The 140,029-nt window shown below is 45.1% G+C and overlaps 10 protein-coding genes and 1 long non-coding RNA gene across 17 annotated transcripts in view; 5 read left to right on the top strand and 6 right to left on the bottom strand.

Moving 5' to 3' along the window:
* Positions 1-47,089, top strand: part of LOC146252069 (cadherin-4-like) — a 51,580-nt gene extending 4,491 nt beyond the window's left edge. Inside the window, exons 3-15 of the mRNA XM_084681445.1 lie at positions 3,821-4,018; positions 21,256-21,411; positions 24,660-24,804; positions 26,431-26,603; positions 29,823-29,960; positions 33,110-33,295; positions 35,887-36,140; positions 40,525-40,667; positions 43,949-44,188; positions 44,391-44,627; positions 45,291-45,430; positions 45,659-45,823; positions 46,864-47,089. Coding sequence (XP_084537571.1) covers positions 3,821-4,018; positions 21,256-21,411; positions 24,660-24,804; positions 26,431-26,603; positions 29,823-29,960; positions 33,110-33,295; positions 35,887-36,140; positions 40,525-40,667; positions 43,949-44,188; positions 44,391-44,627; positions 45,291-45,430; positions 45,659-45,823; positions 46,864-47,070 — 2,382 coding nt within the window. The 3' untranslated portion in view covers positions 47,071-47,089. The remainder of the gene's footprint in view (positions 1-3,820; positions 4,019-21,255; positions 21,412-24,659; positions 24,805-26,430; positions 26,604-29,822; positions 29,961-33,109; positions 33,296-35,886; positions 36,141-40,524; positions 40,668-43,948; positions 44,189-44,390; positions 44,628-45,290; positions 45,431-45,658; positions 45,824-46,863) is intronic.
* A 12,163-nt stretch (positions 47,090-59,252) lies between these two features.
* Positions 59,253-68,504, bottom strand: LOC146252068 (transcription initiation factor TFIID subunit 4-like). The gene is made up of 16 exons (XM_084679599.1): positions 68,240-68,504; positions 67,294-68,082; positions 66,140-66,294; positions 65,904-66,017; positions 65,682-65,801; positions 65,376-65,498; positions 65,173-65,262; positions 64,713-64,955; positions 64,392-64,527; positions 62,556-62,676; positions 62,218-62,387; positions 62,012-62,142; positions 61,546-61,671; positions 61,355-61,411; positions 61,092-61,211; positions 59,253-60,990 (listed from the first exon to the last, which is right to left on the bottom strand). The coding sequence occupies exons 1-16, from the start codon at positions 68,502-68,504 to the stop codon at positions 60,823-60,825; spliced, it is 2,928 nt and encodes a 975-aa protein (XP_084535725.1). The 3' UTR covers positions 59,253-60,822.
* Positions 67,084-72,150, top strand: lsm14b (LSM family member 14B). 3 transcript variants are annotated; one of them, XM_084679602.1, is made up of 8 exons: positions 67,084-67,163; positions 69,758-69,921; positions 69,995-70,124; positions 70,257-70,448; positions 70,595-70,675; positions 70,815-70,973; positions 71,304-71,445; positions 71,520-72,150. In XM_084679602.1, the coding sequence occupies exons 1-8, from the start codon at positions 67,124-67,126 to the stop codon at positions 71,680-71,682; spliced, it is 1,071 nt and encodes a 356-aa protein (XP_084535728.1). In that variant the 5' UTR covers positions 67,084-67,123; the 3' UTR covers positions 71,683-72,150. The 3 variants fall into 3 exon arrangements, with proteins under 3 accessions (XP_084535728.1, XP_084535727.1, XP_084535726.1); XM_084679601.1 differs by lacking the exon at positions 67,084-67,163 and adding an exon at positions 69,301-69,666 and having other exon boundaries at positions 71,523-72,150; XM_084679600.1 differs by lacking the exon at positions 67,084-67,163 and adding an exon at positions 69,312-69,666.
* A 41-nt stretch (positions 72,151-72,191) lies between these two features.
* On the bottom strand, positions 72,192-73,695 carry LOC146252066 (proteasome subunit alpha type-7-B-like). 2 transcript variants are annotated; one of them, XM_084679604.1, is made up of 7 exons: positions 73,501-73,695; positions 73,267-73,393; positions 72,990-73,114; positions 72,758-72,880; positions 72,588-72,674; positions 72,409-72,471; positions 72,192-72,338 (listed from the first exon to the last, which is right to left on the bottom strand). In XM_084679604.1, exons 1-7 carry the CDS (start codon positions 73,594-73,596, stop codon positions 72,252-72,254), a joined length of 708 nt encoding a protein of 235 aa, XP_084535730.1. In that variant the 5' UTR covers positions 73,597-73,695; the 3' UTR covers positions 72,192-72,251. The 2 variants fall into 2 exon arrangements, with proteins under 2 accessions (XP_084535730.1, XP_084535729.1); XM_084679603.1 differs by having other exon boundaries at positions 72,555-72,674; positions 73,501-73,693.
* A 478-nt stretch (positions 73,696-74,173) lies between these two features.
* On the top strand, positions 74,174-79,933 carry LOC146252065 (calcium-responsive transactivator-like). Its single transcript, XM_084680598.1, has 11 exons — positions 74,174-74,242; positions 74,990-75,066; positions 75,193-75,277; positions 75,377-75,518; positions 75,909-76,193; positions 77,036-77,200; positions 78,530-78,631; positions 79,218-79,310; positions 79,435-79,557; positions 79,664-79,791; positions 79,907-79,933. The coding sequence occupies exons 1-11, from the start codon at positions 74,174-74,176 to the stop codon at positions 79,931-79,933; spliced, it is 1,296 nt and encodes a 431-aa protein (XP_084536724.1).
* A 2,314-nt stretch (positions 79,934-82,247) lies between these two features.
* Positions 82,248-89,661, top strand: mtg2 (mitochondrial ribosome-associated GTPase 2). Of its 3 annotated transcripts, none has more exons than XM_084680589.1 (8): positions 82,248-82,842; positions 84,039-84,186; positions 87,508-87,596; positions 87,927-88,050; positions 88,143-88,295; positions 88,516-88,698; positions 88,877-89,001; positions 89,521-89,661. In XM_084680589.1, exons 1-7 carry the CDS (start codon positions 82,606-82,608, stop codon positions 88,993-88,995), a joined length of 1,053 nt encoding a protein of 350 aa, XP_084536715.1. In that variant the 5' UTR covers positions 82,248-82,605; the 3' UTR covers positions 88,996-89,001; positions 89,521-89,661. The 3 variants fall into 3 exon arrangements, with proteins under 3 accessions (XP_084536715.1, XP_084536714.1, XP_084536713.1); XM_084680588.1 differs by having other exon boundaries at positions 88,143-88,307; XM_084680587.1 differs by lacking the exons at positions 87,508-87,596; positions 87,927-88,050; positions 88,143-88,295; ... (1 more) ...; positions 88,877-89,001; positions 89,521-89,661 and adding exons at positions 84,592-84,707; positions 84,795-85,013; positions 85,316-85,454; positions 85,893-86,397.
* Positions 89,043-95,832, bottom strand: LOC146252063 (cadherin-like protein 26). Its single transcript, XM_084680586.1, has 15 exons — positions 95,724-95,832; positions 94,573-94,695; positions 94,257-94,406; positions 93,976-94,120; positions 93,693-93,877; positions 93,192-93,323; positions 92,911-93,093; positions 92,483-92,778; positions 92,234-92,376; positions 91,903-92,127; positions 91,477-91,689; positions 91,153-91,274; positions 90,854-91,042; positions 90,629-90,703; positions 89,043-90,500 (listed from the first exon to the last, which is right to left on the bottom strand). The coding sequence occupies exons 1-15, from the start codon at positions 95,757-95,759 to the stop codon at positions 90,261-90,263; spliced, it is 2,457 nt and encodes an 818-aa protein (XP_084536712.1). The 5' UTR covers positions 95,760-95,832; the 3' UTR covers positions 89,043-90,260.
* A 5,663-nt stretch (positions 95,833-101,495) lies between these two features.
* LOC146252062 (cadherin-like protein 26) lies at positions 101,496-107,420 on the bottom strand. Its single transcript, XM_084681444.1, has 15 exons — positions 107,415-107,420; positions 106,387-106,509; positions 106,056-106,220; positions 105,778-105,925; positions 105,495-105,679; positions 104,994-105,125; positions 104,713-104,895; positions 104,285-104,580; positions 104,036-104,178; positions 103,705-103,929; positions 103,279-103,491; positions 102,955-103,076; positions 102,656-102,844; positions 102,431-102,505; positions 101,496-102,302 (listed from the first exon to the last, which is right to left on the bottom strand). Exons 1-15 carry the CDS (start codon positions 107,418-107,420, stop codon positions 102,063-102,065), a joined length of 2,445 nt encoding a protein of 814 aa, XP_084537570.1. The 3' UTR covers positions 101,496-102,062.
* Positions 107,421-108,528: 1,108 nt separating this feature from the next.
* LOC146252060 (uncharacterized) lies at positions 108,529-121,062 on the top strand. The gene is made up of 4 exons (XR_014732116.1): positions 108,529-108,557; positions 117,644-117,766; positions 120,620-120,760; positions 121,007-121,062. It is a non-coding gene; the product is annotated as an uncharacterized LOC146252060 (long non-coding RNA).
* On the bottom strand, positions 108,676-118,014 carry cdh26.1 (cadherin 26, tandem duplicate 1). 2 transcript variants are annotated; one of them, XM_084680787.1, is made up of 19 exons: positions 117,603-118,014; positions 116,023-116,091; positions 115,823-115,915; positions 115,414-115,575; positions 115,171-115,315; positions 114,750-114,922; positions 114,505-114,633; positions 114,223-114,408; positions 113,864-114,141; positions 113,591-113,736; positions 113,240-113,470; positions 112,885-113,106; positions 112,484-112,614; positions 111,728-111,802; positions 111,010-111,078; positions 110,563-110,754; positions 110,371-110,403; positions 109,958-110,029; positions 108,676-109,756 (listed from the first exon to the last, which is right to left on the bottom strand). In XM_084680787.1, exons 1-19 carry the CDS (start codon positions 117,636-117,638, stop codon positions 109,538-109,540), a joined length of 2,661 nt encoding a protein of 886 aa, XP_084536913.1. In that variant the 5' UTR covers positions 117,639-118,014; the 3' UTR covers positions 108,676-109,537. The 2 variants fall into 2 exon arrangements, with proteins under 2 accessions (XP_084536913.1, XP_084536914.1); XM_084680788.1 differs by having other exon boundaries at positions 110,371-110,400; positions 117,603-118,013.
* Positions 121,063-122,671: 1,609 nt separating the features above from the next.
* LOC146252059 (dysbindin-like) lies at positions 122,672-130,176 on the bottom strand. The gene is made up of 4 exons (XM_084680789.1): positions 129,823-130,176; positions 123,447-123,596; positions 123,107-123,250; positions 122,672-123,018 (listed from the first exon to the last, which is right to left on the bottom strand). The coding sequence occupies exons 1-4, from the start codon at positions 129,863-129,865 to the stop codon at positions 122,747-122,749; spliced, it is 609 nt and encodes a 202-aa protein (XP_084536915.1). The 5' UTR covers positions 129,866-130,176; the 3' UTR covers positions 122,672-122,746.
* Positions 130,177-140,029: the final 9,853 nt, after the last annotated feature.

The following is a 140,029-nucleotide window of genomic DNA, read 5'->3' as shown; positions in this document are numbered from 1 at the left end:
GGAGAAGGGAAAGGGGAGGCATGGAGAGACAAGGGGAGACTGGGGAGACTGGGGAGGCAGGGGGAGGTTAGGGGGAGGGTGATGAGAGGAAAGCTGGGATGAGAGCCAGCTGGCCTGGCCTAGTGGCACCAGAGCTTGAGGCTGCATCTATTTCACACTCACTGACTCCTGTTCACACAGCATGGGTGTGTGTGGTTGTTTGTGTGAGTGTATGTGCGTCTGTGTAAGATCAATTGTGAATACGTTTTAAGTGTTTTATTTATTCTGTGAGTGTGTGTGTGTGTGTGTGTGTGTGTGCATGTTTGGGTGTTAATGGGTGTTTGTTTGTAAGCACCTGAATTTAAGTTTGAAGGTTGTCTTTGTTTTTTGGATCTTGTACGTACTCTAATAGCCAGTTCCAACCATGTATTTCCATCATGGTGGAGGAACAACTTGCAACAATGATGATGGACTCTCTTTCTCTGTCTTTCTTTCTTTCTTGTTTTCTTTCTTTCTTGTTTTCTTTCTTTCTTGTTTTCTTTCTTTCTTGTTTTCTTTCTTTCCTTCTGTCTGTCTGTCTGTCTGTCTGTCTGTCTGTCTCTCTCTCTCTCTCTCTCTCTCTCTCTCTCTCTCTCTCTCTCTCTCTCTCTCTCTCTCTCTCTCTCTCTCTCTCTCTCTCTCTCTCTCTCTCTCTATCACTCTCTCAGCCAACCCCCTAGGGGCCCAAACAGGTACCTGTTGGTATCTGCAGATAAAGGATCTGGAGCATGACTTATTTAGACATGGGAGGGAGGGGTCACAACTGCTAACCAACATATAATCAGACCTCCATCTCCCTTACCCTCTGCCAGCCCCACCTCACCCCTCCACACCCAGCATGCCAGGGTGAAGTGGGGCAGCTTGGTCCTCCAGTCAGACCTACTCAGCTCTCCATGAGATGAAGAAGGAGAATACATGTTTCCAGAGCCCGCGCACATCTGTCTTCTTCCTCCGACTGACAAACACAGTTTGCATCCATGTGCCATGCTGGCACACACACGCATGTTTCACTTGGCACAGACCGGCGAGAGGTTCTTTCCCCGAACACACACCATATGGATCAAATTTAGGACTCACCTGCCACACTGCACACGGAACAAAAACCAGATCACATGCATGTTTGGATGTGGTGTGTGTGGTTGTGTGAGGGGTGGATGGTGTGTTGGTTTGATGGTCTGTGGAGCGTGAGGAGAGGACTTGGAGCTGGATCTAAAGCAGAGATAAACAGAGCAGGCTGTACCAGGGGCAGCAGCTCCCCTAGTGGTGGAGATGAGAATTACACAACTCGCTTTGACTTTATAAGAGACTAGTAATAATGACATGATTACGAGTTTCTACATACATGCGTGCAACCTATGGATAAGTCCCCCTCCCCACATACACTCATACACACAGACTTATTACCTTGCTACCCTCCCCTTCCTCCTTCCTTCCTTCCTTCCCCCTGCCCCGCCCCGGGCGATAATCCACTCCCTGCCTGACGTTTAAAATGTGGGGCCTGTTTGACGTAACTGAGCACGACACCTTCCCCCCACGGATTCACACCGCCCCCTCTCCTCCCTCCCTTCCTCCCACTCACACACAAACCCACTCCCACGCACACACACACAGCATATGCCAACCCTTCAGACAGGTTTCCTTTAATGCAGCCTTAAAAGCCTTTCTCCTGGATGTCCATCTAATGAAGTGAGCTTGAAAGCATTGTTTTCTCTGGCAGGTACAACCCACCTTTGGAGGGAACTAGGCAACCGGGCATGAACTAGAGGGGGGTAGAGAGTAGAGGCCCAGGTTTATAGGCTGTGGAAAGTTCCACAGAGGTGGCTATTAGTAGAATCCGCTTGCCGTACAACACGACCCCTCAGCATTCAAAGTTTGCCAGAAGGCCTGCTTTCTTTCTCTGTTGTTGTTCTTGTTCCTGTGTTTCCCCCACATTTTAACTACCAATGACAAACCACAAGGCCACAAGCCACGGAGGGAGAGGGGGAGAGGAAGTAGGGTTACAGTGAAATCAAATGTTGGAATAGGTATTAAAACAGCAGCCTCTTTATATGTAAATGTGTGGTGATTGAACCCCCTTCCCTGGACTCCCTCAATACATGAAGCTTTTTCTTACAGAGTTTGTTCTCATGGCTCTTGACACTCACACACACTTATACACACACACACACACAGACACAGACACACAGAGAGAAAGACACACACACACACACACACACACACAGAGACACACACACAGAAACACACACACAGACATAGACAGACAGAGACACACACACATTGAAACACACTCACTCACTCACACACACATGGTAATATAACTCCCTTGATTGTACCACAGAACCCTACATCGTTCTCTCATGCTCCTTGCCCTGGAACAATGGGACACGTGGGTGCAGCTTATGTGCTGAGACCTGGGGGAGAGTGTTAGCCAAGCATTATCCTAGCCCCATACACTTACCCTGCTAGCACTCCCTGCTCTTGGTAAATAGCTATTATTGAGACAAGCTGTCAGGGTCTGCCAACAGGGAGGAGAGAGGAAGAAAAACAATAAAACTGAAAGAGCGATGGAGAGAGGGCAAGGGGGAGAAAGGGATAGCTAGACAGAGAGAGAGTGAGAGGAGGAGAGCAGCATAGTTGAGAGATTGAGTGTGATGACAGATCTAGTGAACTGCAGACACGTTTTCTCCTGTAACCCTGAGATATTGTAGGTTAGTAGACTGTTCTGGAACACTTAGATACCGTAGGTTAACATACTCTCATGTATCACTGAGATACTGTAGGTTAGTAGACTGTTCTGAAACCCTGGGATACTATAGGTTAGTAGACTGTTCTGTAACACTGGGATACTGTAGGTTAACAGACTCCCATGTATCACTGGGATACTGTAGGTTAACAGACTGTCCCATATCACCGAGATAAAGTGACAACCAGAACCACTGCATGTCAATTCCTGTATTTATGAATATATACCCTGCAGGCACAGTGTAGGTTGAAACCAACAGCACTGCAGTTTAGAAAGTGGGCTGTAACTTTGATATTTGCTTTTAGACCTTGAAAGGTAGCTATAAAAAGTGGAATTCATCTCCAGTATTGCAGCCTTAGGACACATATTGTATTTGCACAACATGTGTAATATATACATATATAAATATATATATGAGACAGAAATACATAAATACATGGAACAACAAGTTTCCAAAGCAATACTGTGCTCTCTGTCGCTCTATTGATGTACAAGTAATGACCTTCTCAGGAGCTTTATGCATAGATACCTTTACACTGCACTTGCTTAGGATATGCCTTACAGTAAATGCTGCAAAGGAAAGTTATTTTATCCAGCGCAATATATGTTAAACTAATGTAATTTCAAGCTCTACACCCTTTATGGAAGAGTCTTTGTTGAAAGTCTTTAGAGATAGAACTAATAAAACCCAGTTCTGATGAATACTCCAAATTCCCTCATAAAGGTTCCAGGCTTAATCCTAGCCAGGTGGAGGGTTAATTGAAGGCTAGCTAAAAGATAATGATCTTGACTCAGCATTACAAACTGAGAAGTCTGTGTAATAGGAGGGTGCGTTGTGTGGCGTTGGCTCTTTAAAAGGTGGCTCAGCAGCGTCCTTGGCTGTCTGAATAGGGCCTTAAATCCGAGACAAAGACATGTCCGTTCTGTACAGGACTTTACAGCCAGGTAGAAATGACAAGGTCTTCTCCCCTTTGTCCCTCTCGCTCACACACATACTGTACACACACATTCACACAAATTCACACATGTGCATAAAGCCCATATTATCTGTCTCCCCAGATCGTCGGAGAAAACGAGAGGCTCGCTGAGAGGAAAGAGTACAAGCAAGAGTTCCAAGCCCCACCTTCCATCATCATGTTTCCAGGGCAACGCCAGGCAAGCTCCAATGGGCTGCGTCGACAGAAGAGGGACTGGGTGATCCCGCCAATCAATGTTCCTGAAAATTCTAGAGGACCGTTTCCCCAGATGCTCGTCAGTGTAAGTAGAAGCTTCAGGTCACATCCCTAATCCTGAGCATCCGAGCGGTCATGGTGATGAAGCGCTCGCGTGCAGAGGAGAGGCTGTCAGGACAGCCCGGGGGTGATGATGAGCATACTGGTCATTATGGGGGGATTATGCTGTGTGTTTGGGATGTGATTACAGTTGGGAATGCACTCAGGTGTTCTCCTGACTGGACTAAGAGCTTTCCTCCTCCAGAACAGCTAAGAAGCTCTCTCTCGCTCTCTCTCTCTCTCTCTCTCTCTCTCTCTCTCTCTCTCTCTCTCTCTCTCTCTCTCTCTCTCTCTCTCTCTCTCTCTCTCTCTCTCTCTCTCTCTCGTTCTCTCTCTCTCTCTCTCTCTCTCTCGTTCTCTCGTTCTCTCGTTCTCTCTCTCTCTCTCTCTCTCTCTCTCTCTCTTTCTCTCTCTCTCACGCTCTCTGTTTGCTTCTCTAATAAAACATTTGCCTCTTTATTCAGGCAATCCAGTGAAGTTCAGCAAAGTTCAGCGCTATTTGTTTTGCTACCTTTAAGATGCAATTTGTCACAGACTTGCGACTACAGGGTGTACTGAAGGTTTGTGAGAAGGCACCACAGTAAGGAAAGGAAAGCCTCTTGTACAACTTGAGGAGCTCCAATACCCTAGCAGCTAAGCAGTGCAGGAGTTCAACCTCTCAGGTCTAATAAGACTATGGCCCCAGGGCCCTCTTAAACAGATAAGCATCTTGTTTTGAACTGCGAGGGGTTTAGAGCCTGATTAGATGGAAACCTTCTCCATCCCACCCCTACAATCATGTGGACGCACAGTCTAAACCCTCCTTATTGCTTTCATAAGGCTGTGTGTCAACTCCCTGTGAGCAGTGAGAGTGCTGGCTGGAGTCTCTCCCACACTGCTCCCCTCTGCTCCTCCCCTTGATCATTATTCTACACAGCTCCGCTTATTCAGTATTCCAGAGACGGCATCGTGGAACAACGCAAGTGACTAGCATCGCTACAAATTACATTTCAGCTAGTTTTGAAAAGTATGGGAAATAAACAGAACAGGGAGGAGGGTTGGAGGTTGAGATTGAGAGAGCTGTGTGGAAAAGGAACGAACATGAATAAATAAACGTTTGTGTAAATGTGTTGTTGTGCGAAGGGTTGCGCTGCTGAGTGTTTAAAATTCAGAGATTCTGTCACAACACAACGCTCAGCTTGTCTCAGCCAGAGAGGCTGTGGAACCCAGGGCTTGTGGTGTGTGCTCCCGTTCATCAAAAAACATCACTCTCAGTAAAATATAGCACTGCTTTTGCTCTCTCCTTCTTTCCTTCCTTCTTTCCTTCCTTCTTCGTTTCTTTCTTTTTTCTTTCCTTCCCTTTATCTGGGATATCTTGCCATCAGCTTTCTCTGGCTGTTTACATAGCACTCTCAGTTTTAGCTTTTGGTATCAAATTGTGCAGAAGAAGCATTTTCTTTAGTCTTCCTGTCTTTGTTTTGCAACCTGTTTTCATCTAATCCCAAGGGGGAGCCCGCGGAGCAACTTAAAGGGAACTTTTCTTGTAAAGAAAAAAAAAGCATTTGAAATAGGAGAAAGTTTATGAGCCTTTGTTGAAAAGCAAGGGTGTTTGGGGGGTATTGGGAGATCTGGTGCACGTCACCCTGGCAGTGCTGGGAGTCCTGAGCCCCAGCACTGAGCCCATCAGCACCCAGACAGACAGCTCTGATGTGTGTTTGTTTCGTAAGTGTGTGTTGTGTGTGTGAGTGTGTGTGTGTGTGTGTGGGGGGGGGGGGGGGGGGGGGGGGGGGTTGGGGAGGGTGGTAGACGGAATCAAAGAAGCATTTGGAAGAGTAGAAAGCAGCCACACAATCCACTTCTGGGCTGTAAATAGGGCCGTTAGGGGCTGGTGGAGAGCAGGGAGAGAGGAGCTGGGAGCGAGGGAGAAGTGATGCGTGTTGATGCCTCTTTGGGGTCTCCGGCACCAGTTTTCTTCTAATAATGTCTAGAGGCACTGAGGGCCTTCCCGAGATACAGCACCCAGCCGATATTTAACAAGGAGCCGAGGGGGGAGGTGATGTCATCCATTTTGTTGTTTTGTATCAACTGCTCAAATGGTGCTCATGTGAAGCGTTGCTTTTTACTTTACAATGCTTTTTGATTGGATACCGTTGACAGGGACAGGGGAAAGGACTGCAAATCTTCTACAGTAACAAGTGGTGGTGTTAGAGCATGTTTTTTGTTACAGCTGTCCAAGCTTTTTACTAATAAATTATAGCTAGTTGGAGTGACCAGTATCTACCTCTCTCCGTCTATCTCCCTCTCTCCCTCTGCCTCCTTGTGTCTCCTCCTCTCCACCTCTCCTACCTCAGTATAGTGTCTCTGTGTGGTGTGGCAGTGACTGTGTCATGCCTACCTTGCCTAATGGCCTGTGAAGCCAATCCCGGTCCTAATGGGCTGTTCTGTCATCCCGCTGAAAGCTGAGTGACACCCAGGAGAAGCAGGGCCCCACCAGTGCACTGCTCCTTTCCCAGTCCAGACCCAGGGGCCATCAGCGGGACAGGCAGGGTGACAGCACCCCTCACTAGCTTCTCCACATGGCTCTGCTCTGTCACTGGGCGTAGGCCAGCACTGGCTAGGACATGCGAGGGGGGGGGGCGAGAGTAAGCCTGAGAGCGGAGTCACTGATGCTGTTCATCACTAGAACTGGAGCAGATCATTGCTCTTTAACATGCAGCAACATCAAAGTCCATGGCTTGGAACACGTCAGCTAACACTAACACCAGGACTTCAGCCTGTTTGCAGCCCTGGATTGTTTTATTTTCTCCCAAGGTGGATGTTCTGGTTGTGGAGAAACCAAAATAGAGTGCTTCAGAGTGCTTCTCCTCGGCAGACAGGAATGACTGACACCGCAGAACTTTAACAAGCACCAAGAAGAAAGACAAACAAAAGAGAGATTGCACCAAGGAGCAAATGAAAACATGAAAGCTTTTCAGGAGAAAATAAGAAAAAAGTTCAAAATAATGATAGGGGGAAAAAAGAGAAAGAGAGGAGTGAGTACTTGTTCACAATAAACAGGTGTTCTTAGTCGTTTTCTTTCTTCTCAAGCCAAACAACCATCAATGGCATGTAAGAGCCATTGATTTTTTCAGAAAGGCTTTTTGGAACCTTCCATTGATTCACACACTTCTCCTGCGGCACACAGCCATTGATTTTTTTGCTAGGGTAAATAAAGACTCAACTGCCCCCCCCCCCCCCCCCGCCCCTGCCCCCCTCCCGCATCAGCAGAAAGCCAACAAACCCCCAGACCCCAGCGCCAGGGTCTCCAGAATGTTCTGCTGTGAGGAGCCGGGGTGCCAGAGGTGCAACAGCTCCGAGGCAGGGAGATAATGACCAGATTGGAGACCTGGAGGCTGCAGGTTTGGGTTTAGGTCAGAGAGCTGCTGTGAAAATAGACTGTGGGGACCACAACTGTGAGCTGTCATCACCGTGAGAGCTGGGTGTCCAGGGCAGGAACCTTGTTGCTGTAGACTGGAGCTGTTGCTCTCGGTTACCTCCTGTCCAGGCTCTGGTGTGAATCTCCCTCTTTCCATCTCCTCGCTCCTGTTCTTCTGTGTTTCCTCCTCACCTGCTGTCTCCTTAATATTGATGCTCTTATTTACAGTATATATTTACTAGGGCTGTGGAATGATTACACACTTTAATCAACTTAATCACAGGTTTCTGTGGATTAATCATGATTAATTACATATTACCGATTTTCCGAATTTTTGTCATTAGTGTGCGTCTTTGATTTTGCGGTACCTTGATGCTCAAGTCACCCATTGCCACTCACAAAACTTTGGTGAACCCCTCGTCCTCAACAATATCAATTGGTCTACAGCTTTTGCACTACATTTGGCAACTGTGCTCGTCACCTTGTCACAGGCAGACTTGTGAGGGCCCTACGCTGTTCAGTGAGGGTGGATTGGCGCATTCTACTTGAACTCCCCTCGCCGACCAACACATGTTTCGTGTTGAAGTGGTATAGGTTACTTTAGGCTGGTATTGCTTCGGTAAAACGATAACATACAGTCATTTAGCATTCAGTCATTAAGCAGACGCTCCTATCCAGAGCGATAACGTCTTCCCGCAGAGTGTGCATATCACTTTGGTTTTATTGGATGTTCCATCTTAGTTTTTTGGGAACACAAACTTCTCATCCAGAAGTTGCAGATTGGGTGGAATTGTGGTTATAATACGTTAAATGTGTTAACAAAAATAACAAATTAATCCTGTAATTTAATCATAACGTTATTTTTCACAGCCCTAATATTTACATTACATAGCTCTACCCTTGTTGTACCTTTCAGGAAAAAAAAAAATAGGGAACATTTTTTCCCCCCAATGTCCAACCGTCATTCTGTCCATATATTCTCTCTCCATTGGGTTGAGAGCCCAGTGATTGTCTTGACAGAGCGCCCATTTCATCCTTTAATAAAGGAGAGACAGACTTATGGACGTCACCTGGACATCAGTCCCTGTTCAGGTTGAGTCATCTCAGCGTCAAAGAGCTGTCCCTCCATCTATGTGACAAGACTCATATCGTTTAAGACTGCCCTTGGGAGAGAGTTGGCAGAAATGTACTTGTAAGATATGTAGCTGCCTCCCACAGTAAGCATCAAAGAATATTCTATTGACAAGGTATGGATTGACATCCCACAGAGACAGTTTAGCTGCAGCACTCATCCCACCAAATAAATGTCCTTTTTCTAGTGAGTGGGTAATTTTCTAAAGCCTTTATTGATTTTCAGCAAGAGAAACATTTTGGTACAGAGATTTTATTTGCCGTCTGATGTCCCAGTATTGACAAATAATTGAGACGAGACCATACAATACAATGTAGCTGTTGATGACGGTTCAGAACAAATTGGCATCCTATCTCGATATGGTGTTTTTTGGGCCTGCTACCTCCAGCAGCGGCCTCGTACTGTACCTATCTGCCTCTCTGCCTCTCTGCCTCTCTGCCTCTCTTCATGAAGGGCTAGCCTCTTGAATAAACAACTGCTTCATCCAGTGTGTATGTGTGTGTGTGCGCGCCCCTGTGTGTGTGCTTGAGACCGTGTGTGTATGACATCTGTGTGCATGTTTACTCGGCCTAGCTGCCATAGCACTTGTACTGCAGTTCCCTGCAGTTCCCTGCAGTTCCCTGTCCCCTGTGGAGCTTGGGAGGACCGGAGGGAGTCCCCGAGGTGCCCTCTCCATCTTCAGTGTATGTTTACCCCTGATTAATGACTACACCACTCCACTGACAGACACGGCAGTAACACACATGGCCGGGAAAGGAGAGAACAGGAGAGAGAATAGGGTGCAACAGAAAAAGTAAGCTGAGCCGCAGCTTATTGAGTCAGAGGATTTAATGGGATATGAGGAAGAGTGTGTATGTGTGTGTTTGTTTGTGTCAGCGTGTGTGAGTATGACTGTGTTTTGTGTATTTTTAAGAGGGAGATAGAGAGCTTTTGTGTGTGTGTGTGTGTATACATGCATGTTTTTCTGTTTTTGTGTGTTTGTGGGGACAGGGCAGGATTCGAGTGGAGGCTGGGGCTGTGTTTGGGTCTGATAGACTTTCCAGAACCCGGCATGTCCGTGGCCTCCTCAGGGTCTAATGAACCCTTCTGGCGTCTGCTTCCTCGTACTGTGCCAGCACACACCACACCTCAGCGCAGTGCTCCAATCTGACGCTTCATCCCTCTCCAGTCTTCCTGCTGAGGCATGCTCTCAGACACACACACACAGACACACACACACAGAAAAAAGCTTGTCCTACTCAGGCAGTTAACAAAGGAACTGTGTGGTGCATGTGTCGCGCCAATGCTTTTGTATGCGCACATTGTTTAGGGTTTTGTTTGGTTGCAGTTTTGTTTCATCCCTGAACAATGAGGCGAAACAGCCAAGCCAAGTACAGGACTTCATCTTGTTTTCTGAAGCCAGTCCACCAGAGAAACCACAGAAGGGGAGAACCCCAGGGTCAGGGAGTATTTAAGGATCGCAGTCTTGTCCAAGTCCCAGTAACTAGGAAACCACACTGTTCCCCATATGGAATGTTTTATGCATGTTAAATTGCACGGAACTCTTTTTCCGTGCCCAAAAATTTCAGGCTGTGAAAATAGTCAATGGTTTGGACACACCAAGTGGGCAATATGAACACATTCAATGTTGCACTGTGGCTTATTTTGATTGGAGTTCTGTTTAGTCTTGAAGCCTTTCTCTCTCTCTCTCTCTCTCTCTCTCTCCCATTTCACCTCTCTCTGTGTGGGGGAATGTTTGACCCTGCATCACCTCTACTTGGCAGTCACACAGACCATTTCATTCACACGTGCACACACACCCAACTACAACCACACACAAAGGAAGAAATGAAGTCCATCATGTCGATAGAACAGACAGAGCAAAGAGAGAAGGATGGGATGGGAGAACACCTCATCTACAAAGAGGAAGGGAGGAGGAAGACATGCTGGAGGAAGGGAGGAGGAAGACATGGAGGAGGAAGACATGCTGGAGGAAGGGAGGAGGAAGACATGCTGGAGGAAGGAGGAGGAAGACATGGAGGAGGAAGACATGCTGGAGGAAGGGAGGAGGAAGACATGATGGAGGAAGGAGGAGGAAGACATGGAGGAGGAAGACATGCTGGAGGAAGGGAGGAGGAAGACATGCTGGAGGAAGGAGGAGGAAGACATGGAGGAGGAAGACATGCTGGAGGAAGGGAGGAGGAAGACATGCTGGAGGAAGGGAGGAGGAAGACATGGAGGAGGAAGACATGCTGGAGGAAGGGAGGAGGAAGACATGATGGAGGAAGGAGGAGGAAGACATGCTGGAGGAAGGGAGAAGGAAGACATGGAGGAGGAAGGAAGCAGGGGGACGTGCTGGAGGAAGACATGCTGGAGGAAGGGAGGAGGAAGACATGGAGGAGGAAGGAGGAGGAAGACATGCTGGAGGAAGGAGGAGGAAGACATGGAGTAGGAAGGAAGCAGGAAGACATGGAGGAGGAAGGAAGCAAGGGGACATGCTGGAGGAAGACATGCTGGAGGAAGGGAGGAGGAAGACATGCTGGAGGAAGGGAGGAGGAGGACATGCTGGAGGAAGGGAGGAGGAAGACATGCTGGAGGAAGGGAGGAGGAGGACATGCTGGAGGAAGGGAGGAGGAAGACATGCTGGAGGAAGGGAGGAGGAAGACATGCTGGAGGAAGGACGAGGAAGACAAGCTGGAGGAAGACATGCTGGAGGAAGGACGAGGAAGACATGCTGGAGGAAGGGAAGAGGAAGACATGCTGGAGGAAGAGGATGGGGACCTTTGTCTACAATTCTGTCTTCTACTAAGAGCAAGGGCCAACAGCGGTGTCAGCGATTCATGGGCTTCTTGTTTTATTCAATAACACATCTTGGCTCATTTTAACCACTCTTTGTTTGGTTTAATCTCCTGAAGAATTCTCTCTGGATGTTTTACTTCCAGAGCCCCCTGGTCTGTTCTCTTCCAGCATAAGCATTCACAGTCTTCTATGGTTTAAATCATCATGTCTAAACACACAGCTTGATATTTATTGTTCCTCTCTTCTTGGCAGTTGATAGATGACTTTTCTCAGAAATGTACATTCTGAAACTTGAACGCTGGTGTGCGTGCGCTGATGATTCAGACTGTGGCAGATGTCCTTGTGATGTACAGACTAGTACTCAGCCTGTCTGAAAATGCATTATGTGAGTAATGAGGCCTAACTCTGGTCTCTCTGCAATCAGAATGAAGCTGGGTTTCTTCTTTAAACTCTTAAAGGAAGCAATTTGCCAGTGACTCGGTCCATCAGTGTTTCTCTATCAGAGTTAAGCTGGCAGTAGTAGAGAGAGAATGAGAGTGTAAGGTGAAAGTAGTGTTCATTGTGATGCTAGCTAATGGAGTCTTAGGATCAGGGCTGGGTTATATCCAGCCTGTTTGACAGGTCAGACCATTAGTGTAAACTGGATGGAAATATGGTTTCCCTGCCGTCAGCATGGCGCACTGGTCCAGTATCCAACAGAGGGTCTGAGTGTGTGAAGGAGCATGTTTTTTTTGGTTTTTTTGCAAGGTAAGGAGGAGAAAGAGAGGGGGGAGAAAAGGTGGAAACGGCATAGTAAAAATAGGAGTTCAGTGAAAAGCTTTAATAATAAATCACATCTGAGAGATTTACTAAAGGAAGAAAACAGTAGCATGTGGCCATGCCTTATACACAGGTCTCTGGGATGATAAATGACTGACCAACTTCATTTCCTTTCCTCTAATGAAATTAGTCAGATCAATGTCATTGCTTTTTGCATCCCCAGGAAATTGAGTCTCAATTTCCAATGGGAAACAAATGGTTGCTACAATTATGTAATTATCCACAAATAATTTAGCTTCTTTACTCATCAGTGTGAGACTCAAATTAAATGCTTCACTGTTGTATCAACTCAGAGTTTGCACTCGTGGAAAAAATCCCTGCAGAAAAGCACAATGGTAACAAGGGTTTCCAGAAAGGGTACATTGATAGTAGTTAATGCATTAGTTGAACATTAACTACTGTCACATCTAGTACATGGACCTAACCTTTCTTTAAAACATTTAATTATGTTCACGTGTGCTTAATTAACCATGTGTAGACATTGTACATCCATTCATAATTTGATATAAAATGCTATTGCTTTTATTAGGTTCACATCTTCCTCTCGAAACAGTGGAGAACATACAATGTAATCATCGTTAAACCCTATAAACACAAGTGTCCACTTCATTAACACACCTTAACTGTTGTAAATAATTAATGTAAGGTGTGTGTGAACCTTGTAAAGGGGGCACTAACTGATCTCTCACATCTGGCTATAACAAGGACGTCGGCTTTGCTGGCTCCATCTCTGGTTAAATGAAACAGTAAATCATGTTTTCTTGAAGACCTCAGACTTATCTAAGGGTCAAGGACAGCAGTTCTGGCTGCTCTCCTAGTGAATGAGTGGCCTTTATGAGACAGATAAATAACAGCTTTACAAACAGCCCTCCTCTGGGCCCTGGAGACCTTACAAAGTAAAGTAACACAACTGAGTATGTGTATTAGTGAAACAATACCTTAGGACCAATCTAAGAGACGAACAACAAGAGGTCTATGCAGGCAAGGCATAGGGAAAGGATACATCTTAGCATTTAAGATGCAGACAGGAAGACAAATACACAGACACAAAGTTCACGACAAGGCTTCACAATGCTACCATTCCTTTTAGTTCTGAATGAAATCATAGTCACAAAAACAGGCATTTAGGGGAAATGGAAGAAAAGAGCACTTGCCAGAGAAAAAGTCCTTGGGCATGAGGTTGAATTGAATTGTAGCGCTTTGGATGCAAGTCATTTGATGTAAAATTCTAATCTCACTTAATGTGCTTGTATTTTTTCCATTTCTTCCTCGTTCAGCCTTTCTTACCTCGAGGACATGTGTGAAGGAAATCAAAATTGGGGCCTTTACCAGAAAAATCTGATCCTATTTACTTCGTCATTTAGAAAGAAAGCCCTCCTTCACATTCCGTTCATGTTAATATAATGAATACGGTCATGGGCCTGTGGTGCCTTGTATCCATCTAGTAATAAATCTGTGGGTTTGTATGTGTGTGTCTGTGTGTGTGTGCGCATGTGCTGTGCATTCCTTTATTTGTGTGTACAACTCTCCATCTAAAATGGTTCACATCTCGTCAATGGAACTGCTGTTCAGATAAACAGTTTAAGACCAGATAAAGGTTTTATACACTGTCCCTAAACATAGCTGCATCCTTATTGCCTTTCACTTATAAATATCTTTACCAGTAGACCCAGACGCCTGGGATTTCATTTGGTCTTCATTTTCAGGAGAAAAGAACATTTCCTCGAACACTCATAAAGCTTTAATATCCCACAATGTTCATAAAGAGTTTTTTAAGTCCCTCCAAGGCTCCAGGCATCCCTGCATCCAGGGACTCGCATACGGCATCCTCCCAGGCTGTTGTGTTGGGCTGGAAACATCATTCCATATACGCTGAACTGTTTTAGACTCTTTAGTTCTCACTAGGCTTTATGGGCTTAATAATACTTGAGGTGATACTGGCCAAGATGTTGGGTTTTGGTCTGTTGCCACTGCGAGGCTTCCAGCTAGCGGAAAGAGGCTGTTGCAGGCCACACACACCTGCGGTGGACCAGTGCCAGTTTCCACTGAGTTCTGATTCATTTCAGTCATGAAAGGGAGGGTCAGGATGTGGCTGTGAAAGCGTGTGAAGACAAATCATCCCAACCCTCCTCCTGAGCTCACAAATAAATGGACACTGGCATAAACAAACACACACATACACACACACACACACACACCATGTTCTCACACCTCACTCTTTACCCAGGTTCATTTGTCAAAATGACAGCTGGACAGACACAGGCTGAATGAGAGTTGGCCAAGCAGATTCCCTCCCTGAGTTGAACTGAGCCAAAACATCATGGGAAACATACTGACACAGACTGGAGAAGGCTGTGGTTGGAATGAATGTGTGTGTGTGTGTTCTAGACACAGCAGTCTGATGAGGTCCAGCTCTATCTCCAGCATGCTTATGCTTGGCATGATGCAGGTTTGGCAGGGAGAAGTCCGTTTTGTCAGACATCCAGTCAACATCAAACATGAACACCCCCCCACCACCACCTCTACACCTCTCCATCCCCCAGGCAGCTGTCTACCTGGTGCCACTTCCAAGGTGTTTCCTCCCCTGGGCAAGAGAAGACACACACACACACAGACACACACACACACACACAGTGCACTATTCATAAGACCAACTGGCGTGATGGGGACTCTGAACAGCATGATGCTTCCTTAGTATGTGTGTGTGTGTGGTTGGACTGATTGTGGCATACAGTAAACAGCAGTTCACACACTCAAACTATCTTTGTTTAAACCTAAATGTGTCTATATGAGTGTTACGAAGCCATAGTCAAGGTCATGAGTACACGACGATCGCTATGCTAAACTCTACCCCTCAATAAAGATTTCTATAGCAGCCTATTGTCCCTGCCCAGGCCAATCCAATTGCAGTAGGAACCTTGGCTGCAGTCCCATTGGTCACTAGTCCTCCACAGCCCATTAGAGTTCTGCTGATGTAGTCTATTCACACACTCTTTTTTCCTCACACTCCTTCCTCTGTTTTCTCACTACTCTGCATTTCTCCTCTTCACTGCAGCCTGATAGATTTTGAATGTGAGAGGGATGGAGGGAAGAATGAAGGGGGTCAGGCACTGTGTGTGTGTGTGTGTGTGTGTGTGTGTGTGTGTGTGTGTGTGTGTGTGTGTGTGTGTGTGTGTGTGTGTGTGTGTGTGTGTGTGTGTGTGGGTGGGTGGGTCGGTGGGTGGGAGAGGGTACTGTATATTGTGTGTGTGTGTGTGGGGGGGGGGGGGGGGGTAAATGGGGGAGAAAAGTGCAGTAGCAGCACATTCTCCCCTCGGCCCCCTCCTCTGAAAGTCCCCCATAGTGTTTTGTCTAATTATCCAGATTGGAAGGGGGTTATGGAGCAGAGGTGGGGTCTTCATATTGTCCTTGTGAATATCTCAGGGACCCACTAAATAAGTAATTCATGCATCCAGAAGTGATTTCATGATTCAATTAATCTCTTAATGAGAGAAAATTAGAGAGATTAACAAAGAAAGAAAGAGAGAGAAAAGAGCAAGATGGTCGCCCCTTCATTCCTAACCCTGGCATGAGGGGTTGCAGCCTCACGTCTGCCTCTATAATGCCTACCTTCTCCCCATTCTTTCATAGAGGAGAGAGAGTCAAGCCTTTGTTACCTCCCGGGAGAATAGCTTCCCTAATAGGGCGGAAGCCGACCCTATTCATGACGAGACTCCTTTCACATGTTTTCTAATTGGAAAAAGTAATTCACAGCTCAACTTTCATTAGTTCACATTCTTTTCACTAATATTGTGAAATGGATTATTATTCTTACTCACTGTTGCTCTGCTTGGGTCACCATGCAGTACACACTCATAAGCACACACGGTTTGGTTGTTTTCCATGAGGGTGTACATGGCAGCAGTGTGGCACTGCCACATCCTCACCTCTCTTCTGTTGACGGTTGTTCCCGTCTGAGCCCCAGTCAGTGTGTGACTCGATGGCCTCTATCTGTATGCCTCAGAGTCAGCTAGGCTTTATTCTGCTGCCCCAGGTAAATATCTACCTGTTTGCTCCTGTCTGTTTGAATGTTTGGAGTATCCCTGTTTGTCTAGCTTCAATGCTGTTCTGGGGGGATGTTCCAGGCTGTAAAGGGCTGTAAAGCTGAGGATTCTCATCCTGACTCCCTCTCAACCAGTGTCAGTCCTTGAGACGAGCAGGAAGAAGCAGACCACAGACTCTGATTGTCTCAGTTAGTTTGTGACAGGCCTGCATGTGTTTGTGTCCCTTACTCTGCTTCAGTCCCTCTGTCAGTAAAAACCCACAGGTCCCTCTCAATCTCATTTGATTGCTATTTTCTCTATTATTTGGAGAATTACAGACCTGCCTGTTTGTTCTCCAAAGATAAATGCAGCTTTTTAGATGTTTCTTCTGTTTTGTAGACATATAGTCTACAGTCTACACCTAAGTGGCTAGTAACTTCTCTTATGTCAGACACAATATCAAAGTATTTGGGGGAAGTACTGCACAAAGAACAAAGAATAAAGATCTTCTTTTTATGTAAAAAAAAAAAAGGTTGTTTATGATAACATTTTTTATTAATTATTTATTTTTATTTTTTATTGTAGCATTTTGTGTAGAAACATGTTGAACCAAGTCCCAGCCAGTATGTGACCTGTGACAGCAAGCCTCTGATGCAGACCAGCCAAGACATGATATCAAACTTTCTGGAAGGAAGCCCTGTCAAGGTGTTCTCCATTACCACATTAAAACCTTATTCAATGTCCAAGTAAACATCCATACTCCATCCTCAGACATCCCTCCTCTGGCTAGGTCTGTCTGTGCTCAAACAAAGATGATGTTCTAGATTAGGCTGCAACGCTCTAGATATCTCTAGAGCAGACACACACAATTGCCTGCAAAACATGTGTACGGCCGTTTCTGCACATGTTCTGATGTTTATAAAAAAAAGACAGAGAAACTGCATACCTCTCCACAGCTTCACGGCCGACTCCTGGTATAAGTAGGAGGGCTAGAGACAAAGGGTGTATATTACCCAAGCCCCACTCTGAAACATCCCACATAGCAGTGGGATGGAGGGCCAGACTGGAAAAGCTCCTGTCATTCATCTCCTGGCCTGAATGTATGTTCCTACAGTGTATGTAGGTTTAGATGTCTTTCTCTGTTGCCATAGTTACACTCACCTCCCCATGTCAGGGTGAGTCTTGTGGTGAGTCTTTGCCTTGCTGAGAGTATGTGTACGGTTGGCTTTTATATGTGCATTACCTTCCATTGTTTAGTATGCTCCTCAGTCTGAGTCAGTGTGCCCTGGTGAGAAGGCTACAGCGTGGGCGGGGCTCAGAAGGGCTCTTGTACCGGAGATGAAAACACACACAACAGCAGAATTCACTAAGCATTCCAATATCACACAGACAGGGACATCCTGACCTGCCCAGGCTTCATCTTCAAACAGCAAGCCTGAGCTGAACTGGTTTCATCTTCAAACAGCCTGAGCTGAACCTGCTCAAGCCAACCCTTGCAAGAAGAGCAACTCCAAAGTAAATCTCCAGCTAATACTGCTGAGGACTGTACTACTGCCATAGCCACTGACAGTTGCTTAGTCCTTCAACAGGCATGCCTGTGTTGTGTAGATGGAAGTGCACCTCAGCATTTACAGGTGACTGTAAAAACCCACATCACCAGAAGAAGACAGGGCACAAGCACTCCAGCAGCTGATGTTTGGGGTCCGTAGGAGAGATGTTGACAGGGTTCTCCCCTGCTCTCCTGAGACTCCAGAAACTAGCCTGCTGGCAGGAACCAGTGTTTATATGAGTCCTCCTCTTTCTCCTTGTCTTCTCCTCTGCCACCTTGTCCCAGGAGACACGCTAGCATAATCATTTCTCATTTGGTTGAGTTTTATTTATTTATTTTCTGGCAGAAGGGAGCTAAGCTCACTGATAAGATCTCCTTAAGACCCAGACAAGTTGTCAGTAATGATGGGAATTGCTTTGATCCGTCGACAAATAGGTCATTTAGCCAGTGCCTGCTTTCTGGGGAGGGATGATACAGAATCTCTCTCTCTTTTGCTCTCTCTCTCTTTAATTCTTTCTCTGTTTCTCTTTCTCATTTTCTTTCACTCACGCTTTCTTCTCTGTCACTCTCTTCAGATACACACATGCACTTCTTTCATAAAGATGATTGAGAACGTTTTATTATTATTACAGTCTTTTATTATTAGAGCATTTTAAAATAATTCCCTTTACCATTCATTACCCAACATAGAACTACTGAGTATCCAATACTTTAGTGTGTGTGCATGTGTGAGAGAGAAAGAGAGAGACAAGGAGACAAATGTGTTTCCTGAGCCATTGTTCATGGAAGCCAGAATGATAGACAGGGATGTTTCCGTTTTCACCACATTTCATCCTTCTGTGTGGGTCTGTATGTGTCTGACTGTACGTGTATCTGGGAGGCCAGGGTGACAATGAGATGACATAGGTGACATTCCATCTGTCATGCTGCTTGAGAAAGGGAAGAGCAATTACAAAGACTACCACAATAAGAAAATAAAGAAAATCCAAACTAATAGTTTTGTATTAGTGAGATAAATATAAAAAAGAATGATGAATTGCTAAATGTTCTTCAGAATGATAGAACGCTAACAGAATGTGGAACACAAACAGCCACAAACAAACACATGCCGGAAGCCAGTGACTGTGATGATTCTGGCAGTGTCTTAGTATTCCACTGATGTTGTGTGAACATGATGGGAGGGAGAGTTAATTGGCTGGATTGGAAACATGCAGCTGATTTCCCCCCCGAAGCAAGAGCATTTGGAAGCGACTGGGAAATAAGGGGGTGGGACAAATCCTTAGGAAATGAAGGAGCGCTATCACTTCCTAACTGGGAAAGGATTTATATGGCTCTGAGTGATGCAGTCGTATCATTTTTCATGCACGATTTCTGTCCTCATGGAAACCCTCTAAAATAGAGGAAATGACAGAGTGAGTGAAAATCAGCAAGAGAGAAAGAGAGAAAAACAGAGACAAAGAAAGACAGTGCGAGGGTATACTCTATTTGCCCGTAGGGAGGCTCTGTGGATTACATCACATAGGAGCAGTAGTTAGAGTCAATGTCTTTGTCCTGACACGCAACATGGAGGAGAAGCTGAGAGACGAGGCAAGGTCATCCTAGCTTGCTGTTTCTATTCTGTTTCTTGAATAAGATGATATTCCTTTCAAGCACTTTTAGCCAATGCCAGCAGTATGTGTACATATTATCAAACCTGTGTGCAAGTACCTCACTGAACTCATAAGAGGTTATCATGAAATTCCCCTAAGGAGCATTTTAAGTTCACACACACACACACACATTTCTAAACTGTGTTAGGGTGGTTTCTAAAAGCCCTCCTTGAGTTTGCCCTGATAGCTCATGTTTCCCACAATGTATCAGATTCTCTGCCTGATTGAGTGCTCACAAAGACCTTGTGATGAGACGCGGGCTGTTGGAGGCTGTATCCCACCAGAGTTTCCACAACCAAGCCAACAAGACTGGAGTGTCGGGTGATGATGGTGATGATGATGACTGGGTGTTTTTGTGCTGCCAGATCTAGTGTAGATGACACCTGATGCTATGGGTCTTTTCCCTCTCCTTGTTAGGCTCCAGCAAGGCGCTTGGTGGGCAGGAGCCTGGCATGTCAAAAGCACTGGCAAATTGGTGCCATGAGTGCTGAAAGATGGAGACAACTTTCATGGAGTCTTTCTCTTTAGGGGCACTCATGCCTCTCCTGAAATAACTGCTGATTGGAGAAGAGAGCTTGGTCTCTAGGGTAGGAAGGGTGTGTGTGTGCATGTGTGTGTGTATGCGTGTGTGAGTGTGTGTGTATGTATATATATATATATATATATATATATATATGTATATATATTTGGGGGGGTGTGTGTGTTACTTGGGCTTGCTGAAATAGCTGGACTATGCTGGTTCTCTTTTCTCTAATGGAGGGAGATGGGGAGATTGGAGGGTTGGACCTTATTTGGGCGCTAAATTGAAAGACTCCCCGAAATGAGTCCCAATTACTGAGCACTTCAGGCCAAATCACAGGCCTGGCTGTGCACTTAACGCACCTCATAGCTCTTTATCTGCTCTGGAAGGCAGGAGGAGGCTGGAGGCCATCATGTACCTCTCTCAAACACGCTTCATCCTAGCAACACTGTTCTCCAACTCAGTGTTGTGTGTGTGTGCTGGTTGAAAGTGTACAGTAAGTGTGGTATGTTTTTGAAGTGAATCTTGTCATAGGCTTTTCTGTATGGGAGTTTATCTTTGTTTCCACAGAAACAGTTTGTTCTCCCTTAGCTTGCTGTCACTTCCTTAATTATAGTGCAGAAGAAAATAACTCTCCATGTTCATTCACATATTTATCTTTTCTTCTGCTTTCAATGTGCCAGTTTTCTCAACAACAATCCAGTGAGTCTTTAAAACTCAACTGTCTAAGTCACCGAGGAGATGAAAAACGTTCTTTGCAAATGTATGTTGATTTCATTTCTCCTCCCCTGAAATGTATTGAATTTCTTTCCTGAAGCACTCCAGTTCTGCCAAACGGAATGCGTTCTGCGTGTGCCGTACTTTAGCAATAATGAAATCCTTGGGTAGGGTTGGGAGTGCCATGCCATGATGGATGTGTGTGTGTGCATGTGTGTGTGTATGGTCGTGTGTGTCCCTGTGTGCATTTGTCAGATGAATAATGTACAGTCTCTGATTGCTGCAATGATTGTGCTTGGAAAGGAGCATTGCACTGCCAGCTGCTATATCATAAACTGGACTTGGAATAATAAATATCTTACACATTAAACCAATGGATTAAATTGCACAAAGGAGGTGCGTGTGTAGGTGTGTGTTTGTGTGTGTGTTTGTTTCCACGCTAGCGTTTGTGTGTATGTGTGTGTGTGTGTGTGTGTGTACGGAAGGAATTGTTTCACTGGATTTCTATTTGAAACATCGCTACATGCTAATGTGAACAGCACCAAGCTTTGAATGTGGGTAGTGGGGAAGCACAAAGAGCCATGCGCAAAGAAAGGTGGTGTGTTGTGACACCTTCGGTGTGTGTGTGTTTGTTGTGTTGCAGATCCGGTCGGACCAGGACCGGGACATCTCGATCCGGTACAGCATCACAGGGGTGGGGGCAGACCAGCCCCCCAACGAGGTGTTCAGTATTGACCCTGTGGCTGGGAAGATGTTTGTCACCAAACCTCTGGACCGCGAACAGCGCTCATCCTACCATGTGAGACACAAATACGCACTCACACTCACACACATGTACACACACAAATACAAATTAATATATATAATTCATTCATTACTATACTATTACTATAAAGTCATCACTTTCATCTGGCAAGGATTTGGCTCATTGGTCTCCTAGGTCACTTTCTCTTTTTCTTATTTGTATGTAAGTTGCAGTTCTGCAGGGCCTGGAAGCCCCACTGTTTCAGCTGGGGTTGACTAGATTTATGCCCAGGCGAATGTAGGATCGATGGGATGATTTCTAGGAAAGGCCCTGGCTTGGTGACGGCTGCCTGAGTTAGAGCCTGGTGCTGGCTGCAGGGGAAAAGCGTCCAGGGCAGAACAGATGAGTCTCTGGAGAACAGAGGCAGGAGATGGAGTCGTCTGTGTGGACAGGACACTCCTACCCGTTCCACTGAGACAGAAACTCAACTGAGATGAGTTGATCAAAACTCGAGTTGAAATAGAAAGGCCTCTGAGGTGTGGATTGGACACTGAGGTCATGGGGATGAATTTCTCAATGATACTTGGCAGCAAGGTTGATATTTGACATTGGGCATTTATTTAATGAACTGGCTTTGGTCAAAGACAAAAGAAAGCTAAACTTTCTTATCTCCCAAAAATAAACAGTCTTCTGTTCAAAGCTGCCCGTCCAATCAGATACATTCTGAGGACAAAAGGGCTGTAAAAGCAGCAGCAGTCAGCATTGTTTTACTTCCTGTGTTATCTGTATTTGGTTGCTGGCCATGTGCCAAGTGTTACTCCATGCATGTTGACTTCTGTTCCCGTGCCTCCACTCTCAAGATAATAACTTTAATTCAGATCCTGAATTACATTTTGCCTTCTTTAAACACGGCGGCAATCTCTGACTCCTGCTGTTATTGAATTAGGGGGGGCAGGTTGGGGGGTGGAGATAAGGGCCAGGCTGCCAGGGGGTTTGGCGTGGTACGTTGGCAGTGTGCGGATATTGGGTGCAGGACCAGATCAGACAATACACAAGAAAAAGTGAAGTCAAATTAACCTCACTGAGACCCGGAGATGCAATTTTTGTGAGGTTCAGAGCAAAGACGAGAGGGGAGGGAAACTGATGAGGGGGGTGGGGGGGGTGGAGAGATCGAGGATATTCACCTGCCACTGCACAGGAAGCGCTGGGGGAAATGTTGCTCATTTCCTGTCACCACCCGACAGCCTCCCTGGCTACAAACAATTTATGCCAGCTGACTGTCAGCCTAGCCAGTGTCCAGAGAGACAGAGAGGCAGGAATAGGTAGGGATGAGTTTGGAGGGGGTTGTCACTGTTAACTGCCCATAGTGCCAAGTTGACCAGTGCACAGCTAAATAAAGCAGACAGTCACAGTGAGGGAGACAGAAAGAGAGAGAGAGAGAGAGAGAGAGAGAGAGAGAGAGAGAGAGAGAGAGAGAGAGAGAGAGAGAGAGAGAGAGAGAGAGCAAGAAAGACAGACAGACAGACAGACAGACAGAAAGAAAGAAAAAAAGAAGGAAAGAAAGAAAACAAGAAAGAAAAAAGAAAGAAAGAAAGAAAGAAAGAAAGAAAGAAAGAGAGACGTTCTTTCCCACTGTAGCAATGGACAAAGAAAAGCTATTTATATTACAGTTTCCTTTCCCCTCCTGCGTGGGTGAAAATTCCTGTCGATAGTAATCTACATACATTCTAACATGTTAAACACTAGCCGGCCTTTCTTTTAGCAACATGGTGATAGAATCAGGGTTCTGAGTGTCCTCCTCTCAAATAACATCCGTTTTAAAATGCCCCAAAGGCACGAGCACCCTGAAGAAACCCTGCATGAACTGTCAACCAGAATCCTTTTTTTGTTGTTGCAGAAAATATGTATTTCATCTGGTAGTCTGTTAGTTTGACCCTTTCACAAGCTTTTTGAAAACAAACCACACTGTTTAGAAAGTTCAACATTTTCTTCACAACCCAGTTATATTATTTGGATTTTACTACTGCGGCTCTCATCCAAACATTTTGCTTGCACATTTATTGAAAGGGAAAAATCCCTGCACATGCTTGTCAGCCCATATTGATTTTAGTATTAATTCCATGTCCAAACTTTGTGAGAAATCCTAGAGTTGGCGTCATTATTGATCTTGATGGAACCAGCCAGCATCTCAGATCGACTAACTGCGTTTGTGATATTGTTGAGAGGTTAAGAGATTTTAGGATTCCTGCTCAAACAAACTGGACAAAATGTTGGCCCGAGATCTAAGACTATTGGTATTTTACTGTAAAGTGAGTCAGTTCTTGTGATGTTTTTTTTTTTTGCCTTATTTGTATGAACAAGTTGTGAGGATTAGGTGTAGCAGAGATAAGAGTGCTGTGTTGGTAAAGTTGGAGGCAGGAAACTGTATAAACCTTCCTTTCTTTTTTCTCCCCTCCACTATGTGCTATGTTATTGAAGCTCGAGGGCGTGCTTACAACTGGGTTGTTTTCTTCTTATTTGGCCAGAATATTTCAGAATTTGGCCTTTACTGTTGTAGCAATATTAAGAACTACCCTAAGGTGTAGTCAAGGTTTCAATACTGGATCCCAACTGTTTGAGTTGTGTTATGTGTGTGTTAAAAAGCACAGCTAGCTTCCCAACTAATAAGTCAGAGAGGCCTTCTAAGCTGAATCCCATTAACTGTGCAGATCTGCTAAGCATTGCGGGGCAGGTAGTTCTGGGAGCAGGATGGCCTTGTGACCTTTATCTTAGCTCTGTGTGCTTTGCAAATGGCAGTCACCTCGCTACACGGAAAGCTGCCTGCTTCTTATTCATTGTTTGTTCATGTCATTCCCTCGCTCTCCTCCTCTCCCATGAGTGGAAACAGATGGGGGAGAGAGGAATGGAGGTTTGGTTGAATGCCAGTATACATGTAAAACTATGTTTGAGAGTTCAGACTTTCACTGCTATGATAAAACAACAATAGATACATAATGAATGGCTTATCGGACACATAGGGCTGCTATCTTACTTTGTAAACAAGGTCAGATTGCATAAGTAGCTTTTTCTGTATTGAATAAAAGTGGTGTTTTCTCTATACTACACACCCAAAGGCTGGTTGCCAATGTCAATGTTACCTATAACAATAAATAAAGAAGAGTCATATACTCCAAAAATAAACATACAGTCTGAACTGAAAATATATTGCTCATACAGTGGTTCTAGGCAAGCAATCAAAGAAATGTCTGACTGTTGAATCTCACAAACTTCTGTCCTTCATGACCTCTTTGTGTCCTCCCCAGCTGAGGGCCCATGCTGTGGACATGAACGGGAACCAGGTGGAGAACCCCATAGACCTGTACATCTATGTTATCGACATGAACGACAACCGACCCGAGTTCAAGAACCAGGTCTACAATGGCTCTGTGGATGAAGGCTCCAAGCCAGGTACAGCCGGAGGGAGGGAGGGAGGGAGGGAGGGAGGGAGGGAGGGAGGGAGGGAGGGAGGGAGGGAGGGAGGGAGGGAGGGAGGGAGGGAGGGAGGGAGGGAGGGAGGGAGGGAGGGAGGGAGGGAGGGAGGGAGGGAGGGAGGGAGGGAGGGAGGGAGGGAGGGAGGGAGGGAGGGAGGGAGGGAGTAATAATAAGAAGGAAACTGTGCCTGAAAGACATAAACAGGGAAATAAAAGAAATGAAATGAGGGATGAAGGTGAAAGAGGGACCAATGAATGACCAGTGTAGAAATGAGGCGGAGTCATTAAAAAGTAGGAGTACACCAGTGAATCTGTCTGGCATCAGAAAGTTTCTCCATTTTGCTGTAGTGATCTTCAAGCAGAAGGATGGCATCAGTGAGCCTGTTGTAGTGCTGCCCATAAAGATGGGATACTGTGGCCAGAAGGAATAGGCAGGATTAAATGTAGCTCGCAGTCATACCACCGGCTCATTTTAGGTGTTGCTTCACAGCGGAAGAATCAGGAGATGAGGTTTGTGTGTGTGTGTGTATGTGTGTGTGTGTGTGTGTGTGTGTGTGTGTGTGTGTGTGTGTGTGAGTGAATGTGTGAATGTGTGTGTGTGTGTGTGGTTGATGAGCCAAGGCTTATTGCACCACAGCAGAGATGCTGTGAAGAGGTTTCCAGGTGCTTTCTGTTCGTCTCTCTCGTTCTGCTTATCCAGAGGCTATTGTGCTGCACCACTCCCTAACCGCCATCTCCTTGCACACACACACACACACACACTGTACATTCCAGGGAACCTCTGTGGCAGCATGTGTGACATTCAGCCAACAATAATCATAAAAAAGGGTTTAAGAATTTAGAGCTCCAGTGATTTCAATGGAAAGCCAATTACAGACTTGAATTAGTTTCCAAATTAAAGAGTCATTAAAGGGACCTAATCCTGTCAGGCATAGAGCAGGACGACCATACAAAGGGTCCACACTAAGCCCCCTAAGAGTGCTCTGTAATGAAATTACCCAGGCGATTGGTGACACAGTGTGATTCTCCATCTCTCTCTTTCGATCTCTAGAGAGAGAGATCGCTGACAGATTGATGGTCTCCTCACTTGGAACCAAACCAAACATGGAGTGTTTTATCCTCCGCTCTCTCCTCCTCTCTCTCCTCCATCCTTCCTCCATGTCTTTCTTCTCCTTCCTCTCGGAGCCCTTTGTAATCCTCCTTTGCTCTCTCTGAGCCATTGACAAATGTTGCTTTGAAATGTAATGAAGTTTGAAATGGGAGCTGTGGTTACAATTATCCTCAGACAGAGGCTGTCACAAGGATGATATCAGTATCTCTGCCAATTAGGATGGTCTGGAAACCCCGGCTGCAGAGGGAGACGGGGAGGAGACAGGGGCCGGTGAGAGAGCGGGAGAGAGAGATAGAGAGATAGAGAAACTTATGAAGACAGTCAGCAGATGGAGATAAAGAGGGATGGAGATGCAGAGACCTGAGAGAGACGGTGAATTTAATGAGGAGAGAAGGTACTTGGCGGGTAGCGTGCATTTGTGTGTGTGTATGTGTGTGTCCATACCCGACTGTGTATAATAATAATCGACTATATTTGCCTTGTGTTTGTCAGGGTCGTATGTGATGCATGTGTCAGCGTTTGATGCGGATGACAACACCACGGCTAATGGGATGGTGCGCTACCGGATCCTGTCCCAGACCCCCCACACCCCCATCCCCAACATGTTCACCATCAACAGTGAGACCGGCGATATCGTTACCGTGGCAGCAGGCCTGGACCGAGAGGTCAGTAAACCTGTACCCATAATGCACTGTCCTGTACTTCCTGCATCATAAGGCTCTTTGCGGATCCTTGCACCAGAATAGGCTGCTGACTGAAGGTTCTTTGTTAGTCTTTTTTTGAATGTGTTTAATGTGTCTATTTGTAAGTCCAACACACACACACACACTCGCACATACAGTATACACACACACACACACACACACGTGTACATGCACGCACAAGCACAAAGACACAGTTAAAATGGTCCCTTTTGCGGTCACCTTGTTTATAGAGCTGTCATGTTATGACAGGATCCAAACATGTTTATTCTCACAGCGACATGGACGCACCAGTGACAAGTTAGTAAAGATCTCCCTGCCCAATAATCCTTCATCCACAACTGTCAACACTGACAGAGCCATTACCACACATCTGAGACTACTGGGCATCAGGTGTGTGTGCACGTGAGCCGAAAGAGAGTGTGTGTGTTTGTGTGTGTGTGTATGTAAGACAGACAGACAGACAGATAGAGGGAGGGAGGGAGAGAGAGAGAGAGAGAGAGAGAGAGAGAGAGAGAGAGAGAGAGAGAGAATGCCCTTGACACCAGTCAGAGACTTGCATTATATATATTCACTCTCAAAGACAGATACATGGGTAGTAGAAAAGGAGAGAACACAAAGACAAAGATAGGGGGGAGGAAGAGGTTTTGAGAGGAAAAGCTATGGATGAGTGACATCTTGAAACATGAATTAAAATGTAGAATAAATGAAAAATAAGATTGATAAAGACATCAAACCAAATGTGATGCCAAGTGAGAATGATAGAGGAAGAGAAGGACAAAGAAAATGAGAGCTATAATGATACAGAAGATGCATCACAGATCTCTGTCTCTCCCTTACTGGTCTCTCTCTCTCTCTCTCTCTCTCTCTCTCTCTCTCTCTCGCTTACTGGTCTATATCCCTCTCTCTTACTGGTCTTTCTCTCTCTTACTGGTCTCTTTCTCTTACTGGGCTCTCTCTCTCTTACTGGTCTCTTTCCTTCTCTCTTACTAGTCTCTCTTTCTCTCTCTCTCTCTCTCTCTCTCTCTCTCTCTCTCTCTCTCTCTCTCTCTCTCTCTTACTAGCCTGTCTCTCTTACTGGTCTCTATCTCTCTTACTGGTCTCTCTCTCTCTTACTGGTCTCTCTCCCTCTCTCTTACTGGTCTCTCTCTCTCTTACTGGTCTCTCTCCCTCTCTCTTACTGGTCTCTATCTCTCTTACTGCTCTCTCTCCCTCTCTCATACTGGTCTTTCTCCCTCTCTCTTCCTGGTCTCTCTTTCTTACTGGTCTCTCTCTCTCTCTTACTGGTCTGTCTCCCTCTCTCTTACTGGTCTCTCTCTTTCACTGGTCTCTCTCACTCTCTCTTACTGGTCTCTCTCCCTCTCTCATACTGGTATCTCTTTCATTATGGTCTCTCTCTCTCATACTGGTCTCTCTATCTCATAATGGTCTGTCTCCCTCTCTCATACCGGTCTGTCTATCTTTCTCATACTGGTCACTCTCTCTCTCATAATGGTCTCTCTCTCTCACACACTGGCATCTCCCTCTCTCATACTTGTCTCTTCCATTGGTCTGCATCCTGTCACTCCTGCTGTGTTTAAACCTAACCATGAAAAAAATTCACCCACAATCTTGCACAATTCTCTGATTCACAAAACAAACTTTTGCATCAGAAAGTTTTACTCTCTGCTTTCTTACAAAAGAGATAAGAAAGCCCTTTGCCTTGCAGAAACATGAGTGCATAAATACATACATATGAACAGTGTAGAGGACAGCATACTGGACTGTTTATTTAGCCTAGTAGGCAGAGTTTGATTCAGATCTCTGTTGGTTGAATTGTTAAGGAGAGAAAAGGTGTACCCCTTCCATTTCCTCTACTTTGTATTGACCTGTGTGTGTGTGTCTGTGTGTGTAAGTGTGTGCAGAATAGTGTGTGTGAGTGTGTGAATGTGTGGATATGGGTGCAGTACACTAATGAGATGGATGGACCTCCCTCCGGTATTCCACATAATTACTTACTTGTCTAGTTAGTGAGATTGGTGCACGTGTAGAATAACACTGATGAGACAGACTGTCTTAAACAAGATAACAAGTGTGTGAGCGGGTATGCATCCGTGTGTGTGTGTGTGTCTGTGTGTGTGTGTTAAGTGGATAGCAGTGTCTGCTGCTGGTCAGGTGTGAGCAGAGCACAGCTGAGTTAAGCCTAATAGGGATATTTACTCAGTCATTAGCAGGTGAGGGAGACACTGGGAGTGTAATTGGGACTCGTAGGGAAGAGACACATTACCCTGACAGTTCCTGCTCCCGGCCCTCCGGCCCTCCTGCAACCTATTATCTACACCCTGGGACAGACAGGAGGAGAGAGGGGAAGGCTCTCACAGCCTTACTCACACACACACACACACACACACACACACAGGCATGTGTGGCAGTTACAGTTGCAATTTCAGATTAAAAGTAATTGTAAAAGAGATCCTTATTGTGGGTCTCACATTTGTTTTTGGCATCCCTGTATAGACTTGATCCTTTATAAAAATGATTAGAGTAGTGAGCAAACATGCCTGAAGTCTTGTGCTGCCTAGTTGAGCACAATGTCACCTACTGCAGGTAGAACACTGTGGGGGTGTCCAAGGATGTTTCATATGAATGATCACGTTAGCATTCCCCCCAACAATCAACATGTCCAAGTATTGGAACAACATGTTTCCGCATTTGTCCTTAAGAAAGATATACACTGATGTACCAAAATGTGATGACCCCTCACATGTGAAGTATCTATCGTTGATCATCAATTTGACACATGCCACCTACCTAAATATCACTGGAGACCACATACGTGTCTTCATGTGAATGGTATTCAGGTGTGTAGAGTGTTTCCCCTGGTGATCCGGTGCTGTTTGTCTGCAAATAGAGGACTAACCGCACATTGTGGAAGTGGTCACAATGTTTTGGTTCATCTATGTTTGTAAAAAAGGGTCAATCTTGCCTGTTTCTTGTTTGGGCATGTGTGGGGGGTTCATCACCATGAACAGCTCCACCCACACGCTGTCCTGTGTTCCCCAGAGAGACTAGGCTTTTCACTTCAGCACCATGGAGAGCGCACATGTATAGTTTTCCATGAGGCCTTGCTACTGCGCAATGCTACTGTTTTTTTCCTTATCTTCAGTGTTTGTGTTCCTCTCTCTCCCTCTCCTCTCTCTACAGAAAGTGTCCCAGTACAGCATCATTGTGCAAGCTACTGACATGGAGGGCAACCTGAACTTTGGTCTGTCCAACACGGCCACCGCCATCATCACCGTCACAGACATCAACGACAACCCCCCTGAGCTCACCTCCAGAACCGTGAGTATAGGAGAGGCAGAGAGGCAGAGAGGGAGAGAGGGAGATAGGATTGGAGTAGAGAGGGAGGAGGGAGGCGGTGTGACAAGAATGGGTCTCTTTTACCTTGCCATCATCAATAACTGTCTACAAGCGTTCTCATTTGCAAGACAAACAAGCCCGCTCTCTCTCTCTCCATCTGTCTTTCTTTCTTTATCTCTCTCTCTCGCATTCAAAGAAACACCAGGACACACACAAACCGCAGAGTTAGATGTGTAAAGAACATCTAACCAATGTCATGAAATATTATCAGCAGAATAAGTCCCTAATGATGACATGCAGGATAAGTACAGAAGAGAAAATCTGCTTGGAAAGCTTTAGAACGCCTGTCTGAGGGTGTGGACTGTCACTTTATTATCAGCCCCCATGGAGAGAGTGTTGAAGGAAGAGGTGAAGGGGATGAGGTCCATGTATCCATTTAGTTTGGAGCAGATGTGGCCTTGCTTCATGTTTGCATGTGTCTTTGTGTGTATATGTGTTTGTTTGTGTGTCTCTGTGTGCAAGCGTGTGTTTGTGTCAACACATAGCCGTTTGTCTCATTAACCCAAGGTCAGTCATTAAGGTGCGCTGTGGCCTCCCAGCCCCAGGGGGCGATCTGGACTGATTTGTACAGCTGTTTAGAGCTGTTACAAGTAGCAGCTTATACAGGTGGAGCGCCTTGCGGCAAAATCATTAGATGCCCGGTGAGAGGTTGGATGGAGAAATGAAAAAGAAGGAGAGTAAGACAGAATACCAAGACGACGGGGATGCTAACACGTGTGTGAGGGAGTGCCGGAGCGTGCCAGAACGTGCCGGAGCAAGCCGGAGCACATGGGAAGAGAGTGCACATCTGAAGAGAGGAATGACAATGATGAACATACTTTTCTATACACTCACAAACTGGTCTCAAGCAGTGGCCTCATGGGTAGATTAGGTCCTTAGTCATGGTAACGGCTACAGTAACAGTACATAGCACAGTTAGCCTTAGCATTAACCGGGGGGCCATTAAGGCCTTTATGATGATGAGTTAGCATCACCGCTAAGTATGCTTTGAGACAGACCTCATCAGTGAGCTAGTACACAGCTCCCCATACAGCAGGGCCAGCAGAGAGAGAGAGAGGGGGAAGGAACAGGGGCTAAGGGAGCGATGGAGGCAGGACTGTGAGAGGCTGTAAGGATGCACTCCAGGGACTAGGAGCAGAAGTCAGTCATGGCTGCTTCTCTCAGCATCTTCCAGCATGATGTTGCATATTGATGGTAGTGATCAGTATGAGATTGAATCTCATCTGCTGGAGAGTTGGGTGTTTAAGTGCATTTCAATCATCTCCCCAGATGGGGCTCAATGTTATGTTGGATATTGATGACTACAGCCCCCTTATTTGTGGGGGTTAGTATAAAGTCAGGGTGCAGGGTAGAGCCCCCCAAGATAAACAAACCATTATAGGAGAAGGCTCTGTAAAAGCTGTTTTGTAAACAAATGCAAGCTATTATGTAAATATTTAGTATTTGTAAGAAAGCCCATAAATCGATCAAAGTGTCCCAGAAATAGAAAGTTTGGGGAATTTCTCTTCAATGTTAGATATTAATATTTAATCAAGCCTATCTGAGGCTGGCCTAGTTTTCACATGCAGAGGTGGTGTTTATGTGTCTGAGGGTGTGAGTGTCCTTGACTGTGTGAATGTGTCTGTCTGTCTGTCTGTTTGTCTGTCTGTCTCATGACATACACAATAACACAATATTTGAAGTTTGTGTCTGATTGTGTGTGAGTTCCTGCGTGCGTGCGTGCGTGTCACCAGGAGGGCGGGCCAACCCCATATAAGAGTGCTTGGTTACATATGTGAAAGAGAGGGTTTGAATGAGAGAGATCAAGAGAGAGTGAGCAAAAGAAACAGAGAAAGAATGAAAGTAGAGAGTGAGAGAAAGGTCAGATTTGTCAGGGACTGCTGGAAGTATGCAAGTCTGCTACTGTTGTACTGTTTCTGTGACTCTGAGTTTGGAAGTAGTGATTGTTGTCCCTCAAGGTGTTTTTCTTCACTACTATTTGATGAAGAGGCTTAAAGGATCCCCTGGTCATTACAGTAACAAAGAGTCGACTTAGAGAGCACACACACATAGATATATGCACACGCACACATGCACATACACGCACACGTACACACACACTGCTGTGTTATCTGGTCCAAGCAGTGAGTCTGGACCACCCGGACCTGTCTCTGTTGTCTTCCGAATGTCATCGAGTCTCAGAACCAGCTCTGTGACACAGACGTCTTATCTGCCAGGGCCTGGTTACCACAACGCTGGGTGTGTTGGCAGGGTATTATGGGCTGTGGGAGAGCTCCGGTCCTGGCTTTGCTCTCTGATATCCCCGCACTCTCATAAGAGGCTCAACCACTCCTTCACGCCTGTTACCCAAGGCGACACGGTGACTGTGTGGTGCTACACGCCTGTTGCCGTGTGATGGGATGAACAAACCCTAACGCCAGTCTGTCCCCTGTGCCCCTCCGTGGCAGTGTAGCCGTGGTAAGGGTGCTTGCTAACTAGGAGAAAGGAACAAGTGTGGATGGTGGGTGTGTGCGTGGGGGTCTCTCCCTGAGCCTATGCAGCCTTGATCAGCCCCTTCCTGACAGACACATGACGGACAGAGGCTCCCTCCTCCTCCGAGCTTATCAGGACACAGCACGTGTTAGTACAGCGAGGGGACATCATAAAGCCGCTCTCTCTGACACACACACTCTCTCACACACACACACACACTCACTCACACTGCTCTCTAAACCCCCATAGCTGGCCCTTTCTCTCTCTCTAACCCTTCTCCACTCTTGAGGGGGTTGCAAAGCAGTAGAGAAAACAATCCTGGATGTTCCTGGACTGTCAGGTCTGCTTCAAGGTGTTTACTGCTCTGGTGTTCACTGGACAGTTGTACATAATGTAGGAGGAGAAGGACAAGGAGGAACTAGGGTGCGTGGAGGGAAATGGGAGGGATATGAGGATGAAGGGGAGGGGTAGCAGGAGGGTGAGGAGGGTAGAAGGAGGATGGAGGGGAGGGGTCGAAGGAGGAGGAACAGGAGGGGTAGGGAGAAGTGGTGAGGAAGGTCAGGTTCCAGCTCTAATATCTTTGTGTCCCTCTCTGACAGTTTCCTGGAGAGGTTCCAGAGAACCGTGTGGGACTGGTGGTGGCCAACCTGACCGTCATCGACCGTGACCAGCCTCATACGCCCAACTGGAATGCTGTCTACAGGATCATCAGCGGCGACCCTACAGGTCACTTCACCGTCCACACTGACCCCGTCACTAACGACGGCATGGTCACCGTGGTGAAGGTACAGCTTCAGCCAACCTGCACACAGACCTAGTCACATAGGGGCAGACTGGATACTTTACTGCAGGCCACTATGCCCTTCAGACAAATGCACGACACACACACACACATTCACAATGGCGACCCATTGCAGCAAATTAGATATTGATTTCTCAATTACAAAGGGGCTATTTTTTATGCACTCACAATGTTCCAGCTACTTCTGTAAGTGGCTATACCAACAGAGCCTTGTCTTGTAAGTAGCTACAGGGTGTGTGTTGATCCCGTGGTCCGGGTACTGTTGTCCTACATGGACTCAAGGATAGGCCCTCTATAAGGGAAACTGGCTTCTACGTACAAACATTATGCAAGACTGCTCTATGTAGGTCTGTGAAAGTGTGTTTGAACGTATGTGTGTGCGTGCTTGCGTGCACAATTTGTGTGCATCTAAAATACAGAAATAATGTGTTATTGGAGATAACATGTTTTTCTGTGTGACTCTTTATATCTCTGTGAAAGCTTCTATCTACCAATAACAACAGTTTAATCCCCCCGGCACCTCCAGCTCTGAGCACTGGCATTTTTCTTCTCTTCATTACCTCTAGATGACTGCTTTTTATAATCCTCTCCTCTTCACCCTGTCCCTGATGTAAAATTCAGCAGGCAGGCGGGTGGGCAGCCGTAAGCTGCCATGGCAACCCATGGGAGGTTTATCAGGAAATCAAGAAATAAAAGACAAGACCCCCCCGGGACGAGGAAGAATACACTGTCTCTAGTAAACAGGAAGACTGGGAGTCTCTCTGGGGAGTGGAGCTAGAATGGCTACCTAGTCAAATCGCTTTCGTATCAGACAAGCTAGGCAGCGTCGCAGCACAGGTAGCAGGGGAAGTGCATTAGTATTGATGGCGTGTGTGTTTACCAGACCTGGCTTCCTGGCTGCTCCAGCACAAGCCCATCAGCATCACACCCTGACACACAGATCTCTCACCAGAGACCAGGGCTCTCCTCCTCTGTAAACAAGAGCCAAGGTCTGCAGCAGAGCATGTTACACATTTATACTGCTCTCTGGGGAGGCCATGAGACAGCCCTGGGAACCTGGATAAGATTAGAGACAACTCTCTCACACACGCTGGCCTGTAATGACTCATTAGGATATGTAAATCACACAGGAGCACACAGGATGATAGTGTGAGTGACTGGGGAGGGAGGGTGGGGAGGGAGGGGAGGGAGGGAGGGAGGAAGGAAGGAAGGAGGCTGTGAGGGATTTCAGAAGACTGAGGGAAGAGGCGGGTCAAATGAAATGAGGATAGTGGAAAGGGCGGAGGTGATGGAGAGATGTAAAGTGATGGGGAGGGAGTACAGGCCTTGTGTTAGACCCGTGAACCCTCTGGCTTTCTTTCGTCTGACAAGGATGTGTCTGTGTGTGCTCTGAATATCACTGGCTGGGGATCAAAGAGCACTCCACACACACACACACACACACACACACAGACACACACACAGACACTCCACACACACACACACACACACACAAACACTCTCCAACCTCGCTAGCTCCCAGTCCCCTCATCACCCAAGCTACTTGATTATGAATGCTTTGTTTACATCACCACTGTGTCCGTTAACTGTTATCCCCAACACTGCAACACACAGATGTGCTGTGAAACATCCCCGTCAAACACGCAGACATTAGCCTCGTAGCCCTGAACACCCGGGGAGGGTCTGCACACGTGTCACAAGGACAAGCAGCATATTAGCTGTTTGGTTGTTGTTCTCATTTGAAACTGCTTTAGTGTGTTCTTCATCAGGAGGCTGGAGCTGTCAGTCTGTTTTAGATTCAGCCAGCATCACCCCCCCACCACCACCACACACACACACACACACACACACACACACACATAGATGGACTGCAGCTTGTTAGAAAAACACACACACAGCAGGACCAGCATGGGCCATGGCAGCAGCCTATGAATAGTTTAAGGCCTGCCATCTCTACTTAGTGTTAGCTTGGTAATTCCAGGTATAGGGGACAGAGGTCCCTGAGAGTTGAGCGAAAGGCCCTGTTCACATGGAGCTGCGCAGTGAACTCAGCACGGCGCCATGCCATTATTTCCTTTATCATCGACAGGGCTCAAAGCAGCCTCCCTGTGGGGAGAGCTTACAGGTGGGAGACTGGGAGGAATGTTGGAGTGTTCAGGGGATGTGGGTTTTAAGATGCAGAGTGTAGCCTACTTCATCCCTCTCCTTCCCTTCACTCTGTCTGTTGGCTTCTCCTCCTGATTCCAGCCGCTGAAAGCATCCTTCTCTAGATATGTCTAACATTCTCCCCCTCTCTTTTTGTTGCCTCTCTCTCTCTCTTATCCTCTCAATGACGACCCCCCCCCCCCCCATCTGTCTTTCTTTTTATCTTCCTATGGTTTTTCTATTGAGCTGTGTAATTGTTGTAGACTCACATTGCCTCTCCCCCCCCCCCCCTTTCTGTCTTTCTTGCTCTCTCTCTCTCTCTCTCTCTCTCTCTCTTTCTCTCTCTCTCTCTCTCTCTCTCTCTCTCTCTCTCTCTCTCTCTCTCTATCTCTCTCTCTCTCTCTCTCTCTCTCTTCTCCCCCTATCCAGCCAGTGGACTTTGAGATGAACCGGGCCTTCATGTTGTCGGTGGTGGTGTCTAATCAGGCCCATCTGGCCAGTGGGATCCAGTCCTCAGTCCAGTCCTCAGCGGGCGTCACCATCTCCGTGGTGGACGTCAACGAGCCTCCATACTTCCCCATCAACCCCAAGCACATCCGCTTTGAGGAGGGGGTGCCCGCTGGAACCGCCATTACCACCTTCTCTGCCACTGACCCAGACCGGCTCATGCAACAGATAATCAGGTAGGCATTGTTCAGTGTTGCACCAGCTGGCTACAAACACCATTTAGTCTGAGTCAACTAGGGTCGGCCTGTGTCAAAGGAAGGCATCTCACACACGCATGTTATCCAACGGTCAATCAAACCATGTCCTAGTGTTCCCTCAAGGTCACGTGCAGAAGGTTTTTGTAAACACATTCAAGGTGAGGTGTCCTCATCTTCATGCTGCGGTGTAGGAAGTGTAGGGGGTCATGGCTAGGAGCCAGGGGGCGCTGGGGAAGTCTGCAGGATGACTTGGCACACCCGGATCTCTGAGGCTCTCGCTGCCAACAACGTGCCCCTATGCTGAGGAGTGAGGGCACCAGGTTAATGGGGAGCACTGCCCCCTGGGTAATCAGATGCATGTGTTTTCTGAAGGTATAGATAGCACACATACACACTCACACATGCATGCAGCTACTGGCCCCCGCCCCAGGCCTGACACAGCATTTTTGTCCAGCTGCAGTGGTCATTAGGAGATAGGAGAGTGTGGATATGTGAATGTAAAGCAGCCTTTACACTGTCCCCTGCTGCCTGTCTAAGACTCCACACAGCAGCTGCTCTGATGCCCATACAGACTGTGTCCCCATACAGACTATGTTCCCATACAGACTGTGTTCCGATACAGACTGTGTTCCCCTGTGTTTCCATCATCACTACCAACTCATCCCCTCTTGCCCCCCCCCCCCCTCCCCCCAGCACCAAATCAACCTGAACGAGCCCCTCCTCTTCCCTTGCTCTCTCTGGGGAAAATATCTAAACAAATTTCCCAGTTAATTTCACCCCAAATGAGAGTAAATTGGGTGTACATTATAATTTAGGAAGGCAAAGTCACCAGCTGCTATTATGCTCACTCTCTTTCACTCTCCCTCCCTCTCGCTCACTCTCTTTTCCTCCCTCTCTCTCTTTCACTCTCCCTCCCTCTCGCTCACTCTCTTTTCCTCCCTCTCTCTCTTTCACTCTCCCTCCCTCTCGCTCACTCTCTTTTCCTCCCTCTCTCTCTTTCACTCTCCCTCCCTCTCGCTCACTCTCTTTTCCTCCCTCTCTCTCTTTGACTCTCCCTCCCTCTCGCTCACTCTCTTTTCCTCCCTCTTTCTCTTTCGCTCTCTCGAGATCTTCCTGCCACACCCTCCACCTTAGACTCTTTCTCCTCTGCCCGGCGTAGTCGGCACTACATGTTGTAGATCCGGTTTGTTCACGGAGGCACACTACTGTAGGCCATGTCACGGTCTGCTACACATATTCACAGAAACATACTCACAAGCACATGCATAGACTCACTCTAACCACGTATACACACATTACACATACACGCACGCACGCAAATATCCTGTCTCCGATTTTCTCTAACACAATCAATTCTCTTATTGCCTCTCAGAGTCAGTGTAGCCCATCCCTGGCTACACAAAGGGGCTGCCACATAGCAGAGCTGCTCTGTCTGTGCCCAGCTGCCTCCTCTGCTCAGCCCTTTACTGTCCCTACAGTAGGCAGCTTGGCACTCAGCAGGCCCAGGTCATTATGCAGGGAGCCTCATCACTGGGATTTTCCTCATCTCTCCGACCCCCCCCGCTCCCCATGAGGGAACAGACCCATCCTTAATAAATGCTAACTCCAACCAATCAGCCTAACCTTGAATTATCATTTTCGACCTCCTCATTAGACTTGCAATCAGCAACACTATCAGAGACAAAGTACAATTTTACTGAGAAAACTGGGAAGGAAATTGTTTTTTGGGGATAAGTTCTGTAAATACTTCATGACCTGGGCTAATTTGTACAGTAGTTTTCTTTTATGGGGTTGATGAAACACCTGAACTGGGATATCAGGCATTTCCCTGCAGAGAAGCGAGGTGTAGTTTGGGAATGTAGATGCACGCATACATGACGACACACACTCCCTTGCCGAAGAAGGACATTTACATCCTCAGGGCTGATATTTGAAAAAAACATGGCTTTCATTGCTGTAGTTTGCTAATCTGCGAGCCCAGTCTTCTAAAGCTTCCCTCTCACACACTTCACCACTGAACTGGAGAAATGTAGTGTAGTGGTTTTGCTTATGTAATGTACAATATAACATATACAAATATGTGTATCTATTTAACTAGATGTAAGACTATAAGGCTCAGCTAGTAAGAACAAGAGTGCATGACAGTGTTTGACTGTGCATAAAAAAATGCCAGAACCAACAAGGAATGGCTGCCAATCAGACCACTAATAACTGTTGACAGTTTGCATACCGAGACTACTGTAAACAAATACACGGACATACTCCTTGCATAAGGTTCTAACCCTCAAATTGTAATTGTATCAGACAAGTACACACACACACACACGCAGACACGTGTACACACTGACACACACACACCACCCCCTTCAGAAAATCACTTACGACGTTTAAGACATTAAAAATGTAATTAATTAAGGGGAGAGTGATGTTTAAAACCCGCTGCCGAGATTGAGATCTGCACTCAGGACCCCACTGAGGTGCCCTTAATCTGCCCGATTGTTTAAGAAAATGACTAATTACACTTTGGATGGGCCATTCAATGCAGAGGAAATTGGCATGCGCTGGAGGACCATTATAAGCTTAATATACCTGCTAGAAGTTTTATTATATCTGTGTAGTGCTTCAATGCTGTTTGGGGGACTTAATTAAAGTGTCATGTTGGAGTGAGGGGCTTGCTGGCACTGAGGAAAAAGCCTTTGTGTCATGCCTTTTATCAGCAGAGGGCTCTAATCCTCTTTTAATGTCCTAGCAGATAGGAAAGGAGCTGCTCAATCACTGACCACAAAAGAGGAGAGACAAGAAAGGTGTGTCTCTCCCCTCCTCTCCCTTCTCTCCCTCCATCCCCCTCTCTCGAGCACAGGTTCACATTTCCCTTTTTCTTCTGTATCTGTGGTCACACAGCGACCCTGTCCTCTCTCTGCACTGAGAGGACTTCAGACGTGACTGCCCCCTGCTGGAGACCCAGGGTATGCTCCTCAATATGGCCATGGATGGTCTGGAGGCAAAGAGAATCAAATAAGAAACTCAAAGCAGCTGTCTTCTCATGTTCCTGTAGGAGGGAATGTATGTGGATCGATGTTTAATCACATGCCGCTAGTGGGCCTGGCACCCTCATCAAACCACATCACTCTACCCCTCTGTGGGGGGTTTTGCTAGCCTTAGTGACCACCGTGGAGGTAGGGGGGGTGTCATCCCTCAGATCTCCTGCTCCCCCTCCTCGCCACGGCTGGGATAGAGCAACCTGTCTGCCAGGAAAACCCCCTCCTTCTCTGCAGGGGAGAAGACATGATGCCCTCCATCCCTCCCTCCATCTGTCCACCCTCTATCAGGCCTGGACCATAAGAACTGCTGCATTTGGAATGCGGTCTGAAGGAGGGAGAGTGGTATGTTTGTATACTGGAATGAGTTGGATTGGGATTAAGCACATACACGTTGAGGAAATGTGTTTCCGAGTATATGGTCACACCTATCGGGTGTAGGTGAGACGTTGTAGAGTCGGGGGCTTTGGTTTGCTGGATGAGATGAGAAGCCAGGTCACAGGGCTGGAGGTGGGGGATACAGACATGCAAGAGGATGAAAGAAGATGAGAGAATATGTGAATACAGAAAGATGAGGTGAGAATGGAATGAAATGAGTTTAGAGGTAGAGAGATTGTTGTGAAGCAGAGAGAGAGAAACAGGAAGGGAGAAAGACACAGAGAGCGAGAGAGAGAAAGAGAGAAAGAGAGAGAGAGAGAGAATGAGAGAGAGCGAGAGAGAGAGCGAGAGAGAGAGATCAGAGAACCAGGGATGCTGGTGCAGGTAGTGTCGATCAGACAGGGATTGTGGGTAAATCCTGGAGATGATTTCTTGTTCTGCTTCTTCCCGGGTGATGTCTTCACCTGCTCCTCCATCATCTTCAGTACATTTATGTCTTTGTGTGTCTTTCACACAAACACATACGAAAATAGCTCGTTCTCAAGTGCACACACATACACAAACACAGACACAATCACACAGTCATACACTTATAGTGTTAAACAGAGGAAGTAATTGGCTCCAATGCCTTGTTCATGGGAGTGGAAAATGAGCTGAAATTGACTGTGGCTACAGGCTGTGTAGAAGCAGTCACTGAAGAAGAATCTACACGTGTAAATGTCAATGGTGTTTGTGCGTTTGTGTGTGTGTGTGTGGGTGGGGGGGGTCATAGGTATACTGATGAAGAAAGTGTTGCACACATGAAATCGCAATTTCTTCCACAATACACTTTCAACATTGCAGTGTTCATTGCCATATATATATAGCTGAACCCAATATTGAAACTGTATGTATGCACTATTTCTCTCTAACTATTAGTGTCATCTTTTCTGCATGTGTGTGTCTAGGTACTCTAAGCTTGCTGACCCCGCAGATTGGCTGTCCATCAACAGAACAAATGGTCAGATAGTGACCACCACGGTTCTGGACCGGGAATCCATCTACGTTAAAAACAACATCTATGAGGCCACCTTCCTCGCTTCAGACAACGGTGAGAGGTTATGGATTGGTACCCGCATGTATAGGCCTATGCATGAGGGAGTGTGAAGCTGAAAATCTTGGGCCCATAATGGTCAGGATCTCCTCTCTTCTCATCTCTCTCTCTTCATTCTTTACTCTGTCCATCACATTTATGGTGGCATATACTGTTTGTTCTGCCACACAGTTAAAACTCAGGCTTAACCGAGCTCAAACTCAATCACAGCAAACAAACAAGTTCCTTTTTTTCATGCGCAAGCAGAGAGCTTTTCCCCCCAAAGTGCCTTATCAGCGTCGTGCAGCGCACTGGTGTGTTTACCTAAAGTTGGACTGCTTTGAAGCATGAGTGACATTTTGTGTGTGTGTGTAATGAGTGTGTTAGTGTGTGTGTCAGCCGGGCATGCTGTGATTGACAATGTCACAGACCATGATGTGTAACTTACTGTGTTGTTTCTGCAGCAGGGTGGAAGGAGGTGGGATTAGACAGCAAACCCATTAGGGCTGACACACTCATCAGCCAGACTTCTCATGCATCAGCTTTCTCTTTCTCTCTTTTTTCTCTCCTTTTTTTCAGTCCACCTCTTTTCTGTCCTACCTACTCTCTTTCTTTAAAGAAGTTTTTGTACTTTGGGACAGAGCTTACATTCTGTGGGGTTTGTGTGTGTCTTAGGAGAGCTGTGTCTGGGATGTGTCTTAGGAGAGCTGTGTCTGGGATGTGTCTTTGGAGAGCTCTGTCTGGGATGTGTCTTAGGAGAGCTGTGTCTGGGATGTGTTTTAGGAGTGCTGTGTCTAGGATGTGTCTTGAGAGAGCTGTGTCTGGGATGTGTTTTAGGAGAGCTGTGTCTAGGATGTGTTTCACGACAAATCTTCCATAAACAATTGCTTTGTCCAATAAAAAAAAATATATAACAATCAAAAAAACATCCTCAAAATTGTTTGGAATCCCAGATTGATTGATTCATGATTTTAGACAAATATTAGATATTTTTCTACATCATGCAAAATGGGCTGGTTGCTGAAGCAAAATGAGGGGACACAAAAAAAATGATTGTTGGTTAGAGAGGGTGTCATGTGTCTATTTGTGCATAGTGCATGCATCTATGTTTACAATGTGAGCAGGGATACCGTATCATTTACTCCTCATATGTGTTTACATATAAAATATGTGTTTATTTGTGAGAGTAAGTGTGTACGTGGATGTGTGAGTGTTTATAGTGTGCAGACAGTGTGTGTGGGGGAAGTGTCTGCAGTCATAATGTGAGAGGGATTATAGTAAGAAGCAGTGGGGGTGTGAGGAGAGGCCAGAAAGGGAGAGGGAGGACAGTATTGAGACAAAAGAGACAACTACCATATCATTACAGCTGCCAAGCGGCTGACTTAGACCTACACACACGTCTGCAAACCCACCTTTTACGTGTTTGTTTTTCCTTTCAAGCACACATGGCAAGCTTGCAAGAAGACCTTCCTCCACGCTTGAAATGTTTTAGCCTACATCAAGAAAATACTCTTAATACAAATCCTTTTGAGGAATTTACACAAACATAATTATTTATTTAGCTGGTTAAAACCCTCATAATTCTTCTATCAGCTGCAGCAAGCTGCTTCTACATGTCCACCATACATGGCTGGGATTAGCTAAACCAGTAGGCAGGGGAAGTTTTGTGTGTGCGTGTGTGTGTGTATATATATGTGTGTGTGTGTGTGTGTGTGTGTGTGTGAACATGCATGTTCCTCATGAGGGCACTCATGCATGTATTGTTTGTGTATGTGTCTTACCGCTTTAGTCTATCTGAAGTGCAGGCTCATCCTGCTCAGGGCAGGAGGATGGGGGGTGAGGAGGAGAAGATGAGGGAGAGGATGAGGGAGAGGATGGGGACTGGAGGAGAGGGAGAGGAGCAGGAGAAGCAGGATAGAAGGAGCGTGAATGTGAACCTGACTGGGGATGTCCAGACTGGGTACTACCGGACTAATCAATTTCAGAAAAATGAAACTTAGAATACCATAGCTAAGTTAGGAGACTGCTGTGTTCAACAAGCATAAGTATGGGATACACGTTTTTGGGGGGATGAACTTCAGCCTCATCTCTTAGAGATAACATGTCATCCTGAAAATTATACAAGCTAAGACCATTGTTGGCCACCCCACCCTTTTCCTCCATCATCCCTCTCTATCTCTCCTTCCTTCCACGCCTCCCCATATCCTCCCCATGTTGTCAGATGTCTTGCTCTGTTGCCATGTTTAATTGGCAGATCTGTCAGCTTTGCATAAATCTGTGTAAACGGCAGAGTCTTTATCTCAGCTTTCCCATACGTTCTGGGACACTTCCCCACTAACCATTGGCTTAGCCAGTGGGGCGTGGCAGGTAAATGACTCCTAATTGGAGGCAGTCAAGGGTCGCCAGCCCCTGACACACGCTCAATAAACAGCCCAGAACCCATTGAGCTCTGTCTGACAACCACTCATTCCTGTTATCTCTCTGCCTTTTGTTTGCTCTTCTTCTCCATGGGATCTCTCTCTCTCTCTGTCTTTCTCTGTGTCTCTCTATGTGTCTCTCTCTCAGCTGTCATCTCCAGTCTCCATTGTCTCTGCTGTCTGATTGCTGAGGGCCTGTACACCATCATTCTCATGGAGCTGCCACTGTTCTGTCCAATCAGTACAGACAACCCTTTAAGACTGTGTGTGTTTCTGCAAACGCGTGTCTAAAGTGTGTGCACGTACAGTACATATGCCTGGAGGTGTGTGTGAGTGTCTCTGAGTGTTTGCATAAACTGTACAGAGACTCCTCATCAGTGACAAATTGCCATGTAGGAGTCAGAGGAGCCTACAGCGCTTACAGGAAACACACTTCAGGAAACACATTCAGCTTGTTTTGGAGTGTTATATTTATCGTTACGGGCCCTCTGTGTTCTGCAGGGCATTGTGAGAGGTGCACTGGAGGGATTGTAGGTGATGGGTGGTGATGGGTGGTGATGGGTGGTGATGGGTGGTGATGGGTTGTTTTGGCTGTGAGGAAGAAGAATGGGTTGTGAGGAGGTTCCCTGGCAGTGCTAGCTTTCTCATCCACCTCCACATCTCTGGACCTTTACTGCTGCCGCCTCCTGTGTTTTCTATCACACTCCTCCGCTCCAATCTCATTTTCTTCTCTTCTTTTCTGTCTTCTTTCCTCCGCTTACTCTCTTTTTCTCTCATCTCGTCCTGTCACAAGAGGTAGTGAACAGGGAATGTGGCAACTTCTGCGTTTCTGTCCCTTCTCTGGTTGACATATCTACATCTCTACCGCCCCCCCCCCCTCAGGCTCGCCCCCAGCCAGTGGGACAGGCACTCTCCAGATCTACCTGATCGATGTCAATGACAACGCCCCCTCGCTGGTGCCCCGCGAGGCTCTGCTATGTGAGCGCGTCAGCAGGAACTCCAACGGCGTCAACATCACGGCCGAAGACGCCGACCTGGACCCCAACGTAGGGCCCTTCATCTTTGAGCTGCCCACCTTCCCGCCCAGCGTCCGGCGCAACTGGACCGTGGCCCGGCTCAGCGGTGAGGGCCCGTGCCGGGGGGACATATCTTGCGGGTGGAGGGGTGACCGGGGGGGGTGGCTGTACTGGAGGGAGTCAGTCAAGAAATGGAGCTCGGCAAAAAAATATGAAATATTGCTTGTATTGTTTCTGAGAAAATATCCATGCCATACTGACACGGTCTTCCCTCCCTCCCTCTTTCTTTCCCCATCTCTCTCTCATAGGGGACTATGGTCGTCTGAGTTTGCGCTATCAGGTGTACCTGGAGCCGGGGGTGTATGAGGTCCCTGTGATCGTGTCTGACTCGGGGAACCCTCCCCTCTCCAACAGGTCTGTCATCAAGGTGAAGGTGTGTCCCTGTGACAGCAACGGAGACTGCACCACACTGGGAGCTGTGAATGTGGCCGGACTGGGCACTGGTGCCATCATCTCCATACTCATCTGTATCATTATACTGCTCAGTGAGTACACACACACATATACACACTCCTACACAAATGGCACACACATACACTCTGACATAAATGACATGCACATACACATGCAAACACACTACACACAAGCATACTGTACACCACATATACGGCACACACTCTCAAAAAGTCTGAAGGAGGCTGTTTTGTCTCAGGCAGTCACTCTACAACCAAACCTCCTGTTCCCGATCTGACACTGCTATCTGATTCGCTCAGAGCTATCCCTCCATAATTAAAATCCAATCGTGTTTCCTTGTTGGATGAGAGTGCCGATGTCTTCCTCGTTGTGCTCCGCTGTCCGCCAGCCTTCACTGCCCCCTCACTGCTGAAGCACTGATCTGATGCCTCTCTAGGAACATAGTTTATTTAAACACCTCTGCTGATGAAGAACTCCATCTCCGTCAAACCATGCAGTCATAAAACATGTATTAACACAATAACGTACTGGCTGTTTTATAGATGAGGCCCTTCAGCATATTGTTCTCTCCGTACAATCCAGAATGTCACCTCATGGCATTCAGATTTGTTCGAGTAGCCTAGCTATGCATGATGACATGTTGATCTACTGAATAGTGTGTCTGGTCCTAAATCAAACAGGCATCAAAGTTTATGTTTCTAAAGTGTTTGGGTGTGTGTGTTTGTGTGTTATAGTCATTGTGCTGCTGTTTGTGATGTGGATGAAGAGGAGAGAGAAAGAGAGACAGACCAAGCAGCTCCTGATCGACCCTGAGGACGACGTCAGAGACAACATCCTGAAGTACGACGAGGAGGGAGGAGGAGAGGAGGACCAGGTACACACACACACACACACACACATGTACACACACACATGCACACACACACACAAATGCACACACACGCCCATGCACACACACACACACACATGCACACAAACACACACATGCAGAAACACATTTAGGACATTTTTTGTGCAACCATCCATTTGAATAACGTATACTGAATTGTACCACATGATGAAGCTTACATATGCTTATGTGTGTGTGTGTGTGTGTGAGCAGGACTATGACCTGAGCCAGCTGCAGCAGCCTGACTCTCTGGACCACATGATCAGTAAGCCCCCGGGGGTGCGGAGGGTGGACGAGCGGCCCATCATCCCAGAATCCCAGTACCCCATCCGGCCTGTCCTACCCCACCCTGGAGACATAGGGGACTTCATCAACGAGGTGTGTGTGTGCGTGCGTGTGTGTGTGTGTGCATCTATCTGTGTGACTGGGACTTTGTCTTCCTTCACAGTGTGCTTGTATGTGTGTGCTTGAGACTGCACACATCTTCTCAAGATCTATCTATCGTCACAGATAAGGAGTTTACTTTAGATTTGCTTCAGCTAGAAGGAATGTCATATTGCGGTCAGCACATCTGGAAGGTTAATATCACAATTAGCTTGTTTTTCATTTTACTATTCATTAGTCTGGTGTTGTTTATTCAAGCTTGTATGTGCGATGCATCCCACAGTGAAGATGTTTTTACCAGACATCTGTTTTCACAGATACAGTTACTACATAGTGACTTCATATACAATCCCATACACACTCACGCACACACACAAACACAACCATAACCATAATCTTGGCACGCTCAGGCAGGAAGGCTTTGATTGACAGGCTCATGACAACACGTTCACACTTCAGAGGTGTTGGCAGCTGTTCAGCTTTGATCCATCTAGTCTCAACACACACACACACATTGGCACACACCCTCAAACTCGTGCGCACATGCACACACTCACCCACATTTACAAACATCCAGTCACATCTGATCTCGCTCCAGCAGTCTGGCAAACACTAACACAAACACATGGTGTGTCAGCTGCCAGTGGTGTCCTCAGAGAGCAGGAGCGCTGGCTGTCAGGAGCTCACAGGCCACCACGAGGAGGCACAGTGGAACTGTTCCACCCCACACACCGCCCGCCCGCTGCATTACACTACCTCAGCCATATAGTCCGCTGTCCAATTCGGTTCAAACACTGCTGATGGCATTACTCATCTTTCAGGAAGGGCCGCTCTAACACGCTGCTTGGAACTTTGCAAATGTGGATGACCTGACTGAGAGTAGTCATAGCAGATATGTTTGTTTTTGTTCTGGTTCATTCCATCCCATTAGCCCTCCACCTAACTCCATCCCACCTGTGGTTCTAGCCAGTACTAACCTTGCTGGCCGGTGTGTGTTAACCACTCCCCTCCTCCTCTCTTCTGGTTGGCTGCAGGGTCTGCGGGCGGCTGACAACGACCCCACGGCCCCGCCCTACGACTCCCTGCTGGTGTTCGACTACGAGGGCAGCGGCTCCACGGCCGGCTCTGTCAGCTCCCTCAACTCTTCCAGCTCGGGAGACCAGGACTATGACTACCTCAACGACTGGGGGCCACGCTTCAGGAAGCTGGCCGACATGTATGGAGGTGGGGATGAGGATTAACCCCTCCCGACCGCCCTCCTCCGCCCTCCGTCCCTCAGCTGGCCTGCTGTGCTTTCTGTCTCCCACCCCTTCCCCCCCCACCATCCCCCCATCCTTACCCCCACGAGGGCCTTGCGTAAACACTCTCTTACAATCACACACACCTGTCAACTGACCAATCAAAGCGCCACAGTGGACTGTGCAGTGAGGCAGCTGCTCTGTAACGGTCTGTCTGAGAACTCAGACTGGACGCCTCTTATTTTTGTATTTTCAACTATGTGCTTTTTTTTCTTTGCAGTTTGGTAGACTTTGGGGTTGGTTATGTTTGTGTTCTTTCTTTGGTTCTTTTGGGGGGGCTTTTAGCAGCTTTTGGTGGCCCAACTCCCTGTAGATGAAGGTTCTGCTTCCTGTTGTTGAGTCACTCTGCCCTCATCCTCAGCCCCCAGCCTGCCCCTCAGCAGATAGTTGAAGCTGCCTGTCATGAAAGGGGGAAAAAAGAAAAGAAAAAACAAACATGGAACACCTTCTCACATGGAAGGTAACAGTTTAGTCTCACTATAACTTGAAATACTGTATTTAGAACAGAAGCACTGTTTTCTAAGAAGTGCCTTCAGTGGTGCATTATTTAGCAGACTCCCGCTATCTCAGGATTGGTTGCCATTTTCTGGGCTATAAAACAGCCTTATCTTAACAGTCCTACCGCCTCAACTAAACTCCTAGTAAGAGGTGGTTAAAGAGGGCCGGGGCGTCACTGGTAGACCTGGGGGAGGAGGGCTTTCTGGAGAGACATAAAGCTACAGAAAGTGAATGAGGGAACTTCTGTTTGTTTCCAATCTGGCACATTTAAACTGCTGATGCACAGCCATATTTAAAGTGATTGTATAAATCACACAAATTCATGAAGGGACTGTGTCTTTAGACAGACTGCATTAACGTTTTGAAGAATAATGTCCTTGTTCTTTTTGGCTTCAATAGCAGCTCAGCTTGTGTAGTTGACATTGTGTTTAAGCACACTTTCCTTTGCACATGTAATGTGGTACAGCTGGTTACTATAGAAACAAAGTTGGTGGGAGGGGTGATTTGTTTAAACGCTGATCTGAGGAAAGAGAGTAAATGAAAGAGGTGATGTTACAGTCTCTTCTCTAAGATGAAGTGAGGAGTTGCATGATTGTTTCCCAACTGTAATCAACATGGCGCTAGTTATTCTGTCTTTTGATTGGTTCATGTGTTGAAGAAAACTATATAAACTGTACAAATATGGAAAAAGGTCTGTATGATGTAATATAGATATTTTTGAAGCAGTAGATAACTCCAAGCAGTACTGTAAGTGCTCCATTTGTTCTAGCACTGCAAACAAAAATGACCAATTGTGAGACCCAAGGTGTCAAGCTTCAAACTTTTCATTTTTCTCTGTGTTTGTGTTGTATTTGTTTTGTTGTTTTGTTTTTTTTGCTGACTCACTGTTGTGTCTTGACCAACGTTGATATACAACATCTGCAACACAGCGAGCAGAGCTCTGCCAGGGACTCAGCACCCTCACAATCTATCTCTCTAGAACATTTTCCATTCATCTGGAGTTTTGGATAAGTGGAAGAGATTTTAAGGATAGGTTTGGTGTTACAGAACTTTCGGGTGAAAAGAAAGAGCTGTTCAGTAAACAAGGCTTTGGTGAAACCCTTTTGCGTCAAATAATTAGCCCAATCGGTCATCTTTGTAAAAGGCCACAACTATCCAGGTCAATGTCCATTAACTATAAACTCAGATGATTAGATGAGAAAATGATAAGAATGATGTAGCATGCTGTTCCACACAGAAAGGCATGTGGTTTCTACTGAGGGATCTAGAAGACGAGCTGTTCTGCGAGGGCCACTTCATACTATACTGTATATCATCTCCCCGCGCTCTCTAATGGTGGATTTGATAGGGATTGGGCAGGGTTATGGATTTAATCCACCCTCCAGTTCCCCTATTAATTAAGAGGGGGATGAATCCCTGGAGGTAATCTCCTTGACGAGAGAGACTCGGCAGTCTAAGATAAGATGCGGGGAGGACTCTCTCCCAGCCGGTATATCTCCTCAACCCCCTTGCCTCTGGCAAAGGATGAGCTCGCTATGCCTTAAAGGTAGTGAAGGGAGGGAGCGGAGGATAGGGAGAGAGGAGCCAAAAGGAGGGGAAAGGAGATGGATCCTGAGTGGGTCAGGGATGATTTTGGGGTATGGGAGGATCGTGAACTGCTGCCGGCTCTTCAAGATTAGTCTGGCCTCTAAATCTTTCCACTGGGGTTTGTGACCCAAGCTGACATCTGACCCTGCTGTACTACCTCCAGGTCTTAAAGAGGCAGGGAAGGATGTGGTAGAGGAAGCAGTTACTGTATCCCTTAAGAGGGTCAGTTATTTTTGCCCTGGGGTTGCTGGAGCACGGAGAAGAAAACAAACATTTATAGCAACAGATGGGTGGATAATGTAATGAGTTGTCCTAATAGGATGACCATAGGTCAGTCTTGAACGGATTATAATCCTATATCTTTGCTTTGAGGCAACTTCCAGCCCCTGTCAAAGAAACAGAGAGCAATGTTTGTGATTCCCAGCTCACCTCTCGCCTAGAGACAGCAGAAGGAAATAGAATGTCCACCATGCGAAGCAGTTTCCTCCAGGATAAGGTCTTATCTTTCAACTGTCTCATTGCTCCTCCATATCATTATGTAGGAGCTCGGTGCACAAACGACAGAAACCACTTTTCCGGTTTATCTTGGACAAAAACATGTTGTACATAAACCTTATTTTACACATTATGAAGTTATGTTGTTTTACATATTGTTTTTCTTTTTTGTTACTCTTATCAGTTTTGTTGAGTGATTACTTGCAGACTTCAACCATCCACAAAAGCCATGTGACTCATGGAAGCTCGAAGAAAATGGCTGTTCTTTGCTGTTGGTTGATTTTTGTTCAAGATTAGCTTCTGTATGAAGTCACACGACATCCCATTTCAACACAAAACGTGTACAGTCTAAACACATTCTGCCCTCTTGGCCATACCTCTGTGTCTGTATTCATATATGACTCCTCCTATCTGTACTGCTCCCCCACTGGCAGTTGAGACAGAGCAGCAGGCCACCCTGCATTCATACACTCATGGTTTATGAATCCCTTACATCTTTCTCCTGTCTGTCAGACAGACACTTGCCTGGGGCCACAACAGACCAAGGGGAGGCACTGCTTTCTAAAAGGCTCACATCAAACTGTCATACCAACACCATAGTAGCGTCACTGCTATAGTACTACCATGTCTGCCATTGGTGAATGTTCAGTCATAGTATACAACACTAGGACCACAACTCATTAGTCCAATCAAACATGACCTCCTTAGAGAAGGGGTTAAAGTGCACTGGGAGGCTGCAGATAAATTCAACATTAATGTTTCAGTTTGCAAACATACAATTTTGTTAGTGACAGGTTTGAGGTGAAATACATTGAAAATACCTTGAATACATGCTGAGGGGGTGGGAGGACTATGTTGTTCTGGGCCCTACAGAGACCTAGAACAGAGCTGGTGTTCCTACCTGGCTATGTGGCCTGATAGGCTGACACAGGGGGTTGGGAGGTACTGACAGGGAGACACCAGTGGAGAGGAAAGTCACAACATCTTTCAACCAGGACCATGAAACAAATTGACAGTATCTCGATTTCAGTTGTCCCAGTGCTGCTCAACGGTGAGTGTACATAATGTAGAATTTGCTTGAAGCTAAACAGACCAGTTAGGCAAAATGTAACTGTACAATTGGAGCTTTTTTGCATGTGTCTTTTTATATTGGACAGAAGAATTCTATAACAGTAATGATAAAGACCATTTTAAATGGTGTAGCAGCCCGCATGACAGTGGCTGGGCTCCAGAAGCACTTCTGGTGTGTATCATACTCACATAAACTCGTGAAGAAAAAAAAAATCGACTTAAAAAAGAATAATTGCACAGTTATAAAGTTAAAAAGACTTTTTGTAAACTGTCAACAGCACAAATATTTTGTATTGTTGTTTGTACCATTTTCTATAAAAACAGAAAAAATCGAGCAAAAAAGGGAAAGAGTCTGTTGTTTTAAGCGTGTGTTTCTAGTGCCACTGCAATCTTGGTTTCCAAATACAGTACAGTACATACGCAGCCTTGCAGATAAATCTTGTAATATAGAAGCTGAGCTGGCTTGTCCCTGTCAGCCACCCTGTGTTATAAATAAAGTTTCCCCTCCTTATAAAACAAGGTGTCCTCCTCATTCTCTTGCCGTCTCAAGTTTCAATGTAAAATGTATCAGAGGAAATCATTTCTAAGGTATAATTTTAAATTATTAATATCGTCCTGAAAACCTCCTCTAGTTCCGGAGCTCTGGACTGATCCTCCCATATTGATGGAATGAAAGTTGTACTGAATATTGCCTCTGTTTACTATTCAGTCAAAGTCCCACACGTTTCATCCAGTCTATCAACTCTCTGAGATGTTCCTTGCTGCCAAAAGCAGCAGGGGAGACCAGATTGAACCTAAGGGTTATATGTGATTTGGTAACAGCATTTGATTTGGGTCCTGGAAAGGCAAAATGCAATTTGATGGGAGGCCTCCAGTCCCATATAGAGTAACACTCACCTTGATAGAGCGAGTGTGCAAACTGCATGATAACTGGATTAGGAGAAGCCATCAGTGAGCATGCAGACCAGGGGGTACTCATCAGGGGGAGGGGGTATGGCACAGATTTCTAACAACCTTGATCAAAATGCCATCCGTCCTCATTTTTATCAGTATCTCTCATCATTTCAGTGGTGAGGATTGTCTTTCACTGAAATTCACTAGAACGTGTTTGAGAGCCATCAAACTGTCCGCCATTTGCAGTTCTACTCAGACAACTGAGCTTCTCTCTTCACCTTGGCTAAGTAGCTGTTATGAAATGCATAGTCACAAACTATAAACACAATTAAACAAGTTCACTGTCAACTATCTGGCCAGTGAGCCATAATAAGAAGTGCTAATGACAGAGACTGTGTAGAAGACTCCCTGGTAGTGAGACAGCACAGGGAGGAGCAGGGCATTGTACTCTTCCACTGCACTCTCCAACACTCCATTTATGTGCTGCCACTTAAGACAACGTTGCCATGGTGACCTCATCGCCACTCCAATGTAGTTGTTGGCAGTCGCTCGAAAACAAGCCCTACTTGTGCAAAGAACCGCTCACCTAATTGGGTGCTGACACCTACACACTGTACATGAACAGCCTCCATGTTTCAGTGCATCCATACCAATGCTCTTCTGAAGGTACTGTCAGAACAGTAGAGGACAGGGGCCATTTGTCTATGGAAGCATATAAGCGGGTGGGTGGGTGGGTCTGAGCTGGGGATGACCTCCAGGTCTACTCTTTTAACACAGCAGGTCAACGAGGCAGAGCAGGCTGCATCTCCTCCTATCGATCCACCTGTCACGGGACATCAATGCACAAGCAGACAGAAGGACCCCCGCCGTCGATGTCTGAGGGAGGCACACACACGTGCACACACACGTGCACACACACACACACACGTGCACACACACACGTGCATTCACACACACATGCACACAATAGTTTCATCGATACCGCACCCGCCTCCAATCCACAGGAAACCGAATCTATTCAGATTATCTCACCTGCTCTCTGACCCTCGATGAGGTGGAAGATGGGAGGACCTGGAGACAGAAGTGTGGTGGTGGAGGATGGGGGGGGGGTGGAGGTGATGGTGGGGATGGTGGAGGGTGAGGGGGGTTTGGAGGTGGTGGGGATGGTGGAGGGTGAGGGGGGTTTGGAGGTGGTGGGGATGATGGGAGTAGGGGGGTTTGGAGTAGGGAGGGGTGAGGGGGTTTGGGTTAGGGTTAGGGGGGTTGAAGACAGAAAGGAAGGGAGTCCTTCCCAGCAGTAAGCCACCAAGGTTGACAGGATGAGTCACTTTAAATGAACACAGGCAGCCAGGTTCTGGTTATCTGGAGCACTTCATGCTGCCGTGGGACCCGTCACAGATTAGCACAGGTGAACTATCTGTGATCAGATTGATCGAAAGAGGCAACATTTGCTCCCCTGCTGGCAGCATTGACTTGCAGGTCATCAATGCTATTGATATTAAAAAGGTGGATACACACGTCAGTAAAACATCTTGAAAGCATGTTGACCAATGTCCAAAGAGCCATTTATACAATTCCAAACAACTTGAATGAGTGATTTGCTCAATCTTAAACTCTTCTGAGGGGCAGACCTGGACCACACATTTTACATCTATGTTACCAGACATACAGATCTCACTTGTACAACTTGCACAATGGTTAGCTGCTTGTTACAATTGGTAGCGACTAAAACTATCACTACTGATAATTAATGTTGTTATCACCTTATCAGGATCACCCTCTCACCCTCTCACCCTCGCCTATAAATTAATTTATGATGACTTCTGCTAGACTACAGCACTTGTGTTCTCACATTCTGATTTGAGGTTATTTCAAATGCAAGAAGAGGCGTCTCCACTGACTGAGCCGTGAGAGGGACATACACAGGCTGTTCTGTTCTCTTTTGATCATTCACAGTTAGATCATGAGAAAATAATGACATAAATAAAAGATTATTTGGTAATTTTGTACATTTATTTATGAGACCTTCTGAATTGCACTCCTTATGTTTAGTCCTCCGCCAATTCTCCAACAACAGGTTAAAATCTATCACTTTGTTGGTAAGGATACCAACATCTTCCCTCTATCCGAATCTGTTTGTTTGCATCATGTTCCTGAGAACACAGATATTGATCTTATTGAGTTTAAATAAATGACTGTAAGAACAGATGAATTGATGACTTGAAGACAAGCTCACGATTACCAAAGAACCTTGGGACTCTGTGGGGGTAAGAGATACATGCAGGTTGCCAAGCAAAGACACAATTTCCAACCTTCTGACCCCTTCTCAGCCATATTAGATAGAGAAAACACATTACTGAAGGCTTCATCATATAAATAAAAGCAAGTTCTTCATCAATTTTATCAGCATAAAGTATAGTCGCTATGGTTCTCATGTTGTAGATATTGGGCCCACACTCATTATTCCATAGGAAATACAATTAAATTAATATTAAAATTATTAAAATTAAATTATAAAACCGGGATCAATTACTGTGGATCTCAGTGTGTAGGACATTAACTATAAAGTACAGAGTCTTTGTAATACCAATTAAATTCAGATTAAAGTGTAAAGTTTGTTGACTGTGTCTTGGATGATTTTTATCCAGAAAAAAGGTAGATGCAGACACGGTTGAAGACAGGTAAGGAGGGAGGGAGAGACTTTTAAATTGGCTCTGAAGTGTACAATACAGTCAGATATGAGATTGCCCTCAGGGTTCTCTGTAGACATGGGCCACTCCATCCATCCATCTCTTTATCCAATTTCTCCATATTCTCCCTCGGAGAGTCTCATTTCCCCTCTCATGGCCTGGGGTTCCGGGGGTAGAGGGTGTGGGTGGGGAGGGGATATGTGGCAGCAAGGTACGGTGGTGAGAGGAGGAGAGCAGGGAATGGCCCAGGTCTGATGGGATAGCTGTGTTCTGTCTAGAATATGCATCTAATGTGTGTTTTAGTGGCGTGCCCCGGTGGGGATCTGGGCCTGTTCTCCCCCAGTAATGGAGCAGCCCTGAAGGTTATGTGTCACTGGCTGTAATAAGACTAAACAAACACCCTGGCCACATTGCCTTTATTATCTAACATGGAGAGCTGATTTATAAACAGCAACGGCTGGGCTGTATGCAAATAGACCACTGCCCCCGTCATGAACTCTTCAGTGGAGGGAGACACTCTTGGTGAGGGTATGTGTTCCACAGAGAGCGGGTTCAAACAGTCAGCAGGACCTCAAACAGAGTCAGGAGACAATCACACAACTTGAGATCACCTCCTTAAAACATATTCAATCAACCAATGCACCATCTCGGTAGGACCAATCACGAGACATGGTGGTGACAGAAGCCAGTTTGGGATGAGGGTTCTGTTGAGGTTTATGGTGATGGGCCCTGCGGGCAGGGCTAATGTTTCCTCCTGGGTGATGGGGACAGGGCCCCAGGGATGGGAGCTGCAGCTGACCACATTATGCCTGGGGAGGAATGAAGATAGAGAAGAGGGGCGCTGGGTCCATTCCACCGGCCATAACCACATTTAGATTCCATCCCAGCATCCAGATCACATTACTTTCCACAGCTTTTCACCCAACTCTGCAGCCAGCAGTATATTTTACCACACATTAAGTGCTCAGAGAGTACTCAATCATTTCTTGCTGTCATTTGTACCACTGATCCTGGACTAAACAGACACCGTTTCTTTCTTCTGTCGACCTCATAGGGCTTTACTCGCGATAGAAAGCACAATAATCATAGTTTAACAAATATAAAAAATGGTGGTGAAACGTTTCAAGCTGTGTGTATGTGTGTGTGAATTGTGTCTTGTTACAAGTTTTCAAGTCCCCCCAACACTTCTGTATTATCACTATATAACTTTTTCAGAGGCCAGGGAGAAGCGGATTAAAAATGTCAATTTCTAATAACCCTGGAGTCACAGACACAATGGCCTGTGACCTGGTCTGTGTTTCTTCTGAAGATTTTGTGGAGACCTCTTAACCTCCTGGAGCCTCTGGCCACCACACCAATTCTGTTATTGTGTCTCCTGAAGATTTAATGATGAGAAGGTTCTCTGAGGACAGGAGTCTGAGCAGCTCAGGCCCCACACAGCTTAACGCTAACATACACAGACAGTTTCAAATGGGTTGAACAAGAACTCCTAGAGAACTTAGAAGTGAAGGAAGTGAATCACCACCCCGGCAGCCTTTACTGGCATTGATCACACTGCAGTAAATGTACACAGAGGTTTACCTCATGTACAATAGAGTTCAAAATAATGAAGACATGGGAAAACTATTTTAGTACTTGGGCAGATATTCCCTGGCAGACTCTGTTCCAATTTTAACCGAATATCCTCTTACACATACTGAGTTCCAAACCCAAACCAACAATAAATATGTGTATTTAAATCAGGAGAGACCAGTGAATAAAATATAGATAATTGTTTACTCAACAAATAATAATATGATTAGTCTTGACCGAAAGTATTTGGCACTTAGACTCTAAAATTAATTGTACAATCTATTGATGAATGAATGATCCAGGCAGACTGGGTGTGGCGAGTGAGTCCTGGAGTCCCAGCTAGGTTTCTCAGAGCTCTGTAGATCCCCCCAGGTGACTGGATAGATAACAGAGGAAGAGAAGGAAGGAAGAGAAGGAAGAGAAGGAGAGAAGGGAGAGAAGAGAGAAGGAAGAGAAGGAAGAGAAGGGGAGACACTGGGACTCAATAATGCAAACAGGTATTTTACAGGTAGAGCATGGTGGTATTCCCGGCTAAGTATTGAGTGATCACAGTAACATGTTGTCATTAGCACATGGGAATCAGGCGTATGACAGGTGTGATTTGGTAGATAGTTATCAGGTGTGTGGCCATGGGATGCAGTTATGTGTAACTTCATAAAAATGAGCCAGCAGAAGACTCTAATAAGAGAACATTACAGTATTCTTTTCCATTAATGGGAACAGCTTAACAAAGTCGAGGCAGTCAAGTGGAGATGCAAGCCTACCGGCAGACTGAGGCTGTAATTGATGGACACTTGGCTTGCTGGGTGCGCTTAGCTATTTGTAGAATCCATAAAATGAGATGTTGAAGTAATTATGTTTGTCATGATATATTGAAAGCAGGAATGGGTGAGCTACTCAGAATGCATGACAGCTGTAGTGTGCAGATGCTATCAGACCTCTTGTCCATGGCAATAAAATGAAAGCGGGTCATTTTAACAGGTAACAGCTGTTCACGGCTAATTTGTTCAATTACGCGAGCAGGATGCAGGCGGAGGTTGTTTCTGGGCCCTCAGGGACCTCCAGTCCTCTTCAGTGTTCCTCTCTCCTCCACCAAGGCTGGAGAGAGGCTAAATCCATATGTCCATGGGAGCCCCTCTCCAGATGACTGCTCTTTAGGTGTTTCTTTGAGGGACAGTCTACAGTAGTTTGCCAACTGGATTGTGTAGAAGACCAATTTGTTATGTGGCTGTATTAAAAAAACATTGTTCCAATATTCTATTTTGTTTCCCTTTCTAGTACCTCTTTTGTCTGTGCACTATGCGTGTGTGTATTTAGGAAGACAACCAAATGTATTTCTGCCAATCAAGTTCTTTAAAAAGGTTTGATCCAGCTTTGTACAAGCGTCTGATATCATTGTGTGAACACTAGGACACTGGCATGGATTTATGTCTGTTTCTAAAGCTGTATAATGTTGAAGAACACAAGACACTGTGTGGAATACAAAGCAATATATTGACTTACAGGCAGCAACTTTGTCTGAAGCAAAGCAAACAACCTTGCAAGTATCAAATACATAGCATCCGACAAAAACATATTTCTGCTAAAGTTCACACTTGGTTGTGTGTGTGTGTTCAGTGATGGATTATCTCCAGATGGGGGTACGTAGCAGCCTCAGAGGCGAGGAGGACGGGCAGATGAGGACAGGACTGTGGAGCTGCTGGGCTGGCTGCTCTATCCCATACAGGGTCCTGTCAGTCTGAACACATGAGCAGATGATTGATGCAGTTCTCCAGCAGCAAGCCTGATATGCTGCTGGACTCAGTGAGAGTGGGAAGTAAGATCCTGAGTAGACTGGATCTGTGCCACAAGAACTGTTTGGTTCTTTATTTCACATCAATTAACACCTTTCTGCTTGAAGCAGTAACAGTTTAACCCCCCTACACACACAAGTTGGGGGCACATGCCTTCATACAGTAAGTGGCCACCACAGACTATACGTTGGACTTTTGGTGTATGAGTTGGATTCTCCTTTCTCAAGTTGGAAAGATGCAGATCTATTAAAGTGCACTAGCGCCCCCCTGTGGGAACTTTGCATTCAGTTTTTCACAAGTGCAAAAACACAATTCTTGAAACAGTCAATCAATTTCTCAAAACTGTAAACACAAAACCAAATATTCAAACTCAATTTCCCAAATCTCTGACTCTTCTGGCAAAATCAAACACTCACTCCTAAACCATGTAACCTGTGTTCAAAATCAAACTATGCTTTCAGATCATAAACACAACCAATCAATACATAAAAACTATGGAGCAATCATTGAACACAACACCAAAAAATGGAGAACACAGACCAGGCCATGTAGTTATTTGTAAAGACAAATTTGTTCATGTATAAACAGTAAATGCATTTACGTAGCAATAAAGAAAATACATTTTGGATTTTTGAAACACTGAATTTTATTTTTTCAACACCCATTGACACTTTCCTGACGTATGACTATGTTTAGCCTGTGTTCTGCACCTCTCTTTTGCCAACCATCTCTGGAGGAGGGGATCCCTCACTGAATTGCTCCTCCCAAGGTTTCTTGCATTTTTTTTCTCCTCTAGTGAGTTGTTCTGAGAGTTTTCCTTGAGGGTTGAGATTGGCTGAAGGGCAGTTCTATCGGCGTATGTGAAGCCCTCTGTGACATTGCTTGTGAAAAGGGCTTTACAAATACTGTACATTTGGTTTGATTTGAAAATATTACAGTAACCATCACAACTTAGTACTGTCAACAAAGAACAAAGAAAACCCTCTGGTGTGCTGGATCCAGCCATGAAAACACTCCACACCTATGTCACCACAGGCCAATTCCACTGACTGTAGGAGATGTACCCTGGTGTATGGGTTTTAGTCATACAACTTCCACCGCCACACAGAGAAAAACTCTTCATTTGGGTTGAGAAAAAGGGCTGTATGATGGAAGGCAACCATTTACAGTAAAAAAAATGCTGGTTGATGTTGAACTATTCTTGTATTTGGACACCACAGTGAAAACTGACATTGTCCCAAACCACCATTGCATCACAGTGCAAAATGTGTTTAGTGAATGAAAATGTGTTTAGAGTTTTGCCAAAAGAGTGTCTGATTTGACAAATTGGTTTAGTTGAACATTTGATTCAGATAATGGGGTTTAGTGTTTTAGCAATTGTGAAAAACTGTAATGAACAGCATGATCAATACGACAAGCACAGACACTGGTACTGTAGGGTTCTAGATTTTCAATACCTCCAATGATACATTTAGTGGTTTATGACATTCTCTTTAGTGCAACAAAGGACTAGAAATCACAAACATTGTATTTTTTCCTTATTTATTTGCAACGAGGGAGATCATACTCACTCATCCTCTATAAAATGGTACAATTAAAAACTTTTTTGTCCAATTAGAATATTTACATATTAACAAGTTGCTGTGCAAAATTTACAATATATATTGATACTTCAGCTGTTTCACTTAAACTGTGTCATCTGGTAGAAAATCAAATGAATATGAGGAGAGGAAGGTGTGTAACAGGTTATTTGGAGACAGAATGCAAAAAATAGCTGATTGATCAGCAGATTATCAGGAATATTTGTAGAAAAAAGACAAATCTGACCTTCTCTTTTGACAAACCCAGAAAAAGACTTGGACAAACTGAAGTATATCATAAAAGTTCCATCCATAGACATTCTTTCATAAAACATGACAAAACAAGTATAAAGAACCAATTAGTATGTGCTCTAGGAGATATAAAAAAGATAGAAAATGGGCGAGTCTTTCTGACCAACTGACTCCAAAAGCAGATGTGTCCGGGTGCAGTCCGTCAGCACAGTTACACACTAGGACACTAGGGCCTCCAGGCATCCAGCGTTGGACAATGTCTTACTGAAACAAGTGCAATCAATCATGAATTATTGTGAATCAGCTTCTTCTTTACCGTTTTGTTTTGCAAAAATAGTAATGAGTCTATCCTGTTGATGGGGTGTGTGTTGTGGCAGGTCTGTGAGAGTGTCTCCAGCACTCTGACCCACCACAGCAGGGGCTCCAGCGGGACAGAGGACAGGGACTACACACACACGCACACACACACACACACACACGCACGCACGCACACACATAATATATCATCATAATCATCAACATAAACGCTGACATAAATAATTATTACTCTTTTCAAACCAAGTCAAAAACAAATGCACACAGGGGACAAACAGATCATTCAAAGCTGAAAGGAGTACAAATACAGTTAAATTAAGAGACAGAGAGTGGGCTCCTATCAGATTAAAACTAACACTACCTAACCTGAAGAGTTCAACATGTATGATTCATATGGCTTATTTTGGCAAGAAGGCAACTCAGCAGAAGACAAGACTATTAGTTAAATTAAAATAATCCACAAGCATTAAATAGTTCTATGGTAAGTAAAATAACAAACTTAAAATGTGTCCAGAACTAGAATCAACATTGTTGTCAACCAAAATTTTGCCCAGGTCTTATGTAAGCCTTAGGTTAGAATGTTTGATACATGATTTGACTGCATTTAATGGTTTGTTAGACCTGGTAAAACAAAAGCCCACTTCTATTAAAATGTTTAAATAAAAACAATTGTAAAGATGTTTCCCCTCCAACAGGGGAGCATGCAGTTGAGGAGCAGGGCAGTAGAGACAGTCTAGGACAGGTCTGGTGGGAGCCGGCCAGGCCCCCAGGCCCACTGTGGTCTCCATGAGCGCTTCACAACATGAGCGCTGCTTCTGCAGCACACTGCTGCTCTTGTTGGAGGGGATGTACCAATAACAGGGAGGGCTCATCCTCTGTCACATTTCGATGAGTTTGAGTGTAGCTGGTCAGTGTAGTCTTTTTGGGTGGGGCCTGGGTCTCTCTGTGCTATTTGAGGAAGCCTCTGTAGAGGAGATGGGAGTGGCTAGTCTCTCTCTCGTTCTCCAGGCAGAAAAGCAGGTCCCTGAGGTTGACCCTGGTGATGCGCTGGCGGGTGTACTGTCTGGAGCTCCCCCCTCCCGACCCCCCCTCCCGAGAGGGGCCAGAGCTGGAGCCCTGGACACAGACAGACAGACAGACAGTACGTAGTCATGGTTACAGTAATGTGTGGGGATTTTAAAAGGAGCGTCTGGCTGCTCAGCACCAGGGGCCTGTACCTCAGCTGTGGCCCCGCTGATGGGAGAGTCCATCTTCCTTTTCTTGCGGGGGCCGATAGCTGCCAGGGCAGTCATGTTAGCCTCTCTCTGTCTGATCTGGGCCAGCTCCTGCTGCTGCATCTGGAGCGCACACACACACACACACACACACACAGGAGTTGTGTCATCTTCAGTTTTAACAGATGAACATTTTCCCTTTTTTTTTGTTCTTTTTATCCGAGCACATTCCCATTTAAAAACATACATGGCCTCTCTCCTCTCACCTCTTTGGCCTTCTGTTTTAGCCGGAGCTGCTCAGGGTCCTCTTGCCGCGACCGAGACTGCAGGTGAAGAACCACGTTTAGCACTCTTATTCACAACCATTAGATGGGGCTAAAGATCCTCAGGTCAAATGAGGTCTTGGTGAGCAACGGCGTTTTGGGTGTTTATGTAGCTAGGTCCTAGGATCAGTTACCTTAGCAGCCTTCATGAGGATTTCCCTCTCCTGCTCCTCCTTCCTCTGCTTCTCCATCTGGTCCAGCTGCTCAAAGAACTTGAGCTGAGCCCGGACATCACTCGCCTGCTCGTGCTTATCATCCTCCTGATGGCCCCACGGAGGGAGGGAGGGAGGGAGGGAGGGAGGGAGGGAGGGAGGGAGGGAGGGAGGGAGGGAGGGAGGGAGGGAGGGAGGGAGGGAGGGAGGGAGGGAGGGAGGGAGGGAGGGAGGGAGGGAGGGAGGGAGGGAGGGAGGGAGGGAGGGAGGGAGGGAGGGAGGGAGGGAGGGAGGGAGGGAGGGAGGGAGGGAGGGAGGGAGGGAGGGAGGGAGGGAGGGAGGGAGGGAGGGAGGGAGGGAGGGAGGGAGGGAAAAGAGGGAGAGTGTGAATAACAAATACCAGCTCAGTGTTTCAGGAGTGGATCCCGGCCCAGTAGTGTGGGCTCACCTTGAATGTGATGTTTTTCTGCTGTGCCACCTCAGACACTTTCTCCAGCAGGTTCTGGAGTCGCTGCTGAGTAGCATGGGATATGTAGTTTATGACCTCAGGGCCCAGTTCAGCGACTCCAAACTTCTTACCTGTTAAAACAGATGTGTGAATGTGTGTCACCCTTCTGCTGTGTCAGTGTGTGTGCGTGTGTCCCTTTCTCTCACCTATTTCCAGTACTCTGCGGGTCAGTGAAGAGGTAGCGAGGAAGGCCTCATCCTTACAGGAACGGGTCACCGCGCCAACAAGCTCAGAGTTTGTTGCCAGGATACGGGCGCTCTCTTCCGACAGGTTGACTCCAGCCATGGAGGCAACATCATTGATGTCATCATCGTCCCTTTATGGAGGGATGGCAGAGAGGGACAGAACAACATGGAAGGTGAGGAGAGAGAAAACAGAGACAAGTCAGGCCTTTCTGTCATTAATATGTCCGAGATCAGTTATTAAAGTATGGCTTTTTCATGCATTAAGAATGCCATTCATTCACAAGTGTGTCTTGGCTAACCTGAAGCTCCCCCCCGCCTCCTTCAGCTTGTTCCTCTGAGCTGCCGTCAGTAGAGACGAGGGCCCTGCTGCTGGTCTGCCCCCCGGGGCCCCTGGGGCCAGAGTCTGCTTCATCACAGGCACTGCCAGGGACAACACTGTTAAACTCAACACTGGTCACGCTCATGGCTTCAGTGGGCAGGGAGGGGTGAGGAGCAGCGTGGATAGCAGGAACTTATACACAAAATCAGGTCTGTCTCTGGGTCTGCACACCTATGTCTGCGTTTTTACTGACATACATCCACACTTGGCCACAGGGGGGCAGTGTTTCATGTGTGTCGAGGAAGCCAGGAGCAGACGGCGATCGACACGGCCCCACTTATCACATTACTGCCATCTCCGCTACCTAACAGCAGCCAGTCACAGATGAAGCTGATACACTTCTGCCTGACTGTCTCCATCATCCAGCCCTCCCACCGCTCCCTCTCCCTCCCTCAGTCTCTCACACTCCCTTTGTTCACATGATGCGTGTTTGTCCTCAGGAAGCCAGGGGTTGAGGAGGGGTAGGGGGTTAGGAGGGGTAGGGGGTGAGGAGGGGAAGGGAGTGAAGAGGGGGTTAGGAGGGGGTGAGGAGGGGGAGGGAGTGAAGAGGGGGTTAGGAGGGGTAGGGGGTGAGGAGGGGGAGGGAGTGAAGAGGGGGTTAGGAGGGGTAGGGGGTGAGGAGGGGGAGGGAGTGAAGAGGGGGTTAGGAGGGGGAGGGGATGAGGAGGGGGAGGGAGTGAAGAGGGGGTTAGGAGGGGTAGGGGGTGAGGAGGGGAAGGGAGTGAAGAGGGGGTTAGGAGGGGGTGAGGAGGGGGAGGGAGTGAAGAGGGGGTTAGGAGGGGTAGGGGGTGAGGAGGGGGAGGGAGTGAAGAGGGGGTTAGGAGGGGGAGGGGGTGAGGAGGGGGAGGGAGTGAAGAGGGGGTTAGGAGGGGTAGGGGGTGAGGAGGGGAAGGGAGTGAAGAGGGGGTTAGGAGGGGGTGAGGAGGGGGAGGGAGTGAAGAGGGGGTTAGGAGGGGTAGGGGGTGAGGAGGGGGAGGGAGTGAAGAGGGGGTTAGGAGGGGGTGAGGAGGGGGAGGGAGTGAAGAGGGGGTTAGGAGGGGTAGAGGGTGAGGAGGGGGAGGGAGTGAAGAGGGGGTTAGGAGGGGTAGGGGGTGAGGAGGGGGAGGGAGTGAAGAGGGGGTTAGGAGGGGTAGGGGGTGAGGAGGGGGAGGGAGTGAAGAGGGGGTTAGGAGGGGTAGGGGGTGAGGAGGGGGAGGGAGTGAAGAGGGGGTTAGGAGGGGTAGGGGGTGAGGAGGGGGAGGGAGTGAAGAGGGGGATAGGAGGGGTAGGGGGTGAGGAGGGGGAGGGAGTGAAGAGGGGGTTAGGAGGGGGAGGGGTGAGGAGGGGGAGGGAGTGAGTGAGGAGGGGTGGGGGAGGGGGGGAGTGAATGAGGAGGGGTGGGGTGAGGAGGGTTGGGGTGAGGAGGGGTGGGATGAGGAGGGGTGGGATGAGGAGGGGGAGGGAGCGAAGAGGGGGAGGGAGTGAGTGAGAAAGGGTGGGGTGAGGAGGGGTGGAGTGAAGAGGCGGAGGGAGGTAGTGAGTGAGGAGGGGGAGGGAGTGAGTGAGGAGGGGGAGGGAGTGAGTGAGGAGGGGGAGGGAGGGGTGGGGGGTTAGCTTATAATACATACACTAATACCAGACGAGCCTCATGTCAACACGTCTGAATTAACCTCCGAGCCGGGAAAGCAAAGCATGTGTGCTTACTTCACACGTTCAATATGCAGACCTGGCAGTAGAAAACCCCCCAAAGCAAGAGTGGGCCTACATAGAGACACACCTGCCTGCAGATGCTTGACCATTTGCGGCTGCCCCATGATGACGCGACTGTGGGTCTGTCCTCGGAGGGTCACCATGGGGGACTGGGACAGGGTCACCTGGGGTCTCACCATGGCCCCCTGCTGCTGGGGCACAATCTGGACCGGAGGGAGGGAAAGATTTGGAAAGTGAAAAAATAGGGAGTTGTGGGGGGGGGAATAGAAAGTTGGAAATAGAGGGGGAGAGAAAATGAGAGAGGGACAGGAAAAGAGAAAGGCGACAGAAATAGCGGGTTGATGGACTGAAGCAGATCAGGTGAAGGCTGAGCTGTGGGCTTCATTACCAGGCTGGGCTTGCTGAGGGGTGTGTGGGCCAGGCTGATCACCGGGGACTGTTTGGCCCCCACACTGCTACTGGAGGAGAGGGGGGGTCTCTGGGCGGCTGTGCCCCCCAAGACCACGGCAGTCAGGGCGGTGGAGGCAGCGGCGGGGGCGGGGGCAGGCTGGGCGCTGGGCAGGGGCAGCTGACTCTGCTGGATGAAGGCTGACGAATCTGGGGTCAGCTGACGCAGAGCAGGGAGACTCCTCTGGAAACAGCAGAGAAGGAGAAGTGCCGGTTTGAGGGAGTGGTCATATCTAACCACGACAACAGCATGGCAATGCCAGCTCTTAATGTGTCATGGAAGGACTGTAAAAAGAGAACAACTGAAAAGACTTACAACAGCAGTTGCTGTCAGCCAAAGCCCACATCCATAAGATGAGGACCTGGCTCCAGCACAGAGTTCTGCTAGGCAGCTGTCTCACCTTGAGGAAAGGCACAAGGTAGGGCTGAGGAGAAGAGTTGAGCTCCTTGTACAACCTACTAGTGAAGTCCTCTGCTTCAATCTTCCCCTCCTGCACACACAGGGACACAAAGATAGAAAGGGCTTTAATAGAAGACTAATAAAAACACACACACACACACACCGACAGACACAGACAAACACACAGACAAGACAGGCTTTTACCAGAAGGTTCTTGACCAGCTCCTTGACGTTGGCTGTGGTCTCAGAGGACTGCTTTTCACTAGACGCCAACTTGATCAGCGTGGACAGAAAGTTCTTACACTTCTTCACATTCTCCACAGTCTCCTACAGACACACACACACACGTTAGATCATATTAAAGATGACTAGGTAACTGGTGTCTAAACCCAGTCCAAAAGCTGGTTGGCCTCCATTTCACTAACAGAAAGAATCAAAAGGCCCCCATCACTGATCTGTCTTGGTGCCAGAGCACACCCTGGTTCAGGCAGGGCAGTAGTGTTCTCTCACCGTGCTGACGGCCAAGGGAGGAGCGGGGGCCCTCACCGCAGCAGAGCCAGCCTGTACTGGGGAGGGGCTGACCAGAGGCTGGCCTGGGGTGCTGGCCGACCCTCCCAGCATGATGGTGTTCTACAGGACACAGACGACAGAGGGTTACAGAGCAAGGCCACCTGGGGTGAGTCTGAGGACTGGGATTGGTGGTGAGGCCGGCAGAGGGCGAGTGGCGTCTACCTGCAGTACCGGAGGCCTCTGGAGCGTGGTGGTGGCCTGCACACCAGCCTGCACTGGGGATCCCTGCTTGATGATGCTGGGGGACACCTGGCGGTTCAACAGGGACCCTGGAGCCTGGTGGACATGGGAGAGGAGTATGTCATGAGTAGGCTGTGTTTATATGATCAACGTTATCCATCTGTCGCTGAGTGTGATAGGGTGTTTGTCAAATGCAAAAGGTGTGTCTGTTGCAGTACCTGAACAGAGTTGATCTGGACAGAGGGAGTGCTGGTGGGCGTGGCTGGCCGCGGGGCCATGGCGCTTTGGGACTGGGACTGAGCCTGCATCTGGGCCAGGGTCTGCTGGTGGATCATCAACAGCTGCCCAGTCTCACTTCTCACCAGGACCATCCCTGAAGGTCAGGAAGGGTCAGGGTGACAAGTCAAGCAGGGCTCAGTACCAGGACTCAAACATCTAACATAGACACACACCCATGCTGTGACCATAGGTGGGCAGATGTTGAAAACATGATCTTAGAATTTCCATGAGAACATTTGCCTCATTACAATGAATACATAGACCCAAACTGCAAAATACAGACATTGAGCATACTGTAGAATGTTTTTCTTCTTCTCAAATAACCCATCATTTCCCTTTGTGACAACATAGGACGTGCTGTTGAGACCGTAATTATATGAGCTTTCCAACTTGACAGTTTCACAACTTAGGCCTAATTCAATAATCAATTCAATTCAAGTTTGAACACCAGTTGTTTCAAGTTTCCCAAATATATAAAATATTCCTAATTATAGGCAACAGGTTTCCTGGATTCTGCAACTATACTAGTAACTGTCAACTAAGTGCTGTCAGATTTGAATTATTAGCAAGGCTCTCAGGAACAGAGCTGGGCAGTCAGAAATCTGAAAGAATCAATTTATTGAGATTGCTTCATTTGACATGCATGCTGCTGAAACACCTTTTTGGCTAAGCCTATCCTTGTTGATGTCAGTGTGTCCCTTGATACAGGGTCCACTCATGTTTGAAGTCTGGCCAGCACCTCGGAAAGGGAATAACACAACACCATACCCCACCTGCTCTGAGCCAACCTTTATAGACAAAATCCTTACTGTTCCCTCAACTGAAAAGAGACAAAACACACTACGAGGTGCAACATACAAACCCACTCTCACATAGACACTTAGGAGAACAAGTTGCTACTGAACAATGTCTCTCTTCAAATAATGGGAGCCTGTATGCTATGGCAACGATTTCCTGAGAAAGGTAACTACTAACTAAACAAGTTTACTGTACATTTACTGACATCATTTTGTTTAGGAAAGGAGATTTTTCAAAATTGGTACCTAATTTTGAACAATAGGTAATCTACACAGGAGTAAAAAATCAGAGTTACCTGGCGGAAGCTGAATGTTTTGGATGTTTGGAGCATTCTGTTGAGGCTGGGCAAGCCGTGGGGCCAACACTTGCGGTGCAATTGCTCGTATTCCGCCAGGATTCGCAGCAATTGTTGTTGGAATGGAAGTCCTTATTACGTTTTGTAAAGTCGTCGGGCTTTTCACTGCAGCTGTAGCACTAGATGCCGCGATCTGTGCTGTTGTTTGAATAATCGTTTTTGGTGTTTCAAATTTGTTAGTCTGAGGTCCGGAACATGCAGGATTGGCAACGCTGACAGCTGATGTCAGAACTGTGTTGCTCCCGCTCTGCGGAGTATTTGCTCCGGGGGTTTGCATAGGCGGCCTCACGAGTGTGACGGTAGGCACACTGTTCAAAGTGGAGGATGGCTGAGATATTACAGTCGATGTGACAGCATTATGTGTATTAATTAAAGGAGTTTGAATGACAGTGCCAGAAGTTGATGAAAGAATTACGTTTCCTTTGACTCCAGAGCCAGGTCCGTTGTTGACAATAGTGGTAGCAGGTGAAGTGTTGTTGCTACCGCTATTAGTTGAGCTTTCCGAATTGTGAGAGTTTATCACTATGCTACTTCCATTCAAAGTTTGCACACCAGTTGGATCAGGTTTTTCGCTGCCTGCCACCGTTACAATCCCACCGACTGTCCCCAACTTGCTTTGACCGTCTGCCATTCCCGATCCCGCTGCCGATGTGGTCCCGGCTGCTGCATCCATGGTTGAACCTTGGGACCTCGTACTATTAATGACACCGCCTTGCACTCCACCAGTCCCTAGAGCCGCGAAAACAAACGAGTGAGAGGGCGGGATGTCGTCTATTCCGGAAAATTGATTGGTGATAGCTCTGTCAATTAATACTGAATTTGAAAGCAGATTGAATCACAATAACAACGCGCCAGCTAACCAGAGTCAGCTGCGGAGCTATCTTACCTGCTTTAGCAAGCTCTTGTGAAAGTCCCATTTTGCTGCCCTGGACATTGGAATTGCCACCTACTGCTGAGTTGCCAATGTGATTTGCTGAAGACTGGACCCTGACCGTGGAGTCTCCGTGACCCGATCCTGTGAGCTCACACTCCAAAGATCCAACTAGATCACTAACTACTTTCTCGTCCACCTCTGTGTTGAAGAAAACATCATCCAGCAAATCGGAACCCGCCGCCATCTTTGCCCTGTTACGTTCGCTCGTGAGACGCATGCGTGGATTGGCTATACTGCTCCTGACACAGGATTCTAGAGGGCTGTGATTGGTTATTTCTGGAGTTAAAGCTTGGGACAAATGGTTGCAAGTTGCATTTCAGAATGCCAGTTGGACGGGATAGCACAGCAAAAATAGGACGACAGATTGAGGATCACTCTCGGTGTCTATGTTGCCAAATGGAAATGAGCGATAGGATGTCGATAATGTTACCAATTGATGTAGATTTTCGCCCGTTCTAAAGAACATAACATTAACTTATTTGTCAATTTACGAGTTTTTGCACCAGGCTCAAAATGGCTGCGTTGTTTTTTCTATAGTCTGACAGCAGCTGCTACCGCGCACGAGAGCGCTATCATGCGCTCGCTGTCAAACCGAACATGCGACTGATCAACTTTCTTGCACGACTGATGGCAGTATGGGACCAGTCTTTCCCTGCTCTGGCCTTCAATAAACAGTTTTTTCGTTAACATTTTGAAGTGATGGATTAGCATTTTGTATGATAATATATGTGCAGCAGTTTTATATTGCACCCGAAAATTGTGTTACGTTAAGTAAACAAATAAAATGATTAAAAACGTGTAAAAATATGATTCAGTGCATGCATCAATCCTGACATAAAGGGACACATATTTTAATGCAAATTTATAGGCAATAATTTGCTTAAAGGTTTTAACGGCTAAGTGTTTAAGACACTGTTCAATCATGTATTTTAACAATCTGTGTTAAAATACAAGTACACCACACATAGCCATTTATTTTGGGGAAATACGCATATTGGGCAGATATCTATCAATATGGTAAATTGTGAATAATAAAACTGAAGATGTATGATCTACTTTCCCTACTATCAAAAGTAAGCACGATATGACGCAGGCGCGCACTCCAAAACCCGGGGAACAGGTGCCTCTAAATGAATAGGCGTGGCCCCCTGTATAAATGGTTCTCTATAAAATGCGTCCAAACGGTCGGACATTTGGAGGCATGTGCTCAAGCAAGAGAACAAAAAGCAGGGAGTAGAACGAATATTGTTTATCAGCCATGAGTGGCGGAACACCCTATATTGGTAGTAAAATAGGATTGATCTCCAAGGCCCAAAATCGTTATGAAGGTATCTTGTATACTATTGACACGGTGAATTCAACGGTGGTCTTGGCCAAAGGTGAGTTGTGCATTCTCTGCTCAAGTCATGTAGCTGAGTAGATACTAAACCACAATTGCAACTTCACCTCTGTATTGTCTGTTTTGGACAGTGAGGTCGTTTGGAACTGAAGGAAGACCCACAGACAGGCCAACACCACCCAAAGATGACATATATGAATACATCATTTTCCGAGGAAGTGACATCAAAGACATCACCTTGTGTGAGCCTCCAAAGTCTCACCATGGCCTTCCCCAGGATCCTGCTATAGTGCAGGTAACCTCACAAACCTGCTATGTTTCTGTAAGACTTTGTTACATGTGTTTATTTCTTACTCTGGGTGGTTCAGTCCTCCCTAGGCACCTCTTCAGGCTCCTATTCTGCTCAGGGACCATTCAGTCCATTCAGGATGCCGTCATACAACCAGCTTGCAGCCAGCTCTCTGCTTAACCAACAGTATGCTGCTGCACTTGGCCTTGGTGAGTTAGTGAAGGAATATGTAGTTTGCGCAATTAAAAATGATCGATTCAGATTAATATTTCCTTATAGATTAGAGGTTTAAATGGTGACTCATGAGACAACCCCAAACCTGCTAATCCTTTTTTTCCCAGGTCCTGGACTACAAGGCCCTCAAGTGAGAAGAGGTCCTATGGTAGAGCAGGCTGTTCAGACTGTACCTGCAGACAAGGCTAGGCAGAAGAGGGGCTCAACTATATCCCAAGACCAGCGCAGGGAGACCAGCAGGCCCCAGCGAGCAAGGGAGGGGGCAAGCTCACAGACTCCGAGACGCTCTGGGCAAACGGGTAAGCTGAGATGGCAACGTTAATCCTGGAAGCAGGCTAGGTTGCTGCTGGCGTGGACAACTGGAGAGGGTCTGATTTGTGGACAAAGGGCCCAATGGAGACATCACTGATGTGATCAAAACTACCCTAACCAATTTCACCTTCAGGTGGGGCAGATCAGGGCAGAGCATCTCAAGTACACAATGAGGGCAATGATGAAAACCAACCCCCACCACGAAAGAGACAAGGTAAAAAGATGGACCTTTGCTTTTATGAAAACCAACTGAAAGGAAGTCACGTCTAAACATTTGAGTTTGATTATTTTTCTTACAGTATGTATACATAAAATATAATTATTCTTAGAAGAAATTGTTTGACATTTTTTAGGCGCTCGTAGGTCCAGGAACCGAGGCAGGGGTCAGCTCCTTGTGGGAAGCTCCAAGCCGAGCACCCTGAAGTTTGAGACAGACTTTGATTTTGATTCTGCAAATGCTCAGTTCAGCAGGGAGCTGGAGATGGAACTGCAGGACAAGTTGAACATAAAAGGTCCATTGTGTAACCAATTTTCCATGTAATATTCTTGCCCATGTAAAGCATGATTATACATTAGCATTACCTAGGGTTCCATTAATGTTAGAGTCCGCTTACTTGACACTCTGAAATATGGAGAAGGACCTATTTGAATGTGTTGCCTACATTTGGAAAGGACAGAGGGTCACTGGGTTATTTCACTGAGTATATTTCTTTCAAATCAATGTATTTGTATAGCCCTTTTTACACGCAAGCATGTCAGAGGGCCTCACATACGCCCATAGAACTGACCCTCAACCAACCTAAACCCTCAAGGAAGACAAGGAAAAACTCACTACTTTCCAGATAATGGGGAGGAGACTAAGGACCCAGGAACGGACACGCCAATCATTGAGAAGACTATGGCTGAGGATCCATTTGGGCCCAAGTGCTACTATGACAAAGCAAAGTGTTTCTTTGATAACATCTCTTCAGATAACAAACCCAGGTAAACTCTTGAAGGCTAACATTCATTTAATAAAAAATATTGATATTTTAGAGCACTGTTTGTATGCTTCCTAGAAGAACTACCTGGGCAGAGGAGCGGAAGCTTAATGTGGAGACTTTTGGGGTTCCTGGTCGGTTCCTGAGGGGCCGTGGTTTCCGTGGGGGCTACCGTGGACGCAGAGGACAGGGGTCTGCACAGCGTCTGCCATCTGTGAGAGCTGGGAGTGGGAGGCTGTGACCTCCCTGCCACCTAAAAGCCTAATTTGGAACTTGGATTGGCCCTTTAGACCATCTTTTATGGTCTTGTATGTTTATCCATACATTTTTTGTTTAAGAATTATTATCTACAGCATTTTTACCACCATCTAATTTGACCAGTAACTTAAAATATTTTGATTTGACCACAGTACAGGCTTGCATAACAAGTAATTGTTTAATGTACATTTTATGTATTTTGCTTTACTTTAGAATCTACCAATACTTTTCAGTATTTGTAGACTTGTCAGCACTTGCTACATAAGTATACATAATGGTGGTCATCCTAATTGTAGTGTAGTTGGTGATTGAATTTTGTGTTGATGTAAATAATGTGCAAATAACTTAATATAGATAAAACTATTCTGCCTTAGACCAATTCCCATGTAGAGATGTGTTTGTTTTCTATCATTTTGAGTGAAATCTACGATTAAACATGGGATATTGCTAATCTTTTGTTTATTTTACTTGTTCCATTAGAGGAGACATCTGTGGTGTTTGTTAAACATGTTTATTTATATAATCAGAAAAAGGGATATTCTGAGTTGTTTTTCAAATGGTCCCTTTTTTCTTTGGCTGCTCTGCTTCCTCTTTCTCAATGGCAGCAATAAGCTCCTCAACTTCCTCTGGGTTTAGAATCTAGAGACAAGGAAGGGGGTTATTATGGTGTACATATACTTTACATGATGACATTGGTGTTTACACAGACCTTCAATTGTTCATCACGCTTCATAATGGCCACCTCCATGTTTTTTGCACCTGCTTGGAGAACCTGTGAAGTAAAATAAGGCATTGTGGAACAACAGATATTACAAGTAGCAAGAAGTACAGTAGGAGAATGGTGATTAATCTCACCTCGAGCAATGCTTTGATAACCAGCTTAATGACCTCTGTGTCAGACTCCATGTCCACAGCGTTATATTTCTTCTCCAGAAACTCGCGCACAGTCTTTGCAGATCTTCCAATGGCATTTGCCTTTTTAAATAAAATGTCACATTTCATGTTATTCTTTCATGTTTTGCTCTTCCCTGAAAAGACGTTGGTTTTGGAACCTGTACCTTCCAGGCATGGTAGGTGCCTGAGGGGTCTGTCTGATACAGATGCGGAGTTCCATCAAAATCAAACCCCATAATGAGAGAGGAGATCCCAAATGGTCTCCGTCCATTGCTTTGGGTGTACCGCTAAAAGAGAGGACGTCTGTCAGCTCACAGATTTGTGAATCACAGTTGTGAACATTCAGTCTAAATGTTAAAAGAATATTGACAGTGTATTGAATGTGATCCTTTTCACCTGTTTAATAGTGGATATGAAGCGTGTGATGTACTCCACTGTGACTGGATCCTCCACAGTGAGTCTGTGACTCTGACACTCAAGTCTGGCCCTGTTAATGACGATCCTGGCATCTGCAGTCAACCCTGATCAAGAAACACATGTTAACGATTAGCACTATTCAATGCAAAATTAAAATATCCCAGATTACTTTGCACATCCACAGCCATTGCCATGTTAATTTGTTAGTGCCAGTCTGTCCCACATGAGCCAATGAGCGTGGCCTCGGCAGGCTCACCGGCAAATGCCATGAAGACATTGTCGTCCAAGGCGCAGATTTTTCGCACTGTCCTATCATCTTGAAGTTTGGCGATAGATTTTTTCTCCACTCCCAGAACAACTATATTCTTTCCTCGTATTCCAACCTTAGAACAATTTATTATCAAACTAAGTTTAGAAAACATACACTAAATGCATTTGACATGTATGTTTGATTATTCCAGAAAGGAAACTTATGAATCACATTACGTACTGCAGTTGAACCTTTTTTTACAGCCTCTTGTGCGTATTCCACCTGAAAGAGGTGTCCATCAGGTGAGAAAACTGTGATGGCACGATCGTAGCTCATGATCAAAGTTTATTTAAAAAGAAAAAGCAAACTGAATTATGTTAACTATTTGTCAACTATTTGTCAACTTGCTTCCTAGTGCTAAAGTAAAAGTGAAAGTATTCGCCTTTATGATGCAGCAAATTCATGAGAAATGTGCAACAGCGCCTCTGACAGACATCATGCGCAATTGCTTGATTTATGCGGCCATAGACCAAGCTGTCACGTTTATGTTTGGAAGCGTATAGGCTGCTGTGAATCAAAAAACACCCCTGCTACTGTGAGAAAAGTGGTACTCACTAGCTGACCGGGTCATACCAAAATGTGACAGTGTTCATCTCTTCTAAATCAATCGTCGCATTTGAATTATGCATAATTTAAATGGTACCGTATTATAATCCCCCATGAGATAGCTTATATTACGAAGCAAATATATACTTTAGCATTCTCTTTCTGTAATGCCCACCTCGGTAGAGTCCAGATGTTTCAACACCCCTATTTTTGAGAAATGGGAAACCTAGCCATTTATCAAAGGGATGCGCTCAGGATAATAAACATTAATATAAAGAGAAGCGCAACTGATTTTCTCTTACAGAAAATGTCTGTGGCGTTTTCATCAGTGCGCCCAAGGAGTAAAGGCGAGGTGACACAACAAACGATTCAAAAGGTAATACAATTTTTACGCTTTACAGTGTTCCAATATGGTTTTATCCAGTCTGGATGGGAGCGTGCAGCGCGACAGACAGTTTCGATGAGAAAGTATCAAACGTCAAAGACAGAGATGGCAACTGGTGCAAGCTAAACAAAGCCAGGTGATGATGTCCCGCTAGTAAAACGCTCCACCGAGGTTGTAACATGTCATCCCTCATTGCCGACTGAAAAGGCTTTGCTATGATGCGTTTATGGTGTGTTGCTAGAATAGCCTAACAAGTGCTTTTTATTGATTTTATATATATATATATATATATATATTTTTTTTTTTTGATGGAAGTAAAGTCTACTGGAAACATACATATTTAGTTTATTGAATCTAAAAATTTGCCTTAAATTATTGGCCATTGCTTTTTCGTAGAAATACGATTAGCACATCATTGAATGCAAGGTTTAGAGTTAATTAGGTGATAAGTAGACAACATAATGACACCCTGGAGAGAATCGGGAGAAACTGTGGCTCCGTCCCACTTTCACCATCCCTTCTTTCCCGAGGCTCCGTTAAGATAACTCAAGAAAACATCTGACCCAGATAATTTAGCTCTCGGAATAGGAAGAGGAGTAGATAGAAGTGCGCAAGTCCTATGAATTTTGGGCCAATTGTCTGAGAACAGGGCACTTTGTCGAAGACTGGACTGCTCATGTTTCTACATTTACTGTAGCGTATTCTGGAATGAAACCATGTGTGTTTTCCCTCCCTCAGATGCTGGATGAGAATCATCATCTAATACAATGCATAATGGACTATCAGAGTAAAGGAAAAACTTCAGAATGCACACAGTAAGGACCACCTGTCCATTGACACACCTAGCAGTTTATATATGGAGGTCACAAGGAAGGTGTGGTATGTGAGTGTCCTAACTCAGTCTCTCTCTTTTGCCTTTGTCTATCTCTTTTATTTGGCAGGTATCAACAGATCTTGCATAGAAACTTGGTGTACCTGGCCACGATAGCGGATTCCAATCAGAACATGCAGTCACTGCTACCCGCGGTAAGACTTGGAAAAACGTGAGTTTATGCAAAACAAGAGCATCCCATTCTCATTACACACATAATGTTCCTGTTGTGTCATCCTGTCTTGCTTGTCTAGCCTCCCACTCCAAACATGGGTATGGGTCCGGCAGGGATGGTCCAGGGGGGTGGCAGTGCCCTCCACTCCCAGAGCAACCTCAATGACAACATGACTTCTGGACTGCCTTCTACCTCAGTGATGCAGAGTCAGATGAGCAATGGTGAGACCTATTCCATAAGACACACAAACACAGACACACGCACGAGCATTTGATGGCTTGTCTCTCCAATTGATTGTCTGCTGCACGTCTGCCTGCCTCTGCCCGGCTTGTCTCTCCACCTCCAGCCAAGTGCCTGGCAGTGCCACAGCTCTTGACGTTGGCGCTGTTCAGCTCTCGTTCTCCTACGTGTTTGTCCTCTCCCCTCTCTGCCTCCTCACGCCTTCTTATCTATCTACATGATCTCAGCACCATTCTTGATATGAATCCTCAGCATAGCCCTACTGAGTCCTGTGCAGATACCGATGAACTGAATGTGTTCTGGTGCCGTGGCCAATGGCGTGTGCATGCGCAGGCCTGAGTGCTGCTCTGACTGTGCGTGTGTCTCGTCAGGCCCAGGCCACGCCTCCATGCAGCAGCAGTCTGGTCAGACCGCCTCCATGCAGCAGCAGTCTGGTCAGACGCAGTCAGCTGTGACCTCCACGTCTCTGAGCCTGCCGCCCGGCAGCCACGGTGGCTCAGCCCCAACCCCGACCCCAACCCCGGCCTCTGGTTACAGCCACCCTGTGCCCTCTTCCCAGGGCAGCATGATCCAGGGCCCAGGCTACGCTTCCTCTTCCTCCTCCTCCTCCTCCTCTTCCTCCTCCCGCAGCAACCTCAACATGCAGTCAAACCCAGGTGAGCCAGGTGCAGAGGAGCCCAGTCCAGTCCCAAGTAGCTGGGACCGACAGGAAGACAGGAGAGAAGCTGATAGGCTAGAGTGGCTCCTATGAGTTCATGTCAGATCTCAATATGTTAACATGGCAGGCTGAATATTGGAATGTAGGAGGGCGGTGGTAAAAATGCAATGTTTTCTAAGTAGGTATATGTAGGTCAGAGAGAGAGATAGGCAGTCCTAAAGTGAAGCACCATCCCCTAAAACATTAACTTTAAAATTCATTATAAACTTTAGATGAACTACAAAATCTAAACTTAACCATAAGATCTTCACAATTTAGGCCCAGCATCATCAATCAATAAAACCACTCGATGGTGTTCTTTTTTTTCATGAACTTAAGAAGCCATGATATGCAGGCACACTCCCATGATCTCAGAATCTCTTTTCTTCCCTTTACACATGACAATTGGAAGCAAACACATTCAGTTCATCAGAATGGCAGCCCTTCCCTCCAGTCTAGATACTGTATGTTCCCTTTCGCAGTGCTTCTCCTCTCCTGACCCCTGATATGCAGCCTTGTGTCTTTGATTGTTGATGTGTAATTATCTCTCTTTATGCACTGACCTCTTTGGGTTCTTTTGTATTTCAGAACATTCAAAGCCCCTCCCCCAGCTTTTTTTATCAGATCCTGGCACCTAACTGACCGCCATAGCCCCTGTTGAATTGTGTTAATATGATTAATTCTGCCTATTTCTGACAGATTCTGTTCTGACAATGTGTGCGTGCCTGTTGTCAATGCTGCTGCTGATTCTGAGAGTGTTAATGTGTGAGATCTATCCCTATGACCCTGCAACCTCTCTAGTCTCCATGATGCACCAGCCTTCTGCCACACCCCATTACTCCTCCTCCCAGGCCGGGGGCCAACACTATCAGGGACAGCAGGCCATGGGCATGATGGCCCAAGGTAGCCAAGGCAACAGCATGATGGCCCAGAGGCCCATGGGATCCTACCGACCCTCACAGCAAGGTAGGTGATGATCATGGTGATGATGGTGTGGATGATGATGGCTATGGCTCTGACTGTAGTAAAAGCATGCTGATTCTGCCAGAGTGCTTGGGGCTCAATGTGTGTGTCGGTGACAGTAAGGTCTAGCAGAGATAATGAAAATGGTGAGCAAGGCGTTTGATTGCTTGTTGAGCCTTTTTAAAGAGTGTGCAGATGTTCTGCCTGTGTGTGAAGCTCCTAATAGCCATACCCCTCGTTCATGCACGGAAAGGGGGTTATTGATCAAACCTGGCTGGTATGGTTGATGTGATCTGATGAGTGTTGCCATGGCAGCACAGTTGTGCACCTCTGAGAATCTAGACCATCCTAAAAGCCTGCCTGTGACTTTAAGAGGAAGACTGAGGAATTATCTCTCTTGTCACATCGGGTCCCAGTCTCTGTAAATCACTGTGCCCATGCTGTGTCAGCGTGGGACTAATAATAGCCCCTGCGCCTCCCTCTGTCTCTGCTGTGGGTTGTAGATGAGGTACATGCTTCATCTACTGTACATGCCTGCACTGGAGGCCAGGGACTCTGTTTCCAGGGCAACAGAGGTCACTAGTCCTGGATTGTTCGACATGACTCACTCTGGTCTCTTCTGTGATTGGCCAGGTATATTATCTTTGTTGCGGAGTCTTGAATTGGTCTGAGGGGTTGACTTCCTAAGTTATGCTCTGATTGGTTGCAAGGCTGTTGCTAAGGTGTCTCTATGGTCCCTGGTGATACAGGGTTTTTATCAGATATTGTGGTCAGATATTGCTATTTTTGATCGCTGACAGATTCTCAGGGGTAGATTAATCTTACAACACAGGAAACCCTCCAACCAAGGCAATATTTTTCACTATTGATTTGAAAAGAGGATAAGCCTTGCCGGTCTCATCTGGCAGACAGTTGTGGTTTCTGAGATAGTCGGTCTATTCTTGTTGGAGGGGAGGTCAGGGTATCTGGAGTTTCTGCACACCACTACCGCAGACATAAATATTTCCCCTTAGTGACTGATTGGCTATTGGACTAATGGACATTTTTATACCGATTACTAATTTGTATGCGTATCATTATTTTCTCAGTTTAATCTATTGATTTGGCTTGAGGAACCCATTATTCTCTCTCTCTGTCTCTCTGTCTCTCTTATGCACTCTATCTCTCTTGTATGTCTCTATCTCCGCACACCAACAAAGACACACACACAAAGATATACACTGAAACATCCAGTCTTCCCTTCGTGCCCTGGCCCTGCCACCTTAGTGACCAACACAGAGGCACATAGGTCCGAGTGTCTGATTAACAACAGTGATGTGGCCTATCTTGCAGGATCTGCATGGCAGTACACGGGACAAGACGCGTGCTACGGCGAGCAGTACGGACAAACTCAGAGCTCCAGCGAGCGCATTAACCAGCAGTATTACCTTGATGGTAATCACACAGAGCATTAAACGTCACACATAAACACACACCTCCACATGTATACACACACACAAACCATGGCTCCTATACACACACACACACACACACACACACCTCTCACACAGCTTCAGTCATACATGTGCATCATCCCTTTCACCGTCACATCCCAAAGCCCTTCTCTACTCCTGTAAAACTCCAGTCCTCTAACTTCTTGTCTGGGTCTGTTCCTTTGTTTGGCAGTTGCAAAACACTAATTTGAATTGAGTCCTCTCAATCCCAAATGATCCCAGTATGTCTGTGTTGGTAGTTTTCCCTTTTGGTGTGCCGAAAATTCAGATTTCTGATGTTTTACACGAGTTTGTAAAGAACAGCGATAAACCAGTGAGCGTACATTGTGTTTGTCTGTTCTTTGTGTGTTTGGTCTTTGTGTGGGAGTTATTCTTTGAGTTTCAAAGGCATTGAGGGTTTTTATCTTTTTGGTGCAGATGTTATTAATGTGAATGTTCTACTTAGCTGACTCCTCTGCCTGTGTGTATCTATAGTTTCCATCTGGGAGTTGTTTTGGCATTTTGGTGTTCCTTTCCAACTTCTACAGGTCATGGAGACTACTCATACCAGCAGTCTTCGTATAGTGAACCGGGCTATGAGAGGCCCTTCGAAGAGTCCTCACAACACTACTACGAAGGAGGTGTGTACTCATGATACGAGACTGGGCATACACTACGTACATGTGGGAAATACACATAAACACTTACAGCTTTTGTGGTTCAGTGCTTTCCTGTGGTTCAATAGAAGTCTCTTGGTGCTGTTAGGTAACCCTCAGTACAGTCAGCAGCAGCAGGCCCAGTACCAGCAGGGCTCAGGCCAACAGCAACCCTTCAGCCAACAGCAGTACCCCTCTCAACAGGGCTACAGTGGTCAGACACAGGGCTATGGTAAGGAACTCACTATTCATTCCCCCTCACACACACACACACGTCAGACACTGACTTTAATGGATTACAGGGTTGATTGAGGGATGTATTGGGATGTTGCCCCCAGGTTCAGGTCAGGGTGGGTCTTCCCAGTACTCCCAGTATCAGCAGGGTCAGGGTCAGCAGTACAGCTCATACCGCTCCTCCCAGTCTGCTCCGGGGCCACAGACACAGAGGCCCTACACCTACGAACAGGTACTCGGGACTCCCTCATCATGTCAGAAGGAAATCTGCAGCAACAAACACTGGAATATATTGCCTTATATGTACTGTAGGCTTGTGATATGTGACTTTTTTCCTCCTTCCCCAGGGTCAGTATGGAAACTATCAGCAATAAAGCACTTCTTTCTTCCTGAAAAAAGTTGGCCCAGGGAACATTACACAACAGTTGCTTACAAACATTTATTGGATCATGGAATTGTTCACAGTTTTGACTTCATGGTTGTTTGTTGAGACATGGGTTAGAAAGTTAAAATGAGAGACATGTTCTGCGTGTTTGTTAGAAGGAAACAAGCATTTCTGTAACGTCAATGTCCTGTCCTATCTTGTCTCCTAACAATGTTCCAATTATAGAAAGAGGGCACATAACCTAATAATATTCATTGAAGGTAGATACTTGAATTTATTTTTGCAGCCAGCATTTAAAGTAAACAGAAGTGTCTTCTTTCTTGAGTAAAACTTGCCTATCATTTTCATATGTTGAAAACATTGGAAGTTATCCCTACGTGAAAGAGTGATATTAGTGTGAAAATAAGAAGGGTCTTTAGGTAGATTTACTACAGGAAAGGTCACACATAGCATCCTGTAATTCATCGTTAAATATGAGTTCATTTGAAACCCCACATAGGCTTCAAAAAAAATTCTTAGTCTTCAGTCAAGCCACAATTCTCAGTCTGTATGGTATAGCTGCTATTTTGCAAATTATGTCAAGAAAAGGTCAAGTGATTTTAATCTGAAAATCTGTCTACTTTCTACTTGGATTAGACCAGTTAGCCTATATACTGTTAATAAACATAAAAAGTAGTAAATCATGATACAGAGATCACTTAAATAAGAGTGAAGATGTCAGTCTTGTTGGACCTGTTTTTAGAGCAGGTTATTAGTTTGTTTTAACCAAACTGTGATGTATAGAAATAGAAGTGGCGTTACCGCTCTGTCGTAGTATCCATCTGTCTTGTTGAGGTCATAGGCAACACAGATTCATTCAGACTTAGGAGTGTAAATTATTGACCTTTCACTGATACCACTTTATTTATTTTGATAGCTTTTGTAAAATGTCTCTGCCTGCCTATGTATGGACAACTCTGACACTCAATACAAGTTTAATTTAGTAGTAATGCTTTATTAGTAGATAATGTTTTTACGGTTTGTAATCTTCATAAGCGATGCCAACAAAAATGTTGTTGTCTTTTAAATAATTTTCTATGTACTTTTAACATTTGCTTTATATAATTCTGTTGAATCAAATTTATTTTTTAATATATTTTATAATAGCAGTGTTTTTTTTCCATTAGCTTTCTTCAAGTTGTTTTATTAATAGACAATATATTACAGCCAAAGTAACACAGGGAGGATTAGAATGTGTCCTGCACCTCACCACTTCAATATGTGCAATATGATCCAGTCCAAGTGGGAGATTTGCAGATGTGAATGAAATAACCTCCTATTTCAGGAATAACCACATTAGTCTCCTGCCTCTAATGGTACAGTGCGGGTACCTCTGAGGGTTAAGATGTTGTTTTGGGGTGTTGTAAAAGAGCACATAATCCAAAGTATCATTGGTTTTGTTATGTGTGTTTGACCAGTTTTCTTGTGTTTTTAGGTTTAAAGTACTACTGTATGGTGTAGCTACATGTTTGACAAACTTTTGCCATCTAATATCCTTGTCCTGATCATTGTACTGTCCTCTGTCTATTCATAGATCATGTGTTGAGAGGTAGATCCTTTACAGTAGTGTTACAGAAGATAAAAAACAAGTGTCAGATCAAATGTCCCACTAACACACTCGCCTTATTCTTTCTATAATAATGTACATTACAGACTATTTTGTTTTTGGCTTATTTTAAAATCCTCAAAGGAGAGTTCAAGTCATTAACACGCCACCGTTTGTAATATGGAGGCCTACTGTGACGTCCCTGTAATAGAGTCATAAATGTTGGATGTGCTGAAATTCTACTGAAATCCCAAAGGGGTCAGAAGCTAGTCTTATGTTGCAGTGGGGATCAACAATGGGGAACTTGGCTGTCAAACAGCTCAATGACCATATGCTACTCAACTCTACAGTGACAATCATAGGCTTTTACAAAAATGTACGTAATGAATTCATTTTCTTGTAAACTAGGCTGCAGTTTGTGCTCGGTCTTAATAGTGTTATGTCAATGATACTAGTCTTGTGTGAGTGTTTCTGAGAGAGTGGCTGAATTGTGTGTTGCAGAAAAAGAAGAGAAAGGAGAAGCATTTGGCAAATTTGAATGTTTAAACAAATTTAGTCTGCATTGTGTTTTTTTTTCAAATGTCTTTTGTTACTATTTAATATTTAAATAAATTCAATTTCACCTTGTTTGAACTTCTCGTTTTATTTGAAAACACTAACACAGACTAAATCGACTGACTTTTAACGTTACGTTTGTTCCTCCGTTCTTTCCGTAATCGTCTGCCCAAACATGGCAGCCACCATTGAAGTTGACTGGTAGTAACTAATATCTCTCAAATTTACTTCAAATGTACTCGGGACAAGCCTGCCATCCACCTATTGTGTTACTGCAGTACCTCAAGGAATTTAGTATAATAGCTAAGTTGTTGTCATAATGCAACTGAAATACGTAGTTTACAATTATTGAATAACTACGTATTCGTAGAGAAAGTAGGCCAGCAAACGTTAGCTTAGTTGCGCGGTAGAGCTAGCTACTGTATCTTACAATTTGTCTAACACATACGCACATGACATAGGTTACATATACATTTAACGTTAATTTCCGTCATGATAGACATTCATCTATCAGTACTACAATGATCATCACATTGTCTAGGCTCCGAAGCCAAAGATGTCTTGCTCAAGAGTTGGGACGTATATTTTATCAAGCGTGTGCCCGGAAAGATTTGGAAAGCTGCAGGTTGGTAGGTGTCATAAACGTCCTAGCAACGCCGAGGACACTGATCCGAGTCAGGCATGTCAGCACCTCCTGTGCTCTCTGTGCCAAAGTCAAAGGATTTCAGCAAAAGAAAGATCTTTCTGAAAAGAAACTGGTGAGTAGCTTTCAGCATAGCTTCATGACTTCCCAAATGAGATTCCCTTGTTTGCATTGTTTGCTTCGTTTCAAAGTTTTTGTTTTTTAGTTCCAACTATCGTTGGAATTTACAATATTAGGTTTTCAAATTCACAAACTCAAAATTGGACTACTGCAACTCGCTGCTCGCCCGGTCTCCCAGCATGCGCAACCTGCCTTCTCCAGAGGATTCAGAATGCGGCAGCCCCCCAGGTCTCTGCCTGACCTACCCAGACGCTCCCATGTTACCCTGCTCCTCATCTCCCTCCCCTGGCTTCCCATCAGGCCGTATCAGATTCAAGACCCTGGTACTGACCTTCCGAGCGGTGAACGGGACTGCACCCAACTACATAAATTCTATGCTCCAGCCTTACACCCCCCACCCGCCACCTACGGTCTTCTTCTGACAACCGTCTGGTGGTACCACCGCTCAAGAGCGCCCGGTCCCGACACAAGCTCTTCTTCTGTCTGGCCCCCCAATGGTGGAATAAACTCCTCCTGTCTGGCCCCCCAATGGTGGAATTAACTCCCCACCTCCATCAGAGACACTGACTGTCTCCCCACCTCAAGAAAAGGCTCACGACACACTTGTTCCGGGAGTACAATGGTACTTAGGAATGATTAGCAGGACCCAGTGTTTCCTCCAGGATCACAAGGATTTTATTGAGAGATTTCTTGCTCTTGTTGGTTAGTTGTAACTGACTTAAAACTTTTGTACTTGCGGTGTAATATATTGTTGTTGCTTGCTTTTTTCCACAGGTACACCCTTGCACTTTGAGGTTTATGTTGTTTAATTGTTTAACTGTAACTTGTTCAACTACATACTATTATGGTTTTTCCCTTTGGGATTTATTTAGTTTTCACAATATGTGCTTCATGTTTTGGCTATGTGCTATGTTTTGGGCTATCTCGTTGTTATGATCAGTGACCTATGCACATTTGTAAAGCTCTCTTTTGGAAATCACTTGGATAAAAGCTTCTGCTAAATGCGTAAATGTAAGTTAACTGACTCTCTGCCTTATCTAAGATTCAACATTTTGCTCCTACTAAAGAAAGAAGGAAATAATCAAGGAGTATCATTTTGAAGCTTATAATGGAAGGTGTAACTAATAAAATCAATGGAATAGTTGGCAAGCAAAATAATTTCTTGTTTGGTGCTTCTGTCTTATTATTCAGACTCGCCACTTTGTGGACCACCGCAATGTGAAGCTTATAGCTGGAGCTGGAGGGAAAGGAGCCTGTACCTTCCACAGTGAGCCCCGGAAGGAGTGGGGTGGACCGGATGGGGGAAATGGAGGAGATGGGGGAAACATAATTATTAAAGGTAAGTACTTCCCCTTGCCTGTTCACAGGCAGACAAACCCTGTTCGTCATTTGTCAATGTCGTCACACAACCTATAGCACCTATCACACTACAATACATACTGGAGGGACTGACTTAGTGAGTTTCTGACAGTTGATCTCAAATAGATCCGTTTTTATGACGATTTAGTTGAATGACTGGGGACCATACCAGTTATCTTCGTGAATTAAAGTTCTCGGATACAGTACGTACCGTATCGGCCTTTATCCAAATACTGCGTCCTTTCTACCTACGGAATAGTAGAAAGATCTTCAGAAGCTGCATGAAGGACTGCTGCTTGACAAGGACCCATATATTCGTGTGCGTTCGAGCCCTCTGCTACGGGTGTCCCGACATCTCTGTCATCTGCATATTTGATGTTCCTAGTCGACCGGCAGATCAAATCGTTGGCACAAGTATCCACTGTATACAAGGCAGATGACGGTGAATCGGGAGGCAACAAAAACTGCTATGGACGTAACGCCAGCTCAACCTACATTGCTGTGAGTTAGCTCCCTTGGACTATTGCATTTATACCCTAACAGTGATGTGCCTTGAGACTCAGTTTAACCCAGCCGTCCTGTGTCCAGGTCCCCGTGGGTACGGTGGTGAAGGACCAGGGCAGAACTGTGGCTGACCTCTCCCAGCATGGCCTGGAATATGTGGCTGTGTTTGGAGGTTCAGGGGGCAAGGGGAACCGTTTCTTCCTCTCCAATGAGAACCGCGCCCCCCTGACGGCCACGCCAGGGGAGAGCGGCCAGGAGAGGCTACTCCAGCTGGAGCTGCGCACCATGGCCCACGCTGGACTGGTGAGACTGAGGGAGGAGCTGATGCTTTACTTGGGTCACATTTTCTGCTGCAATGGGAATTTGCCAGATGCATTTTGGGAAATCCAGATTCGGTGTACATTCTATACTAGATGGTTTGTATCTCTGTTGTTTTATAGACATTCTATATTTTTATTTTCTATTCCTTTTTCCCTCTCTTTTATCTTGTCTGCTGCAAAACCGCAATTTCCGCTAGGGGATGAATAAAATACCTACGGCTACTTGTAGTTTCTTGTTGGTGGTAATAAAGAATTACAGGTGTTAACAAGTATGTTCTTCTCTAGGTAGGGTTTCCTAATGCAGGGAAGTCCTCTCTGCTTCGGGCAATCTCCAATGCTAAACCTGCTGTCGCTGCCTACCCTTTCACCACACTCAACCCCCATGTGGGCATCGTCAAGTACAGGGACCATGAACAAGTGGCAGGTAAGGAGGCGTAGGAAGGGTTATTTTTGTTGTAGCCTTAAATGCCCACTTGGTTATCCATTACAGTAGAATCTGTGTTCATTCCACATGTTTGAGCTGGTTTGTCCTTAAAGGCCACCACAAAGTCACTCTGAATATGCATTCAAGTGTCATTTACAGCCACCTAGGCATTTTGGAATCTATGAGCACAGCAGTACAGCAGGTGGCACCAAATTGCAAAAAAAATCTCTTAATAGTATTATATGATGTAAGTAGTGAAGAATCTATCTTAGAGATTTGGATGTGGCAAACTAAATCCTACAATAGTGTCGCAAACCACAAAAATATTCCTTCTGTGGATGTGCAGCTCCATCCTTTCCACAGCCTGCTGAAACTAGAAGCAACTTTAACAGAACCAGTGTCTGAAGAGATGTCCTGTCTTTCTTTCCCTGTGTCTAGTGGCTGACATCCCAGGGATCATCCATGGGGCCCATCTGAACAGAGGTCTAGGCATCTCCTTCCTGAGACATATAGAGCGCTGTCGCTTCTTGCTCTTTGTCCTGGACCTTGCCTCTCCAGAACCCTGGACCCAGCTACACCAGCTGCGCTATGAGCTGAATCAGTATGAGCCTGGTCTGTCTAATCGGCCCCACGCCATTGTGGCCAACAAAATGGACCTGCCAGGGGCCCGGTGCAACCTGGAGGCCCTCAGGAGCCACGTGACCCAGAGGGTCATCCCAGTATCGGCCCTCACAGGACAGAACACAGAGGAGCTGATCCTCCACCTGAGAGAGCTGTATGATGGTTACCTCCAGGGAGAGAGCAGTGGAGAGGACAGACCCGTCATCCAACTCTGCACCTGAAACATGTAGTCTATTTAAATTGTTAGGCAAAATATGTATTTACTCTATATGACTGTAACAAAGGATTTGTATTTATGATGCAATAAATAATTTTGAATGCACTTTTTTTGTTCTAATTGGGTCTTCATTTTTTTATGCGCTGTGGGCTAGTCATTAATGATGACATCAGACAATTATTGTGATGTCATTGTGATTAAAAACGAAAACAATATATATATATATATATATATAATGTATATGTATTGGTAAGTACATATTCATTTGTAAAGGAAAAATTTGGAATGAGAAAGTGAATGATGTATGTTGTTTTGAAGCTACAACCTAAACAGCCAGCTTCTGTGTAGTTGAGGTTGTCTGAACTGAGCAGTGACCCTGGATGTTTACTGCGGCTTGCTTCTGACTGGATGCTCAGAGGCCAATCAGAGGAGTCTGTGGGTCAGATGTGGCAGGAGGGAGGCCTCGCTGACTGCTCGCTGAGTGCTCACTCCATAGTGATGGATAGATCATGTGTCCAATGCAGACTCTAAAACCCTACAAGGAGCCAGAGATGGATAACTTACCAGCCAATCACAGAATGGAAATTAATGAATGTAAAGGAATGAGTTGGGCCAATAAGAAGTGGGGTGAAACAGTACACTCAGTGCCTCTGGAGAATAGAGCTTTGTATATACTAGAATAATCTAACGTTGCAGGGCACATGAGAGTTAGACCCTTATATGCCCTGGGAAAGGATGGCCTCATTCACAAATCAAACATAGAGAAGTAAAGAATAGAGTTGGTCGAGAGAAAAAAGATACTGGGAGAGAGAGCTGCTGAGATGTACAAGCTAAGCTTTCAACCGTAGGACAAAAGGGGGGATGGTAATGGCTTGTGATATTTCAAAGTGATGCCCTGAACAGTGGCACTGCAGCCTGAAAGGCAGAGTGACATTGCTGCTGCAACCTGGCCTTTGCTTTTAAGCCTGTCCTGTGTCCCCTACCCTGGGGGCGGGCTTAGTGTGCAGGCTGACACTGTCACACTGTTTCTGTTCTGTTGAGGTGAGTTGGGGTGCTTGCACCCTAAGCACCTGACAGGCGGTCATTTATAGATTGTATTTCTAAATATGGATAGCTAGTGCATGTATATGGTTTACATGAAACAGTTCTGTATGTTCATTAACCATGCACTAATATCTCTGGTGGTGTTTTTTTATATTTACTTTCTCCCCACAGGCCAGCATGTTAGAGGAATGGATCCTGAAAGTGAAAAGTGGGCCAACATTTTATGGGACTACCTTCAAATGCACCAGCCCCTGGAAAAGGCAAGGATTGGTACCAGCCTAAACACCAACAATTTCTCTATTACTTGTGATGTCATTATTGTCTACATTACATACTACTACATACATAATTGTGTCTTTTATCTCCAGGTCATCATGAATCTGAACCTTCATTAGGAATTTTGTCATAGTGAATACATCCATATATGTCTATGAATACATCTCCCCAGATTGCATACTTGCATCTATTCTATCAGTGATGTTATAGCACAATAATTATTCTGTTATCTATTCTATGTCATAGCACAATAATTATTCTGTTATCTATTCTATGTCATAGCACAATAATTATTCTTTTATCTTTTCTATCAGAGTGATGTCATAATAGGCTTGGGTTGTCATGACCTGCGTGTTGCAGAGAGGTCAGCCGCTCTCTTCCTTGATGGATGGGCCCCTTACCTACTCTTTACTGGTTACCTAGGCAACCAGACTGCAGGTCATTGAGGGCACATAACTTGTTATGTTAATCTTTGTTTATCTCAGCTGTACAGCATCTGCTACTGTGTGTAAATGAGTGTTGTTTGGCAGGTGTGTGGACATGTCCAGAGGCTGAAGTGTTCCTGGATGTGGCTGTAAGGATGGGGGTTCCCAGGGACCAAATCCTGCTGGAGACAGAGGCCACCAACACTGGAGAAAACATCCGCTTGTCCTACAGGGTCCTCAGGGACAACCACATCCCAGGTCAGCTCCAAGGTGTCTCATCACATTACTTGTTGTTGCTGTTGCATTAGTCTGCAGCTAGGGGGCATCCGAACACCCTATACTATTTCAGAAACTGTATGTTTTTATGCTTTGTATATACAGCCTATTTTCACCATATCAAATCATCTTTATGATACTACATGGTACATTTTTAAGATTATTAAAATTATATTAAACTGCCACTATGTTCGTCTCTCAGCCAGCAGGGTGATCCTGGTCCAGCAGCCCTTCATGGAGCGAAGAGTCCTTGCCACTTTCCTGCACCAGTGGCCTGAACAGGGTCAACAGACACACGCTATTGTCACCTCCCCTCAGATGGGCCTGTCTGAGTACCCCCACCCCACCGTGGGCACAGCGTCTGACCTCATCACCTACATGCTAGGTAGTGCGGTACTCCATCTTCTCTGCTGTGCAGGACTTCATGACTAGGCTGTAAAACCAAGACCATATCAAACTATTTAAAAGCAGCAGATTTGTGCACGAGACCTACATATGGATCATCATTCCTGAGAGTGGTCCAACAGTACCACCCTGAATGTGTTGCTGTGGCTGCTCTACAGGTGCTCTGGAGAGAATACGTGACTACCCTCAGAAAGGCTTCCAGGTGGAGCAGGTGGTCACACCCTGCGCTCTCTCTGCCTATCACTGGTTCTTGCAGGCTGGCTACAACCCCAAGTAACCCCAAGTAAAACAACAGAGATAGAAACCAGACACCAACCATATCTGTCTCAACTTGGTCAACACATTTGTAATGGCATATTTTTGTTAGTGGGCGGACAGTGATTGATTAATATAAAAGAAGGTACATTGCAAAAACAATACCATTGTAATATTTCTTATTTTGTGTTTTGTCTTTAAAGTTATTACATTTAATACTGAATCCATAAACACATGAGGAACTGTCACAATCCAACGCTCCTTTTCCCCTGAATACTGACGGCTTCAAATCTGGACCCCAAATCCCCCCTGTTTACCGTCTAGTTGGTTTGTTCCATTCTGTTTCTGTTGTGCACCCCCACTCCTTGGATTGAGTTACCCACTTATCCCTACACACCTGTGTCTGGTTACCCATTAAGCTGGTCTGTATATATACCCCTGATTCCCTTGTGTTCCTTGCAAAGTCTTGTGTTAGCTTACTGTCACATTCTGAGCGTTTATCTTATTTGCTGTTTGGCCTCTTGTTGACAACCCTTGTTTGTTCCAGACCTCGTTCCCTCCTGCCTGATCCTTGTCGGTACCTTCGCTTCTCTACCTGCTTCTGGATTTTGACCTCCTGCCTGAATACTGGATACGACTAGCCTACTCCCTCTTGTACCGTTGCTAAATAAATCTGCGCTCTGCGCTTGGGTCTACTCCTGTCTCCTGTGATGCGTTACAGGAACATTCATGCATTCATACCCTGCATATTCAATTCTTTCATTTGAGCTTTCCATAAAAGACGAGCAAAATATTCTACTGTAACAAAGTTTAAACTGCCTTTTGATCTGCCTATTATTACATTTAATACTGTACCCATAAACACAGAAGGAACATGTATGTCTGCATTAACACTTTGCAAAGCCCCCTTAGCACCCTGCATATTCAATTCTTTCATTTGAGCTTTACATAAACCTCAAGCAAAATGGTGTACTGTAACAAAGTTTAAACTGCCTTAAGAAAACACTCCATCCTTAATAGTAAACAACTTTTTCACAAATAATTTCTATTACATAATTCCTGTGCATAAATCTTTGGTTTGTGGTATCGGTCACCTGCCAAATGCCACAAAACAATAAGGACCACCACAATAGTAGTCACTCACTCAGTAGTCACTTAATCTCTATCCATTTTATCCAGCACCTGCATTTACCTATTTGAAAGTCATCAGTTTTACTGATTAATATTTATGTTGAACATAAAGCTCATTAACATCCAGTACAGTTTCTAGCGTACAACACAAGCTGGCTAAGATGCTTCCAAAGAGGAGGAGAGGGCAGTCCAGGATGAGTTGAGATTAGCCGTGCAAAGAGAGGCCAGGGTGTTGAACCTGGGCCCTAGGTGTAGCAGCATGTCTGTGTTGAAGGGGCTCTCAGGGATGGAGATGGAATCCAGCTGGGAGCTGGTCTCTGGGTCCCCCTCTTCTGCATAGGGGTGGGGGGAATAGTCACTGAGCTCATTCTCTTGCATCTGGAGTCTATACGTCCTCTGTAGTGAGGGAGAAGAGGTTTGGGGAGGTAAAGTGCAGAAGATCGTTTTTAGCGTACATATTGGAGGAAATAGTCCCCCCATTTTTATGTTTAACTGATTAGCACTAAGTACGTAAGTTTACCTACCTTGTGGAGTAGAGGGAGCAGAGCATCATATGTGGCCAGATAAGAATCCTCAGACCAATATTGACTTCTTACACTCTTGTGGGGAAACAAAGTGTCAGTAATACGCAAAGCTCTTAATACGTACAGTACATACAGTACATAACTGGACCAGTGGTCTGTTTTGTTGAATGTAACAGGTAGAATAAGAAGTGAATAGGACAACCCTAAATAAAGGTAGATACTAACTTTGTTCAATGTAGTTGACTGTACCCAGTGGAAGGAGCCTTGTTGTCTTCCTAGACCTGGTCGGTACACTGAAGCCCTAAGCAGATTTGAGCTCTGAGACCCCAGCTCAGCTCCCGCTGCCGTACGTGTTTTACAATTGTTGTGAGTCACTGCTGTTATTGCAGGGATTTGCAGAGGAAGGAGGGGTACCTAGCAACACAATTTTCAATATCCCTTAATGCTGCGTGTCTTGGAGAACATGTCATTCTATCTGGGCCTATCACATTTAGCACTGGGTGATGGTCAGAGCATGGCCTTACCACACAGTCACTTCCTGGTGTTTCAATGTATGATTTCATTATGTTGCCTGAGCTTTCTTCTAGTAGGATGGGCCTCATCTCACCCTCACAGGACAGCATGAGGGCAAGCAGCAGGACAAATACTGGGGAGAACAACAAAGAGCAGTAAAGCAGGAGTGATACAATATCTCTTTCCTGTATTACTGTAACACCGGTGGTACAGTAGATAAATGATCTGCGTGTAGGTTCTCTATGTAGCAGGTCAGCCTGTCAAGTGTCAGTCATTCAGGGAATGGCTCAATGTAAAGACCAGACCACAACCAGTTTGTTGTGTCTGCTACCTACCCAGCAGCAGGAGGGCCAAGAGTATCCCGATGGCTGTTCCACCGCCCAGCTGTGTGGACCTGTGGACGTTACATTGTTGTATTTGGGAGCACTCACACACCGTGACTGACAGGTTGTGGACAGCTTGCTGTCCCTGGAGATCAAAGACCCTTAGCTTCAGTTCATGATACCCAGCATGCACTGTGGTCTCCTTCACTAGGCTCACCGTGTAGCCTGCACAGGAGGAAGGAGGGAGAGAGGAAGAGAGAAAGAGAGATCGCCAAAGACAAAGAGAGAGGATGAGAGGACAAATTACGAAGGAGGACCTCTATAGAGCTCCTATAAGACCTCCATGAGTACCATAGCAGGGCAGTTAATAGCATGTTGTCTGTACTGATGTGAATGAGACATATGTAGTTAGTAGGAGGTTTCAGAGGAGGTCCTCACCATTGTTGGGTTCGAGCTTCCACTTGTCCTGGACATCCCCCTCAAGCTGGAAGTGGAAGGGCCCACTGTAGGGGTCTCCATCCAGATCCAAGGCAGTGATGTTGGTAACAGAGGCCTGGTCTGACAGACACATGTCCATGCTCGTCCTCTCCAGAAAAGGGGTATTATCATTCTGGTCATTTAGGTGGATGTTGAGGGTTCCAGTTCCAGTCATGGGTGGCTTACCTGTCAATCACAACACCTCAATCTCAGATGATATGTTGCATTTTATAGTCTTACTGGATGTATCAAACTAGTTATGTTAAAATATATTGTTTTGTCTGTTACTTGCCTGAGTCAACAGCATAGAGAGTCACTTTGTAGTGACCATTGATGACGTTGGGGGCCTCTCTGTCTAATATCTTGGCTGTGGTTATGGTTCCAGACTTTGAATCCACTTTGACCCACTCATTTAGATCCTCTCCCTTCATGTACCTATGATACATACAATACATACTGTATGTGGGGCTTTCACAGCATTGTTTTCAGGGAGTTTGGCCCATCACAGCGCATGATAACAGTAAATAAGAAAGAGCCTCACAGCAAGGTGTTGTCGTAGCTGTGGTCCAGGTCTTTGGCTGTGAACACCTCCAGACTCAATCCTACCGGCATGTTCTCATCCACCGTAATGTTTTTGACATCAGGAGTGAAGAAAGGAGGCTCATTTACATCCTCCACGGTCACCACCACCTGGCGGATGGCTGGGACATCTCCAGTGGTAACCACATCCCATAAACCTTTGACAGGACGACTTTTGACATGGCAAGTGTGGTAGGGCACCATGTTTGTCACACTGACAGAGAGGTTCCGCAGAGATCCCTTCTCATAGTCCAGGGCCTGTCAGAGTAGGGAATAAAGCGTTATTGAATTAAGATTTATACAGAAGTACTTTAATGTGATTTGCATTGATGTGTTTCTACTAAAAAATTGGGTACCACAGTCATATCTAGCTCAAAATAAGGAACAAACCTTATCAACCAACAGGACTCCTTCATTGCTCTGTGGGTCAGTGGTGATTCTGAAGTGGTTGCCTGTGTCTCCATGGATGGTGTACACCGCCCTCCATGCATCTGTACCTGGAGTGTCCTGGTCTGAAACTTGCAGTCGTAAAACTGGTACCTTCTCATCCCCCTCCTTCACTCTTCCTGAGCCCTTGAAAACCATGGCCAATACAGAAGCTCTGTTTGTCACAGAGAAAGGCCATGCACATTTCAACAACAAGAGCAGGAGAAGGGGACAGGAGAGCTCACTGTTTGTCCTGTGAAGACAGGCAGGTGGTTGTTTCCATCCTCTATGTTTATAATGATGGTGGAGGTGCTGGAGAGCTGAACCTTCTCTCCACGGTCCTTGGCCTCCACCAGGATGGTGTATTTTTGTGCTCTCTATGGGGGAAGACAGTTATCAGTCAAGGTATAACACAAACCTATTCTTAATATTTACGTTTCCATGTGTAACTGAGTTGGTTGAAGTCACTCATCAGGATAAACATTGCTTACGCCATCAAAGACCTAGCTTTTGGTGGCGTAGCTCGTTAACATATGTTTTTTATCCCTTTGTGGCCAAGATCGAGAAGAAGTAAGCTATACTGACCGGTCCTACCCCGGTGACTACACCTGTGAAAACACCTACGAAAACACCTGCGACCACACCTGTGACACTTTGAAACATACGACAAACATTCTCACATTGCTGTTTTGTGTAAATGAGTGGGATTAAGACTAGATGTTGACTAAATTAGAGTGCCCTCTCACCTCATGGTCAAGACATCCTTTAAACATGATTGTTCCAACTCGATTGTTCCCTGGGCCACTCTGCTCGATGTAGAACTCCAGGTCAATTGGCAGTGGGCTGACAGAAACAATCCTGAGGTCAAGTGTGCCATTGTTGGTCATGTATTTATCCTTATCTGATGCTAGCACCCCAGTTAGAAATGTATCTGGTGAGAAGAGGGGGCAAAAGAGGTGTAAATACAGATTTATTTTGAAAAAGTGTTACCCTAAATGTGTGTGTCTTGCTGAGAGTGATGTCTTGTACTCTGTGATGCGGACTCCTTTAGGTTGACAGTATAGGTTTCCTTTTCAAATCTAGGAGCATTGTCATTGATGTCCATCACTTCCACCTCCACCCCTAGTCTGGTGTCCACAACATTGTTTTGTAAGTTTTTGGCCTCAAACTTGACCTGGAATTAAAGAGATGAAGAAGAATAAAGATAAATTAATTTAATAAATTGCCATTTATTAAACATAATCCACATAAATACTACCCATTGTCAATACCACACTTTACTTCTGACATTAATTAAGAATTCCTCTCACCATCAGTTTTTGATGCTTCTCGTAGTCAATCTTCTTATGAACCCAAATTTCACCTGTGTGTACGTCAATGGTCAAGGTTCCTTTTGGCTCCTCTGTTACTCCCTGACCTTGTAGATTGAAACCAATCGAGATATTTTTCTCAACCTCGATCTGAAAGAACACAAATGATCTTTAAGTTTTGTTTTGTCTGTGTTGTTTGTTTGCGTGTTAGTGTGTGTCTGAGGATGTGGACGTCTCTGTGTGTGTACTGTTCTGTACTTGAGTCTAAATGTGCAGGTCACACATCAGTCACTCAGTCAGTTTCGTCTGTACTCACTTTGCCCAGCAAATAAGGGAAAGGACCAGGATACTCCTCTGTGATCTGAAACGAATCTATGATCCAGTGTCTCTTCTTCCGGACCAGAGAGAGGGGAGGGGACGCACTGAGGATTCCCACACACTACACAACACAGCAGAGAAACAGATGTGTCAAGATCAACGTCTCCAACTGTCTTCTCTCCCTCATAGCAATGCAGGGGCCCTTCCAGAATAACCCCTGATATGAGAGAGGCCACTATTGTTAATTGACCAGATGTCCGGGAATGAACGTAACTTAGAGCAACTCTCGGAGAACCATGGAATAAACACTGATATCAGAATCACAATCAGAATCAACTTTATTGCCAAGTATGCCTACACATACAAAGAGTTTGTCTTGGTGACAGCTGCTTCCAGTACACAGACATAGATATGAATATAAATACATAGATAATAAAAAATACATCGATAAAAAAAATCTAAATAATGTGCACACACATACACACAAACCTACATACACACATACATGATGCAAATCTGGTTCCTGTTATGTACAAAAATACAAATTTGCTGTGACATGAAATCCTGATGACACTGTAGTTGTTTTAATGTGGAACAAAGAAAGTATTTGTTGGTTAACATTGGTCTATGCTGTCATCCATCACTCCCACCTGACAGAACATTGCAATGCCTGCATTAAGTCCGGAGGTAAACTTTGTCACTGATTGTTACAACTACTTTGACCAACACGGAGGGAATGGTGGTGCGGGGAAAATGAACCAACAATCGTGTACCAAAAAGTGATGTTCATTACACGGTTGTCACAGGGGAATAACAATGGAACGATGAACAGGGCCAAAGAAAAAGCAAATAACAAAAAAGTGTCCTATCTACTAAACAAATAAACGTCCCTAGACTAAACATACAGTGGCAACTGTTCCTTACATAGTGTGTTATTAGAGGTTCGCTAGTGATGGAGTGTAAGCCCATGGGCAGCTTACCCATTCCAACCTGGTCAATACTGGTTTATTGAATAAATAAAATGAGACTTACCAGCATGAAATACAGAGTTTCATGAGATATAAGTAAAGGGGGTGTTGAATGAAAGGATTGTCAAGAAGACAGATCCACTGATAGTGTCGCTTTGGATGCTGCTGATCAGGTCCTTACCAGAGAGGTGAACAAGCCGATGGTTATGGTATTCATTTTGTATCCAGATAAGTGAGAATAATTGAGTCCACAGCATCCGTTACTTTGACCCAAGATATATCTGAATCACCCACTACTGAGCCACTAGTGAACAAGCATCCAGGGGCAGGCTTTTAAAATACTGTGTGGGCGGGTTCAATGCCATAAACACCACACATTTCACTGGAAGCTCAGGGTAGGTCTTTAGATTGTGCCAACATTGCTTACTCATTCATCTTATAACATCTGAAACTAGCATTAATATCCATTTTGGTAATAAAAAATGCAGAGTAACATTAGTGTGCAATGATTCAAATGGTTTTGTGGGGGAGGGGTGGTGTACATTAAGATCATGCAGTCCTAACACTGGTAAATGATATAGTGTTGCAAATTGACCATGGGGAAAGAAATGCTGGGCTATTACACACATGGCAGATAGCATAGATTATTATATTCATGCCTCGAAAGCCATTTCATTAAGGGGTGTTTACATTTGGTAAATAATTAAGTCTGAGCTGAAAGCTCATAGCAGTTAACTTGTTAAAAGTTCACCCATCATGTTTAACCCTTGTGTTCTCTTCGGGTCATTCTGACCCATCAGTCATTGTGACCCACCGTCGTTTGCGACAACTTTATCGCATACAAAAACAAAGTGAAGCATTTTCTTTTAATCGTTGGGCTGTCTCAGACCCCCCACATTGCGAAGGTTAAAAGAAAATTATTTTTATTTGCTTTTGTATTGGGTAAAATTGGGTAAACACAACAATGGTTCGTTATGAACCTTTTGGTCATGTGACCCAAAGGCAGCACAAAGGGGAATTCCAATGAATTATAATGACAAGAACAAACTGGTTTTTCCACCTGGTAGTGCGTAGGCAGTCCAACTTTAGTCTTCCATTCCTACACTTCACCCCCCATTCTTGTCTGAACTTCACCCCCCACCCCTGCCTAGACTACAACCCCCACCCTTGCCTGCACCTCACCTCCACCCCTGCCTGGACTACACCCCCCACCCATGAATAACTGGTTTTGCTACTACTGTAGTAGCAACACACCATACCAGTCATGAAAGGTTCAGTTTACAGTCAGCAAAGTGTATAATCATCTTCCTGTGTTTCTCTCTGTGAGTCCAAAGACTTGCATTATACATTTCAAATATTTGTTACAAACTCATTACATCTCTGGTAAATAATATTTTGACAAACAAATTATAATATGTCAGTATCTTTATAATGTGTTAACCTATGAAGTTTTTGTGAATGAGATGATACCATGTTTGTTTTTCTCCAACTTCCTTGTCTACCCTGATTGATGTCAAATGATTCTAGAGAGCTTAGTTTTGAAATTATTCATTTTATTAATTCATCCTTTTTGAATCAACATAATAGGATGCTCCACATTACAAAAGTGGAAAAAGCAATTGCATCTGTAGGCCTATACAAATATCTGTTGTATAAAAAAAGCTTCAGGTTCATGAGTCAGAACAGTACATTGCAAAACTGACTATCAGATTCCTCTTTACAAGCACCTCACGTTGTAGCATATCTGTAAAACATGTCCAAACATTCTCAATTTGATTATTCATTTTCTGTAAAGAGCTCACATTATGTTGAACCAAAGGATACTCAACCTCTAACTCAATAAATAATAAGAATAGGGATACAACATACTCGGTTTGAGAAGTCTTCTGGAGTATAAAAAGGACACACTGAAAGATCTGATATAACATGCTGTTTAAGTTTTCCAGAGATAGGTGTCATAAAATGACTGTCATACAGTAATCAATCACATTCTTAACAGTCAACTGCCAAAGTAAAAACATGTTTTAGGAAATAACCCGTGAAGTGAAGCTCCCACCTAGTTGTCGTGTTTACATTCATACACTCCTGTCAAAACCATGACGTGTTGTGGCAAGGATTGATAAAAGGTTAAACAATATAAAGGGAAAGCAAAGAAGCCTGAGCTTCCTAGCTTCTTACTGAGAGCATTTGATCAGTGCACCGCATCCATCAATTTTAAGCCTTCTGATAATTTTGGGTGGTTCAAATGAGGTCCTGGATCATGACTTCCCTTGTTTTGGCTAGGTGACAATCCCTTTTCCAGAGAAGGGCGTACGTAAGATCAAGATTACGTAATCCTGATTACACCATCACATTTTTGGGGATCGGCCGAAAACCGAATCCACTGGTTAAGTAGGGTGACCTATTGCATGGCGCACCTTGACCATGTGAATGCCTACAAATGTCACATATGAAATGACACAACGGAACGTAAGGGGGATACACTGTCTAAAATGTAAGGGCGTAATAATTAGTTTGTGAAAGACCCAGAGAAACACAAACATCAGACGAGACAAAATCCCGGACGTTTTTGGAATCCCTGATGGAAGCATTTTTTAGGTCTCGAAAAGAAAGCCTATATGTCCGGGTAAAAGAGGACGTCTGGTCCCTACAAGCGGAACCAGAATTTCAGAGCATTAGCAACATTAGCAACAACATTAGCAAGCCAAAACACTTCCTAGCATGTGTATTGACAGGGAGAGACCAGTCGAGGACTCGAGTCTCGAGAGAAAAAAGGAAGTGATAAGTGCCCTAAGCACTAAGCTATCTCTGGTCGTACGATAAATATGACGTCATTGACATTTTAAACGACTTTTTAAGACAAAAAAAGTGACTTTAAAAAACATATAACACCCAGCAGTGTGTATTTTTTTGCCTCCCCTTTCGAATTTCACATTCAAATTACTAAACAAAAACGTATATCCTGAGAAAAGTGGATTTTGAGGAGTATAGCTCCATAGACCTCCATTCATTCTGCACCAGACCGTTAGCGCCCTAATATGGAACTAGGGTGGAACTACAACCAGTTCAGACGTTTCCCGAGAGTGGCAGTTCTCCCCTATTAAATATTCTCTGCTACAGCTCAACACATGGATTTATTTTAAATTTTTGATTGGGACAGCCCGTGGACCGGTTGTGGGCTACAATGTAGGCTACAATGCCCATTGCCCAGGTCTGCCGTAACTGATTCTCTGGTACTCGTAAGGGTCGTAATTTCAATCACGCAGCACGGAGCCAGAGAATGTCCAGAGAATGTCGAGAACTGCCACTCTCTGGAAACTTCCGGGTTCTGAACTGGTTGAAGTTCCATGTGAGGGTGCTAACGAGCCAGTGCAGAATGAATGGAGGTTTATGTAGCGGTACCCCTCAAAATCCACTTTTCTCAGGATATATATTTTTGTCTAGTAATTTGAATTCTGAATTCGAAAGGGGAGGCAAAAAAAATACACACTGCTGGCTGTTAGATTGTTTTAAAGTCACCTTTCTGTTCAAAAAAGCTTTTGAATGTCATTGACGTCATACATATCGTCCAGACCCTTACAAAAAAGAAGTATACTTCAAGTTTATTTTGTAAGTATACTTAGTATAAAAAGTATACTATTATCATGTTACTTAAAGTATACTAGCAGTGTACTTATTTATATACTTTTTTTGTACTAATTAAACTGAATTGGCCCACTTTTTAGGTCATTTAGTACACTTTAAAGTACACTTGTGGTGTATTTCAAGGTTTACTTTTGAATACTGCAAAGTAGCTTGTGTAGTGCACTTTCAGTTCATCAAGTATACTTCCTCAAGTACTTCAAAGTATACTTTGGAATACTCTAAAGTAGCCTGTGTAGTACACTTTCAGTTCATCAAGTATACTTCCTAAAGTACTTCTAAGTATACTTTAAACGTTAACAAGTAAACTTCTAAATGTAATTTTACTATTATTTATTAAAGTATTTAAATGTTTGTGGGCCCCTCAAACGCCTCAAATCTTAATCACTTTGTGAGAACGGGGCCCTCATAATAGTTTACTGCAGACTCGTAGCTTCTTGCTACATGTTCTCAATATATCTTGAATCCAACTGTTCTTATCAAATGTAAGAGTCATTTAACTCATGGTTACAATGGTAAACCAGCACAACAATGACAATTACCACGCAACAAAACTCTACATTCTAAGCAGACACATTTAAAAGAAGAAGAAATTCATGAAGTTACATTTGTATTTCGAACAAACGGCAAACTTATCAGCAAATTTTAACACTATTTACCGCCTTGCATCATGGGAATTGACTAGCCAATGAGCCACACTATCTCCATTATTTCACGTCGTTATTTCATTCTTCAGTCAGTTTGACAGTATAACCTTCAAATTCTCAAGTAGCTTTTTCGTTTTTTTCCAGTAATACTCCAATTGATAATTATTAGTATAAGAGTATAGGGTTTCAGAATGTTTTAGCAGTAATTAAGTTTACAGCTTCAGTAACAAAAAAAAGATTCAATGTGCAATGAATTAGATTTTCATAGACATGAATAATTAGAATGAGATGGATCTAGAAAATGTAACCTGTAATGTACTTTAAAATTATTTTGACTGTTTTTGCTGTATAATAATAGAAAACATACATCCTACTCCAGAAAAAAAATGTATACCATTTTCTGTCCAAGTGAGGTGGTGTACAGAGAGAAGAGGAGGGGTCCAAGAACGGAGCCCTGTGGGACACCAGTGGAGAGCTGGCGAGGGTCTGACAGTTTGCCTCCCCAGGAGACGTGGTAGGATCTTCCCGACAGGTAGGTTGAGATCCACTGGAGTGCAGTGCCAGTGATGCCCATATCAGAAAGTCTGGAGAGCAGGATCTGGTGGTTAACCGTATCAAACGCTGCAGAAAGGTCCATCAGAATGATGACGGATGACCTGGAAGCCGCTGTGGCAGACTGGGGGGCAGTGGTGACTGAAAGGAGGGCAGTCTCTGTGGAGTGGCCCGATTGGCTGGTGGCGCTTGAAGCTTGCTTGACGGCAAGCTCTGGTTACTTCCACTTTCTCTCCATGCATTGAAATACAGCTGACAGGCTCTCCCTGTCCATAGGCCTACACATGCTAGAAAGAGTTTTGGCTTGCTAATGTTGTTGCTAATGTTGCTAATGCTCTGACATTCTTGTTCTGCTTCGGATGCCATCAAACGGGATCTCTGGTTGTAGTCAGTCCTTCACTAACCATAACTAACAATCAGCATTCGTTAGCAGAATGCTAGCGTGTTATGGGCAACAACAACTTACCCTGTAAGAAATCAAAAGGACATATGTACTCGTTCATTCAAATTTTGACCTGTACCATGTTGAACATGCAAAAACTACCATCAAATCTGAGATTTATCATCGACAATCAGGCGAAAAAGACAAATTTAGCCGTTTAGCTCCATAGACTCCCATTCATTTTGCACTCGACCGCGATCACTCCCAGAGGAACTCTGGTGGAACTGCAACAAAATTCGGTAAAATAGGGATTAATAGGGAGTGGGCAGGCTCTCCTTAAACAGGCTCTGACGGAGCAGTGTAGGCCGACAGGAATATCTGGACCACAACCAATCAGAGGCAAACACCCGCCCCATACCTGTCTCTGATTGGTTTAGACCACGATATGACACGAGTCTGAGTATCTCGTTCGTGGAGAGGCAACGGATGCGAGAAAGGTTATGTGCACCAGTGCGACAGTGCAACATTTTAGTCCCACCCTTACAAATTTTGTTTGCAGTCTAGAGCCCTGCATGACCACATCAGGAACATTCTTGTCTGCATTAACACAATAAAAATTCCCTTAGCACCCTGCATATTCAATTCTTTCATTTGAGCTTTACCTTAAACCCCTTAGCAAAATAGTCTACTGTAACTGTAAAGTTTAACCTGCTAAGAAGACACTCCATCCTTAATAGTCAACAACAACTTTTTAACAAGTAATTTATATGACAATTCCTGTACATAAACCTTTGGTTTGTGGTATCGGTCACCTCAGGGCCAGCCCAAACCTTTATGGGGCCTTAAGCAAAATTGATTTGGGGGCCCCTCGGCATCGCTTATCGTTGCCGATAAAAAAAAATGAATATATACATTTTTACATAATAAATTAAACTGTAATTTCCTTTGCTCTTGATGGCCCTCTGGTAGCTACAGGGGCCCTAAGCAGCCGCTAGGTTCGCTTATGCCTTGGACCGGCCCTGGGTCACCTGCCAAATGCCACAGAACAATAAGACCACCATAGTAGTCACTCACTCAATAGTCACTTAATCTCTATCCATTTTATCCAGCATAATTATTATTTTTTGACTAAAGGTCCAATAAACACAATAATAACAAAACAACAGAATTTCCTGGATATAAGTTGATGTGTCAGGCATCACAGGGTTAACAGTCATCAGTTTTACTGATTAATATTTATGTTGAACATAAAGCTCATTAACATCCAGTACAGTTTCTAGCGTACAACACAAGCTGGCTAAGATGCTTCCAAAGAGGAGGAGAGGGCAGTCCAGGATGAGTTGAGCTTAGCCGTACAAAGAGAGGCCAGGGTGTTGAACCTGGGCCCTAGGTGTAGCAGCATGTCTGTGTTGAAGGGGCTCTCAGGGATGGAGATGGAATCCAGCTGGGAGCTGGTCTCTGGGTCCCCCTCTTCTGCATAGGGGTGGGGGGAGTAGTCACTGAGCTCATTCTCTTGCATCTGGAGTCTATACGTCCTCTGTAGTGAGGGAGAAGAGGTTTGGGAAGGTAAAGTGCAGAAGATCGTTTTTAGCGTACATATTGGAGGAAATAGTCCCCCCATTTTTATGTTTAACTGATTAGCACTAAGTACGTAAGTTTACCTACCTTGTGGAGTACAGGGAGCAGAGCATCATATGTGGCCAGATAAGAATCCTCAGACCAATATTGACTTCTTACATTCTTGTGGGGAAACAAAGTGTCAGTAATACGCAAAGCTCTTAATACGTACAGTACATACAGTACATAACTGGACCAGTGGTCTGTTTTGTTGAATGTAACAGGTAGAATAAGAAGTGAATAGGACAACCCTAAATAAAGGTAGATACTAACTTTGTTCAATGTAGTTGACTGTACCCAGTGGAAGGAGCCTTGTTGTCTTCCTAGACCTGGTCGGTACACTGAAGCCCTAAGCAGATTTGAGCTCTGAGACCCCAGCTCAGCTCCCGCTGCCGTACGTGTTTTACAATTGTTGTGAGTCACTGCTGTTATTGCAGGGATTTGCAGAGGAAGGAGGGGTACCTAGCAACACAATTTTCAATATCCCTTAATGCTGCGTGTCTTGGAGAACATGTCATTCTATCTGGGCCTATCACATTTAGCACTGGGTGATGGTCAGAGCATGGCCTTACCACACAGTCACTTCCTGGTGTTTCAATGTATGATTTCATTATGTTGCCTGAGCTTTCTTCTAGTAGGATGGGCCTCATCTCACCCTCACAGGACAGCATGAGGGCAAGCAGCAGGACAAATACTGGGGAGAACAACAAAGAGCAGTAAAGCAGGAGTGATACAATATCTCTTTCCTGTATTACTGTAACACCGGTGGTACAGTAGATAAACGATCTGCGTGTAGGATCTCTATGTAGCAGGTCAGCCTGTCAAGTGTCAGTCATTCAGGGAATGGCTCAATGTAAAGACCAGACCACAACCAGTTTGTTGTGTCTGCTACCTACCCAGCAGCAGGAGGGCCAAGAGTATCCCGATGGCTGTTCCACCGCCCAGCTGTGTGGACCTGTGGACGTTACATTGTTGTATTTGGGAGCACTCACACACCGTGACTGACAGGTTGTGGACAGCTTGCTGTCCCTGGAGATCAAAGACCCTTAGCTTCAGTTCATGATACCCAGCATGCACTGTGGTCTCCTTCACTAGGCTCACCGTGTAGCCTGCACAGGAGGAAGGAGGGAGAGAGGAAGAGAGAAAGAGAGATCGCCAAAGACAAAGAGAGAGGATGAGAGGACAAATTACGAAGGAGGACCTCTATAGAGCTCCTATAAGACCTCCATGAGTACCATAGCAGGGCAGTTAATAGCATGTTGTCTGTACTGATGTGAATGAGACATATGTAGTTAGTAGGAGGTTTCAGAGGAGGTCCTCACCATTGTTGGGTTCGAGCTTCCACTTGTCCTGGACATCCCCCTCAAGCTGGAAGTGGAAGGGCCCACTGTAGGGGTCTCCATCCAGATCCAAGGCAGTGATGTTGGTAACAGAGGCCTGGTCTGACAGACACATGTCCATGCTCGTCCTCTCCAGAAAAGGGGTATTATCATTCTGGTCATTTAGGTGGATGTTGAGGGTTCCAGTTCCAGTCATGGGTGGCTTACCTGTCAATCACAACACCTCAATCTCAGATGATATGTTGCATTTTATAGTCTTACTGGATGTATCAAACTAGTTATGTTAAAATATATTGTTTTGTCTGTTACTTGCCTGAGTCAACAGCATAGAGAGTCACTTTGTAGTGACCATTGATGACGTTGGGGGCCTCTCTGTCTAATATCTTGGCTGTGGTTATGGTTCCAGACTTTGAATCCACTTTGACCCACTCATTTAGATCCTCTCCCTTCATGTACCTATGATACATACAATACATACTGTATGTGGGGCTTTCACAGCATTGTTTTCAGGGAGTTTGGCCCATCACAGCGCATGATAACAGTAAATAAGAAAGAGCCTCACAGCAAGGTGTTGTCGTAGCTGTGGTCCAGGTCTTTGGCTGTGAACACCTCCAGACTCAATCCTACCGGCATGTTCTCATCCACCGTAATGTTTTTGACATCAGGAGTGAAGAAAGGAGGCTCATTTACATCCTCCACGGTCACCACCACCTGGCGGATGGCTGGGACATCTCCAGTGGTAACCACATCCCATAAACCTTTGACAGGACGACTTTTGACATGGCAAGTGTGGTAGGGCACCATGTTTGTCACACTGACAGAGAGGTTCCGCAGAGATCCCTTCTCATAGTCCAGGGCCTGTCAGAGTAGGGAATAAAGCGTTATTGAATTAAGATTTATACAGAAGTACTTTAATGTGATTTGCATTGATGTGTTTCTACTAAAAAATTGGGTACCACAGTCATATCTAGCTCAAAATAAGGAACAAACCTTATCAACCAACAGGACTCCTTCATTGCTCTGTGGGTCAGTGGTGATTCTGAAGTGGTTGCCTGTGTCTCCATGGATGGTGTACACCGCCCTCCATGCATCTGTACCTGGAGTGTCCTGGTCTGAAACTTGCAGTCGTAAAACTGGTACCTTCTCATCCCCCTCCTTCACTCTTCCTGAGCCCTTGAAAACCATGGCCAATACAGAAGCTCTGTTTGTCACAGAGAAAGGCCATGCACATTTCAACAACAAGAGCAGGAGAAGGGGACAGGAGAGCTCACTGTTTGTCCTGTGAAGACAGGCAGGTGGTTGTTTCCATCCTCTATGTTTATAATGATGGTGGAGGTGCTGGAGAGCTGAACCTTCTCTCCACGGTCCTTGGCCTCCACCAGGATGGTGTATTTTTGTGCTCTCTATGGGGGAAGACAGTTATCAGTCAAGGTATAACACAAACCTATTCTTAATATTTACGTTTCCATGTGTAACTGAGTTGGTTGAAGTCACTCATCAGGATAAACATTGCTTACGCCATCAAAGACCTAGCTTTTGGTGGCGTAGCTCGTTAACATATGTTTTTTATCCCTTTGTGGCCAAGATCGAGAAGAAGTAAGCTATACTGACCGGTCCTACCCCGGTGACTACACCTGTGAAAACACCTACGAAAACACCTGCGACCACACCTGTGACACTTTGAAACATACGACAAACATTCTCACATTGCTGTTTTGTGTAAATGAGTGGGATTAAGACTAGATGTTGACTAAATTAGAGTGCCCTCTCACCTCATGGTCAAGACATCCTTTAAACATGATTGTTCCAACTCGATTGTTCCCTGGGCCACTCTGCTCGATGTAGAACTCCAGGTCAATTGGCAGTGGGCTGACAGAAACAATCCTGAGGTCAAGTGTGCCATTGTTGGTCATGTATTTATCCTTATCTGATGCTAGCACCCCAGTTAGAAATGTATCTGGTGAGAAGAGGGGGCAAAAGAGGTGTAAATACAGATTTATTTTGAAAAAGTGTTACCCTAAATGTGTGTGTCTTGCTGAGAGTGATGTCTTGTACTCTGTGATGCGGACTCCTTTAGGTTGACAGTATAGGTTTCCTTTTCAAATCTAGGAGCATTGTCATTGATGTCCATCACCTCCACCTCCACCCCTAGTCTGGTGGTCACAACATTGTTGTTTTCTAAGACATGGGCCTCGAATATGAGCTGGAAATAAAGAGATGAAGAAGAATAAGATAAAATAATAAATTGCTATTTATTAAATATAATCCACCTAAATACTATTCATTGTTAATACCACACTTTACTTCTTACATTAATTAAGAATTCCTCTCACATTCAGTTGTTTATGCTTCTCGTAGTCCATCTTCTTATGAACCCAAATTTCACCGTGTGTGTCGATGGTCAAGGTTCCTTTTGGCTCCTCTGTTACTCCCTTGCCTTGTAGATTGGAAAAAACTGCAAACTGCTTTTTCTCTACCTGCTTTTTTTCAACCTCTATCTGAAAGAACACAAATGGTCTTTTAATTTTGTTTGGTTTGTGTTGTTTGTTTGTGTGTTTGTGTGTGTCTGAGGATGTGGACGTCTCTGTGTGTGTACTGTTCTGTACTTGAGTCTAAATGTGCAGGTCACACATCAGTCACTCAGTCAGTTTTGTCTGTACTCACTTTGCCCAGCAAATAAGGGAAAGGACCAGGATACTCCTCTGTAATCTGAAACGAATCTATGATCCAGTGTCTCTTCTTCCGGACCAGAGAGAGGGGAGGGGACGCACTGAGGATTCCCACACACTACACAACACAGCAGAGAAACAGATGTGTCAAGATCAACGTCTCCAACTGTCTTCTCTCCCTCATAGCAATGCAGGGGCCCTTCCAGAATAACCCCTGATATGAGAGAGGCCACTATTGTTAATTGACCAGATGTCTGGGAATGAACGTAACTTAGAGCAACTCTCGGAGAACCATGGAATAAACACTGACATCAGAATCACAATCAGAATCAACTTTATTGCCAAGTATGCCTACACATACAAAGAGTTTGTCTTGGTGACAGCTGCTTCCAGTACACAGACATAGATATGAATACAAATACATATAATAATAAAAAGCACATAGATAATAAAAAATACATCAATAGAAAATATTCTAAATAATGTGCACACACATACACACAAACCTACATACACACATACATGATGCAAATCTGTTTCCTGTTATATACATTGAAAAATACAAATCTTCTGTGACATGAAACCCAGATAACACTGTAGTTGGAGTAACGCGGAACAAAAAAAGTGTCCATCACTCCCACCTGACAGAACATTGCAATGCCTGCATTAAGTCCCAGGTAAACTTTGTCATTGATTGTTACAACCCCTTTTGACTAACATGGAGGAATGGTGGTGTGGGGAAAATGAAGCGATAATCATGTATCAAAATGTGATGTTCATTACATGGTTGTTACAGGGGAATAACAGTGGAACGATGAACAGGGCCAAAAAAAAAAGCAAATAACAAAAAACTGTCCTATCTACTAAACAAATAAACGTCCCTAGACTAAACATACAGTGGCAACTGTTCCTTACATAGTGTGTTATTAGAGGTTCGCTAGTGATGGAGTGTAAGCCCATGGGCAGCTTACCCATTCCAACCTGGTCAATACTGGTTTATTGAATAAATCAAATTAGACTTACCGGCATGAAATACACAGTTTCCTGGGATATAATACACTCAACACTCAAATACCCCAAAATTAAAGGGGGTGTTGAATGAAAGGATTGTCAAGAAGAAAGATCCACTGATAGTGTCGCTTTGGATGCTGCTGATCGGGTCCTTACCAGAGAGGTGAACAAGCTGATGGTTATGGTATTCATTTTGTATCCAGATGAGTGAAAATAATTGAGTCCACAGCATCTGTTACTTTGACCCAAGATACATCTGTATCACCCACTACTGAGTCACTACTGACCAAGCTTCCAGGTGCAGGCTTTTAAAATACTGTGTGGGCGGATTCAATGCCATAAACACCACACATTTTCACTGGAAGCTCAGGGTAGACCTTTGAACTGCAACAACACTGCTCACTCATTCTTCTTTTAACATCTGAAACTAGCATGAATATTCATTTTGAATATCCATTTTCGTAATAGAAAATGCTGAGTAACATTAGTGTGCAATGATTCAAGTGGTTTTGTGGGGGAGGGGTGGTGTACAATAAGATCATGCAATCCTAACATTGGAAAATTATATAGTATTGCAAATTGACCATGTGGAGAGAAATGCTGAGCTATTACACACATGGCAGATAGCATAGATTAATATATTGGCGCTTCAAAAGCCATTTTATTAGGGAGTGTTTACATTTGATAATTAATGAAGTCAGAGCTGAAAGCTCAAAGCAAAGTTAACTTATTGAAAGTTCACCAATCATTTTAAAGTGAATTCCCATTCCTTGCCTGGACTACACCCCCACCCCTGCCTGGACTACACCCCTACCCCTGCCTGGACTACACCCCTACCCCTGCCTGGACTACACCCCCACCCCTGCCTGGACTACACCCCCACCCCTGCCTGGACTGCATACCAACCCATGAATAACTGGTTCTACTACTACTGTGTGTGGTGTGGTGAAGCAACATCAAAGGCAGTCTGTCATAAAGCTGCTGTTTGGAGGTTATTGTTGCAACACACCATATGACTCATGAAAGATTCAGTTTACAGTCAGCAACGAGTGTAATCAATCATTCAGTCCACAGACTGAATTACACATTTCAGATATTTGTTACAAGCTCACTACATCTCTGGTAAAGAAGATTTTGACAAACACATTATAATCTGTGAGTATCTTTATAATATGTTAATCTATGAAGTTATTGTGAATGAGATGATACCATGTTTGTTTCTCCAGCTTCCTTGTCTACCCTGATTGATGTCAAATGATTCTAGAGAGCTTAGTTTTGAAATGATTCATTTTATTAATTCATCCTTTTTTGTATCAACATAATAGGATGCTCCACATTACAAAAGTGGAAAAAGCAATTGCATCTGTAGGCCTATACAAATATCTGTTGTATAAAAAAAAGCTTCTGGTTCATAATGAGTCAGAATAGTACATTGCAAAACTGACTATCAAATACTCTTTACAAGCACCTCACGTTGTAGCATTTCTGTAGAACATGTCCAAACATTCTCAATTTGCTTGCTGTACAGAGCTCACAATAGTATGTTGAAACAAAGAATACTTAACCTCTAACAAAATAAATAATAAGAATCGGGATACAGTATTACATACTCGGTTTGAGAAGTCTTCTGGAGTATAAAAAGGATAGTGACACACTGAAAGATCTACAGTAACATGCCCTTTACATTTTCCAGAGATAGGTATCATAAGATGACTGTCATACAGCAATCAATTAAATTCAAAACCGCCAACTGCCAAAGAAAATAAAATGTCTTAATATAGAAAATAGCCCGTGAAGTGAAGCTTCCACCTAGTTTTCAGGTTTACATTCAGTTTGGATTCCACTCTTGCCAAAACCATGATGTGTTGTTACAAGGATTGATAAGAGGATTCAAGATATTAAGGAAAAGCAAAACACGCTGAGCTTCCTAGCTTCTTGATAAAGTATGAGAAAGTTTGTTCAGTGCACCACATCCATAGATTGTATGCCTTCTGATTGGTCCTTTATTATGATTCAAATGAGGTCCTGGATGACTTCCCATGAATAGGTGACAATCCTTTTTTCCACAGAAGAACGTAATCTTTATCAGGTCAGATGTGAACCAATGCCAAACCAATCCCAGTCCAGGCTAGTATCTACAAGTTGCTGTGTCTTCCCTGCATGCCCTCCTGACAGATGCCTCCAAGGGTGTTGAACTTTGGCCCCAGATTTCCCACGAACTCTAAATCATCCCCCAGGTTGCTTAGCGACAGCTCATCCAACGAATTGCACTTACTTCCCTGGCCCTCATAGGCATACTCACGAGGCAGGTAAGCAGGGTAGTCATCTTGTCCTGCACCAATCATGTGCAGCCTCTGTGGAAGGACACAGCCAGCAATGTAACCCCTTACATAACTGAACACAATGAAATAACTTTGTATATGTCCAGTATTCAAAGCATGCTTTAGTTGTGTCCGCTTAGTGCAACTTTCTTCAACATGGTAGGAGAAAGAGACATAAATGACCCCTTAGAAATCCCCATAGACACGCGCACAGGGAGTGGAGAGATGGATTACCCTGTCTATGTGCTCTGAGATCTGCTGATTCCCTTGGCGATTGAGGGAGTGGGAATAGCGTGCAGAGTTGTTCTGTTGACAGAAAGAACCGTGTAAAATACATGTTATCTTTGCTGCAGACAGTCAGTTAGCATAATACATGACAGTGTGGCTTAACTGTATCCTGTTCATGGGTCACACACGTGAGTTACAAAATGTTACAACAATGTATTGAGTTCCCAGAAGCTTTCATCTGAGACGCTTTCAAAGTGACATGAAAAGAAGGATTTGAACTTGCAACCTCTTGATCAGTAGTTAAATGCAATGCCACTGAGCTTCACTTATACCTACATACGAGGTAAGGTAGACTGTGGCATTGCCAGTAAAAATGAATGTGGGTGAAGTTTCCATCATCTTCTTTCATATTAACTTACCTTGATGGAGCTGTTCATCCTGCTTGAGTTCTGCTATGAGAAAATACAGAGGGTTTCTATTATCGTCATTAAAATCACTGTCGACGTTCATACAGCAGCACTAGTGTCAACTGTCTACTACTGGAACCACTGGTATTTTTGAAGCAGGGTTATGAATCCCCCTGGTGGCCATGTAGAGTATCTGTCACTTACGGTGCCATAACCCCACTGGCTCCTCATGGTTCCATTGGCCTCGGCCGTTCTCTGGAAGGTTCCTGATTGGAAGCCTCCTGATTGGAAGCCTCCTGATTGGAAGCCTCCTGATTGGAAGCCTCCTGATTGGAAGCCTCCTGATTGGAAGCCTCCTGATTGGAAGCCTCCTGAAGAGGAAATCTGAGTTGCCATCTGTTGACAGACAGGAGAAGGGTGTGACAAAGGGACGTGTTGATTCCATGTGCGCTGCCTATGAGTGCCATGCTATCACCTAGAGCTCTCACCGCTCTGACTACCTGAGATACTGTTTAGAAACGGTACCATGGTGCAGCACAGCAGCAGCAGCAGTGGTACAAGCAGCAATGGTACAAAAAGCATAAACTGGAATGAACAACAGTGTGACTAATTGGTAGGAGAAACTGGTTGTGCAAACATCCTGTATCTCACCATGGGCCTCCCAGAGCTTCTGGTCATCTCATGCATTTCTTGGATTGACACCTGTGACATCTGTGTGAGCTGGCCAATCACAGAGAAGACAACCACAAGCAACAGTTACAGTGTGTACTTTGTAGTCAGACTAGACATGAGGGAGCGTAGGTAAACAAACTATGGTCACATGAGGTTAGTAAGATGGGAGAATTGTGGAAGTCGTTTACAGTATAAAAGTAAAAATGAGCCTTGACAGAAACGTGTGAAAATAAAGGGGGGCTGCTTTGAAGAAACCGCAAATAAACCATTCACTGACTGTGCCACCACAAAGCAGACTTACAATGGTCGGGTTTCCCAGATTTGTTAAGAAGCTCTTAACGCTAAGAGATTCTTAAGAGCATTCTAAGAGTGTTCTAGAGCGCTCTTAGAACGTTCTTAGGACGCTCTTAGCGTTGAGAGCTTCTTAACGGATCTGGGAAACCTGGCCAATGACAGTAGGTGTTGTTCAAGATGTGCACAGGTATACTGTATAGCAGTGCATGCCACAACTTGCAACAAATTTAACATTGTTAAAAACTCTTTCCTACTACAGAATGTATGTACAGTTCTACGAACATAATTAAGAGAATGTAATCTTACTGTATTTTAGGTTTGTCCTGAACCAGGAAGTTACAAACACAGGAGGGAAGAGATGTTAAGAGAAAAAGGAGAAACGTTAGATAAGAGGTCTACCTACAGGTATGGCAGCCTGTTTGTGTCCGTCTGTCACCGCAATGCTGTTCCTCTGGCTCAGGATCAATGTGGGCTCAGCCTGGAGACAGGACAGAGGAGACGAGACAAGTGGAGAGGAGAGCAGAACAGTGGAGATGACAGGAGAGGAGAAGAGTGGAGAGGAGAGGAGAGGAGAGGAAAGGAAAGGAAAGGAAAGGAAAGGAAAGGAAAGGAGAGGAAAGGAAAGGAAAGGAAAGGAGAGGAGAGGAGAGGAGAAGAGTGAAGAGGAGAGGGGATGAGAAGAGTGAAGAGGGGAGTGGTGGGGTGGGGTGGGGTGGGGTGGGGTGGGGTGGGGTGGGGTGGGGTGGGAAGGGGAGGGGAGTAGGAGAGGGGAGGAGAGGAGGAGAGGGGAGCGGAGCAGAGAGGAGGGGGATGTAGAAATAGTAGGATATTGGGGAAAATGTAATGGAAAGAAGTGAAGGAAAGGAGGAAGAGAGGAAAGGACGGCATGGTTCAAGAGCAACAGGAAGAATAGAAAGGAAAAAAAGTTATGAACTTGTCAGAACACATAGTTGAGGTAAAGCACATGCCTGTCATACCCCAACCAGCTCACAGCTACACAGCTCACATATTCAGACAGGGTTACACGCAGCCATGCAGTATGTCTGTTCTGACAATCCAAACTCAAACGTAAACACCCCATAAGCACTCTTTCCAGTGTATCCTCAGGAAAACACCGGTTAAAAAAAATTATTCACAGACACAAAATATACACACAAACCTGGCATGGACATCCCCCTCCCTCCTCGTTGTACTTGATGAGGGTCTGGTTGCCTTCGTCCTGAAGGTTGGTGGGGATTAATTTGAAACTTTGCTTTCCACACTCACACAGAAAGCAGAAACACAGCAGCACTGCAAAGCGGCACACATACACACATACACAAAGAATCCGTCACAGCTTGCAATGCAATGATTTAATTGTTGTTGTTCTCTGTTGTGGGTTTTCAACACAGTGAGTCATTCAACTAAACTGGTTTCAACAAGGTAGATACTGCAGGCATGTTCCCAAACTGTAGATGCACACTTCATGAAAACTGTCCCTCATTCAACGCTTTGGTTATGGTCGCACATGTTTTAAATAAGTGGTGCTAGCATGGCGGAGGGTTCCATTCAGAGACTCACACAGCAGGAGCAGTAGTCCGGCCACCAGCAGGCCTATGGCGGCCGGGCCCAGGCTGCTGCTACTGGGTAGCCGGCCCCGACACGTGTCCCCGCTAAGACAGTCACACACCACCACCTCCAGGTTCTCAGAGCCCCCTGTGCCCTGCTGGTCCATGATGACCAGGGGCACCGTGTAGTTCCCATAGGCCAGGCTCTTCAGACTCACCAGCCCCCCTGTCATGCCTGGGGAAAAAATCAAGAGAGGGATAGAGTTCACTTCTTTTCTTTTTTTATGTCAACTTCAAAATAAACAAAATCCTCATTGTAACAGCTACACAGCTGCTTGCGATCACGAGGATGAGGTCTGCCTCCTCACCTATAGAGGGGTCTAGTTTCCAGGTGTCTGTCAGAGTCTTGTCATTGCCCCCCAGAGAGAAGGTGTAAGGGCCACTGTAAGGGTCATTGTCTGGGTCCTGAACGGGAACACTGATGCTGCTAGCCTTGTTCCCACACAGCACCAGGCTCTTGTTCACCAGGTGGGGCAGGTTGTCGTTCTGGTCCCCCAGGTTGATCAACAGAGTGGACGTGGCTGTAGCAGGAGGCTCCCCTGAGACACACCGAAAAAACATGCTGGCATTGACCTCAAATTGAATAATTCCTCTCAAAATCTATTGATTTGAATGTCCAAAAATCAACATCATTTTAGGTGGTGTAAGCAATCGATTACCATTGTCTATGGCACACACTAAGACAGTGTAGGTACTACTCTTGTCAACATAGGGAGACTCGCGGTCCATCTTCTTGACTGTTTTGACCGTCCCTGTCTTCTTGTCAATGGAGACCCATCCTGCTGGGTCCTGAACAATCTCATACCTGCAGCACGCACACGAAAACAGTGGCACACATGCATGTGTTCAGCACCATGGATCATTCCCATCACAATTTTCATCCATTGTAGAGTGGAAAGAGAATTAGCCGGAGAGGGTACGGAACTACCAACCTGATCTTGTCGACATCAGAGTCTTCGTCTGTGACCTTTGGTGTGTACAGCTCCTTCCCCGGTTCTTCCTCCTCTCTCTCGTAAACTTTGGTCATTACCTTGTCAAACACTGGAGGGTCATTGACGTCGATCACCTTGAGGGTGACGTTGACTGAGTTGGGGGGTGTGGCCTTAGCAGAGATGCCACCAGGGGCACCAGCTTCACACTCAAACAGAGGCTCCTCGTTTTCCACTCCGATCTCCACCCCTGCGAAGGTGGTCCTCTCATAATCCTTCCCCTGGAAACACAGGCACAATGACCCTTTAGTGCACTGAACTAAGTGAAGCCAATGGATCTTTCATATATAAGATTCCTGTACCTTGATGACTTTCAGAATGCCCTCATTGGTCATGGGGTCTGTCTCAATTGCATAGTTCCCATCCTCGTTTCCCTTCAGGAAGAAGTATTTGGCGCGCCATCCAGGGGTGTTTGGTGTATCAGCGTCTGTCACACCTAGTCTTAATATAACCTTGTTGGTCTCCATCTCCATTATCTCACCACCGTACTGGATTAACACACAGTGATTGATATTAATAAGGGGGGGGGTTGCGGGTCAACTACACAATTTTGTTGTCATGTAATGTGATCGGTCACATCTTACCGCATTCTCTTTGAATACTGGTCGGTGTGTGTTGTAGTCAGTAACATCAATAAAAACTGTGGCAGATGAAGAGAGGGCTGGTGTTCCCTTATCTTTAGCTTCAACAACGACCTTGTACTTCTTTGCTTTCTGTAAAGCATATAACATTTAGGACTATTTCTTATGTCTTACTTTGTGACAGTGTGCCGGTCTGTATGGATATACATGTGTGTTCTGTATGTAAGTGTTATCCAGTGGAGGCTCACATCATAGTTGAAGCAGCCTGTGAAGGTGAGCTGGTTGTGATTGGTGCCTTCCACTTTTGTCAAACCAATCTTGGGCTCAGCAGGTTCTTGGGAAACCACCCTGAGGGTGAAATCAGAGTTGTCTGTGTTCTCCTCATCTGCATCCTTTACGTTCAGACGGACAGGGAGGTAACCTGATGAGAGAACACACGAGGAAGAGAAGAAAAGAGAAGAGGAAGAGAAGAAATTAGATGTAAAAAGAAAAGAGAAAAGAAAAAAACAAAGTAAAAGAAGAGAAATGTGCGAAAATTAGATGAGATAACAGGAGAGGAGGCGAGGCAATGTGAAGTATAAGGAAGGACCCTCCAGCCTGCCTGTGACTGCAGGGAAATAATTTGCATGTATATGTGTCAAGTTTGGTTTTATTTATCCATGTCCTGACCTTGTGGTAAGTTTTCTTTCACACTTTCTTTTGGGATGTGCTCAAAGGTAGGAGCGTTGTCGTTGATGTCCTTTATGGCCACATCGAATGCCAGCGTCCTGTCCACTGGCTTGAGAGTGTCCTTGTCAAGGATATCAAATTTGATCTGCGGAGACAGCCAACCTCAAAGCATGAGTGCATCATGTTTTCCTTGCTATCTCTCTTTCTTTCCTAATCCCCTTTTCTTTTCTCTCTGTATCTCACATGGAATAAGGGGATCTTCTCCCTGTCGATGGGCTTGTGGACCATGACCTCGCCCGTCGTGCCGTCTATGGAGAAAACTCCCAGCGGCTCCTCTGTGACGCCGGTGCCCGTGATACGGAACACGTGGTTGTCATTCAGTTCTTTTATCCTGTCGTTGAACATCTGAAGAAACACAAATCAGGACCGTCGGACAGGGGCAGTCTTGGACCAGGCACCAGGCCTACAGTATGGTACACGCTGCTACATTATAACCATCTAACAAGGTCACAGTCATGACAAATCCACAACATGGACCGTAAACAAATGGATGTTGTGCGGTTTTATTGGTCAATGAGTAAAAAATAATTATCTATAATATCTATTCATATATATAACTTGGGGTGGGGGGGGGGGGGCGGGGTATCTGTACCTTTGTGGCCAGTTTAGGGAAAGGCCCAGGGTCCTCCTCGACCAGTTCTATGGTGGAAAGGACCCACCTCCTTTTGGATCGTATCAGCAGGTCCTGACACAGAAACAGGAGCACAACAAGGCTATGAGAGATCGGCAAACAATATTGTGTTGATTGATATTTAGGACATGGCTCTCAATAGATGAGTCCTTGCAACCTACCCTTTTTTCATGCTTGTTCACCGTATGGGTGCCAGCCTGTGCCAGTGACACTCCAACTGCTATGGCCACCTGATGATGAAGAGAGCATATTCAGGGGATGTCACAGAACTTAGTGACCTTTCCAGCAGGTGACCTCCTCACAGGCAAAAGCACAAACACAATACAGCCACCAACGTATAGGAAGGCACCTGACATGAACAGTGCAGTTCATTCCAAGCAGAATCACGCACACACTGAAACTTAATAAAGACACTTCTTCTGTAATTACTCTAATACAAAATGAGTCATCATGCGATTATCTACCACAATAACAGCATCTGAACAGTGGGTGTGGTCATGACACCTTTCATTATAAGCCTCACCTCATTCGTTTTTTAATAAATCTAACATAGCTCATACATTCTGCTTGAGGCAAACTCTACCGCAGGGCTTTGGATCCATGCAAACATTCACACAAAGCCATGGACTTTGCCACAACAACAAATAAAATGCTGTTGTTACTGTAAAAGATATCAGTCGAGCTACAATGTCAACTTAGTTATCAAAGGATCATAAAAGTTATTCTACAAAATCATCTTTGTTGCTCGCTCAAGCCCATCTTTTCCCAATCAGCCTGTCAGGCCATTCCACTTGATTATTGCAAAAGTGAAGTTTCAGAAGGTTTTGGAACAACATTTGCTATTATTGTTGACTTCATTTTTCTCCCGCATACGTGCACACTCCACCATAACCAGCCACTCCTTCTTACCATCATCATCAACATTGAATGTTTGGCACAATGTTTTACTACCCACATGTCAATGATATCTTTATATTGTCAGCACTCCAAAAGCTTATCATCTTCCTCAACATGGAGCAGTGAGGTCAAGTGAGGTCAAGTGAACACAACTACTTTAAATCTCTTTCTCTTATTACTGAATACTCAAAATGTAACAACATGTTTTATAGTCTTAGTCTCTGAACAAAGATAAATAAAAAGTCTGAAAAAACACACTCTGGCATTGGTTTATAACGCTCATAGGATTCAGAATATTTGTGTAGAAATGTAAATGTAAAACCACATACGATTTAAGTCAGAATCCAAGGAAACAATCAAGAGAAGCAGGACCAATAAATCCAATGTACCTCCATGAACAAGTTCAGTACTTGTTACAAATGGCAATATATCATATATGTGGAGATAGTATATTTGGCATGATGAGCAGTTGCAAGACAGTTACAAGTGGTAAAGTTGACAATAAAAGCCATGCCACAAAGAAGCCCTACCAGTCCAATGTGTTAAAGACAGAGGCAGACCAGGAGAGGAAGCTTCTACTTTACCAGTCCTGGAGACCAGCCATTGTAGTACCACAGAAAGTCACATTGGTTCAATTTCTTTGAGGTTTTATATTCTATTTCACACAAGTACAGTTTAAAAACTTGAATTGTTATGATTTGTTTCACTCAATGATACACAATGCATGGAGTACAACGTATGTGCCTACATTGTTCAGTTGTTCTCGAAAGCTATGTTTCACATTAAAGTATGTGCACTTCACAACTGAATGGTTTAAAGTTGTACATATTTGTATTGTACTTACTGTGAACAGAACCACAGAAACAGTCTTCTTCTCCATTCCAGCAGCACTGCGTTAGTGACACCAACTCAGCCGACGGGATGTGTCTGGGAAGCCTCACACCTGTAACATAGTACACCAGGGACAGCCCACTTTGCCTCCAGGCAACTCTCACACTGCTGACACAGGTCTGTTTGTTCTAATAGGGGTGGGGTGTGTGTGGATGATTGTGCTTGTGTGTGTGTGTGTGTGTGTGTGTACAGTTCAGAACTGGTTGTAATAATGTACAGACTCACAACTTTTGAGAGGAGTGTGTGTGTCACAGTCAGGTGTCCACAGCACAGTCAGGTGTACACGGGGACACCTGCTGAAGAGGTTTCTAATGACCATCTCTTATTCATTCGCTCGACAGCAGTAACTCCTTTGTTGAAAAGTAGGCACACTTTTGTTCCAGTAGTCGGTCTTCATCGGTCCAGTTGAGAGAGGTGTATGGTTTCTTTCTGCAGTCCCCTCCTCTTCCCAGGCAGAGAGTGTCGTCAGGTAGCTCCACCCTTGGGCATTCTGCAGAAGGGAGCTCTGTCTGGACCTGTGTGCCCCACCATAATTTGATCATGGATCAAACATTGCACTGTAGTTTCATTCTTTGATTACCGTGCCTGGTAGCAAAGAAGATGCTGTTTTACGATGTGAAGTAAATATAGACTCGTCCATTACCATTGTCAGACTGGGACTGAAATTCTTAAGACAAGATAACGCAAGCACCTGGCAAGCGACTTTGAGTATTAAAAAAGCGTTATAAAAAAACAATAATTATTATTATAAGAGTACACAGAACATAAATTACATCTATTCTAAGCTTAAATAAGTAAACCTCCTAAATATACAGATGAATATAAAATACAATATGCTAAACCCTAAATACACATGATAACCTATTGCTAACCCTACAAAGCTATTTTAAACTAAGGGAAGTACAGTGAAGTACAATAGTTCTTGTGAAAATGGTCTGATCGTTTGTAATCGCATGTCATATAAGTGCCAAAAGGTGCATTCTGTGGAGTACCAAGTTGTGTGTTTTTAAAGGGTGATACTCAAGAAAGACAGGTAGCTTTTGGTTGGTGTAGACTTGGTGTGGACACACACACAATTTAAATAGTTTCTCGCAGTGTCTCAATTCCATATTGTCATTAAGGTTGTCCCTGGAGGTACATTGCCCCACTTGATAATAGGACGTTATGTCCGCAGTGTACCTCCAGGCACCCACACAAAGGTGTAGCAGCATTTACACCCCTGTATCCAAGGTCACACTGATATGGTGATATGGCAAACTTATATGGTTCCCTAGGAAGCTTGTTGAAATCGAATGCTTTGTCAGCTTCAATGAAGTCATTTTTTCCTCTGGAGCCCATGAACAAATGTATGGTTTGCTACAGGTTGTTCTGTTAGCAGAATGCAGTGGATCTAGGTTTTTGGGGGTGTAAGTGTGGTACTAATAAATGGGACTGCGAAGGGCCTTGTATCCGTCGACAGTATCACTGTCATATTGGGGACATCTAATCATCCTCACCAACGTTAACAGGGTGGTCTATATAAGACCAGGAAGTGTTATCAACTCTGACATTGTCTCTAAATACTGCTACGGCATTATACATGCTCATATTTTTCACCACCACCGTTGGTTCTATCTCTGGTCAATCTGTCAGGGGAATGACAGATGTAAGCTATCTGACACTGATGTCCTGGAGTCTCAAGTTGGGTTATTAAGTGAGCAGTCGCGAAGCAGAACCACGCCGCCAAGATGATGTCTCATAAGATCATGCTTAATGTAGTTACCTGAATCTCAGAATCTCCAAACTGGCAAAGATTCTGCTCCTGTTCTTGTCTAGGCAGCTCTGACAAGGAAAGCGCTTTCGGCGATTTCTTTCACGTCAGATATGTAGGCGTAGATTTAACAAAGTTTGTTGTGGAGTTGGCGTCGATAGTTCTGGTTGTGTTGGTAGAAGGTGTCTGGAGGAAGAGAGGTGAAGTAAAGCAGTGCTGCTCCCAAATGGCCTCTTCATCATAGAGCATGTTGAGCATCTCCATCATTTTTTGGTCATTGTTGTATTTCCACGTCAGTTAACAAGGCCATCTCAGTCAATGAATTTAGGTTGTCTAATTCTCTGCATTGTTACACATTTCCTTTCAACCCCATTTTCCAGCGCAACTGATGAAACTGATGATTCGTTTTAGACAGTACGGTCCACCACTTACTAACAGTAGAAAACTACTTCTTCAGTTTGGAGTGGAAAGATACAATGTGGAGTTTGACCCTGCTTCCAACACAATAGGGAGTTTGACATCTGTTTAGCTTAATGCTAAGTGAAAAATCTTTACATGCTGAGTACAGGTATTGATCAGCCTGTTCAATTACTTTGAGGGGGGGTTCTTCTTTCCGCACACTAAGATAAGTTGCACAATAGTATTATTTCAGCTTGCATAAAATGCACATAGAAATATTCACTCAGCTGGTTCCCAGAGGTGCATTTGCGATTCTTTGGTCACACCCTCAGGCTTCTTAAAGATATGATAATTGCTTACACACAGCTGCAATGTATAGGCTAACAGGTTTCAAGGAACAAATGGTTACAGCAATCTTTTGTAATAATGAACAAACTAAAAAACACATGACCCTCCCTGTTAGCTTTGTAATGGTAACAGAGGAAATGGATTCATAACAGTTGCTGTAGGTGTTTACCATTGGAATTTTTTAATATCATGACAGCAAGCAGAAATTGGCACCGAAAAGATCGCTGGAATGAGAACAGAATCCAACACTAAAATTCACTGGAATAGCTTTTGAACCTTAAATCAATAATCTCTCACTGGCTTATCTCGAACAGTGTAAACAGTACAATCCTATCTTTTATTATGGTTATTATATCTGTACTAGTCTTGATTGTGGAAAAATCTATTGCAGATTTTGTCAAGGCTATGGCAAGTAGGCTTACTGCCAATTCAAGTCCACATCCTGACTCTCTGTCACGCTATCTGGTTGGCAGGTGAAAACGTTTTTTGGATGATTTGCAGCTCAGAAATGACAGTTAAGACAGCCTCGGGTCATTGGAACAAACGTGCAGTACCTGGAGAGTCTTTTACCTGGAGCTTAAGGACTCCTTCAACTGGTAACAAGGAGTAAGGAGGTAAATATGGTTAATTTTTTTCTTGTGGATTACTGTGTAGTTATCCAACCAGGAGGAGATATGATATTTCTAGTCAAGGCTCCAGTGGTGTGTTCACACTGTGGCCCTCTGTGATTCAAGGGGATTCTGAACTACTGTAAAAATACAACTGTATGTCACACTCACTAACATGTTCCTGATTAGTCAATTGACAGTAAACATTCAATCTAAGAATAACACAGCAGTTTCATATTCCTTTTGTTTAAGGTTGTGTTACTTACAAAAATGAATGCAGACAATGGACATTTAAGGAAGATCCTTCAAACCTACATTTACATCCACACATCCCCCCCCCCAACCCAACATCTTCTAAAACATACACACCCCACCCTTCAAACACATGCACACATGGACATATTAATAATCAGAAGGGGAAAAGGGACAAAGTAAATGTAATCATCTTCACTCCATTTATTAAACATGTCTTTCTTAATCGTGACCGGGAAAACACAATATATGGAAGAGAGGTCATATATATTTTTTAACAATAAATACATGCATAATGTAACAGTCTCTCAGGCACTGATATCTGTGCAACTCACATGCAGACTGACTCCCAGATGAACAGGGTTAATTCTCTATCACACGCATACACACACACACCACACACACACACACACATAGCATACATACTTTGTTCCATAACTCCCTACCAGTCCACCAGCAGAGCAATGTGAACCCCTCTACTTGCCAGGTTGCAGAGCGATGTGAACCCCTCTACGTGCCAGGTTGCAGAGCGATGTGAACCCCTCTACTTGCCAGGTTGCAGAGCGATGTGAACCCCTCTACGTGCTAGGTTGCAGAGCGATGTGAACCCCTCTACGTGCCAGGTTTCAGCATGACCAGTGCCCAAGGCTTACAAAACAGAAAGGGAGAAGACCACCATGTCCACAATACAGTACACTCACAACACGCGTCTCATGCACATATATGCCTACAGAGTAAACCATAATCACCAGGAAATATACTGGCAATGACACCACCTCATTGCCTTACAGTACAGGGGAGGTATACAGAGACACATTCACACACTGACACAGTGGCGTGCATTTACAAACATGGAAATGGGACTGAGCTGAGATGAGAAGTACATGAAGTACTGTTCACTGAAAGATAGCCTGAGGTTAGGTTGCATGTGGCTCAGCTCTGCCCTCTACTGTCTGACTACAGCCACTAGTGCTGCTATCTGAACCAGGCTAATCCTTGACATCACTGGCCTGGAACAGCTGAAGGATACTGGACACAGGATCTAATGGTCAGACCTCCCACCCGGGCCTTTAGCAAAATGCAAAGGTATATGGAAAAACAAACATATCACTAGCAACATAATCCTACAGTTTGCATAATTCATCAGCACATATCCAGGGTGTGTCCCAAGAGAGGCATGGAGCGCATTGGTCTGAATGGCATACAGCGTCATACATAGAAAAGGAATTTGAATCGGTTTACATTTAAAAGCCCCACCAAAGTACACTCCTTAATAACTGACGAGGCAATGTAAAGACTGTAAGTGAATGGAAGTGTTGTGAAAGGGTGTGCCAGGGAGGGACAGAAAGCAATAAAGAAAAACCAGTTTGAGTGTCTAACAATAGTAGGTGTATCAGATGACTTAAGTACAATTAACAGGGCGTCAGTCAACTATAAAGAAAAGGCAAAATTGTGTCTTGGCTGTTCAACAGCATTTCTAGACCAAACTGGGGGGGACTACAGTACTATAACAGTTTGGTAACAGATTCAGTCTTAGAGGAAATTAAGTAATTAACTCAGAATCCTCTAACATGACTACTATCCTGTAATGGGGTATTCCATGCTGGGACAGATGCACAGGGGCTATCTAAGCATTAGCAACAAAGGGAGAGAGAAAGAGAGAGATAAGAGAGTAACATTTACAATTTATTTGCTCTCTCTTCATTGCTTAGACATCTGGCACTTTGATGACGACAGCCCTCATTCCTCCTCCTCCTCTTCCTCTGTCTCTTCATCCCTTGCCTGGGGGACAGAGGTCAGTAGCAGGGTGTCAGCATGAACCTCCTCGTCATCTGACTGGATCACAGGGGTGTCTGTACAGCCCCCACTGGTATCACTGGATCCAGATGAGGTTGATGACATGCGGGACTTTGACCCCCGGCGACCGTCACTGGGCAAACATAGTAGCGGTCTTTCCCTGTACACAACCTCCACACTCTCATCATCCTCCTCTTCATCTTCATCATCGACCTCTGGAGAGGGTGAGAGAAAGGATGTGTGAGTAAAAGAGAAGAGTTGGAGGAAGTGTTACCTGGTAGAGGCCAGGTGACTAGGGTGTACCTGGTAGAGGCGAGGCAAGAGGGGCGTCATCCACCCCCGAGTTGAGGAAGACATCCAAGGCCTCTTGGTCAGAGATGTCCATCAGGTCCATCTGCTCCAGCATGTCCACATTCACCTCCATGGACGAGATGCTGCCCATGGGGGCTGCATGAAGGACACAACACATAACACATTGACCAAGGCTTACCTCAGTATATCATGTGTGTACCTCAGCAAATACCAGGACCATGCAAACATTTGTGACCTCTCGGCTTGTGTGAAATGTACATTGTGCTTGTACCTCTACAGGATGTTGATGACTAAGTGTGCATGTTTTTGTTGGGACATATTAGTCACTTACGTTTCCTGCAATCAACGTGCAGATGGGAGGAGGCCAGGTAAATGTCGCCATCGTGCTGGAAGACCTCCTCAAAGAAGCGCTGTCTCTCTCTCAGCTTCAGGGGCTGGGATGACTCATTATCCACAACTCTCTGACTGTTGTCTGTCTCCGCTGGTAACAAGTACAGGCAACACACACATACATCCAATGGGCAACTGTCAGTCTTGCTCCTTATTAGACAAGCATGTGCCAGTAGGACACAGTGGTGTGCATGAACACAACAATTTCTCTATGCGGCAGCAGATGGCAATAAACCCCTCTTTCTATATATGTTCTTGAGTTCCACAGTGTTCTGAGCGTCAGCAATTGTAGGCCATATCATTGTGGAAATATCTTTTTTCAAGAATATATATATATATATATATATATATATATATATATAAACATACATACATACATGCATGCATACATACATACATACATACATACATACATACATACATACATACATACATACATACATACATACATACATACATAAATAAATAAATACTGTTCTCATCAGAAGGGCAGTACAACATGTCAACACATATATATAGATTTCTATTTTTGACCGAAAGAGGGCGATAAGAGGAGAGGAATGAAGCGAAGGGAGATGGGCGGAGAGCAGTTTTCCTCAGGCACACCTCCAGTGATGTCCTGTCCTCCTAAATTGCCCTAGCTATCTCCATCTAACCAGCTGCGGTTGTGTAACTCTGTGATGTTCTCCTCAGCACACCGCAATCACTCTCCTGCTGGGCTCAATGAGCTGACACTTTGACTCATGTCCCCTCTGTGTGTTTGTGTGTGTGTGTGTTTGTGTTTGTGTGTGTGTGTGTGTGTGTGTGTGTGTGTGTACCTACACTGTGTGTGTCAACGTGACTTCAAGGGTTTCTTTGTGCTTGACTGTCAGTTCAACCCAAACATCTTAAAACAGTTGTGTTTTTTCATGATGCCATAGCCATCTGAGCGACAGCCAGCAGTCCCCAGAGGCCCAGCTTGCCCCCTGCCAGGCTCTGCTTTGCTGTGAGGCTGCCACTCTCATCACCCTGGGACCTGATTCTGTCAATCAGGCACAGCCAGGGGGACATTTTCATCCTGTTGGACAGAAAAACGAGTCTAGGAATTGAATATAGAAGACACTATAGACAATGTGGTACTGTGTATTATACAGCAAATAGTATCATGAGATACAGTGCAAGTGAGGGTGCTTATTTACTCAATGCACTACACTATCATTAGCATTTCCAAGGGTGAGGGGTGGGCAAGTCTATTGGGTAGTGCCAGTGGGCAGGAGGTGCCCACGGAGCCAGAGGAACAGTTTGAGAGGACAGTCAAATGGGGATGCCATGGCAGCAAAGAGGCTTTTGATGATGATGAGACAGCACATCTTACATAAACTCCAGAGCCCCCAGCCACCAATGACACACATATATACACACACAAATGATCTCTCTCTTTCATGCTTCCTACCCTCTCTTCTTAGTTTAATCACCACATATTCTTACAGAGGCGATGTGTTTAAAAAAAAGAAGTTTTTTTTATCTCTCATCAGCTAAAGCAGTCTCTTCAAAGGTTATTGTTCATATTTCTTATGTAAGATTACTAGGAGGGAGTTAGATGCTCCTCAGTAAAAGTATTTTAAGGACATCAGTGATAGTTATATAAAAGACATGGTCATCCCTGCTGGCTCCCTGTCTCAGGACCAAACATCAAAGGCCGTGCTGGCCAGTGGGGGCCAGGACTCTGCAGGGCACTCCAGTTTGAGTCAGTCAAATGTTGAACTTACTGAGTATTTATGTAAGTATGTGCAATCATTCTCAATCAAGATCTGCCGTCCATGGCCAAACGCTGTTAGAGATCCAGTCATGTTGAGTGTGTATTACAGTAAGAGTGGAATGCAGCATGTGGGCCCTGAGGTGTCACACCAAATGATAAGAAAAGAGGGAGACAGAGAGGAAGAGAGAGAGACCAAAGGATCAGGGGGCGATGTGGCGTGATGTGTGGGGTGGGGGTAGGGCCATGTGTGTGAAAGACCCCTGAAGCATCTATGTCTAAAATAATGTATGGCAGCTCAATATGTTGTCTTATGCAAGTGTTTACTATAGAGCTCTACGCATGGTTACACAAACTCAACAGCGACAAAAGTCTACCAGCCAGTCCAAGTGACCTTTCTTCTTCCAAATATCAAGGAGTCTATGGCTGCATGCATGTTGTCTTTTGTTGATTTTTGTAAGTCCTGTGGAAACTAAGGTGTGCTACCCAATATAATTTAGATTTAGAAGATTTGTATCTGTTTTTTTCTGCCTGTGATTTTGCCTGTGATTTACTGAACATCACAAAAATAGAAGATTTGTAACTTTGCCTTGTGTAATTATAAAGCATTTGTTCTTTACTTTGTATTGTCTTTCATCTTCAGGGACAGATGGCAGGGAGCAGACCACTGTGGCCATTCTTGAGTTCTCAGATTGTTTGTTTGCAGACCTTCGCATTCCCATTGTAGTAGTCTACACATCCCAACAGGTCAGCATTGTGTATTATGTTGGCATGAATTTTACCAGGGCACTGGTGATAGTCACAGCACAATGCATCCGTACACATGCGGTTGTGAAACAAGAAGCTTAAAGGTTGCTGGGACCATTGATGACGTTGTTGGCAGCAAAGCCAACAGTTTTAGCCAAGGTGCAATTATCACAGCAGTCAACAGGTTTTCCTGTCTGTCTGTCGTCCTTACTGCCTGTCTGTCTGCCTTCCAGTCTGTCTGTCTGCATCATAGCAGCAGGGTGCTACTCACCAACCTTGGAACAAATCTCTAGCTTATCTCATCCCAGAATAGACATAGCAACTCTCTTCTGCTCTCCTCCTCACATGATAAGACTTGCCATCTCTGCGGGTTAGCAGAGGGATGCTAAGGTATCTGAACAGCTCACTCTAGACCGTCAGCTAACCCATTAACTCAACTTGAGCCTTCGTTGGAGCTTGCATTAGGTTGATCCGATGACTAAGGTATAAACATTCAACCACACTTGTGGTACAAGTCCCCTCCTCCACACTCACTCCATACTAAGCCATAATTACCTTAAACCTTCATTTGGTTACGTAACACATCGACAATCCTTCAGCCATTGTTCAAATCCTTTAACCCAGACTGTACAATGAACTGTACTGTACTGGTCCTGACTAGATCATATATGACTGGGTGTAGGTGTGTGAGGGACATAGAGAGAGGTCAGGGTGGGCGGTGGTCATGGTCAGAAGATGGAGGGAGCTCTTCAGCTAAAGAAATGAGACCGCAGTGTTACGCAACTCAAGCTTTGTAATTCCTTTGCATGATGTCTGCTGCCTTTGTCTGCTGCTTCAGTTTTGTGTTATGAGAGATTCTGTTTTGCTGGCTGGGATTTCCAAAGGCATGGTGGAATGATGTCATTCATTCAGTCACAAATGTCCTGATGTTCGACCTGGTTTTTTAGGTCTATGTTCTCACATTTCTGCTGAAGGTGTGCACATGTACATTAGAGGACACCCTCAGTTGATACATCAACAGTGCTGTCTGAGCTGTGTGTGCAGCTACACCAGCGTAAAGGTCAAGGGTTCTGCACCATGGATACCTCCCCACTAGAGTCATGACATACGTCATGACTGCTGCATGGAAGAGAGGACCAGTTACCTTTAACACTGCTCGTGTTACCTGAGCTCCATTTCCTCAGCTACATGTCCTGTGTTACTATCACATTCAATCTCATACATTAGTATCACAATCACCCTGATTTGGCACCCTTCCCATTTCCACTGGTCTGTCTAGCTCCCTTTTTCCTCTCTCTCTCTCTCTCTCTCTCTCTCTCTCTCTCTCTCTCTCTCTCTCTCTCTCTCTCTCTCTCTCTCTCTCTCTCTCTCTCTCTCTCTCTCTCTCTCTCTCTCTCTCGTCCCCTATTTCTCTGCATCTGTCTCAGCACACAGCCTTCGGGTCCATGTGCAGAAGATTAGCATCTCCAGGAATTTGCCCTCAGCATGTTGAGGAAATCATGGGGTGAGCAAGGGAAGGGGGGTCTGGGGTAGACTGGACCACATGATCACCTTTTCCCTCCTTGCTAATCCACAACTGTCTTTTGATATTTCTTCTGAAGTTCCTCTCTCTCTGCCTCCATCTCCTCTGTTACAGTACTACATGTCAACGTCTGCCTTGCCCCTGCCTGATGTAGGCTCTCTTCCATCTTTGACCTTTCTTAAGAATGGACAGACTCTTCTGTCGGCTGTAAGGCTGTTCTCCTTGATATGCATCTGCTATCCGCCTTTGGACTGAATGTAAGAAGCTGGGCTTGGAAATAACTCGGATCAGGAGATGTGTGGTGGTACTGAGGGTGATTTGTCAAGGTGTGTGTGCAGTAATATGTCACGTAAACAAGAGCTGCACCTAAGGCAGACCAACACAAGTTTCCTTTGAAACTTCTTTGAAAACAGAATGTCACATGGGGTGTGGTAAAACATGAATATATCCGAGAAATCCTGTTCATGATGTTGTTGTTAGTCCAACAGACAATCAGTTAGACAGATGGAAAGACTGATTAAACAGACACACAGACAGACCAATCAAACAATTGAACTAATGATCACCATATTCTCCAGAGGGAAACAGAAGCCAGCTCTATTCAGTCTCCAGCGACATCATATCTCGGTGTGAGCACTGTTCTTCACCCAGGCAGTGCCTCTCACACACACTGTGTCTGGGACACAGCAGCCGTCAGCCCATTCATCATTTATGAGTGGGCTCACTGCACCACAACAGTCTCTCACTCCTGTGATTATTAGGGTACACAATACTACAGACCCTTAACAGTCTGACGTGATGCAGACCACCAGCTCCCTGAACACTGTTAACACTAAACCCCTCTGCCTCCTGTCTCCAGCACATACAGCATGGGGTTGTGAAGCCTTTATTGGTTTATTGGCAGGTTCACTCCTACCCCTTCCATCTCTGTCCACAGTCACTATGCTTTGACCCCCTCTCTACTATGTGTGCCTTCACCTCCTCCATCCATCTCCATGTTCAGACAGGCTCTGTCTCCGGGGACCACTCCTGCATCTCTGCCCGGACACCTCCCCCTGTACCCCAGGCTCTCTAACCAGACCCTCCATCACCAGCCCTTCCACAGGGCCATTACAGCACTTTAGTCTGGGCATAACTGACCCCCTGATCTCCTCTCTCCTGCTCATTTAGTTCAATCAGTGAACTTCTCTAGCAGGTCCCCACAGGCCCCTCTCTCTCTCTCTCTTTCTCACACACACACACACACACACACACACAAACACACACACACACACACTCACGCACAGGAGCAGGGGGTAAATTGACTATGCCACATCCAGTGATTAGATTCGAAAAAACACTCCCATACTGTAGACACTCTTAATAATGCAGGTACACCATATCAAGTAGTAGTAGTGCTTTAGCAGGACATGTGTTGTCATGTGCTGTTACAGTATTTTATTCTAATTGTATTCTATCAATTTCTATTTAAGAAAGCTGGTTTATTGGGCCACACAACATATTTATGTGAATGAACACAAATTTAGCATGCTAAGGCTGTAGTTAAGCCTGTTGTTGATCACCCCCCTCCAGTGAACACATCCGGCATGTGTCTGTTAGGTTAAGCCTAAAATTGCACAGCAGGCCTATTAAAAGACAGTGAGAAAAGCTTACCCGTTAGACTGTGCAACCTATACCCTGCAACCTATTCTGAAATATTTCCTTGTGAGACCAGAATGCTTCTATGGTGGTTCTTTTACAGATGTAATTCTGTAAAATTCTGTGGTTTCGCATTTCTGTGTATGAGACAGCGCATGTAATGCAGTGTATGACCTGTTTACCGGTAGTTGCATCACTCAGCATGACACCCAGAGACAAACCACACATTGTAAACAGAAACAAAGGAATCCCTGTCGTACATCATTATCATTATGATCTGGCAGGGGAGACAGCTATGTTGTCTGGGAGGTAAGGAGCAGAGATATACAGTACCAGTCAAAAGTTTGGACACATTTTCCCATAGGCGTGTAGAAACTACAGTACCTGCAGGTCCAGGTCACCTGTTCAGATAACACAATGATGAGAGACAATGATGTTTAGGGTCATCCCACCTGCACATCAGTCTGTCTCTCTCTGTTGTGTGGTCAGGAAAACACTACTACTCTCCTGACTGAGGATAGTCAGAAGAGATTTGCTAAAGGCTAAAGCTGTTCAAAACCTGTATTCCCTCTTGTCTTACAGATTCTGCATCAAGCAGGTCAGATGCAACGGGCTCACACTGAAACCCTATCTAATATTATTTTTGTTAAAGCACACACACAATACATTACTTACAAGAAAGACGTTTGTTGTGGTTGGTCGATCCAGTTGAAGACATGATCCAGTTGATGAGGGCACAGTGGCGTGTATTTGTGTACACAAGTGTGTGCGTGTCTGAGTCCTTGTCTCCTGTCAGAATTTCAGGACAGGGCGCCGGAGTGTGTTATGGCTGGTCATCTAGTCTTTGAACCACTGGAGTTGAGAACCAAGAAAATATTACAGATATTTGAACAGTCCAGTGCTTTCTTCCCCTTCCTGTTCTCTCTCTTGTTCAGAGCTGTTTGTTAACCTCTTCTCTTCCTCTTACCTTACTCTGTCGCTGTCTCCACGATTACTATACTTCCATTCAGTTGTTTTCCTCCCTCTCTCTCTCTCTCTCTCTCTCTCTCTCTCTCTCTCTCCTAGACCTGCATGGCAGTGCAAAGCTACAGCTTAGAAGCAGAGGGAGAGAGTGTGGGTTACAGTAGTGTGGCCTGTACCAACTGGACATTCTAAAGGGGGGCAGCCTGGAATGGGATCAAGTGGAGCATGGTGAAGGAATATACCAGGATTACAAAACCCCTTCAACTCTCCCTTGTATCTGGCCATTGTCTCAGTGGTCTGGTTGCAGACAGCAGAGTATATCTCCCTGACTGGGTGACATAATGACAGCCTGGATGGACAGACTGACGGGGGATTAACAGTGTTAACGCAGATCCATCTGACCCTCTGACCTGACTTCTCCTGTACAGCCAGCCTTCCAACACAGTTACACATCATTCATCCCATTTGGGGGTAAATAGGCACCCCTGACCAGATTGTTACTTTTGCTAAATTTGAATGAAAAACGTAAGGGTGGTATCTCTAACAGAAAGTTCACTGCCCCTTAAGCATTTCACCATTGATTTAAGATGAATGTTCTATGATCAGTCTTTCTCTTTCTCTCTGTCTCTGTCTCTCTATGTCTCTCTCATGTAATGGGTTTGTTTGCATGCATGTTCAGTGAGTGTGCATGTTGATTATTGGTGCGTAATATTTTTATTTTACCCAAGTAGTTATATGTGAAACTCCTGTGAAAAATGTGTTGCGCACATGCACACACGCACGCTTGCACCAACACTTAAACAACACCACACAGACACATGAACACATGCACAAACTTGCACACACACACACACACACAAAAACACATACTGTGCATACTCATAAATCACAGACGTACACACACACACAAACATGCAGGGCCTCCAGGGGGTTAATAAGCGCGTGAGCTTGAGAAAGTCTGTCAGGTCCTAAGTCCTTTCTACCTAATGAGCACCTTACTGTACCCGTTACATCACAGATCATCAGACTCCAGATGCAAGAAGTTACAGGTGGCCTGGGAGTCAACCAACATCAATCACGCTGAACTGAAACTAAGTCTAACCACCACTGAAAACACCACACTCACCTAACAAGACAAACATGAACAATCTAACATATCTCATCTAGAGGCTTTTGTAAAAATGTTGTGGAATTAAATTGGGAGTCTAATTATAGATTTTCCAAAACCAACATATTTTTGGCTTTCCGTGCATGTGGAATTCATGCACCAAACATAAATGTATGATTAATTATATATTATTATATGAATTATATATCTCTTCATTACTGGACTGGAATATGAGTATAATCTATTTACTGGTGAACACAGTCCTCTAGTGGAGAAGAGTGTGTATTACATCAGGTAAACAGTAGAGACTGAACTGAAGGGCTGCTTAACAACACATCACTACTGACCTGACAAGTCAAAGAAGTAGTCGGTTAGAAAAGTGTTTTTGTATTGATTTTGTATTTGTTATCGTGCATATATTCAGTACTCTGCTGATTGTAAGGTGCATGTGTGTGCATGCCTGCGTGTGTGCATGCCTGAATGTGTCTGTGGTTGTGTGTGTGTGAATGCAGGCTATTGTTGTGTGTGTAACCTTGTATGTGTGCATGTGTGCTTCTCCAGTTTGAACCCCAGCAGAGCTGCCTTCCTCTATGAAACCAGGAAGATGTCTCTGTTTGCTGCAACACAGTGTCTGATGTGGCTAGTGAGTCATGCTGTGGTAAAGTAAACACACACACTCCACAACACCAACACCCGCACACACACTCACGCACATGCACACAGACACACACACACCTCACAATGAGCTTGGTTTTCCTTCATCATCTCCTCCTGCCCAGATTGCAGTAGCTACTCTGTACAGTGAGAGACACTAGAGTTCTACACAGCCGGCACTTCTAAGCTCTCCAAGTTTAGTACAACTCCAAGAGCATGTGTGTGTTTCCTGGATGTTTCCATGGTAACAGACATCCACGTGTCTCCTGCAAACACCTACCGTCACTACACCTCTCGGTGCTGGGAGCTGGCGAGAGCATGCCGGTCTGTCTGCTGGTGCAGCGCTCACAGACGACAAGAACAGCAGTCTTTGTTCCCAGAGAGGAGCTGAAGCACGCAGGGCGATCTGTCAACGTGCTAATTAGCTGTTGTAATTCAAGGACATTGTCAGAAGCTTTGTAGACAAACAGTCAGCCAGATTCCTCACATACTGCTGGAGGTATTTCAGTACCACCACTTTAGGCCTGCAGCACATCAAAGAAGCACCTAGTTCTTGATGTCTTTGTGTGTGATAGAGCCAGAGACTTCCAGCATTGAGTCACTGTGTTAGCAGATAGCCCTTGTTATTGATGTATCACAGGTTCTGTAGTAACCAAACTCCATTGTGTGAAGCTCAGTTAGTGGATGTTGTATGTGTAAAACTCTTCAAGTCCCCGTCGACAGTAGGGAAATCCCAGTTCTGAGATGATAATAGGGGTTGCAAAGGGAGGCCATTTCATGATACAATATACTTTGGCAAAGCTAGTCCTGTTATGACACAGCTGATGTCTCTCACACAATCAACTTCAGGTGTGCTAATTGAAGGTCCAGGCCTTCTCCTGAGAGGACTTGCACATGCTCAAACATGCTGTAGTATCTACCTGCATGCTGTGCAATTTCTGCCACCCTCCAACATCCCCTACATCCTCTATACTGTCTTTCTGTATCATCAGATTGTACAAAAAAGTAATGATCTGTGAAACCTTTTGACTGGCTTGTTCAAAAGTCTATACATAACTTTGAAATGATTCCCGTCCACCAGGAGATCAATATTATATTCTCCTTACCTTTTTGTTGTGCTATGCTAGCTGCTCAGGCAGGACGTGTCCACTTTGATAGAACCACACCACCAAAGACAACCATATTTACATTGCAATAAATGGTTTAATCGATATGTGTCTTGACTGAACTATAAATAGGTCTACATTTTTACTCTCTACTCGCCTGGGAATCTGAAAAGGACATGGGATATGAGTTGTTAGGAATGAGATTGTGTCTAAATGCTGTATCTGGGTGTCATGAGTTCTCTGTGATGGCTGCAGTGTGCTGTGTTGTAATTTGGGTGTTGTGATGGCAAGAGGGATTTGGCGCGACCGGCGGTGTTTTTCTCTCTCTAAATGAGGCCTGGTGAGTCATTAAGAGAGAGAGCAGTCTGTTGAGGCCTCCTGACTGACAGGATTGCTTTGACTTGACAGGCAGCACATCATCGATAGCAGCGACCCCGATATTCTCCTGCGGACACTAACATATAACCCAGAAGGCAACACCAGTTCATTGTGCTTGAGGTGACCTCCAGTTTGAGAGCAGTAATTCATACCCAGTCCTGTGAGTGCTTGTGACCAGTACAACTACTGTACAGTAGCTACAGTCTCTGTACACCTCAGTGATTTCCTTATGAATTCTGGGCTAGGTTAATTACAAAGATTCTTCAAGAGAATAACACAGTGGCTGAGTGAATTATCATGCACCACTGTGACAACATCATTAACAGGCCTTTGGGTGAAATACCATGAAAGATTTTCAACAGTGTTAGTGATGCAAATGGGAATGAAGAAATTTGTGTATGTGTGCGTGGGTGTGTGTGGGTGTGCATGCATGCATAGTTATGGGCATGTGTATATGCCTGTATGTGTGTGTGAGAAAGAGTGTGTGCATGAATATATGAGTCACGCACCACTTTCCAGTCCCCTGGGCATTGAGTCTTGACTCCCATCTCTCTGCTCTTTCTCTGAACCTACTGAACTCACCAGCAGCAGTCAGCATGCGCCTCTGTTCAGCCCTCTTTCTTTCTGTCATTCTCTATCTATCTATCTATTTGTCTATCTGTCTATCTGTCTGTCTATCTGTCTGTCTCCATCTATCTTATTTATTCTAGACATATTCAGGCTTATTCAGACAATTGACATCCGGTGACATTGGGAGAGCTTACAGTCCATTCAGACAGGCTCAGGGTCTCTGTCTCTTGGCAGTTTTGTTCTCTCTGCAATAAGACTTCCATCCAGACCCATTGAGGAGGTGAAGGGAGTATCATGAACTCATCTGGAGGTGGGGATCGTTACTCTGCGTAGGCAGAGTATATCTCTGTCCCCATCAACTAGTGAGAATCAATTATCAATTTCAAAACAAACTTTACATTCTTGTCCATGAACTCACACACGCAGAAACACACACACGTGCACACACTTGTCCACATAAACACACACACACACACACACGCACACACACACACACTACACTTGTCCATGCAAGCATGCAAACACATTCACACAAACAAGCTGGTGTGATCTCTCCCCCAGTGAGATGATCAGATGCTGTGATGGTGGTCTGGGCCTCGCCATACTGAGCACTGGAGTCAGGCTTGGCTGACATTGTAGCCAGCAGACTGGTGACAATGTGGCATTTCTGTGTGTGCACGCATGTGTCTACATGTCTGTGTTTATGTGCGTGTGACCAGTTTTTGTGTGCGGCTATAGCGTGTGTGTGTGTGAGAGTGTGTGTGTTTTATAGAATGGGGCTGGGGGTCATTTACTAAACAGACACAGCAGTCAGGAGACATACTTCTCCAAGAAATCTGAATGCCAGTTTTCAGCTACCGGTTTAGGAAACTTTACCCCCCAAGAAGTAACGTCATCTTTCGTCCCCCATCTCAAACTTGCCTTGTTTGCACTTCTGCACTGCGTTGTGGAACTGAAACATGCTATTAATAAGCACGGTGAGTGTGTGTGTGACAGTGCGTGTAGGACACAGCTTGAAAGTCCATCGAGCTGTGCAGAGGTGATAAAACAGCCTAGGAATCACATGGCATATGCCTCAAAAGAGTTCTTCCCACTGTGGTGTGTGTGTGTTCTATTTGCCCTCACATATAATTTCACCAAGGATACAGTCCAAGTCCAAAATGGTTGTGCGGTGTATCTCGTTAGCACCATCCTCTTGATGATGCTCACAGAATGTGAGGAGTAGATGCCATTTTCCCTTCGTGCCAGTGTGTCCTCCCCCGGCACTGCGATCTCCCTGGTGCTGCCCCACTCTGGGTGGCGCTTGGTGGGCGCCCCGGGCCTGGTCACGGAGAGCACAGATAAACGGCTAATCGGGTATCAAACCAGCGGAGGGGAAAAAGCTCCTCCGCTCAGTGTCTCATTCATTATTCACAGCCAGCAAATGAAGTATGTACAGTGGGAGCACTCAATTATAGATGAACGAAAAGAGAGGGGGAGAATGAAAGAGCGAAACAGAGCATGCAGCTGAGTTTTAGCACGTCAGAGCAGATTACAGCAGCATTCATAAAGTGTACAGTCACACACACACACACACACACACACACACACACACACACACACACACACACACACACACACACACACACACACACACACTGGTAACCTCAGAAACACCTTTAAACACGGTAACTTGCTCAAGCTGCATAGGATATGACTTCACATGCCAGTCACCTCTCTGCATGTTAGCCTGTCAACACAACTGCGGTTATACAGTAACTCATTAGAAATGTCATGTTGATCTAAAGTGACAAGACAAAACAGATTCAGCTCGTAAACTACCAAAGAAAGCTAATTCACACATACAGTACAACCTTTTCTTTCTTATAGAGTCATATTGAAACCAGATTTGAATCACTCCTCTCAGTCAGCCTAGTTATCAGTGGGTCAGATTGATCTGAAACCTACACACACCAGATTCAGCATTTTTAGAGAAACAAAATGTCACACTTGCACAAATTCTCTCTCTCTCTCCCTTTTGCTCTCTATCTCTGATATCTCTTTGTCTTTCTCTCTGTTCACTGCATGGGGATTTCTCAACCCTCATTCGCGCAACAAGTGTCCCACAAACACAGATATTGCACACAGACACACTGATTGTCTCTTCAGGGTTACTTTTCTCTGAATGGCCTCCAAGTCTCACAATGGCTTCTGTAATGGCTAGATTTACAATCCCTCTCTCTCTCTCAAAGACTACTTTTGTTATTAAATGTCAAATATTAGTCTGGAGCGAAAGCCACAACACTGTTTGTGCCATCTGTATGTGTGTGTGTGTGTGTGTGTGTGTGTGTGTGCATGTGTGTGTGTGTGTGTGGGCAGGGAGGCTGTTTGAAGTGAGTCAGATCCAAAGCAGGCTGGTCTCTCTCACATGTGTGTGGGACGCATCCAGATGGCTCCTGCAGGCCTGCACAAATGTCACTCTGATAATGAGCAAGAGGGCTGTTTAAACACGCAGGTAGAACTACAACACACACACACACACACAAATACATAAATGCACTCACAGAGACGCACACACACAAACACAAGCAACACACATACCCAGACCACACACACATATATCACGACATAATTGTGTGGTATCCATGGCCTACAGAGGTCACCAAAGGTCACCTCTTTGGGCCAGGGTGTCCCTAAGACACTGGTTGCTAGGGAAACGATGCCTGTGGGAGAAACTCTTGAGTGCTACGATGACACCTCTCTCTCCTCGCCAGACTCTAAGGAGTTGCACAGCGAGTGTGAATGCAGCAGTGTGAAGTTGTTTTTTATTTCATTTCCGTACGAGTCACAAGTGTAGCATGTCAACTCTTCACTCACTCTGTCTATCTCCCTCCCTCTCTCTCTCTGCCACTCACACTCTTACATAAATACCACATCACATGTCCCCTTATTCTATTGTTCACACAATCTCTCACCCTGTTTCTCATTTGCACTCACACAATAGTTGTCTTTCTTTTCATCACAGAAGTGCAAGCACAAACAACTGCCAGAACAACTCAAACTCCTCACACTTCTTTGTCAGACCCCACCCCAACTGATACTGCACCTTTTAGGTAATCTGACGCACAGTATTATTGCTTGTTATTGTGGTCCTGTGTGTGTGTGTGTGTGTGTGTGTGTGTGTGTGTGTGTGTGTGTGTGAGTGTGAGTGAGTGAGTGTGTGAGAGAGGCAGTGTCCAATGCTGGCTCTGAATATGGTCCTAGGTGATCTATTATAGTGACAGGGCTGTAGTATTTTTAGAAAGAGAGAAAGGACAGATAGTAAAACGGGAAAGATAGGAGGAGAAAGAGATAGAGTGGAAGACTGTGGAGAGGAGGGAGAAAGCATAGAACTGAAGAATGTTTCTGGTCAGCTGACTTGTATTGCACTGTAGGATTGAATGAATAGTACTCCTCCTTGCTGAATCAAAGAAAAAGTAGCTGACAGAAAACAGACGTATATAAAGCAATATAAGGAAGCGATTACTGTAAGTTGAGGGTGATGAAATGAAAAGAAGGAGGTTGGAGAAAGAGAGATTTTGAGAAGCATGATTAAGAGTGTAAAACTAGCAGCTGGTTGGATCACATTGGTTGAGTCCTGAAGACAACAGCGTCAAAAACAGGGTTGATGTAACAATCCGTCCTTTTAGCACAATGTGCTTCTTTCTGGGCTTGTTCCCTGAGTCAGCACTCTGCTCTCCGCCTCAGCTCCAGTTTCCCTGCCCGCCTGCCTGCCTGCCCTGGCTCTGCTCCGCACGACTCAGCCTGCAGGACAGTAATAGGACATCTGCCTGTGTGTGTGTGTGTGTGTGTGTGTGTGTGTGTGTGTGTGTGTGTGTAAGAGGAGAGAGCGAGAGAGAGAGAGAGAGAGAGAGAGAGAGAGAGAGAGAGAGAGAGAGAGAGACAGAGAGAGTGGAAGTGAGATTGAGAAAGACTGAAGGGTGGGAGATAAAGTGTGTGTGTGTGTGTTTGAGAGAAAGTATGTGTGCACTTGCATGCACTTTTGAGGGAGAGCGCTACAGTTGCACTTTGCATCTACGCATCCCAGGTCACTCAAACATCTTATGCAATACGATATTTTTTACTTACAGTAACCCAGGATATTTCTGTCTGCTCTGGTTAATCTGCCATTTTGCCCTGACACCATTAAAGAGGCCCCTGGTGGGGCATTGCCTCCTGCAACGTGCTGAAGTGTTGTGTTTACTCTGGTTCTGGTATTAGCATGTGGAGGCTAACTCTGTGTCTGATGTGTTACAATGTGCAGGCTAGCTATGGGACTGGTGTGTTAGCATGTGAAGGCTATCTCTTAATCTGGTGTCAGCAAGTGCAGGCTATCTGTGGGTCTGGTGTATTAGCAAGTGGAGGCTCTCTCTGGGTCTGGTGTGTTAGCATGTTGAGGCTAGCTCTGGGTCTGGTGTGTTAGCATGTTGAGGCTAGCTCTGGGTCTGGTGTGTTAGCACCTGGAGGCTAACTCTGGGTCTTGTGTGTTAACATGGAACAGATATAGTCAGCTGAAGAAGTGTGGCGTAAAAACGGAAAGGACACTTCAGCAGAGTATCTGACACAGGGTGAGTCACTTTCATACATGCTCACACATGGTCTAATGCACACACACACTGGTGAAATGGTCTCAATTTGTCTTTGTTGAGCTTGGTATGATACATATCTGTGTGTCATTGCATCATGATTGGCCTGCATTACATTCTCTATACCTTGATTGTTTACATTATTTACACTTCTATTACAATTGCACAAGAACTGTCATGACTTGAAGATTATGGACTTTATTCACCAGATCTCCTTGCCTCATTCGCTTGGTGTGTGTGCGTGTGTGTGTGTGTTTGATCGCTGAGGGGCCTGGATTACAAGCTGTCCAGCTTCTTTCAGACTGTTGATTGTAAGTTGACAGCGTCAAGTTATCCCCAGACACCCCTCTACCATCCCCTGTCCTGTCAACGCTGACTGGACAGTGTACGTGTGTGTTTGTGTATATTTATTTGTGTGTGTGTGCATGAGTGTGTGTTTATGCGTTTGTGTGTGTTTGTGAAAGAGAGAGAGAGAGAGAGAGAGAGAGAGAGAGAGAGAGAGAGAGAGAGAGAGAGAGAGAGGGACATATATTGTTGGTGGGTGGAACACATGGCATATAATTGGGTACTCTTGCTGGCGTATCATTGTCACAATGCAGAAGTGGGAATGAGATAGGGAGGAAATGATACTACTGAGTGTAGGCCATGTTGTGCCCAATGAATAGCATGCACACACACACACACACACACCACCATGTGACCTCTAAACATGTGCTGGTCACACTCTCTCTCTTTCTTTTTATCTCTCTCTCCCTCTATCTCTCTGACTCACTGGCTGTTTGATCAAAACCTCCCCCTCATTATCCAGATCACCAACATTCACATTGTGGTGCAATCACATCAGCATGTCAAGTCAAAGAAGTAGTCACATGACTGTTTGTTTCAGTGCGCAGGGCAGCCCCGTGGCTCACAATGTTTTCACCAATGTGAGTGTGAGGAGACCCTACAGTTTTCACGCTTTGATAATGAGTAACACATGATCAGGAGAACCTAATAATCATAATCTAGCCAGGCATTGATTCTGGCAATGGGAAATTTATACTGGATATAATCACATCATTAAGTAAGAATCGGTCGAGATCTAATTGGATTCGACTAACAGTGTTGTTCTGCAGTGTCAGAATGTTCATATTTCTGTTCAGAAGATTCAAATTGAATTCAAATTGAGTTGTCTCCCTATCAGTGAGATAAGCAACATCACAATGGCAGCACACTTTTCCCAGAAGGTCCACCTGGGTTCTGATAGGATGAGAGTTTGTGGTGTCATAACCAATGAGGGAGGTGTAGGCCGGCCCATTCGCTCGAGGAAGGTTAATGAGCGAAGCTTCTGGGCATTCAGCCAAACACAAGCCAGCAAGCAGGGAAGCAGGGAAGCAGACAGGTAGACAGGCAGACAGGCAGATAGGCAGACAGGCAGGTAGACAGGCAGACAGGCAGGCAGGCAGGTAGACAGGCAGACAGGCAGGCAGGCAGGTAGACAGGCAGACAGGCAGACAGGC

The sequence above is a fragment of the Hypomesus nipponensis genome, chromosome 18 (genome assembly GCF_054491055.1).
Source record: "Hypomesus nipponensis isolate SF chromosome 18, ASM5449105v1, whole genome shotgun sequence".
In the NCBI taxonomy this organism is placed as follows: domain Eukaryota; kingdom Metazoa; phylum Chordata; class Actinopteri; order Osmeriformes; family Osmeridae; genus Hypomesus; species Hypomesus nipponensis.
The sequence above is the reverse complement of the archived record's forward strand: the minus strand, read 5'-3'. Positions and strand labels throughout refer to the sequence as shown.

Coding starts and splice junctions, on each gene's coding strand:
- LOC146252068 (XM_084679599.1), bottom strand. CDS start 68,504: ATGCGTCTCACGAGCGAACGTAACAGGGCAAAGATGGCGGCGGGTTCC. Junction 65,802..65,903: donor AGAGGCCTCCGGTACTGCAG/GTAGACGCCACT, acceptor TGTGTCCTGTAG/AACACCATCATGCTGGGAGG. Junction 64,956..65,172: donor ACCTTGTGCCTTTCCTCAAG/GTGAGACAGCTG, acceptor TGCTGTTTCCAG/AGGAGTCTCCCTGCTCTGCG.
- mtg2 (XM_084680587.1), top strand. CDS start 82,606: ATGATCATCACATTGTCTAGGCTCCGAAGCCAAAGATGTCTTGCTCAA. Junction 84,187..84,591: donor GGGAAACATAATTATTAAAG/GTAAGTACTTCC, acceptor TGATGTTCCTAG/TCGACCGGCAGATCAAATCG. Junction 85,014..85,315: donor CCATGGCCCACGCTGGACTG/GTGAGACTGAGG, acceptor GTTCTTCTCTAG/GTAGGGTTTCCTAATGCAGG.
- LOC146252062 (XM_084681444.1), bottom strand. Junction 106,221..106,386: donor TCCCTTATTTGCTGGGCAAA/GTGAGTACAGAC, acceptor GTGTTCTTTCAG/ATAGAGGTTGAAAAAAAGCA. Junction 102,845..102,954: donor CACCAGGAAGTGACTGTGTG/GTAAGGCCATGC, acceptor TTGTGTTGCTAG/GTACCCCTCCTTCCTCTGCA.
- LOC146252065 (XM_084680598.1), top strand. CDS start 74,174: ATGTCTGTGGCGTTTTCATCAGTGCGCCCAAGGAGTAAAGGCGAGGTG. Junction 75,519..75,908: donor GCAGAGTCAGATGAGCAATG/GTGAGACCTATT, acceptor GTGTCTCGTCAG/GCCCAGGCCACGCCTCCATG. Junction 79,792..79,906: donor GGCCCTACACCTACGAACAG/GTACTCGGGACT, acceptor CTCCTTCCCCAG/GGTCAGTATGGAAACTATCA.
- LOC146252059 (XM_084680789.1), bottom strand. CDS start 129,865: ATGTCTTCAACTGGATCGACCAACCACAACAAACGTCTTTCTT. Junction 123,597..129,822: donor CCACAACAAACGTCTTTCTT/GTAAGTAATGTA, acceptor ACTTGTTACCAG/CGGAGACAGACAACAGTCAG. Junction 123,251..123,446: donor GCACGTTGATTGCAGGAAAC/GTAAGTGACTAA, acceptor TCCTTCATGCAG/CCCCCATGGGCAGCATCTCG.
- LOC146252066 (XM_084679603.1), bottom strand. CDS start 73,596: ATGAGCTACGATCGTGCCATCACAGTTTTCTCACCTGATGGACACCTC. Junction 72,675..72,757: donor GCACCTACCATGCCTGGAAG/GTACAGGTTCCA, acceptor TTATTTAAAAAG/GCAAATGCCATTGGAAGATC. Junction 72,339..72,408: donor AGCGTGATGAACAATTGAAG/GTCTGTGTAAAC, acceptor CCTTGTCTCTAG/ATTCTAAACCCAGAGGAAGT.
- cdh26.1 (XM_084680787.1), bottom strand. CDS start 117,638: ATGGAGAAGAAGACTGTTTCTGTGGTTCTGTTCACA. Junction 114,142..114,222: donor GCATTCTGAAAGTCATCAAG/GTACAGGAATCT, acceptor CTGTGTTTCCAG/GGGAAGGATTATGAGAGGAC. Junction 111,079..111,727: donor ACAAACAGGCTGCCATACCT/GTAGGTAGACCT, acceptor GTGATTGGCCAG/CTCACACAGATGTCACAGGT.
- lsm14b (XM_084679600.1), top strand. CDS start 69,546: ATGAGTGGCGGAACACCCTATATTGGTAGTAAAATAGGATTGATCTCC. Junction 70,125..70,256: donor TGCTGCTGCACTTGGCCTTG/GTGAGTTAGTGA, acceptor TTTTTTTCCCAG/GTCCTGGACTACAAGGCCCT. Junction 70,676..70,814: donor CCCACCACGAAAGAGACAAG/GTAAAAAGATGG, acceptor GACATTTTTTAG/GCGCTCGTAGGTCCAGGAAC.
- LOC146252063 (XM_084680586.1), bottom strand. CDS start 95,759: ATGAATACCATAACCATCGGCTTGTTCACCTCTCTG. Junction 92,377..92,482: donor AGCTACGACAACACCTTGCT/GTGAGGCTCTTT, acceptor TATGTATCATAG/GTACATGAAGGGAGAGGATC. Junction 91,043..91,152: donor CACCAGGAAGTGACTGTGTG/GTAAGGCCATGC, acceptor TTGTGTTGCTAG/GTACCCCTCCTTCCTCTGCA.